This window comes from Symsagittifera roscoffensis, chromosome 2, assembly GCF_963678635.1.
Source record: "Symsagittifera roscoffensis chromosome 2, txSymRosc1.1, whole genome shotgun sequence".
Classification (NCBI taxonomy): domain Eukaryota; kingdom Metazoa; phylum Xenacoelomorpha; order Acoela; family Convolutidae; genus Symsagittifera; species Symsagittifera roscoffensis.
This window is the reverse complement of record NC_087063.1, coordinates 16,035,178-16,163,695: the sequence shown is the minus strand read 5'-3', so window position 1 is coordinate 16,163,695 and position 128,518 is coordinate 16,035,178. Positions and strand designations below refer to the sequence as shown.

At 39.6% G+C, this 128,518-nt stretch overlaps 7 protein-coding genes across 8 annotated transcripts in view; all 7 read right to left on the bottom strand.

The window, feature by feature from the left end:
- The window catches only part of LOC134839713 (ubiquinone biosynthesis O-methyltransferase-like), an 8,858-nt gene extending 7,182 nt beyond the window's left edge, over positions 1-1,676 (bottom strand). Inside the window, exon 1 of the mRNA XM_063855335.1 lies at positions 1,255-1,676. Coding sequence (XP_063711405.1) covers positions 1,255-1,614 — 360 coding nt within the window. The 5' untranslated portion in view covers positions 1,615-1,676. The remainder of the gene's footprint in view (positions 1-1,254) is intronic.
- A 7,813-nt stretch (positions 1,677-9,489) lies between these two features.
- Positions 9,490-17,040, bottom strand: LOC134838915 (poly [ADP-ribose] polymerase 1-like). Its single transcript, XM_063854229.1, has 2 exons — positions 16,949-17,040; positions 9,490-12,397 (listed from the first exon to the last, which is right to left on the bottom strand). Exons 1-2 carry the CDS (start codon positions 17,036-17,038, stop codon positions 9,743-9,745), a joined length of 2,745 nt encoding a protein of 914 aa, XP_063710299.1. The 5' UTR covers positions 17,039-17,040; the 3' UTR covers positions 9,490-9,742.
- Positions 17,041-18,742: 1,702 nt separating this feature from the next.
- LOC134840213 (uncharacterized) lies at positions 18,743-24,213 on the bottom strand. Of its 2 annotated transcripts, XM_063855937.1 has the most exons (4): positions 21,986-24,213; positions 19,590-19,871; positions 19,247-19,327; positions 19,034-19,147 (listed from the first exon to the last, which is right to left on the bottom strand). In XM_063855937.1, exons 1-3 carry the CDS (start codon positions 24,204-24,206, stop codon positions 19,257-19,259), a joined length of 2,574 nt encoding a protein of 857 aa, XP_063712007.1. In that variant the 5' UTR covers positions 24,207-24,213; the 3' UTR covers positions 19,034-19,147; positions 19,247-19,256. The 2 variants fall into 2 exon arrangements, with proteins under 2 accessions (XP_063712006.1, XP_063712007.1); XM_063855936.1 differs by lacking the exon at positions 19,247-19,327 and having other exon boundaries at positions 18,743-19,147.
- A 6,193-nt stretch (positions 24,214-30,406) lies between these two features.
- Positions 30,407-42,862, bottom strand: LOC134838853 (EH domain-containing protein 3-like). The gene is made up of 4 exons (XM_063854140.1): positions 42,479-42,862; positions 39,167-39,569; positions 33,646-33,747; positions 30,407-33,566 (listed from the first exon to the last, which is right to left on the bottom strand). The coding sequence occupies exon 4, from the start codon at positions 32,247-32,249 to the stop codon at positions 30,609-30,611; it is 1,641 nt and encodes a 546-aa protein (XP_063710210.1). The 5' UTR covers positions 32,250-33,566; positions 33,646-33,747; positions 39,167-39,569; positions 42,479-42,862; the 3' UTR covers positions 30,407-30,608.
- A 343-nt stretch (positions 42,863-43,205) lies between these two features.
- Positions 43,206-58,417, bottom strand: LOC134840229 (germ cell-less protein-like 1). Its single transcript, XM_063855966.1, has 9 exons — positions 58,199-58,417; positions 57,737-57,916; positions 55,619-55,769; positions 54,651-54,786; positions 54,017-54,276; positions 53,467-53,647; positions 52,895-53,147; positions 50,953-51,190; positions 43,206-43,781 (listed from the first exon to the last, which is right to left on the bottom strand). Exons 1-9 carry the CDS (start codon positions 58,386-58,388, stop codon positions 43,391-43,393), a joined length of 1,980 nt encoding a protein of 659 aa, XP_063712036.1. The 5' UTR covers positions 58,389-58,417; the 3' UTR covers positions 43,206-43,390.
- An 11,165-nt stretch (positions 58,418-69,582) lies between these two features.
- Positions 69,583-71,897, bottom strand: LOC134840257 (Golgi resident protein GCP60-like). Its single transcript, XM_063856003.1, has one exon. The coding sequence runs from the start codon at positions 71,868-71,870 to the stop codon at positions 70,107-70,109; it is 1,764 nt and encodes a 587-aa protein (XP_063712073.1). The 5' UTR covers positions 71,871-71,897; the 3' UTR covers positions 69,583-70,106.
- Positions 71,898-87,725: 15,828 nt separating this feature from the next.
- Positions 87,726-89,334, bottom strand: LOC134839526 (DNA-directed RNA polymerase III subunit RPC7-like). Its single transcript, XM_063855107.1, has 2 exons — positions 88,509-89,334; positions 87,726-88,409 (listed from the first exon to the last, which is right to left on the bottom strand). The coding sequence occupies exons 1-2, from the start codon at positions 88,812-88,814 to the stop codon at positions 88,053-88,055; spliced, it is 663 nt and encodes a 220-aa protein (XP_063711177.1). The 5' UTR covers positions 88,815-89,334; the 3' UTR covers positions 87,726-88,052.
- Between the last annotated feature and the right edge of the window lie 39,184 nt (positions 89,335-128,518).

Genomic DNA, 128,518 nt, shown 5'->3' with positions numbered 1-128,518 from the left:
GAACTGTAAAATAACTGAAGATGGAAGTAAATTGATTGAATCGAATTAAAGACTTGTCTGGAGTAAATTGTTTGAACGCTTTATGTATTCGCGTATATATAACTATTTTGAATACTTGTCACTATTTATAGTAAACAGTTTGAGCTCAGGACAAAACGTAGTACCATAGACGTTCTGGTTGAAATTACAGAAAAACTTAGACACGGAGGTAAAATTCTTTTTGTAATTTTTTCTGGATTTAAAGAAAGAATTTGACGCTCTAGATCAAAAGAATTTGACGCTCTAGATCATTCCTAACTGATTCAAAATTTGATTGCAATAGTATCAGAGGTAGTTGTTTCCAATGGTTTAACAGCTATCTATCGGATAAAAGTAAAGAATTGAAATTCAGACTTTTCATCTGAATAGCTGGGATTAATCTGCGGCGTGCTTCAACGCTCTGCTCTAGGGCATCTGCTGTTTTTAATATATATCATAATATCGCCTAATGCATGCAGAAAAGCCTACCTAATGCATGCAAAAAAAATAAGTCTACCTCGTCGCTGATGACACCAATGTATCTGCTTTAAGTTTTCTTGGTTGTGATATTAATACTACCTTTGAAAATATAAATCATTGGCTGAATGCAAAAAGTTAGCTATAAATTTTGAATGTTCAAATGAACAGAAAAACAACTATATATGAATTTTCAGCAATTTTCATACAAAATCTCTTCAAATCCCATAAATTTTAAACTGCCTCCTACTACCTAAGCGTAAGAATCGACAGCAATTCAGTCTTCCAAAGTCAATTTAAGTATTCTAGAAAAAATACTTAAACAATACATGTAGCCCAGTGAAATCAACATTGTATCCCAATGACAGGTTCGATTCCCGGCAGGGTGCATTGCTGGTATAGTAGTATACAGATATAGTGAGAATAGTAATGGATAATCAGGTAACCCAAGGCGAACAGAGGAACCCATATCAGGTATATGTAGGTGAAAGGGTCAAAGTGGGTGCAAAAAAGAGGGTGAAGTGGAAAAGAAAAATAAAAAAATGATTTAATCTATTTCTTATTCTAAATTAAAATGCGCCGATAGCGCAGTTTTTATGAAGCGCGTCTGATGAACCGGGCACGTGGCTCGTATCCCACTCTGGTCATTTATTTCAATTTTATTATGATTCTTTGAGTAATCAAATTCATATTCAAATTGCGATCAAATATTTTGCGTGGGTTAATTTAATCTTTCTTTTTTTTCAAAAAAGAACAAACGTTCGGACACGCACTTCTGGAAATATTGATTCGCACCGCAACCTCACCTTTCAGAGGATAAGGTGAATTTTCTTGTGTGTTCATATGTTTCACAATCCACGGCACTCGAACTGTGTTGAACGAATGCAGCGCTTTGAAGGGTCCAGTTTCGTCCCACCATTGTGAAGAGAGCCGATCGAATTTGCGGATTTCACGAGACGACATTCCCTTATTCGCGCTATTGGTCGCAGCTGTGTTTTTTCTTACGTGACTTATAATGAGCGTCCTTCTTGCAAGCATGAAGCAAGGTTGAGTACGTCCACTTACAATACGCACACATTTTGATAAGATGTTTGCTGAATTCGATACTGAAAGGTTCATTTTTATACGTATATCATTAGTTCACCCAACCCACAGCAATTCAAATACAATCACAAAGCAAATGATCTGAAAAGAGAGTTCTGAATAAAAACAAGCACTTATCAAAGTTGGTAAGTATCATATATCTAAACGGAATCCTTATTAAAAGGCTGCTCAAAAACACATTAATTATGGAGATTTCAACGTTTTAATCGATTCAAGACGAAACAGATTTAAAACTTACGATCTCTCAAAATTCAATGTTTAAGTGGTCCTATCCTTGGCCTTATCATCATGGATTGTCCAAGCTTCATGAAAAAACCATGTAACTTAAATCCGCCCTTGACAATTTTGGCTCGCCTGTGCTAGCGAGTGACTCGCATCTGAGCTGAAAACAGATCATTGGATAACGCAGGGAATAACGCGTCCAAGAGTTCTTCAAGATAACAAGGGTAGCCAGTAACTGTGGGAGTAGCACATTTTGTTACGACCACAATAATTGAGCGGCTGCGGCCTAGCGGGTAAGGTGTGCGCCTCTTGCGGCCATGCGTTCGCCCACTTCGGGCACTGTTGGAGGGTTCCCAATGTCACCCCTTCTCAATCTGGGGACGGCTAGGGCAATTTGGATGACAGTCCACCTCCCCCAGGAAAACCAGGGGCTAATTTAAAACACACAAAAAAGCAATAATTCAAACGATTTTTTTACACAAAGACGAAGCTGAGCGTCGCACCACTTGCGATACAAAAATGAATGACTATGATTAAAAGAAAAAATTAAAAAAAAAACTTCAAAAATCTGTTTTTCTCAACAAAAAAGTTGCAACGAAAGCCCAAAATTTCCGGAATAAAATTGCCTGCATCATTAGAAAAAATAAAAAGAGCTTTCGGATGCTAGAAGGAAATCGGATTTTTGAAAAAAAAATCATTTCCGCGGAACTAAGCCCACGAAAATGAGCGGACTGACAATTATCTAAATTAGCCGAAAATTTTCTATTGGCAACAAAAACAGGTCTCGACTGGAATCGAACTCCCGGTCTTTGTCTTCTCAAGCGTGGTGGTTAAAACAACTTGAAAGAAGGCTTAACCTTTAAAAAGTTGGGCTACGGGAACTAAGCCGAAAAAAATAGAGACGGACGATAACACGAAAAAGCACAAACTCTAGTTACCAAAAAAAAACCAGGCCGGATTAGAAACGCAACCCTTTGCGGCCTCAAGCAGTTGGGTTACCTCGTCGCCAGATGCGCTGGATGGTTGATTGAATTTAAAATTATAAATACCAAGCGGTAAAAAAGACCTGAGCAGAAACCTTTCATGAGGAAAAAAATTGTAAACTAATGAAAAAAATTGTCCCTTTCCCCTCAGAACACACACATGCAAACAGAAACTTTTTTCTATCTCCAAATGACGCAATAAGAGGCCACTAGCTCGATATAAAATAAGACAAAAAGACAAAATGAAAAAAACTTTTTTTTTGACAAATTGAGGTGGTAAAACTACAACCAATCTAAAAAAAAACGACTTTCGATTAGGCTGGATTTTTAAAAAAGTAAAATACACTTGAAGCAGCAACAGTGAACTTTTTGTTCACATCATAGGTTGAATCCAAACAACCGGTTGCAAAAAGCATATCTTTATTAATGGCTACGCCCAGTTTTTGTAGAAAAAAAATACGGCCTTCAATCAATTGAAAGTTTTGAGCCTTTTTTTGAAGTTTTTTACTCTTCTCGAAAGTTACCGTGCCAATTCTCAGGTTAGGGTTTCAATCGAGAAATCCGATATTGGAAACCCTCTCTTCTTTGCTACCTGCTTTTAGTCGAAAAAAGTTGAGGATTTCGGAAAGTCAAGTATTTGAACTTCGTCCTTTTGTAGAAATTATTTAATTTTCCGAAAAACTACCTTATCAAATCTGAGATGAAAATTTCAATGGAAACAGGCGGTTCCGTGCGTTTTTTCCTGCAGAAAAATTTTCTTTGTAAAAAAAGTTTGCTTTGGAAAAAAATTTGAAATCTCAAAAACTTTTCCTCTTCACGCTTATTTTGTCAGAGAAACAACTAAGGTTTTGGGCGAAGTGCAATATTTTAAATTACGCATTTCGTCCTATGTCAGTATGAATAATTCGCAAAATATCAAGCATGTACCTCCAGTTTTAGCTGGGCCCTAGGTTTCCTTCATCGAGATAAACGAAAGTTTTGGTTCATCTAGCTTTTTTCAAGTTTTTTTTTCCATATTATGCTGCTGTCTCTGTTTAGTAAAGTAGCTTTTCTGAGATAAATATTGTTTCGGACTTGATCATTGTCTTTTGCCTTCTGGCCTATGTTAAAAAATCTCTTTTTATTTTTGAAAACAATATTTAAAAAAAATTCAAATTACGCATCTTCAGGGACCTATAATAATGATCGATATCGCTATGGATAATTGTTTGCTTCGAAGCGCTCACTTTAGTTTGAAACCAGTCGTTTCAAATGCTAAAGTCATTAATTACTATTTAATAACTTTAGAAATTGAAACTACTAATTTCAGACTAAATAAAGCGCTGTGAAGCAATCAATCATCCTTAACGATATCGATCATTATTCTAGGTACCTGAACATGCATAATTCAAATTTTTTAATTTTAATATTGTTTTCAAAAAAGGATTCTCAACATAGACCAGAAGGCAAAACACGATGATCGAGTCTGCAACAAGTTTGAAAACTTTTTAACGAAAATGATCATACCATCTAAACTACTTCAATATTTATCTCAGAAAAGCTACTTTACTAAACAGAGCCAGTAGCATGCAACGGCATTTTTATATTCAGAAAACAATTCTCAAAAGAATAGTAGCTTTATATACAGAGGCGAAGGGAGCTTCGCGCTATTTGCGCTGCAACAATCTTAAAAAAAACATAAGTCGAAAAAAAATGAAAAATGTTGAACAAAACTAGGTAAACCAACTTTTTCGTATATCTCGATGAAGGAAACCTAGGGCTCCTAAGGTTTCGAATCATTCATACTGAGGTGGTACGAAATGGGTAATTTCAAAAACTGCACTTCGCCCAAAACCTTAGTGCGAAGAGGAAAACTTTTGAGATTTTGGAATTATTTCCAAAAAAACATAACCTTTTTTACAAAAAAAAGTTGGAAAAAACACTTCTGCAAAAAAAATGCGCGCAACCGCCTCTTTCGATTGAAATTTTCATCTCATATTTGATAAGTTAGTTCGTAAGAATATTAAACAAATATCTACAAAACCAACGAACTTCAAATACTTGCCTTTCCGAAATCCTCTGCTATGAAGCAGGTAGTAAAGAAGAGAGGGCTCCCAATATCGGGTTTCTAGATTGAAAAACTGACCTCAGAATTGCCACGGCAACTTCCGAGTAGAGTAAAAAAAATTCCAAAAAAAGGTTCAAAACTTTCATTTGACTGAAGGCCGTAACTTTTTTTCTACAAAAACTGTGTGTAGCCATTAATAAAGATAGGCTTTAAGCAATCGGCTCTTTCGATTGAAACTATGATGTCAGATTTGTTTGGCAGGATAGTTAGAGAGAAAAAAAACAGAAAATGGTCAACAAATCGAACATTTGTCATTTCCGAGAATCCTAAGTTTTTGGTTTGAAATATAATACTCTTATCTGCTTGAGTCAAGCAGAAGAAATTCAACAAACCTGTAGATTTGAATTAACCCAAAATCCCAGGTTGGGCAGGGTCCTTCTCGTGAATAGTGAAATTTGAAAAAAATTGTCGGCGTCGGGTATGCAAAGGAGCTTCCTACATTCCGCTCTTTGTATTGAAATGAAAATTTCAGATATGGGAGGGTATCTTTTGGTGAAATTCGAAAAATTTAGAAAAACGCTCAAGAAAATTTGACTTTTCCAAGGACGATGACTTTTTGTGTTAAAAAAATGTGAAAAACCAATAATGCAGGGGATCTTCTAAAAACTTTTTATCTCCATTGAACTCATATAACCTCACGTTTGAGAGGCTAGTTTTCGAGAAAGTTGAATAAGATTCAAAAACGGTCTAAAAATTTTTAAAAAAAAATGGGTTATTCCGATGGCCATATTTTAGGTGTAAAAAAGTTTGGGCGTACCCTCTTCTGGAGGGGAGCTTTTCAAACCCGTGCTAGTCATTGAAACCAAAATCTCAGATTTAGTAGGTTAGTTTTTGAGAAAACGAATTAAAAAAATAAAAAACATCGATCATTTTTCCCCCTACAGACTTTATCGAAACCTGTAGAAAAAAATGAAAAACAAAAAAAGACCCGGGAAGTAAGCAGGCACACAAGAATATAAGCGTTCTTTCGATGGACATCCGTTTTTTCTTGAAAATCGGTAAAAGGGTTTTTGAGAAGTGGCAAACTTTTCGAAGTTTCTCAAAAAATAATAAAAAACCCAATCCCATACACTTTTATAATACCGGTTTTTATCAAACATGAGTTCTGGGCAAACATGCCAAGCAAGACGTTTGAATTTCAAATTAACAATAGAAAAAACTTCTGAAGCAGAAACAAGGCCGGTAATCTATGAGCAGACACCAGTTGAGCCGAAAAAAAAAAACTAATTTTGTAAAATAATTAAGAAGTTACAAGTCCCCTCGGAAACTACCCTGTAGTAACTAGTGCCTACACAGTAGGTACATATGAATTTTCAAACTACCCACCCAATCAGTAGTTAAGCATGTCAACTGCACTGTGATTCGACTGATTTTGTTAAACTAGTTTTTAACCCAAAAAAATCTACATTCTGGATGTGATAACGCTTGCAAATCGCAAGCGTAATGATCATTTCTTTCTTATTAAGTTTTCAATTTAAAAAAAAAATACAGTTACATAGTTATCAAAGTTTTTTAAATGACGATGAAAACAATCAAGGGTCTATCAAGTAGGGGGTGAAGAGTGCTAAAAAAGAATGACAAACTTCAAGTCCCAAAAAAAGGTAAAACTATAGGGTTAAAAAATGATCGCTGCAACGGATATATGGGGTATTATTTGAAAACTATGAATCCAGAAAACCTTATACACAAGGCAATATATTGGCTAGTTAACATCTCAATAGTTCCAAATTATGATCCAAACGAAACGCGAATCAAAGAATGTATAATTATAGAAACAATTAGTTTAAAAAAAGTGTGATAGGTTGAAAAATATTTAGAGAATACAGCAATCTCGCTTCGAAAAATCAAACTTCAATCTACTAAGAAAACAATTTATAGCCAGGAAGAACTTATTATTGCTTTAGGATAGTAAGCTTTTTACAAATTGTAGAGGCTGCGCGAACACCAGCAAAAAAAGCAACCGCAAAATTTAAAATCAAGATCATAAGCAAAAAAATATTAAGATTTAGTGGACGATGTAACCCCCATAATGTGACTTATTTAATTTCTCCGCTAACCCAATCCCACTGCTGTTTTAGTGATATGGCTTTAAAAAATTGCCGGATTCGAACCATTGACTTTTGTAACATTCAAGGGTAAATTGATTCAAGTGATTCTGTTAAACTAGTTGCTAACCCGAAAAACGTCTACATTCCGATTTGATAACGATTGTTAATCGCAAGTGCAAATAAAGCGGGTAAAAACAAAATTTCTAAACGAGGACCACATATGGAGCAATATTACAAGATATAGTGAAAATGAAATTAGTATTATACTCAAAATAAATTAAACTTGACGAAGAAGGATAGCCGATTGCAGTGCAGGTAGCAAAAAAATTCAGACTATGATATTTGAAAAAAAAACTTTTTATCAAAATATGTGGTTTCTTAACCATGATGAGATGAAACAATCTGAACAAAAGCCAAGAACTTAGGCAATCTCGATATAACGAGTAAAATAGGCATATCTGAGTAATTAACTAAAAGTTTTCCTCGAAAAAATTCTCAGAAAACTGAATAAAAATGGAATCAAATTTGTTTTTAAAATTCTGGAAAAGGCGCTAAAAGAAACTTCTGAAGTAAGACTTAAGGTCGACACAGTGAGAAATGTAGCTTATAAGCTTAAATATGATATATTACTCAACCCATTCTAGTGAATAATTCTGGTACCTGATGTTGCAAGGAAAACAAAAAAAACCAAAACGCACCCGGAGACAACGTTACTCTCCATTTTCAATAGTCGCAACGAAAACTACAGACAATGTATAATGTGGTTATAGATAATTCAAAAAAGAGAATTCTTTGCAGAGAAAAAAGTAGCTATACATAAAAAAACAATCCATCATCCAGATCCGCCTTTCGCAGTAGAACTTGCAAGCATAAAATATTCTGACTACAGTTATTTGAGTGAAATTATGGAAAAATCAGTAGAAGAAACAAGGGCAAAAAAGGGTTAAATTATACAAACAACAGCTAGAATAAGCTATTTGCACCCATATCACATTAAAAAAAAACATAGTAAAACTAATGCCCCAGCTACAGGTACCTGTTTGAGAGTTTTCAATAATTTATTCTGCTGATGCGGTTTCTCCGCCAGAATTGGAGCAGGCGCTCATTTAGTGGAGATCAGGTGGTTAAGTTCAGAAAATATGGTAGATTTCCAAAGCACCTCGAAAAAGTTAAAAACCAAATCTCTTCCATTTTTATCAATGACAAATCAGCTTCATCTTTGCGTGCCTGTATATATGCATATTCTGCTAGTGTCTCTTCATGAGAAGGTTGAATTCCAAGGTACCTACGACCCATTTTCAAAATAAACTACCAGTTCTGAGATTAACAGGAACAAGTGATACCCATACCCTGCTCTTTCGATTTAACTCACAATCCCAAATTTGGCAGGCTCGTTTAAAAAAAAATGAAATGTCAAAACTTAGATTTCTCTGAGCCAAAATTAGGGAGTAGCCGCTTATGCATGGAACATCCCCATAACATGTTCTTTCAATTGAACCATTAATCTAAGAATTGGTATGGTCTTTTGGAATAAAGGACAAAGACAAAAAAAATGGGTCAAAAGTTCTTTGGAATTGGAAAAGCCCAAGGCCGCGAGGCATGAGGTAAGTTTAAGAGAGACTAGCAGAATATACAAGAGCACATGTGAGCTGATTTCTCCACTGATACCAATTCGGTGAAAATCGGATTGATATACCCAAAATTTTCCGAAGCGTCTCAAAAAAACTAGATAAACAAATCAATGCTATGTTTTCAAAAATAACTTCTTATTTTTCAAAAAGGAAATAGATTGCAAGTTAACTCTATCGCTCATTCATGCGTCCAAATTATTCTAAAACAAAAACAAAATAATTCTGACCAATTTTTTTCGACCGACAATCAGACATTTTATTTTTATTTTTTGGAACTCGAATCACATCTTGTCAGGCAATGCTATGATCCCACACTTGACCTCTATGAGCTTTCCCTGAGATACCTAAATTTGGGCGTAAACATGAGTACCTTACATTTGCCGAAGGTCGCATTTTTGTAAATTGCTTCAGCGATAGTCGCTTGTAATGATTAATTTTTCGGTTTCACAATTTGCCTGGGTCAGTTTACTGTTCTGCCCCCCCCCCCCGCTATGTTGCTGCCGGTTATGAGTAATGATATGTCGCATCACCCTAGTAGATTTCAAAATATTGATTCGCATAATAGCAAAACGTTTCCCTGCCACATTTTCGAAACCATTTTCATCGATTTATTGCACTCAAGCCTTTATCCAAAAATGCTTGATTTGACTCAAAAGGTCAAACACATCTCTAACAGTTTCGACCATCCTTCTTTTAATTTGCAGGCTGATATTTTGACAGCTTAAGATTGATCATTCTGACATTGTTCAAATCGGTTAAAAGGAACATGTTTATTCTAAATTACAAAAATAGGACAATGACGTGCTGCTTGCACAGAAACCTGGCAGTTTTTTTAAGTAGCCGTAATTTAAAAAGATTCAAGGTCATTGTCACGACAGTCCTCAGTTGAAAAACGAAAATCACAACAAATTGGTCGAATTCACGATTATTCATTCATAAATAAGATAAACAAAAGCATTGCATTTTCAACTGAAAGGAAATCTCAGGCGTATTCTGACTTTAATTCCAGACAATCTTTACTTCAGGGTAAATTGCTCAAATTGATTAGTTGAAACAATCTAAACAAACATAGAAAACATGACGTGCATTTTCCGTTTTCAATAAAACAAAGTTTTATGTTATTTTCCTTTTCATCCATCAAATCAGGTCACATCAAATCATATCTCCATACGAGAAATTGAACTTGACCTTCACCAAGTATTGCATTTTGATCTGTGAAGTATCGTAAACAATGAACTCATTGTAGAGCAGATCCGTTTTGCTCAGGTCATTTTCGATCGGTTTCCCGCACGGAATCACACAGCCCGACTGCCAAGTTTTGCTACCCGCCGGATCAGGACCTGTTTTACCCATTCCATGCACACTGTAAGTCAAAGTTGGCGGTTTCTTCAGACTACTATCAGCCGATGTCAAGCAATGACTCTTACCAAGCGCCACTTCACACAGGAGAAGCAAACCTTCGTTGTTACATGGCGAAGCGTGGCAGTAATTCGCACTTTTTGATACCATGTCCGCAAAATAGACGCCTTTGCCAAACATGTAACCAGTAACGGGCGCTTCGGGAGGGGCAATTTTAAGACCCTTGCTCAGAATGCTCGCGAAGTTTGACAATCTGGAACCGTGCCAGAGCAACTTCCTTTCCGGCCATGCATTGAATGGCGTGAATTTGATCGTTTCCTCTTTTCTTTTCAACTTGAAAAGATCAACAATTTCCAAACTGTAATGACTGTGGGTGGAAGCGTGCGTGTTCTTCACATAGGTTTCAATGTCTTTGAAATCATCTGTTTCTTTTTCAACTGGTTCAATTTTGCATTTCAACTTTTGGTAGTAAGAATCGATCATTGATTTCGTTTCTCCATCACCTTCACCCGAAACAGCCGAGAGAATTTTATACGCGCTTTCAATTTCCGACAAACTGTCCAGCATTTTGCATTTTGAATTGATGATTTCTGTGTTATCCAGCAAAGGTGCTCGGCGCATGCCGAAATCATGCGGTATTACCGTGAAAAACCTATTCGAAACATCCAGAATTTTCATTTTATTCTTCTCTCGATCTTCTTCATTGACATACAGCGATGCCTCGGAGAGAATTTTGTAACCTTCGTTGATCTGATTTTTGCTCAAACGGCCGAGCGGCATTTTCTCCATATCGATTTCAAATTCTAGCATGTCTCGTTTCAAATTTTCAAAGTTCGCAATCAGTTTGATCAAATTTTGCAACGGCACTGGTAATTTCGACTCACCTTTGTCGAAATCTTGAACCTCATCACAACTTGAATTATCTTCATAATTCACCTCAACCGGGGCAAATTTTCCAGCTTTCTTCTCAAATTTACTCCGATTGCTCCACTCGTTTCCTGTTTTGTCAAGATATACCTCTTCAAAATTTTCAATTGCCACATTTTTTGACAGAAACTGTTCCGTTTTATCATCGCCTATAGTTGTGCCTAATCGTCCCCAAGCTCGATAGACTCGATACACTTTTTTCATGCCTTTATCTGACTCCAGTAATTGAAGTTTGTAGTACGAGTTGTACCCTCTTGCAATATCAACCATATTCAAAATACAACTGTAGGGCTGACTTGGCTGAGAGTCATTGCACATTAAAACATGATGATCATCTCCCAATCCTGATTGAGGATCAACGGCTGCTCCGCCTTTAACCTTGACCTTCATAGATTTCAGTTCACTTTTCCACATCGCATCTCGCTTCGCCTGCTGTTTTCCGGAAACTTCTGTGTTGTTATTTTCAAACACGTTTCGCTGTTTAACCGCTGCCACTTCCGGGAAGACTTTTACATTTGGCTTATACTTGACATCTTTGAATAAAGATTCTGGATCATTTTCCAACTCTTTTGGAACTTTAAATGCCTTTCGCTTGTGATCTTTAGACGTGTACAAACAAGACGTATATGCTGACACTTGGCCCGAGCAATGATACGCGTCCGATTTAGCAAACACTTGACCTTTACATTCAGGACAGGGTTCCGTAGCTCCAAAAATCAGAATATCAGCAGCACATTGGTACAGCTCGGTATCACCACGTGGCAGTGTAGTAACGTTTTCCTCTACAAAAGTCCGAACTTCCTTCTTTTCCAGCAGCTTCAATTTGTCAATCAACTTCCAGATTTTCTTGTTTTGTTTTGCCAGTACTTCGTTGTCTACTTTTGGCTTTTTAGCCTCTTGCTTATTGCTTTCATCTTCGGTTGTTTCTTCTGTTCTTGGCTTCTTTCTCGAAACTTCAACCTTCAGTAACTCTTTCAGCATTTTTTGGTCTTCGCTCTTCAATGAAGAATATCCAGGAACTTTCGCGACATCATGACCGAACCCAACCTCTTCCATGCTGTCCTTGAAACATTTAGGGTGTCTCCATCGTTTCACAGCTCCATACCTTTCGTCATGGCCCATAACTGATATTCTAAGCTCACCTTTCAGCAATTTCTCTTCGCATGTTCTGCAACTTGCTCGTCCAGAAGCGGCGTACTCGATCAAAAAATCACTGATTTTTGTCAGATTTATGGTCCCGTCTCCAGGGTCACCCAACTTTTTCTTAATTTTCTCCTGGTCGTCCCATCTCAACTCGTTGAAACCTTCGATGTCCAAAACAGTTTTTGGTCTGTTACGTTCAAAGAAACAGCTATAATGGAACCATCGCGTCAATTTCCCGTCCCATTTTGAGCTCTGGGTCACAGACGCAATTCGTAAGCTCTCTTTTTGAATCGTGTTTGAGCACTGTTTGCACGAAGCCCGCGAACTTTTGGCGTAATCCGCTTGAAATGGCAGACTCTCAGAATCGGCCATTACAAACTGTAATTCGAAATATAAGGTTTTTATAATACGTTCAGATAGCAGAAAGGAAGAACTAAATACTTTTCAGCAACGGAAGTATCAATTACTTCAATTAAAACTATGACAGACATTTGCTAACAAAACTTTAACACAGGGTCTAAGATGGAATGACCCTGTAGAATTTCACTATTAGCAAAAAAACAGCCAACAGACAGTTGGAAAAAATTCAATGAACTGAAAAATTCGACGAAAAAACTAATAATTTCAAAAAACTTTCGGAATTTTCTTTGCTGTTTTTTGCCCCATTTCATTTTTATCGTTGAAGAGCGCAATTTAATTTTTTTCCAGCGAATAAGCTTGAGCTGAACTTCAAAAGAAATCAAAGCCAAAGCGCTAAAAAATCAAACATCAGCGTGAACAAATTCTAAGACTTCCTGAAAAAAAAACACGACCCAAATAATTGCAAATCACATAAACTCAACTTAAGTTATTGGTTTGATCTCCGAAAGGAAAAAAAAAACAACACGACCCAAATAATTGCAAATCACATAAACTCAACTTAAGTTATTGGTTTGATCTCCGAAAGGAAAATTTAAATTAGGATAGCGGGTTACTTTAGCACAGAATGTTCCGACGATAGTCTTTAAAAAATACAATTTTATTTCCAATTTTTTCAATGTGGTGTGACAAAACAAGCTTAAATATTAGGCAACTGAAAATAAATATACAAATATTAGGCAAATAAATATTAGGCAACTGCGACAGTAAGATTCAAAAAGGCCAACTGCAAACCAGCTTTTGTAGCAAAATGGCTAGAAAAACGAAAAAGAAATGTAACAACAATTTGAAAAATTTTTTCCTAATTTTTTTGCAGAAATGTTTTGAATTTTTTGGAAGTTTTTGCCTAATTTCTATTTTTTATTTTGATTTTTATCACACCACATAGAAAAAACGACACTGATTTGAAATAAAATGGTTTTTTATAGACTATCGCCGGAACATTCTGCTATTATAACCCGCTATCCTTATTTAAATGTACTTTTCGAAGATCAAGCCATAACTTTAGTTAACTTTATATTATGTGATTTGCAATTATTTAGGTCGTGTTGCATGTTTTTTCATAGGATTTTTTCACGCTGATGTTTAATTTTTAGCGGTTTGGCTTTGATTTCTTTCAAGCTCAGCACAAGTTTATTCGCTGGAAAGAAATTAAATTGCGCTCATCAAAAAACTCAAAAAATTAACTTTACTCAATTAAAACTAAATTTTCAAGGCTTCATTTAAGCTTTAATTTTTAAATGTCGTTCGAATCACTACTGAGAGGGCTTCAATATGATCTATCACTCGACCCATTCCGATGATTATTGGTGGTACCTGATTTTGCGTGGCAAACAAAAAAAATTGAAAACACACGCGAATACGAAGTTCCTCCACATTTTTCAAAGGATCGAAACAAAAACGTGAATGGTCGGCATAGGAACAATTCGTGGTACGTGATTTCACACAAAAAGACAAATCAGAAGCGTCTAATATTAACGGATTTGAAACGTACCGATTTTAGCGGATTCAGTTATGAGGGTTTGAAGCGTCCCGATATTAGCGGATTCAGTTGTGAGGGTTTGAAACGTCCTATATTAGCGGGCAAAACATTTCGTCAAACTAAAGGGTCGTCAGCGGCAAACTGAATCATTCCCAATTAAATGGGGCAAGCAATTCATTCTTATTAATACGCAACCAGGCGCGAATTATATCACTTTATACTTTACTTGGCGTCTGGTGGGGGTGATTAAACAAAAAAAATGAAGGTTTCTATTAGTTTTCGAAAAGTTTTATCATTTTTTCAATCAAAAACATCTTCAACGGAACATTAAAGGTCAGATACGAGCAGTCTTTTCTAGAGTAAAAAAATCTACAACAAGAATTTTTGCAAAACACCAACCCAACTTCAGTTAACTTGAAAGAATTACGAAACTGAGAACGAACCTATTGTAACATCTTTAAAATCAATCGTTTCCGCTCTGCATCAAAACTAAATGAAACAAACATAGCCGGGAAAAATTGACATTTTGAATAAAATTGACTCCATTTGAGAAAAAACAGTAAGTTGGAAGAATGTCAATGAACAAGGAAACCGAAAAACAAGATTGATTTCGAAATTCCAAGAAAAAATTACATCATGGCAAAGCTCTTTCAATTTGAAGAACATTTAATGATTGAAAATGTTTTATACAACATAACTAACTATTCAATAGCGTAATTTTTTTTCTTTTCACCAAAAGAATTGGGATTAAGCTTACAAAAAAAGCACACCGCAAAAAAAACCGAATTCAGCCAGAAACAAACAAAAAATCAAACAAAACAAATCAGTGCCTTTTACAAATTCATTGATGATAAAAAGTTTGACATTTTCTCAAAACCAGAAGCATCTTCGGACAAGGTAAAGCAGAAACACTTCGAAATCACCAATCGCGGCGAAAATTTGGGAAAAAAAACTTTCACAACTGAAACAGGGACTTCATAATTTTAAAGAGGCGAAACGGAGATTCGCACCACTTGCGATGCAACTCAAATACGAAAAAGAAAATTAACCGACAAGAAAATTGGACGTAATTTAAACACTAGAAAGGCGAAAAAACTTCCAAAACTTTATTATGTATGAATTTTATTGAACAAAAATCAAAATGATAAAACATTTCAGGTAACTCAATTGCAGCACCCAATTTAGTACAGAAGCAAAACAAACGAAGCGGCAACAAAGCCGACGGTAATTGACCAGACAAAAAATCGAGCCGAAAAACAAATGTTTTCATTAAGAAACATACAAACTGATCCCCTCACGAGACACTTAGGCATATTCGCTTATCAGAAGACACAATATGAGGAACTTAAAACGATATAATAAAAAGCGAGACCATTCAAGCTTAATGAAGATAAAACCGAAAAAACAGTTTTATATGAAAGTGTTGGTAAATTAATTGTAAAAATTTGAATAAATTAGGTAAAACTGCAAACATGCTCTAATTACAGTATGTCTGTTTTGGTTAGCGAATCTAGTTAGCTGGTAGTAGCTGCTGAGTTCCGCTTCGAAGAGGCCATGAATCCCGTGTACAAAGTTTTAAAAAGGTTTAAAAGGTTTTAAAAGGGTGAAAAGGTTTAAAACCCGGTTGCAATACACTAGCTCTCGCAAGTGTAATTAACATTAAAGAAAACGTAGTGCTCTGATTCAACGAAAGTTATACAAAGACGCCAAGCGGAACTTCGCATCACTTTCGATACAACACAAACATAAAAATATACTTTGGAATTTCGAAGTAAAACTAGATTGCCTTGAAATGGATCAATACGTAAATTTTATATTTTGCGGGGAAATCTGAAAAATCAATTCCACTTTCGAAACTAAAACTCGATCACGTTTTTGTGATCTTTTCAGTTTTGCTGTTCGACAGTGGAGTTTGCCTACCTTTTAACAAATGAAACGAACAGATCTTAAAAATAAATCAAAAGTCAAGCCGCGAAAAAATAAAATTGAGCCTGGAAGACATCCTGAACAAATATCATCACGACCTATCTTAGAGTCTGAACTGTGTTCATCGACTCTTTAAAAAACGGAAAATGAACCGACGGAAGCCAGGACGAAAACCAAGAATCTAAAAGGTTTCGACAAATTCATTTGAAAAACTTTACTGCCTGAAAAGAACTCTGTCTAGCTGTGAACTAACGGGAATGCAGGTTGTTTTTATTCAATTTTTAATGAGCATGGTTACCATTATTACTTGTACCAAAAAATATATATATATTTAAGTTTGACAAAAATTAAATTTTCGTATACCTCGATAGGAGCTTATTCTAGGCAAACATGACAGACCTTTGAACAATCAATTATCAGCGGAACATAACGTACGAAAAGGAAACAAAGCCGGTAACCTATGAGCAGACATCAGTAGAGCCCAAAAAAAACTTTATAAAATTTTAAATTTAAAGTACCTCTTCAAACTAAAATGAACAAAACTACAAGCATCGAAGCCGCCAAGCATTGAACAGACAGAATTTGAGCCGAAAAAAAACTTTTAATTAAAAAAAAAAAACTAAAAAATTTTGAGTCCTCTCTCAAACTACATTGAAGAACACTAGCACATGCAAATCAATGAAAGTTGCTTACAGCACGAGCCGAATCCGTTATGCGGCGACACAACTTGAGCAGACAAAGGAAAGTACAACAAATCATTTTTAACCGCAGAAATTTCAATTGCATACAAACTGAAAAAAAACAGTAACCGGCCGGGATTCAATCCCCTGACTTTAGGGTGCAAAAGCGATGGCGTTAACTCTAGGTCGAAAGAGCCTGGAAATAAGAAAAGCAATTAAGGTTTGTAAGAAAGTTGTTTACGGGAAGAAGTCTAACACCCGTTTATGAAAGCAAAACGAAAATTGCTATCAAGATAATGAACACGACAAAAAGTATGCTAAATCAGTTTCAAACGTAGTAACTTCGCAAAAATAGTCAGCAAGAGCAGTGAACAAAACCCAGTAAAATTGCGTTGAGCAAAAGCTAAACTAAATGTAACTCACCTCAGACAGATTGATATACGTGAAAACTACTTCTATATTAAGTAATTGGAAAAACGATTGGAATGCGACCGTAACATTAGACGGAGGCATCAAACGCCTTTGATTTCAAAGATTGAACGAAACGAAAACTTTGACTTAACGGTTACTTTCAAACTGAAATGGTATTTCCCAAAACTACTGTGTTTCAGTTCTTCGTATTTTGAAACAAAACACTAAAATGGCCGGCAGCATAAAACTGCACTTTGTATATTTAATTACTTCATGGGCAAAGCCACTGAATCCATGAATGAGACTCTTGCTTAACTTAGTTCTTTCTTTTCATTAGCTAGAACGCATATCATTAACTGCAATCAAAAGATAAATCCAACGTAATTAACTTAAAAACATCAGACTTTTTTTCTTAGTTTAATTTTTACTTAATTAAATAATAAAGAAGTCAGTTTGTAAATAGGTCGAATAACTGAACAGTTTGAGAATAAATTTTAAGATGGCGACCACAACTGCTGCTAAAAAGGTGACTTCGCCCCACAAATGTGTCGACAATTTCCAATTTTGAGAAAAGTATTTTTTTAAACTAAACACAAAATCGTGAAAAAGTCATTTCTAGCAGGGAAAAGAATGCGTAAAACACTCGTATTTGGAGTCCAGATATAATTTTCCTGAGACCTTGACAGCACCTCACCATACTTTTGAGAATTTCAAAATTTATTTTTTATAAATTAAGTTTTTTTTTAAGTTTTGAAAATCATAAAAAATGGGATATCTCGGAAACTAAAACAATTTCAGCAGTCACATTAGGAGGAATCAATTGCAAATATTGATACTAGCCTGGTAGCATCCAGCTTTTGGGTTGTGAAATTTCAATTTTGTAAAAATTTAGCATCTCAGTTTTGAAAACTTTTAAGCAAATTATAAAAAACGTCATACCTCGGAAACTAAAAGCATTTGAGCATTCACATATGGAGGCTAGAAATTAAATCACTGAGAGTACCCTGACATCACTAAACTACAGGGTTCGGAATTTGTCAAATATATTTGAAAACTCGTAAATCCAACTTTTTCTCAGAATTTTTGAAAAAAAAAAAAAAAAAAAAGATCATATATCGAAACAAGACACTTGAGCAGTCGTATTTGGACGCACAATTGGCAACTCATTATAGTACCCTCACAGTAGCCACCTACTTGGTTGGGAAATTCACGTTTTTGAATTTTTTAAAACAATTTCTGAAAATTTGGAATAAAGCATAAAAAACGTCGTCTCCTAAACAAGGATATGAGCAATCACATTTGGAGCCAACATTCGCAACCCCCGAGAGTACCCTGACAGCTCCTCATTATAGAGATGGGAACTTCAAAATTTGGGAACAATAATAGAAAAACGTCACATTTCAGAAACTAAAACTTTTGAATAGAACTACAAAAATGGCTAAGAAGGTTGAGTAAAGCATCATAATAAAGGCCATTCAGTCATGATTCAACAATTTAATTGCAAAAAAACTCCGTTTTAAGAACTAGCGATTTCAACACCATTGCAAGGATTAGGGCACAGATATATCTATATATTATTTAGATTGAAAAAATTATAATTATATTTCATATTAATTTGATTGAAAAAATTATTCGGCTTCCCGAAAACACTAACACGGCCATTCTTACTCACCCTCTCCTTTTCCTCATTTTTATGGTCTATGAATTCTTTCGCTGTTTCTTACGGATTCATTACATCTCACCCATATATAGAGATATCGGAACCTATTTATGGAAAAATTGTATTTATAGAAACAATTAATTCGCTTCTTTAAGAGCAAACACAACAATTACTCTATTTATTCACCATTGCTTTTTTGTTCGCTTTTTTACTAGCAAGTTTCTGTTTCTTTTTCGACACAGCTCCATCCTTGGCTCCACTGCTCTTCGCAGACAAAACGAACTCGGCCGCGAACTCAGCTAGCGATAGGTCATCGTCTACTATATTCGTTTTCAATTCCCCTTTTTTCTTTTTTTTCTCCGGTAGCTGCATCATTTCGACCGGGAACTTTTTCTTCCGTAGAGGAATAGGAAAGACTGTTACTTCGTCATTCAGTGACACTTTTCGTTTTTTAGTCTCTACTAACTCTAATGATGTAGCGGTGTCGTGGACTTCTTTTTCGGGCATCTTACCATCTTCTTGACTCGTGTCAACATTCGTAATACACACCGCTGAAACAAAATTAAAACTGCAATATAACATTTAACGAGCATATAACCAGTGCTGATGTCAAATTTAGGCTACTACCAAACAGTGATGATTGGTCTTACCTAATGCGAGCTAATCGGCTGGTGATTCGTTCGAGATTTTGACCCAGTTAAAATCCAAAAAGGTTCCTGCGATGCGCATTCCTGAAAACACCCAAACTTGACATCTATTGATCATTGACATGCTCAATGACATCTACACTGGTTAACAGTTGCTCTTTCGGTGAATGTTAAGTTTCTTATAAAAACACTGAAAAAAATTTTACCTTGAGACCTTGAGAACAGCTCGTTTCAAAAATTATGCTTTTTTCTGGAAAAAACTCAAATCTGGCATGAGTTTTCTTATATCAGACGCAAAAAAGAATCCTTGTATTCCAATGAAATCGTGAAAAAAATTATCACTAACCATTTTGACTGAGAGCATTGTTCGTCCTTTTGTTTCCCTTTTTGCCCTTTTTTCCCGTCGCCTTTTTCTCTTTTTCAACAACCTCTTCAGACACAGTCTGCCAAGAACCATTGACATCATCGGTATCTTCTTCTACAGTTGATGTTGCATTCAAACTAGAGACACTCAATTCGGTCTCTGATTGCCTTCTAGTCCCAGTCTCGTCTTGAATGTAGTTGTCAGTCGGTTGTTGAATAGTAGAGCTATCTTCAAATGTCATCAAATCGTCCGTCGCTTTAGTTTCTAAAAAAACGGATTTTTCGTTACTGACTTATAACGAGGAAAATGAACTACTCGCAAATCTTTGAACATGGCTTAAGATAAAATCCTATCAGCAAACGAACTTGAACACAAACATAAGTTTTATTCAAATATAGCAAAAAATAAGACGCAAAGCTGAGCTTCGCAGCACTTGCGATACAGAATAAAATGCCAGAACCCAAAAGTCTTGAACGAAAATTGAAAATTTTAAATGAAATCTGTTGTAAAATCGTAGGCTGAAAAAATTAAGAAAAAACTTATTGCAATTGTTATAGAAATCAATTACCTAAAACATAAGAAAGATTCGGGCTACACCAACTCATTTCTTTCAGATAACCAATAGATGGAGAAAACCTTGGCCAAAAATCGAGATCCAAAAAGTCCTAAATGTACTCAAAAACTTTGTTTGAAAGCTTGCAACCAAGCAACCTGCATATGCTACAAAAACACTTGTCTATAAACAACAACAGGAAAAATGGTTATAAGTTATAAAACTTAAAAAATGAATGCAAAAAGTTCAAATAAATTCCTCAAAATCGGAAGAAAAACTCTGTCAACTGATAAAAACAATCCAATTACATCAAACTTATAAATTGTGAACTTGATACGCAACGTTTAAATAACTAGATCACAACAACAAAAAAAGACAAAAATGCTCGTATAAAAAAAAATTCAGCCAGAAAAGGACCACAGTTCTAAACCTCGAGCGACAATCGCCGCTTATCTTCGTAGACAAAACAGGCGGGTCAAATATGCAAAAAAAATAAATCGAGTTCAAATAAAACTGTTCAATCCTAAGACACCAATAAATTAAGACTGTAACTAATTCCACACAATTTCAAATAAAAAAACTAATCAGAAACCTTGTATCCAAAAAAAAAGAAAAAATACCAAATCAATGCTAGTAAAATTACTAACAAGAGAAATAAATCAAAAAACTAAAAGCAACTGCGTACAGCGAAAAAAAAACACTTCAGGCAACTAAGACAAAACATAGGCAGACAAGTCATAAGCCGACAAACAATTTTTTGAACGGAATATTTCCAATTGGAAAAAAAGTCCTGTCAGATTCGAACCAAGAACCCTTGCCGTCGGAGACGCATTCTTTAACTCCAGTCCCCGAGACAAAAAAAAATCAAATTCATTATGAACTGAACCTATATTTACCATTTCTAATTTTGACCATTCTGTGTATACAAAGTTATTTAAGGGGAAAAAAGTCTAGTATCCGATTGCAATCCCTTGGTGATCGCAAGGATAAAAAACATGTTAACTTTGACCCCTTCACCTTGGCCGTCACATTAGTTAACTAGGATTGAAGCTGCTCGGCGATGCATGTAAAATAATACATTTTGACCGGTTGCAAAATCAAACTCAGAACCAAGTTCCAAGTTGACATGACATCCACCAAACCGCTTGAGAGGATGGATGTCAAATCACCCATATACGGACCACTTGTATCTGGGACAAGGAAAACACTGCGACAAGGCGCAATAACCCAAAACAACTTCACAGATAACTGTTTAATCAAAGAAACAAGCTAAAAATATATTTTTGCCACTATCAAACATGTATTTCAGTTTAAAGTAAGTTTTCATTCATCCCAAATTGCATTTCAACAAAAAATCTAAGATGCGAAAACTTCAACAACCCGGAACAAAGGTGACCCCGCAAATAAAAACGATTGACACAGAATTCGTCCTACTGCAGATTTCGTCCTATTTATTTAATTGACAGATTTCGTCCCATATCCAAATTTGTGGGACAAAATCTGTATACGCTTTGAAATGGGACGATATCTGTTGAAATTAAAATGGGACGAAATCTGTCATGGGACGAAATCAGTCACAGCCAAACAAAACACCATTTACCTGCCTTTAAATTAGCAACCTTTCGAAGAATTCACTTACCTTTCGAGCAACTCCAAGCATTATTTAACATTTACTAGGAAAGAAATTCGTTGTTCCAAATTTAAGAGAAAATTTAAGCACCGCGAGGATGGTTTATTGAAGCTAATTCAATTAACCTTTGCGAAAACGTAGAATTTACCTAAGCCAAAATGGACAACATGAGACGCAAAGCTTTGCAACATTTACCTCTTTTTTCGGTCACCAACTCGTCCGACAACCGCGCGGCAGGAAATACAGTTTTGCTACCACTTGCACCTGAGACGTCTTTCTTTTCCGACACACTCGACGACTTACCTGGCTCCTCTTCGGCACAACTGGACGCCGCACTTGAACTCGAACTGTGTCCAAACGAGTTCAAAACATCCAACTCGCCCCAACCCAATCTCGTTTTTTGTTTATTCTGTTTATTTTTCTTTTTCTTCTGTTGATTATGACCTGCAGGCGTAGATGTTGTTGGATTGTCCCCGGGCTTTTTATCTCCGATTTGGTAGAAGTAAGTCTGCTGAAAACCACTGCCAGATTCGACGTGGCTTCCAGAAGAAACCATCGAATCATTAGCAGCGGTTACAAACGACTCATTAGCTGATGATTCTGATTCCTCGGGAAGGTAGTCTGATATTTTAGTAATCATGTTGATACTACACAAAAGTTGTCGGGTTCCTTTTTCCGAGATATGCAGATTATCATATGTGAAATTAGCTCCAATCTTATTTCCCCATTTGTCGTAGGCAACTGACTTGTTGCTGATGAATGTTAACAAAGAGTCTTTTTGGCACAGGTTACAAATCTCGCTGTTTAAATTCGAAACCCATTGGTTACAATATGTTTTATCGAAACGAGCAACAATTGCTGATAAATAAAGTTTAGCATTCGGTGCTCTTTTTTTACATTTTTCAACCAGAGCTCGGTATTTTTCAGCTTGCTCGCTAACATTGCACATGTTATTACATCCGTGCGTATTATTCACCCCGATATGAATAATCAATCTTTTCAGCTGCTCCAACGAAAGCACCGAGATAATGTAATCGAGTTGCTCGATCGTACACCCTCCCAAAGATTGCACGTACACGTTTCCATTGAGGATTGAAGGGTCAACGTATCGCAGAATTGAATCACCTATCACTAAAGTATCACATCCGAATAAGGCATTTTCACGCATGTAAGCAACATCGGCTGAAAATTTATCTCGGATTTTGATGAAGGTTGAAAACAATTTGTCAACATCTTTGCATGTCACACATGAATTGTAGTTTTCAGCTTCTTGCTTTTTCGGAAATTCAACTTCATAAAATACGACAGCTTTGGATGGACTTTCACTTTCCAATCGCAAACCAAAAGGAGAAAACAAAGTTTCGTTTATGACAGAAAAAGGTTGCGAAGTTTTCAATTCGATCAATGAAATTTCAAATCTTCCATTCACAATTGCCTTGAGAACGCAAGATTGTTGATTATCCGAAATTTCTTTGGGAATCTGAGCGGCTAATTTTAAAATTTTTACCGATTGGACAGATTCCGCGCTAAAGTCAACTGTCGAAGTTTCTCCATTGTTCAAAATCAAATAGCGTTCAAAACTAGTTTGTGAAACATTCTCTAGCTTAGTCGCATGAATCAAAACTTTGATTTCAATTTCGGTCAAAACCGAACCGCTTTTAGCAGCTTGTTCACAAGCCTCATTGGACTCAGAATCGTAATGATTTCCCAGGCCATTAGAATTTTTAAAAACTTCAACTTCGCTCAAACTGAATTCAAAAGACGCTCCTTTTGGCACATTTAAGCCTACATCTGAACAAATGTTATCCGACGAAAATTCAGCAACGCAAAACTTCTCATTGTCTGCGGGAAATGTAAGGAAAAGCAAACCATGAAAGCGTCGTGAATTATTTTGACTGCCATGAGAGATTTTATCCAGCACAACTTGGCAGTTTGATAGTTTAGAATCAAAAACTAAAGAATTGAAATCTGAGTTCAACGTCGCTTTGCACGCTTGAATGACGGAAAACTTTTTGCAGTCAGATATTACGTTTCGAGGTAAATTATCGATTCCATGGCACAAAACCGATAAAGTTACTTGGCCGACAAAGTTATCAATTTGATCTTTATTCGAATCATTGTCGTGCTCGACGTCATTTCTGTCTAATCTGTCAATGATTGAAAGTTTCAAAGAGAAATTCCCATGACACGAGATGCCAAGTACGGTAGACAAACAATTTTCTCCGAACTTTTGGAGCATGCATGTTTCACCTGTTTCCAAAACCAGGTACAAGCCAAACTCGAGGTTCTGAATGACGGCTTCTACTGGAATAGATAAACTACAGCGAGTAAGCTGAGCTCCTCCAAAACCTGGGAAGTGAAACTTTAAGTTCACTGTGTTGCGCTTCAGGGGTGTTACAGTTAAGACTCGGCTCATTGCAAAAGTATCTGAAAAAATTAAGAAATGATGGCTTTCAAAAACACTTCGGTGCAGTCTCAACTCTAATATTAATTTTTATGGCTGTTTTCACACAAGCTAGCTTAACAAAACCAAATAAAAAACGTTTCGCCTAGTTTATGCGTGAAGCTATGCAGTAATTAGCAGTTCGAGATATTTCAAAGGTGGTTATAGACCGAAACGACCTACCAAACATGGTTTCTTCCTCTGTAACCGAAGTCTAAAATGGTGAAACACTGGAGCATTACACAAAATCAGGCTAAATGCACAAAAACACACATTAATCTTCTCCACCCTGGCAATGATTTTAAACCATAGTCGCATGAATAAAGGTAACTTCTTGGCCGTTTTATCTCATAACAAAGGACTTCTTGAAAAATAATGGAATAGCTCGCATAGATCAATTATGATAGCACTCTTTCCATTCAAAGTTAAGTTGGAAAACTGACCGAATCCAATTATTATAAAAAATTTCTGACTCTTTCAAAAGGATACTTTCAACCATGTTCAAATAAAACGGCATCTAAGATTCCTTCCTTAATCAGAAAATGACTGAGAAATTTGATTTCTTATTATCAAAACTAGAATGCAGTAAAGGAATGCTTTGCTCAATTTAGTCTGCATTTACAAATATAATATATGACATTTCGCCAACAAGCGCTGACTCTGACAAAACTTCTTGGCATATTTTGGCCAAGCCTTAGCCATTCAATAGCCATGTCTAAAAGAACTGTTTTGTTTAGAATTTTCTTGAAAATCCGAATTACGAAACGAATGCAAAGAGCGATAAAGTTCGAATCGCTTGGGTGAATTTCACTTTTTAGCCTTAAAACATCAGAAAACCATGTAATTATAAATCAGTAACAAATATCAACTGGTTATAAATACATCAAGAGAACATCTTAAAAGCATTTAGGCTAGTCAAGTGATGTCTCTAATTGTTGTTCTTTCATAAACTTTAATGCACAGGCGAAGCTTTTCTTGCAAATACGAATCAGAAAACCGCAATAATTAGCTACAAAGAAGAAAAAACAAGGAAAGAAAAGGCAAAAACAAGCTTTAATAATCATGATAAATTGTTTCCAAGTGAAGTCAGCAGACGTACAGAATTACAAATGAAAATATCAATTTACAAAAACATCACTTCAGAGAGCACCGTAAGACTAAATTAAGCCTGTTTTCAGGCGTCTCAGTGAGAATTTTTTTGTAACATACGGTTTTTATGAGATGTTTCAGGAGCATTTATAGGTGTTCCGAATTTGTTCTATCAGTTCATGCGTAAGCGAAGACTCCATACTGTAAAATTGGCTGAACAAAAGTTTAATAGGCCAAAAGAAGCTTGTTTTTTTGCAAAATTTTTCTCAGTCTGTAAAACAGCTCACAGTACTGGCTTACGTTTTTCTTAAGAAATTATGTGGTGTCGAACGTTAAATTAAAGTAATTCCAATAACGTTCATCTAACTTTTGAGTTTTTCTATTTTTTCGCCATTAATTTTTGTATTTGTAGAATATTTATTAAATGATATTTTTAACAGTGTTAATTTATTGCTTGCTAACCAAATATTAGTTTCCTTTAGGACTTCCTGGTGATCTGCTTTTAGTCTATTTGATGAAGAGGTTGTGAGAAAGCTTTGAGAAACAAAAAAACTTGACATCAGTCGGAACCAAACCGCCAACCTGGAGATTAAATGTCCTCGTATCTGCGTCATGTGCTCATGAAAGAGCTAAATACTAGTCAACAGTAAAATTTACCGAACTCATGCTATAAAATTGCCGATGCCTGCAGCAAAAAAGCCGTAATAGAAAGATTCATAAGATAACGCTACGCCCACTGATTCGCATGTGTAAAAAGCTGTGAAACTACTGAGAACAATTCGTTTTACAATTCAAAAAACATCAGTTCATAATGAACATTTAGAAACCACTATTTAAATACTATTGAGAATTGATAGAAAAACTTACTTTCTGGAGATACTTCCAGTGATTCTGGAGTGATTTTTCAATATGAGAGATTATTTATTCTGAGGACTGATGCTCAAATATCAAAAATCTACACATAGGCAAACCAGAGCTTCGCATCACTTGCGATAAAAAACAATCATACAAAATATAAGAGGTAAAATAAATTGAAATGTTGAAAACTAGGTCTACCGAAATTTAAATTCAAAATCTATCAACGGGCTATCAAAATGCAAAAGTCTCGGAAGAGGTTCATTTCAGACAAAGATCGGACACATTTCAGTGTTAAGTAAGAACGTAATTCAAAAAGAGGAAGCAAAGCCAGCAGTCTTTCTTTGAGCAGACACAAGGATCCGAAAAAAAAATAATATAACAGTCGGGAAAACAGTGCGCCATTAAGCGACATGGCTTTCGCTTGCACTTACACATAGTTTGTTTCATGAAGTAAGCAACAACTTTCAAAGTGAGGCTCAGTTTCCAAAACTGCAGGCGGCGAAACAGCAAGCGCCAAAACCAGCTAATGATTCACACCAAGTCTGAATAAGATTTAACGAATTGAAGCAATAAAACGCCAATCTAAATCTTATTAAAATGCGGACTCGAAATTTAGAAGCGCGTTTATCTAAATTATAATACCTCAAATCCTTAAATTTTATTAAGACAATAAGTGAATAATTTTACAGAACACGCTTCACATTCACATAGCTTTTCGATATACATAGTGGACTGGACTCCAGAAAAAACGGATCAAAAATAAATAAGTGGACTCAGTGCAACTTTCACACTTGAGGACTCGACAGACGCTGCTCACCCATTTCAAAATTCTGCAATAAGGAGTTACAACATCCGCGATTCCGCACTGTATCCATATCACATTGTGAATCCGGAAGCTCACATTCAGAAGCTGGATCATGAGAGCGTGTACGATAAACATATCACTGGGGAAAATTTTGTCAAGCCCGGAGAGCATTCCGAAAAGAGTCGAGCACGCAAATTGTCTAATCTCTTTCCGTGTCGAGGTGTAAGTTATTCGCTTAATTTAGATTTTGCTCAGGAAAATACTATGTTTATGACAGCCAATTTTGCATGGGCGTGGCTTTCCTCTCATCCGCTCTGTGATGAAAAAAATTAACCGCGGAATTAGGTTCCTGCAATCTTGTTAGAACACTTCTATGAATTTAAAAAAAACTGCTGAGAACCCAAAAGATGCCATGTTGCAGACACTCATTTTGATAGAGTGGTACGAGTCCAATCGCAGAAGAGGCAGAAAAACTGGCACGAGCCCTCCAAGCTGATGAAGGGGTATCTTATGTGGTAGATAATGCTTGTCCTTAAGTACCGGCTCCAAATTTCTTGAAGATATTTGAAATTTTATTCTACTAAGTCTATTGGAAATCAGGCCATTTTTGGCTTGTTTTTATAGGGTTTTTCCTGTATTTTTGTCTTAAACATTGTTTTTTGAACTCGAAATAGTGCGTGCTACTTGCGCATAACCATTTTTTAAATTGTATTGACCTTCAAATTGTTGTCTGTAGATAAATTCATTTCTTCACTTGGACGTTTTGTCAGAATATCCCCAAACTTTCTATTAGTTTTTCCAACTCAATTTTCATAGCACGGAAAATATAAGATGTTGATATTTAAAAAGATTCTTTTGGTATGGGTCGGTTCTGCATATTAACAGCCTTGGTCACGCAAAACAAATTTCTGGTAACATATGTAGTTAGAGCGATACGACCCGAAGGAAATTCGGTCAAAATTTCCTCAATGCTGTGAGAAAAGTTATTTTTCAATCAAATTGTCATTTCCTAAAAAACAATTAGTTTCGTGCGGTAAAAAAAATGTTAACTTTCATGTCCAGACCTATAAAGCGAGTTTCTGTATAATTTATAAGCTAAGTGGACAAAAAATTGCTGAGTTGGAACATTTACAAATTGGGCTACGCTTTTCTGTTTTTGCACTTTTTGAGACTTTTGCCTCGAAACGCATGTTTTACTCAAATGAAACAAACTCTCTTCTAGTACAGACTTAAGTGGTCTGTGGTTGTCCTAGAGCAACATTAATGCCTGGCCTATTCCTTACGGGCCGTCTAAAAATGGCAAAGTTTGTTGGGGGGAAAGCAAAATTTGTACTTAAATTTTTGAATTTCCAAAGATGTTTGTGACTATGCCTAGTGTCTTTGGCCTGTATAATTGGTCTAGACCACAACTAAATCTTGGTAGGGCTATCGACAGGATGTTTTTCTGCAGCATATGTGCCTTTACTCGTTCTAGACTTTTACTTAAACCTATAAACCTATTTCTTTTGGTCTGTATAATAATACGCAAATAAAGAGCCCGGAGTGAGCCTGTCTTGGTACTGTCTTAGGCTAGCTACGGGCCTAAGCTTATGTTCTTCTTTTTGCAAACTTGTTTTTTACACTTGTTTTTCTCCGCGGTAAAAGTAAGCGGCATTGCAATTGATCTTTTTTCTGACTTCCTATTATTTTCAACGCAAAAAAATTGAAGGGAATAGGTTCCGTTTTCCAGCTTTATGTTTATCATTTTTCGAAGCTCTCTTTGCACCCAGTTAACAATACACAATCGAATAATTTTTTACACCAGTTTCTGTTGCTAAACTTTGTTCATAGAATATCAGGAGGTTAAGCTTCCCTTTCTAAAACAAAATTCTTTGTATTAAAAAATGGAATCAGCATCTATGAAGAACAGATATTTTCGGCTTTTGAAATTAATGATGGAAGCAAGTTGTTTCCAAAAAATCTCGAAAAAATAAATCTAGACCAAATCGTGAAATGGTAAAGACCATAGGATACTTCTACAGGATACTTTTGCAGTTCATCATTGGGATATTCTTTAACCTTAAAACTTAGTTCCTTGACACTTTGAGCTACACACTGATACTTTTGCAGTAATTTCTACGCCTGGAACGACAAAAATCCCGAGTTCAAATCCAGCCAGGACTTGTTTCCTTTTGCAAATTTTAAAAATCCGTTTGAAAAAAGTTGTCTGTTGTTTGTCAGCTTTTAGGTCAGATTAGTTGCCACAGCGCGGAGTTTTCAAGAGATGTAATTAAAATTACTAGTTTAAATTCGGATTGATGTATTGTGTTATTTAGAACATGCAGCCGTTAAAGGTAGTGAACCCTTCTAGATCTACTGTATTCTGGAAATTTGTGATTTCTTTGTTTTGCTGAATTATACTTTTTGTAAACTTAACTGCATAGCAATGAGTTGCTTTCAATTCTTGATGGATAATTATTTGAACATCTTGCTTTATATCTTGCTAATAATTTGAAAATCCTATCAAGAATTAAATATTTTGACCACTGAGGGATTTGAACACCCAGACTTCTGTGGAAATTTTTAGAGCTAATATATTATAGATGCTACTATATTTTTAAACGCAACGCTAAATGCGCTATGGTCAAGTATTTTTAAAAAGAGCTCAAAAAGTCATTTATAGCGACGTACAAATTTTTTTTCAAAATTGGGTCCTTATAGTACTTTTCTGAGATCGTAAAACCCAATTGATCGACCTAAAAAAGGTCGTTAACATTTTCAATTTATTTTTCGATTACCGCCCCTCCATCCCGTGCCCCCCCCCCCAAGAAAAATTTCTGCGCACACCACTGCAGAAATCAAAGACATTTTTAAGACAAAATAACAGAAAAGTTTTAAGAGGAAAGAGAAGAATATTTGGCCTCCTAAACCTCTTCATGGGAAGTTATCAGTCTAATCCAAAAAGTAGCAATTCCAGCCTAAAACATGATCTTCTATTTCTTTGGTTTTCGAGGCATCACAATTTTTATGAAGCTTTTTAATTCAAATTTTCACTGCTCTATTCTTCGGATTTGATTGTTGCAGAGTCGCTTGCCGAGTTTTTTTTAGTAATATAAGTCTGTGTCATAGGAAAAGTAGAGAACGCATTTCTTCGAGAAAGTTTTCGCGCTTCTTTTTTATATTAAATTAATTTTAAAGTACTAATGCTGTTGATTACTTAAAAACTTAAAACCTTATTTGTGCTCTCATCAAGGGTAGGTTCTCAGTCGGCGTAGCTTCTGCTTTGAGTCGATACTTGATTATTGTAGCATTTTGATTGTAATAAATTGGTTCCTTCATTCTTTTTTGCCTCGAACGCACATTAATTTCGACCGTATTTCTTCAAAATTGGACTTATTCGTAAATTTAGCAAACAGCGACAAATCGAAAAAAGGCACAAGCGTCATTTTATGCAGTTAATTCGTCAAAAATAGAAACAAAATTTTGCCATCGAGTAAGGCTGCGTTTCATTTCAGCAGTGAACATAATAAATCGTCATTAACTGGCAGATGCTAATCTAATTAAAGCACAATAATTGTGATTTCATCTGTACAAATAAAAGTTACTTTTTGATTTATTAATTAATACTCATGGTAAGCGCTTAGTTAATTCAGAGAAGGGTGCATATCGCCATTTTCCTCATTTTTCTGTAACTTCGGTTTTCTTTTCGAAGGAGGAACCAGATGTTCCGGCAACTGTGTCGGGAGCGCTTTCTCTTCTAATGCCACGTTATGAATCAAATGCATCATCAAAGCGAACTCCTCGTAATCCAGACACCCGTCTTTATCAATATCTGACATTTGCCAGATTTTAGCCAAGGTCGAATTTGGCAGCTTTGTTCTCACGAAATGAGGTTTTACTTTCCTGCCTTCCAATTTTCCATTTTCATTCGGAAGTAGCTCTTCGAACTCTTTCGTCCATTTCTCTTTCTCTTCGTCAACAACCCAGCCCGCTTCACCTTTACCTTTGTTCGCACCTTCTCCGAAATCCTCGTCAAAAGGCGATGTCTCTTGCACTGCAAATATTCCGCCCTCAATTTGTTTCGAGTTATTTTTCAACTCCTCTTGATTGATTCTCTGCATTAACGGAGGAATATCCCTTGTCAGCAAAAACTGAACCGTATCCACCAAATCTTTCTTGAACTTAGGAAGTTTTCCAATATCTTGAGATGCCAATGCTTGTTTCATGTATTCCAATTCCGGGAAATCACCCAACGAAATATTATGCTGCTTGTGGATCTGATTGTAGATTTCCGCCAATCTGTCGACAATTTTCTTCTTGGCACTGGCCCCCGTGAACATTCCGGTCTCACTTCGGACAGCTTGTAGGATATAAGCGTGCACCTGGGCTAACTTTGCTCGTTTTATCAAGTCATTTAGCAGTCTCACTGCATATGTTTTCGGTAAGCTCTGCAGATCTCGGAACAAATCTGCCTTTTCAAGCTCAAACAAGTTGCGGTTTTCTTCATTTTTTAAACTGTTGCTCCAAAATGAACCTGTGTATACGCGTACCACTTCAGGGGTGTCAAAAACTTTTGCAAGGGACCACAATAAAGCACCGTACACTCTCATCAACTGTTGCGTATTAACTTGATCAGCCTTGTTCAAAACAATTCTGATTTTCTCCTCATTACCTTTCAGAGCCTGAATAGACATCCGTAACTCATCTGATATGTCAAGTTTATGAGCATCAAATAAGATTATAATTCGGTCTACTCTTTCGGCAAACCATTCCAGCACACCAATAAAGTCATAGCCTCTGGCCATTTGCTTAGCTCCAGACAAAATTCCAGGCGTATCAACTAACGTAACGTGTTTCAAGACTTCAGAATCCAAACCAGCACCTTGAAATCTGTTCAAAAAATTCACTCCAAATTTCGATAGACCTCCGTATGGTTTTGAGGGGTCTACAACCAAAGCGTTTCCAGGGATTAAGGCATCTATTTCATTGTGTTCCAGAACCATAAATCCATCTGTTGTCGGTTCAGGGCCAATCCTCATTCCAGGAAAATCTCGCTCGACAAGGTAGCGTAGAAACGTTGTTTTACCTGTGGAGTATTGGCCAATGAGAAGCACCATGGGTCGTGATAAGAAGTGTGCATCATCAAGAAGTGGTGAGTGGAACTCCTGGAATCTGCTGTACTCTTCCAGAGGGAACAATTTGGTGCGGTACAGCTTCGCCAAATTGTGCGTTATGCTGACCAAACTCTCGTCCTGTGCTGGTTGCTTCTTCATCCAGTTCAGCATGATCAGAACTCAACTGAAAACGAATAAACCATTGTCGGTTTTGCTTCGAACTCCAATATACTACAATCGAACTTGAATCTGTTTCTGCAATAATGATTCTAGTCTCGAATTTAGTTAATAAAACAGGTCTTTAAAGAATGAGATAAAATTTTCTATTCAACTAAAGGCTCTACAGAATCACTGATACCAGACAAAAGAGACTTCATATTTCGAAACTATAAATATAAACGAAGTTCTGCCAAACTGTGTTCAACTGATTAGAGTTTAATGTTAGAATTGGTATAAGAGATTTGATTTGTGTAATAGCAAACACAGATTTGGGCTCGCATAACAATTCAGGCAAGCGACCGAACAAACTCTATAAACACCAAGTTCAGTTTCTTCCATGTACAAAACAAACTTATATGAATCATATACAAGTCCGCCTAGTTCTGAAATGACTAAGGATGCCGAAAACGTATGAAAAGGATATTGTACACGTATGAAAAAACAGAAACAAAACATCACAACTCCGCACCTTGGTTCAAAATTAGCAATTAATTAGTTGGCATATAATTTTACTGCCTTCAAAGCACTCACTGTTTCGAAATATATGGATAAGTTTTTCAGGAGTTGGAAAAAATATATACTTTTTTCAAAAAAAATGATGCTTAAAAAAGAACGCAAAAATCGGAAAAATTAGAATAAACAGCAACATACCGCACAATCATTATCACCACAGATTGGACAAAAAACTGGTGGCGCAATTTCGGCGAAAGAAAACCGCAAGTAAAAGCTTTTGAAACTGAACAAATTCTGTAACCAAATAGCCAGACGAGTGTCTAAATATATGTATAAATGACTTACTAATCTATTTCCACGAAAGATATGACCACAAAAAAACCGTATTCAAATCTCTAATCAAAGTCGAATCAAGCACCTAACTAACTTGAGAGCTACATTAGTTTTTTTAAATGTTTTTTAGGGCAATTTTTCATGGTCAATTTATGGCATAGTTGGATCCCAGCTATCTGCCGTACTCAACATTACTCGTGTTATCAGTTCTGTGATGCTTTCATTTTCAGTTACTCCTCCTAAAATAACTGTGGTCGGTAAATCGGGGATATCCGAGGGTGCTACCAGCACACCTTCGATTTCCATGATGTCATTACTAGCCGCATTGGAGTCGTCACTCGATGACGAAACAAGAGGTACGGATGCCCCAACTTCTACTATGGTTGCTCGAGATGTCGAAGGAGGAGTTGGAGTCTCAGATGGTTGTTCACGCCTACGGGTTGTATTCCGTCTGCTATCTAGTGGTTCTAATTGAACAAAGCCCTGAAACATTTAAGATTGGCAAATGAGAAAACGCAGTGCTAAGTTTGCTTTTTTAAACAACTTTTACAAAACCACTCACTTCTAAGGTCATTACTCTATCGACATCTTGAGCACTTGAGGGTGCATCAGGTCTGCGTGCAGTAAGCCGCCTAGTTTCACTTCTATTTTCTGAATCGGCATCCTAACAAAAATAAAAAGTCAGCATAAGTTACACGAAATACACTATGTCCTAAAAAATTTCTAGGATACAAAATTGTGCGAGACTAGATTCATACCTTGAAAAATATGATTTAAAGAAAACGATTAACAGATAGCTGGCGATTGTTATTGGCTGAAATAGAGATATATCAGAATAAGACATATTATACTGTTAAAAGTTATACGATTTTTCATCATACGTCAATATCCAGACTTCAGCCGTAAATACATTTGACAAGCATACTCAAAGGAGGAGTCGAACCGCGAAAAATCAATCTTGAGAGTGAACAACTTCAACAATTTTTCCCCCAAAAAAAACGACTTGCTTGAGTGCTTGAGTGATATATCTATTATGGTAAGTTCTGGCATTATTGGATTGATGCCAGAAAAACTGCAAATATGCTACAAAAATTTGCTTTTATGGCGAAAGATAAGCGGAGGAGAGCGAAACGAATATCGTGTTGATGCATAAAAATTTGATGAAATTTTTGAATAAAAATATATTTTAAACCAGCTTTTGATAACAAGTTCTGGGGACAATGAGACGGGTCTGATCCATACAGTGAATTTAATCAGCAATTCTGAGAGACAGTACAGCAAAAAATATTTATGAGGGCAGTATGTTTGCCGCCTAAATTGTTCAATTACCCGCTAAAATGACTTCTTTTTTTTGGCTCAATAATTAGTTCTCTGTCTAGATCGGACCCGTCTGCTTAAAGCTTCTAGTTCACCCAAGTTCTTAAAGCTTCTATTAGATCTAACCTTAAGCCGAAAAAAAACCCAATCCAATTTTTCGCGTTTTTGCGTCAGGGCTAGGAAATTTACAGATCACAGGATTAGATCGACAACTTGCATCAACAATTAAAACTGCTGACAGCACAAAAACCATGATGTGCCACCTAAGGCGACAAAACACAAGCAAACAAACGAAAGTCAGTTAAATCAGTTTTCTCGGAAAAAATTTCAATTTCAAACGTACTGGAAAAAAAAACAAGATCCGGTCGGGACTCGAACCTCAGGGTGCAGAGGGAACCGCATTACCTCTAGAACAAGTAAGACGGAGGAGCCTGGAAATTTTAAGGTTCAATAATAGAGCAAGCAGCTTAATTTCGTACAGATTTGTAAAAAAAAAATTGTTCAAGGATAAAAATCTAGATGCGTAACAAACAGATAAACAATAAGAAAAAAACTCGGTCAATTGATCGAAAAAAATTCTTAACTAAATTCAAAAGCTTTGCATAAAATCAAACAATCAGACAACCTACATGTCCCACAGTTAAACTTCAGGATAACAAAAGGCTCTATCCGTAGTTTACTCTAAAGTAAGATTAAAATGAAAAACGAAATTGAAAAACAAAAACTTCATTAAAAAACAACTGCAAAGTTTAAAAAAAAAGTCACAGAAAACTTGCAGAAAATCTATGAAAACTTTAAAACTATAAAAAGATCCGAAAGACATCAAACTTATCAAATACGAATAATTGATAAGAACGATTGCAACAAAAAATACGCCGGTTAATGAAACAAAAACAAAATAACAATTCTTTATTTTTCAAAAATTTCAACCGTAAAGAACCGAATGTTTGAATGTCGTTCGACACTCGCCAGATTTTTTTTGTACACGAAAGAGTCATATCAGGAAAATTAAGATTTTATTAAAAAATTCATTAATTTTTGTTCGAAATAATGAATTTGTTTTCGAAAAGTTTTGATATATTAAAACAATACGCTATTATTTCGATTTAAAATTAAATTTTATAAACCATAAGAACTAAAAACTACATAAAACTGAGACTAGCTCCAAAAAAAATTTATTACGACAACAATCAAAAACGAAAATTCCGAAAAATTGAAAAAGGCAAAGCTGCGCTTTGCAATCACAAGCATAGGAATAGCAAAAAAGAGCTCTAGGCAGGCAAAACAAAGTGAAATAATGAAAAGATTGAAATAACACCTTGAGAAAAGTTTTTTAATGAGATTAGGAGTATCGCGTTCTCACATCTGCTCCATGACCGCTTGCAATTTTACAAAACAATAGCCACCAATCAAGCAGCTACAGTTTCCATCAAATTGACATTGCTACGCAGCAAACAATTCGACCAAAAGAAAAAAACCACTGCAATGAACCGGATTTGAATCTCCGACATGTTTATTAGGAGTATCGCGTTCTCGCATCTGCGCCACGGTTGCTTCGAAGCAATCTAGTGGCTCAGCTAATGCAGGATCCACCTGTTTTATTATTTTTAACCTCAAATTGTACTGATACGGAAATGCGTAATTTTCAAAACATGGACTCTACACAAAATCTAAGTGATTTCTCTGCAGAAGTCACGGATTAGCCAGTTATTTAAAGGAGAAACATACTACTCTTTTTCGATTAGTCTTTATCTCAAATTTGGCTGGGATTCAAAAAATTGACTTCAAAAAATTTAACTTTTCCTAAATCCAAACACTTCGGAAATTTGAATTTCAATTTAAGCATGGGAATAGCCTCTTATTCAGGGAAGATGATCAAACTCTGATTTACAATTTGAACACTTGGTATCAGATTTAGGTAAAAGTTTTCCAGAATACTGATGAAATTTCCGACAAAACGCAAGAATTTCAAAAAAATGATATTTTTTTCCGAAATCCATACGAGCTTTTCCACAAATAAATTGGCAGATTGAGTGGGGAAAACCTAACTACCATGTTAGTTTGAATAAACTATCAACCTCAGAATCAACAAGTTAGTTTTTGAAAAAAAAGAATAAACTTCAAAAAAACAGGCGAAAATTCGAAAAAAGGCCATTGTCTTAGGCCATATATTCTCCAAAACGCAGATCATAGCCAATTGCGCAGTGGAGATTCGTATATCTGATTGTTTTACTTGCGGTTAGCCTCTTAATCTCCGATTTAGCAGGGTAGTTTTTGAGATGTTTTATAAATTAACAAAAATGTCAAAATAACGAAATGGGCTTGTTTGACACCCTAAAATTTTTCCACCAAATTTTGGGAACAGCCGCTTGAAAAGCCGTAGAACGTGTGGTAAAATTAAAAGAGACTAGCATAAAATGCAGGCACATAGAAAAGCAGCCGGTTTTTCCATTGGTACCTTTTTTGAAAATTGGTACAGTACTTTTCGAGAAAAACTGAAAGTTCTGCGAAAAGTGCATTAATTTTCGAAAGCGTCGCAAAAAAAAACAACCAAAAACAACAAAGCCAATACATTTTTAAATACCTCTTTTTTTCAAACGACCTATCACTAGCCAAAATACCCGCAGCAACATATGCTTTTTGAATTGCTTAAGCGTAAAAAAGCTTAAATAAGATTAAACTGAAATATACCAAACTTGCCACCAAATGGGAACTTTTATTTGCGAATTGTTAGAAAACAATTCGCGGTAAAATACACTTCGCTTCGCTTGTGTAATTATGTTTTTCAGTTTTTCATGAAAATTTTGGCGGGTAAAAGTATTAGCAAATCGTGATTTACATTTACCCTCTTGAAAAAGAAACGAAGGTGTTCAATAATTGAAGGAAAAAATTATCAATTTCTTGAAAAAAAGAGCATAAAGGGCAATAAATTTGGTCGAAAAATTATTCAAAAAATTTTAAAAATTAAGTTGTAAACTTACAACTGTAATTTCGAAAAGTTATTTGGCCGGCTAAACCTCCATAAATAACATTCATATGAGCGATGTATTTGGCTGGTAAAAACGAAGCGCAAACTAAGCCGACAAAAGTAAACGAAAACGACGAAGTCGAAAATTCCAAAAAAAAACAAACCAAAAAAATATCATTAAAAAATTTGATCATAGCTAATCAAAGATTGGAAAAGAGTAATGAACGCAAGTAAGCATAAAAAAAGACAGACTTTGTTGAAAAAATCTCAACTTTCGAAGAAAATATTAAATCCCCTTTCTGCTCTTTGAATATCTAGAGCGATTGATGATTGGCGCTTTTTTGATGACATTAACCCAATTTGAGAAAACTGGATCAAAAGGTTTAATTTTTATTTCGCTGGGAAACCTGATAATTAAACTCCACTTTCGAAGCTAGAAATCGTTCACGTTTTTTTTTCGCGCCATTTCCACGTCTTATTTGGATAGTGCTATTTACATCACTTTCAGCAGATGAAATTCAATTGAACTCAAAAAGTGCATATATACATAAGTGCATCAATATTTTAAGACTTTTTCCTGAAAAAAAAATCAGCAAGATTTGTTTTTTTCCCCGTAAACAACGTTCATTACAACGTTCATTATTTCATACTAAGCAACGTAATTCACTGCGTTCATTACTCTTAAACAGCGAATTTATTGGTAAAACACTAACAAAGATGCACAGTGAGAGTAATAGATAAAAAATTAAAATATTGAGCTGCAAACTGACGCACATACTGCAGGCATGCCGTGTACCGCATGAATTTTGAAATCTGTGAACAAAGTTGTTTAGGGGAAAAACAAAATCTGGTACCCGATTGCAATAACAATTAATAATCCGCTTTTTCATAACTAGAGAAAATGGGCTCAATGGAGAATTATTATTCCGTTGGGAAACCTGAAATGTACAATAACCTTTCCAAGAAAAGAGTCTTTCAAGTTCTTTCGCCCCATTGCCGCTTTCTTAATTGGATTGCGTAATTTGTTTTCTTTTCAGCCAATGAAAAAAACTGAACTTCAAAAAACGGTTCGAAGCGGATTTAATTTGCTACCGATTTTAAGAAGAGCTGCTTACGATAAAAAAAGTCTAGTTCTAGTTTACAAAGTACTTGCTCTCGCCAAGTTTAAACTAAATTCAAACTGCATAAGATCCTATTTGGAATGTATTATTAACCACAGGCCAAGCTCCCACCTTTCAATTTTTGGTCCTTTAATTCCGTGGGGGAGAGATTTAATTCATTTAACCGCAGCCGGTCCCACCTTGAGACGGCGGATGACACTGGGACCTCTCCAGCCATGACCGAAGCGGTATTCGAACCCATAAAAGCCACATTTGGCGTGATCAAATTTTAAAAAATTTCCCGAAAAAAGTCATCACAAACTGTATAAGTGTTTTCACTACGATCGCCGACATTTAATAAAAACTTCGCCAACAACTGGACTCGGACTCAAACCTTTCTCCCGAGTCACTTGCCTTAGCCACTAAGACATGCTTCTTGGTTCCTACTGCTTACACGATAGATCTCTATTTGCAATTTAATAGCGTTATAAATTTCGACCGAAAAAGTGTAAATTGCATTGTAAAAAACTAGGACTGATCTTATAACACTACACTAGCAAGTTAAAAAATTAAAATGGAGAGTAAAACGGTTAACGAAAAAATCAAATGGTTAAGTCAACGTGCTCGGAGATTTTCTCATCGCAATGGATGAATCTTGTTCAGAACAATTATTCTCCCGAGCTGGAAACTAAACCAACCCTTCGTGGCAGACGAAAACTAGGTACATGGAAAGCCCGATGCAAATGTCTCAACAATTCATTGGTTGCATCAATCGTCCGATTCTCATTAGCTTCATTTGGCCGCTGTTCCTGGTCCGAACCAAACAGAACGCTCAACGGCCTCATTGCACGGGCTTCAAATCTGGGCGCAATAGAGAATGCACTCCGAGACTCGTTGAACCTCCTATGAACTGTTTGGAAAACTCTTTTGTACTTTTCAACGAACTCCACAAGTGTCATTTCTTCCTGCGATATCATCTCGCATGTTAGTCTTGTTCGATCGCAATCCAGGGATTCGCGTAAAGATGGCGATGCACACTTGTAGAATGCTGAAAGAATTGTTTCAAGCGCCAGGTCCAAAATAAGCTTGGTCGGCTCGGTTCTAAATAAAACACGTAACATAAGATAACTTAATATAATTAATTATCAAATAGTCGAACTAAACGACAGTTCAAAAGTAAAGGATCTTATGAACTTTGCCTTAATTTCTTTATTTGGACATTGACAACAGACAAAGAGATCGAATATTCCCAACTTTGTTCTAAAAGTTCAAAAAAGGACTACCCAGAATGAACTCATCTTCAAGCACAGTGAACATATCTACATAAAGGATGTTTCTGTCTTTTTAATTGATTATTAGTATGAAACTACTGAATGGAAACAAGTCTGGAATTTTGTACTGAGGTTCAATAGGAGAGGGAACATTTACTTTACAATGAAAGTAAATGTAGGACAGAGCTGGATTCAAATTCTACATTTTCCTTAATTTTTGGGTTAATGACATTTCAGCTATTTTGTTATTAGGACCTTTATATAACACAACAGGAAAGCCCTCTTTTGTAATCAGAATCTATTATTTCAATTTCAAACTTTTTTCATTTTTCGAAACTTGGATGACCGTCTAAAAAAAGGAATTTTCATTTTTCTCATCATCAAAAAAACGTGCCGAACGGTTTAGCCAATGAGCCACATACCATGGGCACCAATATAAAGGACTTATTCTCCAAAACCGAAAGAGCTACTGAAGTAGAGATTCAGTAACTGAAAAAAAAATCCATTTTGGTGTCGCCGGAAACGGCCAAAAACTACCAAAACCCATCTTCAAATCAGCGCAGAGTTTTCTCAGAATTTTACATAATCTAAAAAAGGTAAATTGGGTAAAAAAGGCCAAACTTCATGTACGTAAGGGAACCTCAAAGCCCGCACTTTGTGTTTTTCAGCGTCATGGATTTGTGGGCAAGGGGTTTTGAACTGGCTGCAAACAAAATTCTTTGCACTGTTACAAAGCAGAAATTCCAGCACACCCTGGCGAGCGAAAAATCCCGACCTTAGCGAAACCTGACTGACCTAATCAAATGTGAGCCAGAACGGAACTCATTTTCTGTATTTGCTCAAATTAAATGTTACACTTATTCTCATTTTCAAAAAAAAATTCATTCAAAGAAGAAAAGTTGCACTTTGCAAACACAACAAAAATGACAATTTGGGGCATTCAAATTACAAAAAACTGCAAAAAAGTAAGCACTTGCTATCAGCCAAATACCAATCACTAATCTACTAACTGGTATTTAGTAAAGACCAGCTACACAGACTGCGATTTGGCAATTTGGAGAAAATCGAACCAAATTCTGCTACTTAGGTTTGAAAAAGTGAATTGGTAAAATAATACAATCGTTTGGCTGTGTACAGAAAAAACATGTCAAGGTGCAAGAAATCATTTCGTAAATCCTATTCGTTACAAACTTAATGTGAAAAAAACGACAAACCCACAGAAAGACCCCAGAAAACAGGACCTACTTGACATGAAAACCGGTATTAAATTCCGTGAAGCCACAATTTGTAAAAGACGACAGTTCGTAACAGGTGATAATTCATAACAGGCGACAATTCGTAACAGGCGTAAAATTCTACGAAATGTCGCTTGTTACGAATTGTCACGCTACCATAAAGATCATTTCGGGCCATTTTCTAATAAAAATTTTGAAACCATCAGAATGAACACAACTTCCAACGTGGATAAATTCCGACCATGGTCTTTAAAAAACGCAGATTTTATCTTTCAAATTACTCTTGTCTCTTCTGCTTGGTGTAATAAAACGAATTAACACAAAACTACTCAAAAAACTTAGGCATATTCGACAGTCATCGAAAAACAGGCAAACTAGACAATAGTTTTTGAAGAACAATGACTAGAAAAACAAAACTCATATTTAAAAAAATCAAAAAACAAAATTCAAAACTTTTTTCTATTTTTTCAGAAATTTAGTTTTTGAATCTTCAAATTAAATTTTTTTAATTAATTAAAAATTCCAGCGGACTTATCAATGACATTTACAGCAATTCATTTATATAATCAATACACTTTTGTCCGCCTAGGACCAACGCTAGGCACAAAACCCTTACGATGTTGGCCCTAGATTACCAAGTAAGTAATAAAGTTAGCTCAAATTAATCATTTAGCAACAAAAAAGATGGAAAGTTTTAAATTTTTATGAATGATTTTTCAATTAATGTTTTTTAAATCAAATCTTTTATGATTTAAGTCTTAATACTCTCGAACTATCACGGGATGTTCGAATGGTGGGTTAAGAAACAGTGTACAAAAACATCTGTATCTATTATTTTAAATTTTTTTTTACATTTTCACAAAATTTCCACAGGGGAGCTTATATAGGGGCAGGGACCAAACCAACTGAGACTAAACAAATAGCGTTAATAAAACTCCAAAAACTAATTGCATTTATTAAAATTTAAAAATAAGCACAAATAAGCTATAGTAAACGGGCTAAATTAAGCATAAATAAGCATGCTTGCTCGCTTTACTCGTTCGAAATTAAATCAAAAATTTCAAATTGTTTTTTTTTGACACAAGAAAAAAAATTGAACTTTTTAAGGTCGTTCGAATTACGACTGAAATGGCTTTAATTTGATATATCACTCGACCCATTCCAATGATTATTTGTGGTACCTGATTTTGAATGGAAAACAAAAAAACTAAAACACCTGAATACAAGTTCCTCAACATTTTCCGGAGCAAACTGTCGGAGCAAAATTGAGTTTTTTTCAATTGACTTCGGCTAGGCAGCTTAATCGGGATAACAAACTTGATCCTGATCTGTATTACACTTTTTTTACTCCTTTGCAACAAAAATTCCAGCTATTTTTCTTTAAATGAGATGTTTTTGGATGCAATTTAATCTCACCACTGGGATTCGTTTTAATTTTTTCCACCTTTTTGTTGCACGACTGGGGGTTTTTACTTTCTATGAACCGGAGGCTTTTAGATCTAACCTGCAGGATGGGCATGTCCTTTTCCTAATAAGCCACTTGCTAATGCAACTGTTACAAAACACATGATGGCATGGGTCCAACTTAACAGGCTTCTTCAAAAACAGCAGACACACTGAACATGTTACACTATCAGACAACAGTTCCATTTTGATCTCACGATTGGGCAACGAGTCGTCGAATCCGCCCAAACTCGTGCTGTTCTTCTTCGGCCTTTTGCTGTCCGCTTTCATGCTCGACTCAAACGCCTTCCGTGCTTCGTCTTCTTCCGCTTTTGCATCAAGTCGTCTCTTCTGACTTCTGGTTACAGCTGGCATGGTTTTACTCCTATTTGATAACCTAACTTCTTTTCTAAATAGTTGTCTCTCTTTATCAAAACTAATATCTGAAACTGAAACAAGACCGGTCTTTTTCCACTTCTCTCAACTAAGTCCGTTTTAAAAGGCTTTTTGTTCTCTCTATTGGGCTTAATTTCCGTGACGTAGTTTTTAACGCAGCTCTTCAAATTTCAAAACTGATTGAGCAAGGAAATTTTTGAACTCCACAGCACTATAGAATCTGAACATATATTTGATATACAAACATCAACAATTAAAAGCATATCAGCTAAAACACGACTAACTATGAGCATGAAACACTGGTCGGATGAAGATTTTCTGATTAAAAAATTACTGATTTTCTGACGTAAAACAACAAAAATGCACTTTCAAAATACTTTTCCCCAATAACCTCATTCTATCAGGCAGTTTTTAATTTCCTGTTTTCAAAAAAATATTCTGTAAAACTTAAGTTTTGTTCTGTAAAAAATTATTCTGTAAAATTTAAGTTTTGTTCTGTAAAAAACTATTCCGTAAAATTTAATTTTTGTTTTCATGAACTCTAATCTGACCAGCGATACAGCATGTTTTCAGAGTTTCATGGTCCACTCGATTCAATTTCCGGTATATTCGATGCACTAGATGGCGAAACTACCGAGCTATTCAAATCAGTCTCCACATTATTCGCACTTTCTTCATTGGCCGAGCCTACCACTGCTGGGGGATTGTTCACACTTCCACTATTACTAGTTACAGGTCGACATATTTGCTGGTACAATGCTACATCAGGTACTGTAGTTAACACATTGAAGGATAGATAGATGGGACAGATAGCATAACGGTCGATATCCATAATTAGAAGCTCCTCGTCTTTCCCCAATTCTTTGCACACAATTCCGCTCGTTTTGAAATATACTGCGTTGTAGTTTTCGTCGAAACTCAGAGCGCTTACACGGAGCATGATTTCACGTTTCTCTTGCATGCTGAGACTGAAACACAGGCAAAATGCCCACAATAATCAAAAAAGTGAATCACAAAACTTAACACAGAGGCGAAACCGAGCTTCGCACCACTAGCGATACAATACAAACATTAAAAAAACATAAGTCGAAAACAATTTTAGATGTTGAAAAAAAACTAGGTGATCCAAATTAATCTTAAGTCTCGATAAAAAACAATTACAGGCACAGTTAAAGCTCGAGGTACGTGTTTAAAATTGAATAAGTTTGCAATAATGATGCGGCACAAAAAGTTTGGTCTAAAAAATTGAACTTTGCCTAAAACATTAGTTGTTTCTCTACTAAAATAAGCGAGAAGAGTAAGAAAATTTGAGATACGGTCATAAGTTATAAAAAGCGGCCAAAAGACTTTCCAAAATCCATAACGTTTTTTCTGCAAAAAGCAGGTTATGGCAGCTTAAGGAGAGCAGATTCTCAAAGCCGGGTTTCTCGATTGTACACAACCTGAGAATTTTTTCGCCGACCCGGTAATTTTAGCTTAAAGTCTTTTTTTTTAAAAAAAAACTGGGCATAGCTCATTTGAAAGCTAGGCTTACAACAACCTGTTCATTCTATTCAACCTGTAATATCAGATTTGGCAGGATAGTTAGCGAGAAAAGTAAAAAGAGAAAACGGTCAACAAATCAAAAAAATTGACGATCCCAAGAATCATAGCTCTTTGTGTGAGAAAATTATTTAAAAAAAAACAAAATTCATAAGGGATTCACGCAATCTGCAATTTCGGTTGAACCCAAAATCTCAGGTTTGTGAGGGTTGTTTGGGAGGGATGAAGTCAAGGCAAAAAAATTACTTTCTAGTCAGGTAATGATATTGCTTTTGTGTTCAAGAAACGCAGTTTAAACACAGATTCGAAGCGGAGCTTCGCATCACTTGCGATACAACATTACCACGAAAAAAATAGAAGTCAAAAAGAAATGAAAACTAGCGCGTAACGCACCTCCAGTGCTTCAAATTTCCGCCAGCTCATAAAAACCGCATATACTGGAAAAAAAGATCTGCATCCTTCGAGTGAACTCTGACAGCCCCACTTTCAGAGTTGGTAATTTCAAATTTTGTAAAATTTTTTATATTCAACTTTTTCTTTTTTCAAAACTTTGAAGTTTTTTATATCTTAGTTCTTCGAAAAAATTTTAAATTACACAAAAGTCACATCTCGGAAAGTTAAAGTAATTGAGCAGTCAAACTTCGACGCAAGACTTGCAGCTCTTGAGAGTAATCTCAGTACCCAACTACAGCGTTGGAATTTGAAATTTTGAGAAACTTCAAATTTAGGTTTTCTAATTTTTTTTTTGAAAAACCATTTAAAAACGCCATATCTCGAAAACCACAAAGATTTGAGCAATCAAATTTGGAGACAAAATTGGAAACCCCCAGGAGTCCCCTTACAGAGCCTCGCTATAGGGATGATAACTTCAAATTTTGTGAAACTTTTTGTATCTGAACTCTTTGAACATTTAAAAAAAAGTCTTAACAAACGTCACATCTTGGAAACTAAGATCATTTGAGCAGTCGCATTTGGACGCAAAATTTGCAATTTAGAACTGCTGAGACTACCCTCACAGAACCCAACTACAAGTTTGCGAATTTCAATTTTTTTTGAAAAATTAAAAAGAAACCATAAAACATGTCATATCTCGAAAATTACAAGGATTTGAACAGTCAAATTTGGAGTTGAAAATTGCAATCCTTGAGAGTACTCTGATAGCACCCCTCTTCAGGGTTGAGAATTTCAAATTTTGTGAATTATTTTTTAATTTGAGTTTTCTAAACATTTTCTTAAAAATCACTCAAAATCGTCGTATCTCGTAAACTAAAAAGACTTGGGCAATCATTATTGACAGCCCTGACAGCACACTAGTATTAAGTTGCTGATTTTGAAATCCGTGAAATAAACACCAAATTGAAAATGGAAAATCTAAAAAATCTTAACCATTGCAATATACGATATAGCTTAAACGTGAAAAAATTCTTTTGTTGAACATGCAAAAATGTACGTTGAAAAAGCTTAAAATGGCGAGATGGTGAAGACCGCTTTTAAATAGATAATAGATTGATGAAAAAAATAAGCCAACCAAAATTTTTGTATGTTTCGATTGAAGTTCATTTTATGCAACCATGCCAAAACATTTGAATGAATATTAAATTATCAATGGAAGCTTTCAGCGGACAACAGTTGAGCCAAAAAAATCTGATCTTCTACAAAAATTGTTAGCCCCCCCCCTTTAAACTACAAAAAACAACAACACTTGCAATTATAATTATGACTGCTTTCAGGAAAAAAAAAATCCGCTATGAGGCAAATCAGCAGAAAAAAAAACTTGAGCAGACAAACAAAAGCCCGACAATTCAATTTATACCGGAAAAAGATTTCAATTTCAGACATACTAAAAAAAACAAGGAAAGGCCGTGACACAGACCTTAGGGTGCAAAGGCAGCCATATTACCTCTAGGCCAACGGGGAATGAGGCTTGAAGTTGTCAAGGCAGGTAAGAGAAGCAAGTAAGTTTTGTAAGAAAAGTTGTTAACGGGGAGAAAAGTCAAGCTCACGGCTACAAGATAAATGCTCTCGCAAAAGCAAATACAGAGGCGAAGGTTCGCTTCGCAAACACTAGCGAGAACACGACAAAACGACAAAAAGCAGCTCTATAAAGTGCAATAAGTAGGAATACGCATCGAATTAGTAAAACCTCGGCTACATCTCGGATTCGAACCTACTATATACTGCGACCTAGAGATTATGAGTCTCACGCAATAAACACTTAGTCACCGACTACCAAACACTAGCCTCACATATGGCAGAGAACAGATGCTATGTAATTTCATATAAACTAGGGGCCCAGCTGAAAGCTGGAGAGACCTGTTTGATTATTTTAATATTGATTATTTTAAAATTGTTTTAAAATTTCAGGTTTCTCAAGCCGATAGCGCCCTTCCTACGCAAAAAAAAGTGAAAGAGAAGCTTATGCATTCATTGGTAACGCTTTTGTCCAAGCATTGCAAATATGACTATAACATGTTGACTATAACTGACATCACAAAAACGTTCTGGAACAAACCGACCTGATTAAAAAGAACTAGCGTAACTCGTGCAACTTCTCGTTGGACTTCTTCGAACCATACAAAAAAACTCAACACAAAGCCAATAGCACCAAGCAAAAGCGAGAAAACGTAAGCATAGCAGATTCCATTGTCTAAAAAATACACACAATAAGTATATTGAATCTTTGTTCCAATGCCAAAAAACTTTAAAAAAAACTTTTCATAAGTGTACAGCTCTTCCCCGAGACAAATTAGAGACCAGCCGCTTGGGCAGGGGAGTTTCCTACAACCTGGTCTATCGATTGAACCCTTAATCCCATATCTGGATGGGTAGTTTTTGAAGAAATCGAAAAAGTTTGAAAAAAATGGCCTAAAAACCGAAAAATTGACTATTCCTAAGTGTATAGCTCTTCCCCTAGACAAATTAGGGACGAGCCGTTTGTGTAGGGGGGTTCCTACAACCTGGTCTATCGATTAAACCCTTAATCCCAAATCTTGACGGGTAGTTTTTGAGGAAATCGGAAAGATTTGAAAAAAGGCCAAAAAAAGTCAAAAAAGTGACTTTTCCTAAGTCTATAGCTCTTTCCCTAGGAAAGTTAAGGACCAGCCGCTTGTGCGAGGGAGTTTCCTACAACCTGGTCTATCGATTAAACCCTTAATTCCAAATCTGGATGGGTAGTTTTTGAGGAAATCGATAATTTCCGAAAAAATAGGCAAAAAAATCAAAAAAGTGACTTTTCCTAAGTCTATAGCTCTTCCCCTAAGCAAAATAGGGACCAGCCGTTTGTGTAGGGGGGTTCCTACAACCTGGTCTATCGATTAAACCCTTAATCCCAAATCTGGACGGGTAGTTTTTGAGGAAATCGGAAAGATTTGAAAAAAGGCCAAAAAAGTGACTTTTCCTAAGTCTATAGCTCTTCCCCTAGGCAAGTTAAGGACCAGCCGCTTGTGCGGGGGAGTTTCCTACAACCTCGTCTATCGATTAAACCCTTAATTCCAAATCTGGATGGGTAGTTTTTGAGGAAATCGATAATTTCCAAAAAAAATAGGCAAAAAAATCAAAAAAGTGACTTTTCCTAAGTCTATAGCTCTTCCCCTAAGCAAATTAGGGACCAGCCGCTTGTGCATGGGAGTTTCCTACAACCTGGTCTATCGATTAAACCCTTAATCCCATATCTGGATGGGTAGTTTTTGAAGAAATCGAAAAAGTTTGAAAAAATGGCCTAAAAACCGAAAAATTGACTATTCCTAAGTGTATAGCTCTTCCCCTAGACAAATTAGGGACGAGCCGTTTGTGTAGGGGGGTTCCTACAACCTGGTCTATCGATTAAACCCTTAATCCCAAATCTGGACGGGTAGTTTTTGAGGAAATCGGAAAGATTTGAAAAAAGGCCAAAAAAAGTCAAAAAAGTGACTTTTCCTAAGTCTATAGCTCTTCCCCTAGGAAAGTTAAGGACCAGCCGCTTGTGCGGGGGAGTTTCCTACAACCTCGTCTATCGATTAAACCCTTAATTCCAAATCTGGATGGGTAGTTTTTGAGGAAATCGATAATTTCCAAAAAAAATAGGCAAAAAAATCAAAAAAGTGACTTTTCCTAAGTCTATAGCTCTTCCCCTAAGCAAATTAGGGACCAGCCGCTTGTGCATGGGAGTTTCCTACAACCTGGTCTATCGATTAAACCCTTAATCCCATATCTGGATGGGTAGTTTTTGAAGAAATCGAAAAAGTTTGAAAAAATGGCCTAAAAACCGAAAAATTGACTATTCCTAAGTGTATAGCTCTTCCCCTAGACAAATTAGGGACGAGCCGTTTGTGTAGGGGGGTTCCTACAACCTGGTCTATCGATTAAACCCTTAATCCCAAATCTGGACGGGTAGTTTTTGAGGAAATCGGAAAGATTTGAAAAAAGGCCAAAAAAAGTCAAAAAAGTGACTTTTCCTAAGTCTATAGCTCTTCCCCTAGGAAAGTTAAGGACCAGCCGCTTGTGCGGGGGAGTTTCCTACAACCTCGTCTATCGATTAAACCCTTAATTCCAAATCTGGATGGGTAGTTTTTGAGGAAATCGATAATTTCCAAAAAAAATAGGCAAAAAAATCAAAAAAGTGACTTTTCCTAAGTCTATAGCTCTTCCCCTAAGCAAATTAGGGACCAGCCGCTTGTGCATGGTAGTTTCCTACAACCTGGTCTATCGATTAAACCCTTAATTCCAAATCTGGATGGGTAGTTTTTGAGGAAATCGATAATTTCCGAAAAAATAGGCAAAAAAATCAAAAAAGTGACTTTTCCTAAGTCTATAGCTCTTCCCCTAAGCAAATTAGGGACCAGCCGCTTGTGCATGGGGGGTTCCTACAACCTGGTCTATCGATTAAACCCTTAATCCCAAATCTGGACGGGTAGTTTTTGAGGAAATCGAAAATTTCCAAAAAAAATAGGCAAAAAAATCAAAAAAGTGACTTTTCCTAAGTCTATAGCTCTTCCCCTAAGCAAATTAGGGACCAGCCGCTTGTGCATGGTAGTTTCCTACAACCTGGTCTATCGATTAAACCCTTAATTCCAAATCTGGATGGGTAGTTTTTGAGGAAATCGATAATTTCCGAAAAAATAGGCAAAAAAATCAAAAAAGTGACTTTTCCTAAGTCTATAGCTCTTCCCCTAAGCAAATTAGGGACCAGCCGCTTGTGCATGGGGGGTTCCTACAACCTGGTCTATCGATTAAACCCTTAATCCCAAATCTGGACGGGTAGTTTTTGAGGAAATCGAAAATTTCCGAAAAAATAAAAATGGGCAAAAAGTGAAAAAAGTACCGAGTTGTGAAGCTTTTCTAAGACCGTAGGGGGTGGGGTAGGGTAAAAATTGCCCTAAATTTCATGCAGGCAGGTAGGTGAAACGCTACTGAATCCATTGGTACAACTTTTATGAGAATCTGACGGGTAGTTTTTTGGGAAAGCGAATTTTTCGAAAAAGCGTCTCAAAAAAAAAAAAAAAAATAAATAAAAAAAAATAATAATAAAAAAAAAAAAAAAAAACCAGATCTCACCTGGAAAAAAAAAACGTTTTCATAATACCTGTTTAATAAATCAAACAGGAATAAAAACTTCCATTTAACATTTATTTGCGAGTTATATTAGAAAAATAGAAGATTCGTATTCAGACACTAGCTGCTCGAAAATGTTAACTGAAACAAATGAGCATGTGAGCAAAACTGAAAACTTCCATCAATATAATGGATACGATCGAAAATAAGCGAAATCCTTTTTAAACAATTGCAAGCGTAAAGATGTAACTTCGCAAAAAATTTATGGAGTCATACATACAATGAAAAGCACAAGACCCGGCTGGGAATCGAACCCTAGACCTTAGGATGCAAAGGCAACCGCATTACCTCTAGGCCAAATGCGAAGGAACATAATGGTTTTAAGATTCAACAATAACGGAAGTTGAAAATTTTTAGTTTTTTTTTCCGGTAAGTAAGAACAAATTTAGCTCCCGATTACAAGATACTTGCTCTGGCAAGAGTAATTAATATAGCCAATCGAAGATTGGAAAAGAGTAATGAACGCAAGTATACAAAAGAAAAAACACTGACTTTCTTGAAAAAATCAATCTCAACTTTCGGATTTCAAAGAAAAAAATAGATGCCCTTAAAGCTCTTTGAACTTCCAGAACAATTTATGACTGGCGCTTTTTTGATAACATGAACACAGTTAGAGAAAAATGGATCAATAGGTAAGTTTTAATTCCTCCGGAAATCTAAAAATTAAATTCCTATTTCGAAACTAGAAATCGTTCACCGTTTTTTCGTGCCAATTCCATGTTCGTATTTGGAGAGTGCTATTTACGTCATTTTCAGCAGATGATTTTCAATTGAACTCAAAAATTTCATATATACCTAAGCACATTCATAAGTGCCTCAATATGTATGAATGCACATCTGTAGTTATTAGAGACTTTTAAGACTTTCCTGAAAAAAAATCAAAAAAATCAGCAAGACCTACATAAGAGTATTCACTACGTCCATTACTCTTATCAAGTTTAACATGGTCACCATTAAGCATAATGTCAAATCTCATCGTTGGCATGGCACCATTCCAATTTAACTTACCTCTGAGTAGTGGGATGTGTGTTCACATTCCTCTTGATCATCAACTTGTTATTAGAGAACAACATGAGCAAATCTACTCCGTAGTTGAACCCCGTCCACCTCCAGCAGTAGTCGTTGTTCGGGATGTCCAGGATTCTGCCACACCTCATCGAGTACTTGTTGAACACCGAAGGAGCCACAGTTGGCGGATTGCATCTTCTAGCATTACTACCACTGTTCAAACCAGGCTGGTCACCACCTTAAAACATAGCCACATGACAGTTGAAAAGAGTAATGAACGCAAGAAAACAAAAAATGACGTATTTTCTGAAAACGTTCGAATTTCAAAACCAAAAAGATATGCCTTGAAAGCTCCCGGAAATTAAAGATCTTTTTGATAAAAATAACCCAATTTGAACAAACTGAATTCTTAGGTGAAGTTTTTATTCCTCTTGGAAACCTGAAAATTAAATTCCACTTTTCGAAACAAGTCGATCATGGTTTTCGAGACCTTCACACTTTGGCTGTTTGAGAGTGAAGTCTGCCTTCCTTTTAACAAAAGAAATGAGCTGAACTTCAAAAGAAGTCAAAAGTCTGAAAACACACAACCAAAACCACCAAGATCTATCCTATATAAGAGTAGTCACTACGCGCATTACGCTTAAGCATAGCCAATAGACAGTTTGAAAAGAGTTAGTGAACAGCAAAAAAAACTGACTTGTTTCTTCGAAAAATTATGATGAGAATTTATGAATTCATTTTTCCAAATCATAAGTCAATCACGTTTTTGGTGACCTATACAGTTTCGATGTTCGATAAAGGAGTTTGCCTTCCTTTTAACAACAGAAATGCACTAATCTTGAAAAGAAATCAAATCAAACCGCGAAAAGTAAATTTGAGGCTGAACAAACTTTTTCCTAAAAAAACATCGCGACCTATATCAGAGTCTGAACTACGTTATCGACTCTTAAACATTCATGAAGACTTCAATAAATGAAATTCTGTTAAGCTTATTGTTAAAGCTCATTCATGATACAGATACTTACGAATATTTCTCCGATTGTCATTTTCGATAGACAAAAACAGAAGTTATAAAATTGTACGGAGAAGCGAAGCGGAGCTTTACACCACTTGCGATACCACATAAAATAGCATCGCAAGCTAGACGGTAGGAGAAGGAGAGCCTCGAAGTCCAAAAAAATGAAGTAAAAAAAACCACAATTAAAAAAACTTCCAAAATGTTGTTTGGACTGATGATCAATTTGCGGAAATTACTTCCGGGAGCACAATCGACGGCTTCAAATGAATATTAAAAATCAATTGTCGAGAGCCAACTAGGTCGACAAACTTCAGTAAATTCCCGTAGAACCAAAAACAAAATTGCTGTCATGAAAAATTTTGATTTACAAATTATTCTCTAAGACTAAGCATTTTGTGCGATCCGGAGGGGAGCATGAAAATTTTTTTTTCCTTGAAACGACCCAAAATTGGGTCTCTAAGCCAATAAGATATTAATTGGGGTCGAATCAAGGACGGCCAAACAAATTTTAAGAGAAACAAAAAAGAAATACGAAGTCAAGGTAAGTAAACTTACGAATTGCAGGAGTAACTCAAAACACTAAACACAACACCAATGAAAAATGCGTACATTAAAAAAATGTGATATAGTCTAAGATATGGCAAATAAGCTGACAAAACAAACAGACAAATAATAAGCCGACAAATTTATTTGAAACAGAATATTTCCCGTTTGAAAAAAAGAAAGGTTCTGATCAGATTCGAATCCAGTCCTTTTATCATCTCAAGCGTTATTACTACCACCAGGCTAGGTGTTTTTGTTCCATTCGTAAAATGATCTATTTTTTCTAACCGAGCTAATGGCAAGAAATGTTAAGCTAAGTCAAGCGCCATTCTGTCACAAAATTGCTTTACACCTGTTACTATGATTACTAAATTACTCAACCTGAATTTGATCCCCGAGTAGGCGACGAGTTTTGTACGAGGACTGCATTACTGGACTGAATCAGTAATTGCTGCGACACTAAAGCTGTGTTCTGAGCTGTTTCAGTTGAGTTTATGTTGCTTGCAGGCTGGCTGTTATTTGTGTTAGCTGCGTTTCCAGTCACCGATGCGTTCTCGGATTTCAGCATTGTTTTCCACTGAATCCAGCAAATGTCTCTCAGCCACTGCTTAGGAATAATGTTATCTTGCTCAACCTGAAAATGCAGTACTTGGGTATCTGATAAATTTGTTCACTGTAAAAGCTCTTCTTTTATCATTATTCAATAGCACTTAGACTGCAATTGAGCTAGACCATAGCTTGGCAGCTGACTATAACTTTGAAGTTTTAGAACATTATTTTAAAAAATGGATTTTTGAAAACTTTCGTCTCTAAGTTCGTCTCTAAGTTTTTCGGCCATATCATTGTGTATTATTCACGCATTTTTCTTGATATTCAAAAAGGGACCGTCATACTTTCCGTCAAATGAATTGTGTCAAAACTGGGTCAATGAAAATTAGATACTTGACACTGACCTTGAGAAGTGATGCACGGTCAGCTGATATATACTGCAATCTGAGCCCTTTGAAAGCCGGTACAAAGGGGATTCCCATGTCTGTCTCTAGAAAGGACACTCTGCCACTGCACTGAGTCTGGAAGAAAGTGTCCTTTGCGTCCAGTAACTCCCTCCTTTGTCCAGACCAGCTAGGATTAAGCCTAGTGAAACAAGATCAACACATTGATATCTCAGCATAGCTTAAAAGCTCATATAAGCACACACTACACACAATTCTAGCTTAAAACATGATAATAGTACCGTAAGGATTTTATAACATATCAGCTGACACAATTCTATTATGTATGACAGACTATGATTAGCGTTAATCGTAATCGCTGTTACCAATTTATCGAGAACTGCTAGGACTTAAAACCTGATGTTAATCAATTTTGTCAGCAGAAAAAAGTTTGGCGGAAAAACTATCATACAAATGGCCAAACCAAGGGCTATAATAGCATCAATGCCACTTGAAATACACATAAACACAACTAAAATTGTATAACTTAGAAGCTTTTCTCAGTACTTACCTCAAGAACACCCATTTCTTGAGCAGCGTGTAAATATCCATCTCGACTTGGTTCACAAAGAAGTTGCTCGTCGACTGGATAATGGTCACCATGAGGTCAATCGAGATACTCTGCAAGAGGTCCAGACTCTGGGTGAACATAAGGACTCTCTGGAGCCACTTGGCACACTTGCGGGCCAGTTTTGGATGTCCATACAATTGGGCCGCGTTATAGTAGAGACCCACTGTTGATAAGTTGATATTCTGGTGCATGATTTTAATCTGTTCAAATAAATCAACAGAAACCGATCACAGCTATTCGAAAAGTTCTCCTTAAACAACTTGTAGCCATATAAAGAAAAATAGTAAGACATCCTTTGCAATATACATGTCGCAAGGAAGCAAAATTCATTTTTTTTTAATCCAAGAAGAGGTGCACTTAGAAAGAGCGCTTTTGGAGGGCGAGAAGATACCCACGAAAAAAATTGCCAACCATTCAACGTGACACTATTAACTAAGAAAATATTTGGCGCGATTATCGAACAACTATACAGAAAGATGTCAGCACTCAACAAAAATTTTCGTTAACCAAAATTAAAACACGCCAAAAAATTTCGAAAATTCGCTGTCACCAAATTTGCTCAAGTTCCACTTACGCATAGTTCTACCATGCCATCCAGTTGAAAGAGGGAAGCTGCAGACAGAACCGCCACAACTTCTCCGGTTGGGATATTCACTTCACCACAGTAGAGGGAGCCGAAGGCAATATTCAGTGCAGACTCAGTCACGAAACTAAAATATGATATTACTAACATTACACTCGTAAAAATAATGACTAAAATCCAAACAAGGGGTTAAATTGTTTTGATGATCCGGCCGGGAAAAACAAGAAAAAACCTGCAAAAAAAACAAACCTAAAGAAAAACAAGACTGCTCGTATCAGGGCGAAGCCCTGAAAGTTCCGACTACCTTTTAAGGTCTATGGAGCATTAATAAGATGAAAAATTTCAATGTAATAAAAAAAAATTTTTTTTTTTTTTGAAAAAATTTGAGATTTTATGTAAAAACATCCCCCCACACGTCACCCCCCCCCCCCCCCACAAAGTGATAGATTTTGCGCCTATTAACAAATCAATTATGGCATATAAGCTTCCTTGAACCAATTTGGAACGATTTCTAAGACGGATTAAATATCGCTTACGCGTTAATAGCGCGAAATTTATCGCGCGTTAATTGTCCCAAATTGGCCAAAATGGCAATCTTTAAACCCCCATAACTTTACGAAAAATGATCACAGGTAAAATATCTTTTCAAATTCAAGCTCAGGAAAACAATCGCTTTCGAATGATATAAAAAAATTCCGTCAAAAACGGCTAGTTAAAAAGTCTGAAGAAAAAAAAACCCACCCGAGCACAAATATTCCGTTACTTTCGTATCGAAAGTCGGAACAAAAAGGAATATACAAAATCAAGGTTGCTAAAACAACCACGATAAACTTCGTTATCCGGTTGCTGTGCAAGTAGCACAGAATGTTCCAACTTAAGCAATTTAAGGAGAGCAAATAAAAAACGGGGAAAAACGAAAATTTTTAATTAAAGCTCAATTGTTTACACAATTACAGTACCTGTCTGGGATGTCAATGTTGATTGTGTTTAAGTCTGACTCGAGCCACCTTCCGCCAAACATGCATTCGAAGTAGTTGGACTGAGAGAGATACAGTTTATGTAGTTTCCACTCTCTTCCCAGACAACGAATAGTCACATCACTGCCCTCTCCTGTTATGAAAAAAGGAACATTTAAAAACGATTCCTTTCTTTCTAATCGCAGTGCTACTATTTTCACACATATTTTGAGAAATGATGTTTCAATAAATTTTCTTCATTATAGATATCGTCTTTTAAAATTGAGTATATAAGATTGAAGCTCTCTAATGGTGTCGCCGATAACTTTTTGAGATGAAAATTGATATAACAGAGGCGGAGCGGAGCTTCGCGCCACTTGTGATACACAAAGCCACCGACTCGCAAGAAAAATTGACCAAACGCCAAAAAAAACAACACCCAAAATTTTTCCAATGTTAGTTGCAAACTGAAACTCAATTTAATGAAAACCTGTGGCAGAAAAACACGGCCAGACATGGACCAGCTTGAAAAACTTCGCATTATGCTACACATTGCCCTCTAACAGTCAGTGGAAAAAAAAAGAGTCAAACAAAAAAATTTAAGTTGAAAAATTACTTGGAAACATAATTTGAAAAGTTTTGCCAAGAAACAACAGCTACAAAAACTTCATGGTTGAATCAGATGAAGTTCATAAACAGCCTTAAAATCAATTGGAAACCATTCACCGAGCGGCAACAAAGGCGACAAATTTTGGATCGAAAACAAAACTATTGTCATAAAAAAACTTCATGAAAATAAGTTTTTATGACCCATCCATACTAAAGCACGTAATCCTATACGAAAACATTTTTTTTCTCAAAATTACGCAATATAACTAGACTAAGCCGAAAAAAACTCTTCAAATTAAAATAAAAACGCAAAAAAACTACGCAAAATGAGACATGGTAAATTTACAAATTACAGAGATTTCAGTTATGGTAAAAAACCTGTTTAAACTAGTAAGTCAAAAAAACCCACAGATAAAGACACATAAGCGATAAAAATACAAAAAAGGAAAATGACCCGACAGAAATCAGCACAAAAACCACGAACCTGAAAAAAAAACAGACATTTTTTGAAAAACTAAATACTATCTGAAAGAGTTTTTACTCAATTACTACTGAAATGATAGTAATTTTATTAGAATTTCAGTAGTGGTAAAATCCTACTATTCGGGTCCAGTTTATCATTCCTACTAAAATTTGAGAACAATTTGTTTACGAGGAAAAATTCTAGTACCCGATTGCACTACCCTTGCTTATCGTAACGGTAATGAAAAAACGAAAAATGTCTATCAAATTTTAACTTTTTATATAGCTCGATAGAAGCTCATTCTAGATGAACATGTCAGACATTTGATTAGCAACGGAACAAAACTTATGAAGAGGAAACAAAGCCGACTATCTTTGAGCAGACATGAGCCAAAGAAAAAAGACTTTTCAAAAATCTTCTGAAACTACAATGAACAACACTTGCACTTGCAACTACAATCCGTGATGTGACAACTCAATCAACCACCTTTGAACAGATACCAGTTTGGCCGGAAAAAAAAATTTTGAAAAAATATTTGGCACGTTTGGGCATTTTGTTTTTGCTAATTTCTTGCTCAGTTCTGCTTAGCTCTTGAACTTATGATGAAAATTTGCTCTAGTCATGAAAATAACTCTGGACTGGGGCACCCTATCTGAAGAGCTAGTAACCATTCAGGAAAACTTTTTCAATTGGAGAAAATTGTTTTTTTTTGTCTTCAAGTCCTCCTGAAACTACAAACAACAACACTTGCAATTAAAATGAAAATTTCTTGTAACACAGGCAAAACTTCTGATGAGACAACTAAGCCGACCAAAGTCTAGTTCACGATTACAAGGCACTTGTTCTCGCAAGTGTAATCAGGATAGATCAAAAATTAAAATCCTGTTGTGAAGATGATCATTTTTTACTCAATTCTACGCCACCTCCGTTTAATTTTAAACCAACAAAATCGTACCTACAGTATACAGAAAAATGTTAGCACTCAATCGAAAATTCTCGCACAAATTAAACACAAAAACCATACAATTTCATCATGATTTTTCACTAACCCTGAATGAACAGCTTGTCGTATATGTACTGTGCAGTGGAATCCAACTTCAGCCTCTTCGTGTGAGGTGCTCTGGCTGAGGGCGATGATGATGCCACTGCAGCTGCTGATGACGATGACTCATCTTCTGTGCTTGAGAAGTCAACACTTTCACTGTCTCCCTCATCACTAGTTGTGTCACCTAAGAAGCACTCATATGGTGATAAAAAAGAATCTTAATAAACTTATGGGTTATTTTCTTTTGATACCCAGAATAATTAGATTTTAATTAATTGAACATCAGAATCTTTAAGCATTTTTCCAAACTTCCAAATCTCTGCCTACGGGTCGTGAGCTACAGGGATACCAACAACAATGTTAAAAATCGATAACAAACGTCTTATAACACTTCAAACGTGTACCTCTTTACGTTTCAAAACTGGGTTCAAGGCGGTAGAATGTCTTATATTTTATCCAAGCTTACCATCGACTGGAATCACAACCCTTCGTGGCCTCCGTCTTTTTCTAGAGAGATTCCTAGCCTCATTCGCGTCTCCGTTATCTCTTCTTGGCTGACCACTCAAATGACCTGCCACACCAAAGTTCCGAGTACCTATGCCAGCAGCACCCGATGGCGACCGCGGAGCTCTGTCTTGTGAAAAGGTGCCGCCCATTTTTAATGGAATAAAATTAAATCATTTTTAAACCTGAAGAAAAAAACTTGTTTTCGGAACCTTCGCAGACTAAGCACCGAATCATTCAGCTGTTTAATTTAGTTTTTTTTGCTGATTTCAGAAGTCTTGATAAGACCATTCCAATGACAACCAGGTCTCAGGAGATTTGGTTGCTATTTCTTATTAACAGACTGCGTGATGGATTAAAAAGAAACAGTTAAAACTATTGATTAGTCAAAATTCAATCAGCCATAATTTATTCAAAATTCATGTTCGCGTCTATTAACTGGGATAATTAATTTTAAATATAGATTTTTCACTGTTATTCAGCTTTTCATCAATTTCAGAGCACCGTATTTACAGTCAAATAGATTAACACAATTTCTCTCAATGATGATAAATGCTAATTCATTCTCATTGACAATCACGTACTCATTTGCAAATCTAAGAACAATTTTCGTTTCAGCTCTTCAACTGATAATAAAAAAAGAACAAAGACAAAAATAATTTAACACTATGGCAGCACTGCTTAAAGGATAGAGAAAACAACGTTAAAAAAGAACATAAGTGAATCGCGCACTATTTTGCTTATTTCATTAATAATCTGCAGTCTCCCACTTCCGCCAAGAGACTATCTGCAGAAATGAAGCACATTTCAGTATTCTCTTTAACTATTATCCCATCTATGATACCAAAAAAAAACACTATTAAGAACCAACTCGACATCTTGACATAATCAAGATTTGTACCCAAAAAATCCCTCTTTTGCGATAGGGACTCGCCCCCTCATTAAAAAAACAGTAAAAGAGATTTAATCCAACCCCTTTGTTAAAGAGATGTTACTTCGGATAAATTAAACACTATAATTAAAACAAAATTAAAAATCAAGTCTAAGGTTATTTCTTCATTGAGAGCAAGTTTACAATTGACACGGAGACACCATATAATATTTGGAAATATTTCAATCAATATTATACAGTAAGGACATATCAGTGGTGGCTGCTAATTAATTATTTCATGACAATTAAAAAACAATGGTTAACACTAAAACAAAATTGTAGCCAAAACAAGATGAAACGTCAATCATTTTCCACGAATTCAATTTCAGACCAAACAAGTGCACTTTCCACAAAAGATATTATCTATCATGGCGAGATTTCAGAATCAAAATTGATTTAAAAGAGTGGCTGAAAAATTGTGGACGTTGAAGAAAGAGGACAAACAAAAAAATTCAAAGTGCCAAAAATTTACGCTCTATGCCATTGTTCAAATTTGCATAAATTTCATATAAAAGTTCACTGAAATTGAAGCGGATTTAAGAACAACACATTAGAAACAATTTATAAATTACCCATGCCCAAATACTTTGTATCTATTCAAACCGACGCCACTTTGAAAACCAAACCAATAAAGAATGTTTCAATTGCTTGCTGTGATTTTTGCAAAACTTTCGAATACCTGCCTCAAATTACATATGAATCAAGGCCACACCACATTCACCTCGTACTTGTATTGAACTTTTCTATCAAATCTTTCACAATTTTGTCCTCTTCCAGTTCAATGTGCAGGTAATCAGAGACATTCCTCGCGAGCCAACGTTTGAACAACATCAGACGTTTCTGATTTTCCGGACTGAAATCATAGATGTCGTCGTAGTCTGGTTTAACACAATACACACAACTCGGAATAAACAATCCATGCGACTGCCGAACCCAGTTTCGCCTGACAATTGACAAAAAACAGCAGTGACAAACGCTACAGAAATGGTTACAGTAAGGCGATTTAGATATCATATACCACCGAGCGGGCATATTTTTTGAACAAACTAAGCAAAACAGATGCATTTCCTCGCCTTCTATGTCGTAATCAGCTCTATTCGACCCCAAAACTTGACACTGAGATGATTGAACATTTAGTGATTGATGAGTGCCTTTTTGAAATCCAAGCATGCTAGGACCTTCATCTGACCCTTGCAAGCTATCTGGTTTAAAATTTTCCGAAGTGTCGACTTTTAAGTCTGGTCTCATTTCTGACTCAAGATTCGACAAATATGATTCATTTTCTGGTTTGCTTTTGCCATCATGACCAGACCTTTGAAGCTTAATTTGCGCGACGGGCGTGTTTGGCGGCACATGAGGAGTCTGGAACTCATTCGCAATTTTCTTTTCCAGATCTGCAAGATCTCGATGCGAAATTCCGCCGGTCACCAGAAGAGATCTCCTCAACCAAGCCGATACCACCTCTTGGTCGCCGCCACTTTGCATCATAACTTTGGAGTAGTTATATAGCATCGCACTAAGACACTCATCAAATTTAGAGGAACCATTTCCACTTTTCAACAGATTACTATTTGCTTCTTCCTGTCGCTCACGCGATACTGTTTTAAAGCTTGCAACTATATGTTCGTTCATTTGCTGGCTTGCTTCAGTTTCAATCGGCTGTAAGTCAGGGTAATCAAAGGGGCCGTCCAGCTGAATGAAATTTTCCGCCTTGTTTCCCACGTCAAAATTTTTGTTTAAATCAATTTTTGCGATGAAATCCTCCGCCTTTTGCTGCTCAATTTTGTCAACCTTTGCACTTCTCTCATTCATTCTAGCCTGTTTCTCTTTTAGCGCACTTGACGGTCCAGGTTTACCCGAATGATCGTAATAGCTATAAAAAGGCTGCTTTGATTTCTTAGGAGCGTTCAACAAATCGCAAAACCCGAAATCGTCCTCAAACCTTTTCACGCGATTGTTATCGCTATCCTCTCCTTCATTTTCTGATGCTTTAATAGGACTGACGTGAAAACGGTGATTATCCCAGCCAGCCATGTAGTTTATTTTATTTCGAGGGGGTGCTTGGTCGCGGCCTTGCTCATTAAGAGGAATCGGGTGGTTTTTAGATACAGCAGGTGCTTGTTCCACGGTTTCATTATACTTCTCCGTGAGTTTTGTACACAAAGAACAGAATCCACTTCCCATAATGCAATGACAATTTGAGCACCACTCAGCGAGAGGTGACTGTGTTTTATAAGGTTTAACAGGGTACATGCCAATTGGTGTTGATGTCTGCATCCTGCATGGAACTTTACTGACAATGGTTTCATTTATCAACTTCCCAGCTTTTTCACTTTCTCGTTCCTGACGCTTATCTTCAGCTACATCAACAGTTTCCTTCAAGGTTTTTAACTTAGACTTATAATCTTCAGATTCGAAACTTCGATGCTTGAAAATGTTTGAATTCAGATCGAATGCCAACTCCCACGCATATTTAGCACTTTTACTTTTCGTTGAGATTCCATTGCTAGAACTATTTTGCACTTCTGAAGATCTTTCTACTATCTCTATCAGTTCAGGTTTTACTTCAGAATCTAGACAGATGGAGCCACTGGCCTGATCTGGAGCTTTCATTTCTTCTGCCTTGACGAAATCAAGATCCCCACAAGCATCTTCAGTTTTATCATCCACCGTATGCACCTCACAATTTTTACTAAGCGGTTGATCCATGTCAAACTCTGTAATATCTTCTTCTTCTAAACTTTTACTTTTGAGTTCCAATTTTCGTTTTTCAAGGTCGGCTTTCTCAGAACAAGAAGTTAAAATCCCATCGCTGTTCATCTGCTTGACCTTCACAACTGGCTCAACTCTATCAACAAAATCTCTTCCGCCTATCTTGTCAGCGCAGGAAGATTTTTTCGAATAAGAGCTTCGATATCTATCTTTCGTCCCCCAAAAGGCCGGTTGAACACTATTTTCCACCACACTTTCTGCCATTTGGTTGCACAATTGTTCAGTTTCTGGCAATTCTGGAAAATCATTGTAGCAACTATCTTCGGGAGCAATTCTGAAACATTTGTTCAGGAGATCTTTATGATTGTTACTCGAATAAAGGACCTCAATTTCCGGGCCACAAGATTCGGTCAACTCCGATCGCTCGGAGGGCACTCCATTTTTACATACCTCATGCAAAACAATAATTTCACATATATCATTCTCGTCATCTATTTTTTGAGCAACTGTACACTTTAATTGAACTTTGACCTTAGCAATATCCTGGACTTTTCCTTCAGCTGCTGACACCCCTTCACCAATTGAGTTTAATACTGACATTCCAATTTGACTATCACAAGTCTTCTCAACCTCAAAATCCGATCGAGAGTTGTCTGCAGGCAACACTTGTCCGGTTGATTCATTTTCATCAGCTTCGCAAGTGTTATATTCCGTTTCTACCTTTGGACTACGCGAAACGTTTTCATCGACATTAGATAATTCTTCATTCAAGTATGAGATAGAGCTTCCAAATTTAGACTTTTCCCCAGTAAACTTAAAATGAAAATCCTTCTGAAAGTTATTGGAAGATACAATTAATCTAGTTTCTTCAGGTTCGTTTTCTTCATTTTCTGCAACATTGCTAAATCTACATGAGGGCATTTTTACAACCCATTTATCCGCAACATTTCCGTCGGTGATTGAAAAATCTTCCTCAATCAAGCTTGCTTTTGAAACACCTGTTACACTTTCATCATTCGGTGCTTCATTCTTAGAATGGGATGCGATCTCCGATATTTCATTAAGCTTCAATTTTTCTGTCAATTCATCTTCAATATCTTCATTTTCAGCAAGCGCACAGAATCTAGATTCATCTTCAATTTCGAAACTATTATCATTTTCCTCAGCAATTGATGTTGCTGTTAATAATTGCTTATTCACGCATTGTCTGTCCTGATTTTTATCTGGCTCATTCTCAATTTCAACGTTGTTATTTTTTTTGCCTATAATACTTTTCAATTCTGCGCGAGTAGCCTCTGGATTGCTCGCCTCGCTATATCCATCAAGCAAATTCTCTTCAAACTGAGTAGAAGTGGCGTCCTCGATCATAGTAGAAACCGCTTCTGAAACACTCACATTGCTAGGATAACCAATCATTGGTCTATCGTGCTCATCTGCTTTGAAATCATCATCGTCAATAAGTTCGAAAGAAAGGTCGGAAGAACCACTTGGCGAGTTACGGTCCAACTGCGATTTAGGAGTCAAAAACTCTCCACAAAAAGTCACATTTTTTTCAGCCGAGTTGTGCTCCGAATAAGGAGTTTTCTCAGGCTCGGTTAAAATGGTGTCATTGTTTTCGTTAGCTTTCATTGGTGTGATTGCAGGTGCATTGGCTCCATTCGATTCAACGCCCATTTTGTTGCAAAACAAAACAAATCTGAAACAATTCATTTTTTTGTTACACTCCGACAATGAATTTCTTATTATTAAGACCAACTCCTTTTGTTCAATTTTAACAAAGGTCTTCGAGCGGAAATCTTTGTACCGTATAAAGCTCTCCAATCCAATAGTTTTCATACCCTCTTTTACGAAACGAAAGATACTAACTGGTTAGCAAGATTTCAGTGTACTTGTGGCCGCACGATCAAAAAGAGTAAAAATAAACAAGAAAATCTTAACATAAATATTGCCAAATAGCACAGGAAGGCCGAACACAGTTTTTTTCATTGTTTTAATTCTGAGTCGCTTTTTTGTCGTGGTTTGAGCAGATACATTCAACGTCAGAGATGGGAAGCTGCAATTGCAAACACATGCGACAAAATGCCAAGAAGTGGCTTTGAAGAGATAAAAAAAGAAACAAAAGCAAAAAAATCAACGCATCTAAGGGAATCAAACTACCAGCCTCGATCAACTAACACGACTGTCCTACACCACAATGCTATCAATTGTTAACACTATGCAACAAAAGTGCTATCAAAATTTGAGTTGGATTGAAAAAAAAATCGTAATGTAAGACAATGCTCGCAAACCCACAAGTGTAAAGATATTTAATTTAAACAGTTTGCTGACAACAGTTATTTTTGCAAAGATAACACAGAGGCGAAGCAAAGCTCCGCAACAATTGCACTACAACATAAGCATGGCATTGCAAAGTAGCGGCTAGAAAATGAGACAAAGGCGCCATTGGTTTCCTCCAGACTGAGTGTACCGGAGACGCTTAGAAATTTGAATTCAGTATGAACCAATTGATTCAAGTGATTCTGTAAACAAGTTGTTAACCCGAAAAAGTCTATATTCCAGTTTGATAACGCTTGCTAATCGCAAGCGTAATGATGATCGACTCATCGCTTAAAGGACTTAACATTAAGATGCATCACACGATCAATTCTGATGATTATTTGTGTTACCTGGTCGATTGAAACAAGGAACAATACGCGAATTTAGATTTCTTTGCACCAGTAACAAATGTCTTATAGAACAAGACAGGTGCGGCTATATTGGGCGATTTTTTTTGAAAAAATAATGGTTAATTGTTGTGATAAATTATTAAATAGTTTCAGATCGATGTCGAAGTGCAGCGAGCGAGCCGTGGCGCGCTCCTAATTCCGAATTACAATTGGACTGGTCGATCACACATCATTAGCGAGAAGCGGTGTTCAAGAGTGCCCGCGAGGCGCAGTGGTCTATCCCAACTGCGATCTGACCAGAACATCAACTGCTGTTGGAGCTCCTTCTCCAACTCCAGAACTGGAACTTACTGGGTGTATTACCCAACTGATTGGTCCATAGCTACAGTGAGCAACGCCGTTATAAGAACCATCTCAAATGGCAACAAGCAACCCCCCCAGTCGCTTATCGGAGAGCAACTATTATCCAACCGTCTCAGAGCTTCTGAATGCTCCCTCCGCAGTACTTTCTGCCTTTGCTTCGAAAACAAGCAAGAAAACGCTTGAATGTCTGTTGAGAGAAACCATTGCCCAGATGAACCTTTTTTTCGGGAAGGAAGAGAGAAAAAAGAGAAGAAATAAACGAGAGTATTGCTGAAATGAGTCAAACAGTGGTTGATCTGAAAAGAGAGTTTGTCGAGACAACACCTGGAGTAGAAACTAGCTGGAAAGCAGAGATCGTAGACGGAATTAAAGAATCAATGAGAGAACTTACTGTTGGGACGAGTGCACCGAACATCGCAGAAGCAGCTGATAGCGCTCGTGCACGAGTGTCTCCGGCACAAGAAAGCAGACCAACAGATGATAGAGCAGTGCGTATACGAGGCTTGCCTGAGCCCTGCGGGCTTATGAATGAAATGATGAAAAATGACAAAGAAGAGGCACAAAAATTGCTTGATCATATGGAAGTTGAGGGAAAGATACTTGATGTTCGTAGATTGGGACTTCCAGCTGAGGGAAGAACAAGAACAATGTTGGTTACCCTAGACTCTTCCTTCGCCAAGCGGATGGTTTTGGCATCTCTGGCCAAACTGAGAAGCTATGAAAAAAAAAGGTTTTTTTTTCGCCTGATCTTTCTGCTAAAGAAGTTGAACTCGAGCAGGCTGCTCTAAAGAAAAGAAAAGAGTTAATCCTGAATGGAGAAAGCAGGAATAATTTAAGAATCAGAAAGCTGCAATTGGAAGTCAAGAGTGACGGGCAATGGGCTCCGGCACAATGACTAACAGGTAGTACCTCTCAAAAGTCATTCAAAGTGATGCTGATAAATGCAAGATCCTTCAAAAAACCCGGAGCTTCGACAAGTTTAAGTCTTGATCTGTACCAGAAGTCTGTAGATATCTGTCTAGTGACGGAAACTTGGTTGAACGAAAGTATCGACTCAGCTTATGTGTATCCCAAAGTACACACTTGTTCAGAAAGACAGAAACATTGACAGTTCTGGAAAAAGTCACGGCGGAGGCGTAGCAGCATATGTGAAAACTCCAATTGAGCTTACGCTACTGGAGTACGAGAGTCAAGGCACCGAAATGCTATGGTTCTCATCAGTCCTACAGCGGAAAAAGTTTGTTTGGAGTTGCATACTACCCCCCATCCGTCAACAAAGTCGATCTCTATAAAGAACACATTCTTTCAGTGTACGATCAGCTTCTATCTGAAGACGTGGAGACAGTTATTACTCTGGCTGGTGATATCAATGATTTTGACGTCAAGCTGATCACAGAGGCAACAGCTCTGGACAGTCTCTGCCATGGCAAGACCCACAAAAACTCGCAATTAGATTTCATATTCACAACTCACCCAGCTTACTACAAATCGACTTACACCTTTGATGTCTCTTTCCCAACCGACCACGCGGGTATAATTTGTGAACCAGCGACCAATAATGACCCGAAGAGAAGATTTTGTTTTGTGAGAGACCAGCGGGCTCACAAAATCTAAGCTCTGAATCTAGCTCTTGAAATCTAAGAAGTTCACTGATGCGGAGAAGATGAACTCTAAGATAAAGCAACTGATGTATCAGAATATTAAGGATCGTAAAGCAAACATGGTCTCGGGGAAATGGTGGAACCTAGTCAAATATTACACCGGTAAACAGCAAGCAAATGCTCCTGTCATTAATTTTTCTTGTGACGAAATTAACAAGCACTTCACAAAAGTTTCGACCTCTCTAAACTATGAAGAGCCGCTCCTTTTGACACTTCCACAATCACTCCTCCGGAACAACACAAGACGTACTGATACGTTTAGAACACACTTGCAAAGCTTTTGACGAAGTTGGTTGTGACTACGTTCGCATTATTTCTTTAGACCTGAGCAAAGCTTTTGATAGAGCTCCGCATAAACTCATAATCAAGAAAGTATCCTGGATCCCTTCATTATCAATCTATTAGCGAACTTTCTCACAGGAAGGCAACAATATGTGGCAAAAGACAATGAAGGTTCAAAAATGAGAACAACCAAGTGGTGTGCCTCAAGGAACGGTGCTAGGGCCCCCATGCTTTAACGCTGCCTACAGTGATCAAGTAGTGGAAGCTGAGCGGTATGTCCCAGTCAAGTTCGCTGATGACAACAACCAATGCGTGGGAGGCAAAAACAACTCAGATGATGCCCAAGCAGTTATTCGACAAATATCTACGTGGTGCAGTATAAACAACTTTGTTTTGAACACGTCGAAGTCGAAAGAAGTTGAAGTCCTATTCTCTCGCTCAGCATCAGTGGCTGTCATTTTTGGTGTCAAAGTCGAAAAATGGGCTACACATTGATAACAGTTTCTCTTTCAAACCCTACATTGAAAAAGTGAAACTCAAACAGTTGGGGTACGACAAGAGTGAGCTGGAACTTTTATAAGAAGCTTTGGTGAAACCGCATATTTTTTACGGAGCATCCGCTTGGGGAGGCTCACCTGCCTATCTTCTGAATAAAATAGATGCAGTACAGGGCCGAGCGACACGAGCGGAAATCATACAGACCTTCACTTCGGTCAAAAAGATAAATGCGGATTGTGATCGAAAACTTTATGAGCGTATATATTCTACACTATCCCATCTGTTGAAAGATATCTTACCTCAGCGTACCTGTTACTCAGTTAAACTCCGTAACCGATTACCATGCAGTAGCTCAACACAGGAAGAAAAATACAAGAACTTGTTCCCTGGCCGTCTCCTTCGGCAACTCAACGACTGATATATAGCGAAATAGATGTATTTCTATTTTAATTTAAGTTTGTTGTTGTTGTTATAAGGCGAAATGTTGATAATAAAGAGTGTATATTTTTTAGCAGGAACCGTATTTGATTAATGACGTTTTTGTCATTTGATTGATAAAAAAGGAAAAAAGTGAACTTAAAATCAATAGTCAAACTGCAAAAAATCAAAACTGAGCGTGAACAAATTATAAGACTTTCGCGTGAAAAAAACATCTTGACCTATTTAAGAATCTTCACTTTCATCAGCTTAAAGCTTCCAAATCTATCAAATAAAACAAAAATTCAGCGAAGATGGAAATCTTTGCGAATGATGCGTTTTTAAAGCAGACACAGTTAGAAAAATCTTGATGAACAAACACACCACAGAAAAACCATTTTTTAGTCAAATTTATTGTTTCAAAGAACAAATTTATCACCTAAAGGCGCATTCAATTTTATTATCTTTGTTGATTAATCATGTTATGATAACACAAACCTAAACTAACTTAATTTGGGAGAACTGCATTTGGGAGAAATGATTTTGTTGATTGACCATTTTATGATAACATGTCCTAAACCTAATTTGGGAGTTGGGAGGAGGTGCAGATTTGAGGGGCGGGAGGGGGGTGGGTCTCAGGGATTCGACTCCCTGCCGACTCCACTGACCCTAAAACTTAAATTTTTCTAAAGACGCCTTGGGTGCCAAAATATACTTCATTTGAGGGGGGAGCGCCCGCCGAAAAAAACGCGATTTTTTGGTTAAAATTTTCCAAGTGCCTCAAAACGCATTTTTTGGCATGTTTTTTTTTCAAAATTTTTTTCACTTTTTAGTGCTTTGGCAGAGCTCGGAAAATCAATTTAGTCGGCCTAAAAAATCCGCCTTTCTCGAGAAAATCCTAGATCCGCCCCTTTTTGGGATAACTAAGAATCAACCTCCACTTTTCTCTCGTTTACACTTCTAGCATTAGCAAACGAAGTTGAAAGCGAGCTTAAAAAGAAGCCAAAGTCTAACACAAAATAGAAAAATGAGCTTGAAAAATTCTAATTCTAAAAAAGTATACCATTAGTTACTGTACCAAACCGCTGACGGAGACCACCTTAATTGACTCGCATTTACATATTTAACCTAAAGCGCAGTTTCAACTGCAGCTTTGACGGCGGCCAGTCAATAAGCAGAATGGTCTAAGAGCAGAATGTGTCCAAAAGCAGAAAAATATCAAATTATATTGGCTAATTGGTATATTAAGTAGAAGAATTGTCAATATTACCAAAGCCAATAGTTTATGCATAATTCAATTCAAGCCTATTTTAATCATTTTCTTGGTAATATTGACGATTATAGTAAATGTTTTTATCAATTAGCCGGTATAAAACCATAAAATATAATATTGCTCGGTTTTTCTGCTCTAGCACCCATTCTGATCTTAGACCATTCTGCTTTTTGCTCCGCCTCCAGCTTTGACTTTATCTTTAATGAGCACAAATTTAAGTGTTAATTGGCATTAAAAACGGAGATTACACAGTGCATATAAAATCGCCTTACGGGCAAATGCTTTGGCTCTTATAAAGTTATAGATGTCAAAACAAGTTTATTATTCTTAGGTAAATTGGATATATAAAAAAACTCATTCGATGAGACACTGGAATTATCTCTATGACAATGCCTGCCTAGTAGATCTAGCGAAATCGACGAAACCATGATGACTTGAATAAATATATCCTAACAAAAACTTCCTTGCAAAATGTAACCCTAATGTTACAACTCGCGTATATAAGTGTTCTTAGTTTCGAATGTTTGCTCGCTACAAAAAAGGTGAATTATTATCGATTTGATTCATTATCATTAGATAGTTAACCGCCATGGATACGATATTAAGGGACAGCACCAAGTTCTATACAATACTTTAAAACAGTAGCAATATAAATACAAAATTAATTATATCCACGCATTTTTGACTGAATGCATTTTGGGAAAATTTAAGGAAAGGATAAATTATTAAAATTCATAAATTTTTTAATTATTAGATGTTCTAATTACACTCAACTTCACCGATGTATAAATTTTGACACAAAAATTCAAGACCCTAGAACATGATTTTGAAAAAACAAGTTTTTAAAAAATATTTGTAAGCTTTTCGAGGAATTAGAAATCTAATACTTCTGCAACAAACTTATAAGGGCAACATAAATTGTGATCAAGTAAAGTTGAAACTAATAGCATTCACCAAATTCGCATAAATTTAACGCTGCCACCAGACAAAGTGATCGGATCGGAAAATTCTGTGTAATGCGCGCAAAGGAAGGTAGTCAAGTCTATTGCAACAAGTAGTAACACTATCTACTTGGTATAATAAACTCTGTAGTACAGCGTCTTGCCTCTGAACAGTGAAAAGGTGTTGTCAAATTTGAGAAGATAACATCCTTGGCCAGGGTATTCATGACTTCCTGCTTGAACTTCAGTATGGCTGTCTCGTCTCAAAATTGGCGCGATGACGTCAAGCGCCGGCTTGTCTCCGTCGCCATCAAAATGTTGCATCTTCTCGACATCATTCGGATTTCCCGAGTCAACAATCTCGTCGTCTTCGTCTTCATCTGGTTCCTCTGCTGTGATCGTGATTTCATTGGTCGGTGAGATTGTCCACTCGAAATGTAGGCCAAATCCGATGTCGTAATGATCCGTTGCGAACTCCCAAAAGAGGAACGATCCGTCTTCGTGAGTGGGAACCCGAATGGTCACGAGCTCTCCTCGGCCAACGCGAATCACGAGGTTGCTGTCTTTCTTCACGAGGTCTTTAAACTCTTTCATATTCTTATTCGTCCACATTGATGGATTGGCCACCAGCAAATTATCACTAGATGGCGAATAAAGTCCTTTCTCAGGGTCACCAGTCGTTGGTTGAGTCTTCGCATTTTGTTCCGATGTTTCGGATTTCGCATTGGCAGCCGAGTTTGTTTCGTTTTGAATCGTGACATTATCTTTCGAAGATTTCGTCTCCTTTTCAAAACTCAGCTTGCTGGAGGCTCCAATTTGAGTAAACCCATCTTCAGAGGTATTTGTCGTCATGCTATTTAGTTGCGGGCTAATTGGGATATTGGATGAATTATTTTGCTGGGCCGAAGCTTTCAAATGGGCAATTTGTTGGAAGTAAATATGTTGCATATACTGCTGAAAATGCTGCTCTTGTAATTCCCCGATCAGTTTTTCCTGCTCTTTTTTGTCTTGCGGGTAGCGAGAAACTGCATACTGTTTGAATTGCTGGAAGGTTTGTGCGTTCAAAACATTTTTGATTAGGGCCTTTTGCTGTTCTATTTGGTGAATATGGGACAAATTGTCAGTATTTCCGCTGGTAACCCCAAACCCAGGATTCGCAGAAGAGTAGTTTACAAATTGGGAAGCGTTGAAAGATGCACTGTTATCACTGCTATTGTCTTTACTAGACGCTGTTGAATTGCTATTCGTACCCGCTGCTGATGCTGCTGCTGCCGTTGTTCCAATTTTATTCTTCTGCTCTCCTTTAATATTCTCCACATTTGCTTCCGTTCTATCTCGCTTGGAATTATTCGCAGCAGCTCCATTGTTTTTCCAAGGTAATGATTGCAAAGAATTTACCGAGTTTTCACTCATTTTGTTGTCTTTACGTAAAATTTCCCCTTGATTTTCATTTGCATAACCACCACTTATTCCATCTTTGCCCCCCACTCCCTCGTAAGAAGAGTCAAGCAAGCTACCGTTTTCTCTTCTCCGTTTCTCCAGCTCGATATTCAAATGGGCCTTATACCACGGCTCAAACAGTGCACAGCAACCACGTAACTCTTTCACAAAAGCAATCATTGCATCTTCCTTGGACATATTTCCCAATTTCTGCCACGCAGCTTTTCTATCATTACCTACCAGGTTGAAGTAACTGACGTCCAAAGCGCTGTCCTGAGACCCGTCGTTTCGTTCGGGGTCATAAGGGCCTTTAGCCACCAGTTTTGATAAGGCAATAAATCTCAATTTCTCGTCATAACTAAGTTTGAAGGCCTTCCCCTCGTTAGAGCGGTAAAACGCTTTCGCGCAGTGGTACTCAAATTGAAGGTCATTGCTTGAAGTATCTGCCATTTTTGATTGCTGAAAAACTTTTACATTCAACCTGAAAGAAAAGTACAAACTCAAATTACTACAACGACATTCGCAACACTTTTTTTGTAATAAAACATCCATCGCACTTTTAGCATCTTTCGAACCACTTTCTGAGCTATTCCGCGCCGTAATGCTCCAGGTAGAGTTTTTTGTGGTATAATGCAGTTTTGAATGTTGATTAAAACTTGTTCGATTTTTACCATTGGATCTGAGAGATTAATTCTTGCTTTCTTTCATTATTATGAGTGATCGCCGACAACCAAAAATAGAGATCTTTTTCAATTCCATAATCAATCACTTTTCCGTAATATTGAACACACCAAATTTATTTTTCATTATCTAATGTTAAGGTAAAAAGGAGCTTCACCTTGGCAACCTTGTTATTCAAAATTTAAAGCGAATACTACAATTAACTATGAACGGATTTCAAATTTTACATATTCCTGTCTATTTTAAAACTCCATATTTTGCAAAGTCCATTTTCATAGCGAAGATATGTTTCAACAAGACCACTCATGTATTAGAGCGAAACCTTGAATGATCTGACTGCACTTAAAGGCCAATTAAAACACTTTTTGGTTGAAACATTGACGAAATAATCGAAAAACGAAATAACCGAAATGTTTCTTCTTAATTTTATGCACCCAAATGCTACTTACTGTTATCTACAAAAGAATGCATGTACCGTCTCGTATCCTAAAAATAAGGTAAAAAAAGTTAAACTGAAAAATTCGATAAAAAACACTCGAGAAAAAAACATCAGCATTAAATAAGCTTCAAGAATTTACCGAGCGTGCACTAAGCCGATAAAACGTGAATAGGTGCCTATTGAGACCCAAAAAAATGTCAAAAGAAGATGTCATTTAAAAAATGAACTTAGATTTTTATACCATAACGGACCTGAATCATTTCAAGTCAGAGCGAGTAAGTTTACAAGCTACAGGGGTAATGACACTTGCAACTACAATGAAAAATGCTTACAGCAAAATAAAAATTCGAGATGTGGCAACTAAATCGACAAACGAAAGTCCGACGAAATAAACGATAGTCCGATGCTCAACTTTCCCGGAAAAATTTAAACTCCATTTCATACTGAAAAAAGCCCCGACCGAGGTTCCAACATGAGACCTTAGCGTGCAAAACTAACCGTGTTACCTCAAAGTTTGCAAGAAACGTTTTAGATGAAGAAAATCCAACAACTCCGCAAGTGTAAAGAGTGGCGATGCGAGGCACCAAAGAAAATTTGTCTCGAATGCCGTTGAGAAAAGATGGAGACTTTCGAATTCCAAGTGGCCTTTAAGCTCTTCAAAATTTTAACAGAAAACATTTAATGACACAGAGGCAAAGCGGAGCTTCGAATCAATTGCGATACAACGCAAGCGCAGCATTGCAAGCTGGTGGATAGGAACAAGAATAGAATGGAAAAAAAATTTAAAAGAAACGAAAACTATTTCAGGAAAACAATCGAAACACAACTACCACTATCAGATAAGCTTTCAGAATTAATCGAGAGTTATGAGCCGACAACGAGTGGGTAGACACCCATTGAGCGAAAAACAAAAAATTTTATCGAAAATTGTTGTCAAAAAATTTCAGCCAATTAAGTTTCAAAATTTGAAATCCTGTAAGACAAATTACCCGAACTTTTCAAAATACCGATCAATTTTGCCTTTGAAGCGAACGAAAACCAGTTAACCAAGCCGAAAAAAAAACAAGCCGAAACCATTCTGGACGAATAAAGCTTTTAAGCGACGAAAAAGAAAAACAAGGAAAAAAATACGTCAAGGCTAATAATTTCACAAAATACGGGAGTAAATCAAAAACACTTTCATCTATGATGAAAATTGCTGAATGCAACGGACAACTCCCCGAGGTAGCAACTAAGCTGAAAAAACACGCAGTCACAAGAAAAACCGAAAATTCAATTTTTCTCGGATTTTTTTTCCAATTTCATATAGAGGCGAAGCGGAGCTCGGCAACAATTGCGATACTATTAAAACATTGCATTACAAAAAGTCATAATTTTGAAACATTCAGCTCAAGAAGTTATTTGAAAAAAGCCTATAAAACTACATCTACAATAACTTCATGCCTTTGACTCGGATAAGGCTCATCAAAAGTTTTAGCAATCATAGCGAATCAATAACCGAGCGGCAAATAAAGCGATAAGTTTGACTCGATCCTCGTTAGGCCGAAAACGATACTGTAGTCCTTCCTAAAAAAAATCTCAATCTTCGAAATTTTTTACATCAAAACTTTATAACCTATCCCTCCTGAAACAGGCAAAAATTTTTTAAATAAACCGCCCAACTAACTACCAAAGAAAAGTTCACTAAGGCGAAAAAACGCAAACCAAACCCATTTAAACTAAAAAAAAATCAAAATCCAAATTGATTAAATTACAAGCTACAGAACAACTTTCATAAATAGTACAAGGAGCCCCTATAAAGCTGGATGTACTTGTTTGATTTTTTCAGAATTTGTTGAACTGATGCAAAATGAAATGGGTGAAATCCAATACTCCAAAATTTGCCTTCACCCTAAGTCTTAGTAGTTTCTCTAAAAAAATAAACTGTGATAATTTTTGATAAACTACTTTTCTTACAATTATTGCGGCGTAGCCGTTTGAGCACGGAGGCCACCCAATGACCTCAGTTAAACCCTTGATATGAGATTTGGTTGAGAAAAAAGACTTTTCTGAGTTTTAAATTGGACGTAGCCTTTTATTCGGCGGAGCTCCGTTCAACTCTTTTCTTTTGAGTGAGCCCAAAATCTCAGATTTTGAGAAAAATCAAAAACCTTCAAAAAATCAAATTTGCCGAGGGTCATAAGTTTCTTTGTAGAAAAATTAGACGTAGCCGCTTATCATGCGTGGGACTTTTTCGCAGCTCATTCTTTTGATTGCAACCTATATCTTAGATTAGAGAGGTCAGTTTTCGAGCGGGATAGGAAATTTCAAAAAACGATTAAAACATCAAAAGTTGGACTTTACCGAGGGCCATAACTTTTTGTTTCGAAAAAATGTTTGAAGTAATTTATGCAGGGTAACCTCACACAACCTGTTCATTCGATTACAGTCAAAATCTCATGTTTGCGAGGGTAGTTTTAGCGAAAAAAAAAACAATTTCAAAACAAAGTCAGAAAACCAAAATTATGAGTTTTTCTAGGACTATGAACTTTTTTTGAAAAAATAGGCTGCGCCGCCAAGCCAATGGAACCTCCTGCAACTTATTCTCTCCATTGTTTCCAAAATCTCTGACTCAATAAGGTATTTTGTGCGAAAAGTCAGAAAATTTCAAAAACGGACAAATAAACTAAGTATTTGACTTTTTCGAGGGCCATAATAAATTGATGAAAATCAGGTGAACTTCACTCAATCAAAAAAAAATTTCAAAATGCTACAAAAAACAGAATTTTGACTTTTCCACAACATTTTGTATCCATTTCAGAAAAATATTCGAAACATGCAACTACCACTATCAGATGAGCTTTCAGTATTAACCGAGCAGTCTGTGAGCCGACAACGAGTGGGTAGACACCCATTGAGCCAAAAACAAAAAAAACTCCATCAAAAATTGTTGTCATAAAAAAAATTTCAGGCAATTAGGTTTCAAAGTTTTGAAATCCTGCAACACAAACTTTTCAAAACATCAATCACGATGAAAATTGCAGAGTGCACCAGAAAATTCCCCGATGTGGCAACTTAGCTGAAAAAAACATACGTAGGCAAAAGAAAGTCCGACAATTAAATTTTTCTCTTAAATTTCATATAGAGAGGTGATGCGGAGCTTCGCAAAAATTGCGATACTACAAGAACATTTACATTACAATAATTCAAATTTTTGAAACATTCAGCTCAAAAAGTTATTTGAAAAAGCCTAAAAACTACATCTACAAAAACTTTATACCATTTTCTCGGATAAGGCTCATCAATAGCTTTAGCAATCATTGAAAATCAATAACCAAGCGGCAAATAAGGCGAAAAACTTGGCTCGACCCTCGTTAGGCCGAAAACGATAACGTAGTCATAAAAACATCAATCATCAAAAATTTTAACATCAAAATTTTACAACGTATATCACCTGAAACAGACAAAAATATTTTAAATGATACTCCCGTCAAATTACGAAAAATATGTTGACTAGGGTGATTAAAAAAAACCGAACCCATTTAAACGAAAAAAAAAACTGAAAAATATTAATAACTTCAAAAAACGGTCAAATAAAATAGGTATTTGACTTACTCGAGGGCCATAACCATTCGGTGAAAAAATTGTGCACCTGCAGGGGACTTCACTTATTTAGTTTGAAACGGTAAAAAAAAACAGCATTTTGATTTTTCCGAGGGCCATAAGTTTGTGGAAAAAACTAGTGCGTAACATCTTCAGCAGGGGAGCTTTCTACAACCTTTTGTATACATTGAACTCAAAATCTTCAATTTCGAAGGGTAGTTTTCGATAAAATAAAAAAAATCAAGACTCGCGTCAAAAACTTCCCCATAGACTTTTTCGAAGGCAGTACAAGTCGGGTACGGTGTGGAGAGACTAGGCGTATATGCAAGCACACAGAGTAATGAGCAGTCTTTCCATTGGTACTACCTTTTGCAAATGTTCTTTCCCAATAAAAAGAAAAAAAATCGCTTAGTTTCAAAATAGTTTCAAACAAGTTATTTCAACCATCATTTAAAAAACCAAGCTTTCAGAAGAACATCGGCTAAAAAAATGCACTTGAAACAATAAACAAAAATCAGCCAACAAAAATGGGGACTTATATCAAAATTCCGGAAAAAAAATCCGACTTTCAGGAAACTGAACACACCTGAGCAGCAGCAGAAAAAATAACCACTTCCCGACTACAAGTCAAAAGTGGAAAAATGGAAAAAAATAAATTCAAGGTGTATCCATCCTCCAAAATGACACCAGTCACTATTGTTTTAAGACGAACTTTCTATGACATATTCTAGTTAGTTGGGCCATGGTTTGGTTCTAGCCCGCTTCGGAATAGTAGGGTGAGAACTAGAAGCCCAGCCAGTAACACGAACATGAGCAGGTAGGCTGGTTTTGGCTGCTCGGTTGATAAAACCCAATGTCTTTTTCTTATCTTAGTTATCTCGTTTTCGCTCGTTCTTTCGCAACACTCTCCAATTCTCTCAGTCCCAAGTGAGGTGACACGATACCGACAAAGATGAAAGGAATTTGGGCAGCTCCTGGATGTGGGATGCGTGGTCCAGCCACGTAGTGGCATGCATTCTTTAAAGCTGTGCTTGCTCTTAAAAACACTCAATGTAGCCTAGAAGGCAATTAGGAAGAGTGTGTTGACCTATGCAGCTCCTATTTGAATCCCCACCATAATTTACACAAACTGGCATCACCTTCAAGTAAAAAAAACAATGCGCTAAGAACAACACCAGGGAGCCTACGAATGAGCGACATCACATTTCTAAACGACGAAACAAAGAAACTTTGGTCCGAAAACGAAATGAAATGCTCTCAAAGCAGTTTCTTCTCAGCCGCTACTACGATAATAATATTAACCACAAAGGTTTCAATTCCGCCATTGAACACTTGCTTATCGAAAACCAGGAGAGCATCTCTATGCATGATTATGTGAGACGAATAAAAGATCTTCACATATGAAGTACAGAATTTTCTGAATGAAAAATCCGCGCTTTTGGCTAAATAAACCCCGCCATTATTACCAGCAAACGAAAAAAGTTCGACGAGAACACCAGATGTACAATTTTACATCTTAGATCCGGGTAATCGACTCGTCTCAGAAGTCCCACGCGTCAGAGAAATCACGCAAAACCGGGAAAAGTCAGGGAATTCGAGTCAAGGCCTGCAAATGACATTTAGTAGCATATAATCATGTTGTTACATATTTTCAGATTGAGATTAATGTCAAGCAGGAAAACGCATTACGGTCTCGAATGGGAAAATCCTAGCAACTTTCCAGATCTTGCAGATTAGATAGAGCGAGTTCCAAATGAACCGCTCACGGGAAACTGTAGCATCTGTCGCGGAAAATCATTTCAGTTGAGCAATATGAGCGAAGAAAAATTTCGGAGAAGTTGATCGAAAAATGTCCGTTGAAGTTCAAGTCATCTCTTGCTTTTCGCTTATTCTGATGGCTACGAGTTCAAAAGTTGCTGTATCTAAAGCTGAAAGTCTGTTTCAGATGCTCTTTGAGGACGAACACACCTCTCATCGGATGTTGCTGATCAGTCAAAGAAAGAATACAAGAATTTGCTTCTTGACAAAGAGTTCTTAAAAGCTGCTTAAGACTTCTCGATATCAGACAGGGTTGATGGGTTCTGTAAGCAACATGTCAAAAATGACTCTGACATTCATAAACCTCTAAAATTAATCTTGATATTGTCCCATGGTAATGGGAGCGTCGAAGGAGGTTTTTCGATAAATGAGAGCATCATTCTCAATGGCATGAAGGAGCGCACAGTCATAGCCCAAAGAACTACACGATTGGATCCTTCATTCTGAGATGCGGTTGTCCCGTGATTTGGTGGACAAACGTATGATGGATGCAATAAAAGGTTGTCGGTAACGCTCTGAAAAAGCCTTGAAAAGTGACCAAAAGAATCATACACAGAAGGAAGCAGTTCGTGCTGAGAAGCGGAAGATCATGAGCGAACTTTCGGCATTGCAGAAGAAACGCCAAACAATCTACCAACAAGTGAAACAGTACAAAGAAAAGCTGGATTTGGAAAATGAGCATAAAAAGCAGAAAAAGTTAAATCTGTGAAGGGAATTGATTATTTCCTATGGAAATTTTTTTTGAATTTAGAGGCACATCGTTGCGCAAAAGTCAGGGAATTTGTTCAGCGAAAACCGGGAAAGGTCAGCAACTTTTAAATTGAAAAAACCGTGGGACCCGTCGTCTAAATAGCTACTATCATAGACTGAACAACAAAAGACGTCTGCCCAAGCTGTTACATCGAACCAACTGCCAAGGAACTCGCACCAACGATCATCTCTTTAATTACCAGACACACCCTAACTCCCTGACTATCAAGAGCTCATGAGATCCCGAAGAAGCTGCCAAACACCTGCAGCTTAACAGATAAACTCATGAAGCGGGAGTTTTTCTCGGCTAACCCCTCTAAAATCTGCCCTCTTAAGCCGGCTTTCCCCTCTTAATAAAAACTGCCCGCTTAAGTCACACTTCAAAAAATTTGGCCCCTAGAATGGGCTTTTTTCAATTCAAACCTTCAAACTTTCTTCTTGATCGTGCTATACAAAGGAGGTGTGACCACCAGCACGAAGACGCTATCATTGGAAGAGGTGGTTCTGCTTCTACCTCAGTTTTGCCGCTAGAGACTCTGGGGGAACTGCAGTGGTAGATTTGCGGAGAACAAAACCAAATGTAAACGAAAGTTCCTTAACTATCTCTCCTCTCTCTCTCAAACATAATCGATCTCTCCAATCCTATCAGAAGTTCGGAGCAGAGATGATGTAGTTACAGCAACAAAGGTCCGACGGGGACTCGAACTCCGTAATCTTCTCGAGTACAAAGGCAACCGCGTTACCTCTAGGCCAAATGGAAAGGAGCCCCGAAGTTGCAAAGGTTGACTAATAAAAACAACTTCATTTGTAGGAAAAGTTTTTTTAGGGAAAAAAGTTCTAGTTCTCGATTACAAGATCCAAATTGAGAAAGCTCAACAGATTAATATTTTATTCCACTGAAAAATGTAAAAACTATGAATCATTTACGAAACTAGCACTCGCTCACGTTTTTTCGCGCAATTTCTGTTTTGTCATTTGCCTTCCCATCTTTTTATCAAATGATTTTGACTATAACTTTTCAAATAAATCTCAATTGTCAATATGCAAAAGATCAACCGTAACATAAAATCTTGAAAAAAAATCAACTCCTTGAAAACATTTTTTTTCATTGATAAAAGCGTGAAAAAAAACACTCAGTAAAATTTTGGTTTTCTAACGCCCAATTTTGAGGCAACTAAACAGATAAAACATCAGCCGAAACCATTTAATCCGAACAAGCAAAAAAAAGTAATGAGCGAAAAAGAATCAAAAACTAAGAGTTGGTTCACACAATGTAAAAAATCCAAAGAACGGCCATTTAAAATACAGAATGGCTCAAAATTAATCTGTTGGCCGAAAGTAGATATGCCAACTGCTACACTGAATCGATCAAACGATTTTCTTCAAGCAGTCGTTTACCTGACAAGTTCAACATATTCCGATTTGATAAATCTACCCAACCAAACATCAATTTGCTAATCTCAACATCAAATTCGAGCACCGCAATCAGAAAATCAGCATTGACCTATTTAAACTTCAAAGTAGAATTTAAGCGGAGAAACTGTTTAAAAGAAATCAAGAGCTTTTCATCGAGACCAACGTAGGGTGAAAGGGGTTTGCGCAGCTCCTAGATGTGGGTTGCGTGGTCCAGCCACGCAGAGGCATACATTCTTCGAAGCTGGGCTTGCTCTTAAAAAAAACACTCAACGTAACCTAGAAGGCAATTGGGAAGAGTGTCTTGACCAATGCAGCTCCCATTTGACCCACCCTAATTTACACAAAGTGGCATCATCTTCAAGTGAAATAAAACAATGCGCTATGAACAACAACAGGGTGCTAACGAATGAGTAACATCACATTTCTAAACGACGAAACAAAAATACTTCAGGTCCGAAAACAAAATAAAATGCTCTCAAAGCAGTTTCTTCTCAGCCGCTACCAAGATCATACTATCAACCACAAAGGTTTCGATCCCACCATTGAACACTTGCTTGTCGAAAACCAGGAGAGCATCTCTAAGCATGATAATGTGAGACGAATAAAAGATCTTCACATGAATTACAGAAATTTCTTAAAGAAAAATCCCAGCTGTTTGGCAAAACAAACCCCAACATTATAGCAAAAAAAAAGTTCGACGGGAACACCAGATGTACACTTTACTCATCTTAGATCCGGTTAATCGACTCGTCTAAATAGCGACTATCACAGACAGACCAACAAAAGACACAAAAGACAAGACGTCTGTCCAAGCTGTTACATAGGAACTCACGCCAGCGAACATCTCTTTTATAACCGGATACACCGTACCTCCCTTACTATCTAGAGCTTATGAGAAAATCCCGAAGATGCCGCCAAACACCTGCAGCTTAACAGACAACCTCATATAGCGGAAAATTTTCTCGGCTCTCCTTCCTTAAAAACTGCCCTCTTAAACCAGCTCTCCCCTCTTAATAAAAACTGACCGCTTAAACCGCACGCCGAAGATCCAAATTGAGAAAGCTCAACAGATTAATATTTTATTCCACTGAAAAATGTAAAAACTATGAATCATTTACGAAACTAGCACTCGCTCACGTTTTTTCGCGCAATTTCTGTTTTGCCAATTGCCTTCCCATCTTTTTATCAAATGATTTTGACTATAACTTTTCAAATAAATCTCAATTGTCAATATGCAAAAGATCAACCGTAACATAAAATCTTGAAAAAAAATCAACTCCTTGAAAACATTTTTTTTTCATTGATAAAAACGTGAAAAAAAAACACTCAGTAGAATTTAAGCGGACAAACTGTTTAAAAGAAATCAAGAGCTTTTCATCGAGACCGACGTAGGGTGAAAGGGGTTTGCGCAGCTCCTAGATGTGGGTTGCGTGGTCCAGCCACGCAGAGGCATATATTCTTCGAAGCTGGGCTTGCTCTTAAAAAAAACACTCAACGTAACCTAGAAGGCAATTGGGAAGAGTGTCTTGACCCATGCAGCTCCTATTTGACCCACCCTAATTTACACAAAGTGGCATCATCTTCAAGTGAAATAAAACAATGCGCTAAGAACAACAACAGGGTGCTAACGAATGAGTAACATCACATTTCTAAACGACGAAACAAAAATACTTCTGGTCCGAAAACAAAATAAAAAGCTCTCAAAGCAGTTTCTTCTCAGCCGCTACCAAGATCATACTATCAACCACAAAGGTTTCGATCCCACCATTGAACACTTGCTTGTCGAAAACCAGGAGAGCATCTCTAAGCATGATAATGTGAGACGAATAAAAGATCTTCACATGAATTACAGAATTTTCTTAAAGAAAAATCCCAGCTGTTTGGCAAAACAAACCCCAACATTATAGCCAGCAAACGAAAAAAAGTTCGACGGGAACAACAGATGTACACTTTACTCATCTTAGATCCGGTTAATCGACTCGTCTAAATAGCGACTATCACAAACAGACCAACAAAAGACACAAAAGACAAGACGTCTGTCCAAGCTGTTACATAGGAACTCACGCCACCGAACATCTTTTTTGTAACCGGATACACCGTACCTCCCTTACTATCTAGAGCTTATGAGAAAATCCCGAAGATGCCGCCAAACACCTGCAGCTTAACAGACAACCTCATATAGCGGAAAATTTTCTCGGCTCTACCCCTTTAAAAACTGCCCTCTTAAACCAGCTCTCCCCTCTTAATAAAAACTGACCGCTTAAGCCGCACGCCGAAGATCCTAGCCACTGGAACGGGACTTTTTTGATATCAAACCTTCAAACTTTCTTCTTGATCGTGCTATACAGAGCAGGTGTGGACACCAGCACGAAGACGCTATCACTGGAAGAGGTGGTTCTGCTTCTACCTCAATTTTGCCGCTAGAGACTCTGGGGGAACTGCAGTGGTAGATTTGCCGAGAACAAAACCAAATGTAAATAAAAGTTCCTTAACTATCTCTCTCCTCTCTCTCTCAAACATAATCGATCTCTCCAATCCTATCAGAAGTTCGGAGCAGAGATGATGTAGTTACAGCAACAAAGGTCCGACGGGGACTCGAACTCCGTAATCTTCTCGAGTACAAAGGCAACCGCGTTACCTCTAGGCCAAATGGAAAGGAGCCCCGAAGTTGCAAAGGTTGACTAATAAAAACAACTTCATTTGTAGGAAAAGTTTTTTAGGGAAAAAAGTTCTAGTTCTCGATTACAAGATCCAAATTGAGAAAGCTCAACAGATTAACATTTTATTCCACTGAAAAATGTAAAAACTATGAATCATTTACGAAACTAGCACTCGCTCACGTTTTTTCGCGCAATTTCTGTTTTGTCAATTGCCTTCCCATCTTTTTATCAAATGATTTTGACTATAACTTATCAAATAAATCTCAATTGTCATTATGCAAAAGATCAACCGTAACATAAAATCTTGAAAAAAAAACACTCAGTAAAATTTTGGTTTTCTAACGCCCAATTTTGAGGCAACTAAACAGATAAAACATCAGCCGAAACCATTTAATCCGAAGAAGAAAAAAGAGTAATGAGCGAAAAAGAATCAAAAATTAAGAGTTGGTTCACACAATGTAAAAAATCCAAAGAACGGCCATTTAAAATACAGAATGGCTCAAAATTAATCTGTTGGCCGAAAGTAGATATGCTATAGATATGCCAACTGCTACACTGAATCGATCAAACGATTTTCTTCAAGCAGTCGTTTACCTGACAAGTTCAACATATTCCGATTTGATAACTCTACCCAACCAAACATCAATTTGCTAATCTCAACATCAAATTCGAGCACCGCAATCAGAAAACCAGCATTGACCTATTTAAACTTCAAAGTAGAATTTAAGCGGACAAACTGTTTAAAAGAAATCAAGAGCTTTTAATCCAGACCGACGTAGGGTGAAAGGGGTTTGTGCAGCTCCTAGATGTGGGTTGCGTGGTCCAGCCACGCAGAGGCATACATTCTTCGAAGCTGGGCTTGCACTTAAAAAAACACTCAACGTAACCTAGAAGGCAATTTGGAAGAGTGTCTTGACCAATGCAGCTCCCATTTGACCCACCCTAATTTACACAAAAGGGCACCACCTTCAAGTGAAATAAAACAATGCGCTAACAACAACAACAAGGTGCTAACGAATAAGTGACATCACATTTCTAAACGACGAAACAAAAATACTTCTGGTCCGAAAACAAAATGAAAAGCTCTCAAAGCAGTTTTTTCTCAGCCGCTACCAAGATCATACTATCAACCACAATGGTTTCGACCCACCATTGAACACTTGCTTTTCGAAAACCAGGAGAGCATCTCTAAGCATGATAATGTGAGACGAATAAAAGATCACAGATGAATTACAGAAATTTATTAATGAAAAATCCCAGCTGTTTGGCAAAATAAACCCCAACATTATAGCCAGCAAACGAAAAAAAGTTCGACGGGAACACCAGATGTACACTTTACACATCTTAGATCCGGTTAATCGACTCGTCTAAATAGCGACTATCACAGACAGACCAACAAAAGACACAAAAGACAAGACGTCTGTCCAAGCTGTTACATAGGAACTCACGCCACCGAACATCTCTTTTATAACCGGATACACCGTACCTCCCTTACTATCTAGAGCTTATGAGAAAATCACGAAGATGCCGCCAAACACCTGCAGCTTAACAGACAACTTCATATAGCGGAAAAATTTCTCGGCTCTCCCCCTTTAAAAACTGCCCTCTTAAACCAGCTCTCCCCTCTTAATAAAAACTGACCGCTTAAACCGCACGCCGAAGATCCTAGCCCCTGGAACGGGACTTTTTTGATATGAAACCTTCAAACTTTCTTCTTGATCGTGCTATACAGAGCAGGTGTGGACACCAGCACGAAGAGGCTATCTTTGGAAGAGGTGGTTCTGCTTCTACCTCAATTTTGCCGCTAGAGACTCTGGGGGAACTGCAGTGGTAGATTTGCCGAGAACAAAACCAAACGTAAACGAAAGTTCCTTAACTATCTCTCCTCTCTCTCTCTCAAACTCAATCGATCTCTCCAATCCTATCAAAAGTTCGGAGCAAAGGTCCGACGGGGACTCGAACTCCGTAATCTTCTCGAGTACAAAAGCAACCGCGTTACCTCTAGGCCAAATGGAAAGGAGCCCGAGGTTGCAAAGGTTGACTAATAAAAACAACTTCATTTGTAGGAAAAGTTTTTTAGGGAAAAAAGTTCTAGTTCTCGATTACAAGATCCAAATTGAGAAAGCTCAATAGATTAATATTTTATTCCACTGAAAAATGTAAAAACTATGAATCATTTTCGAAACTAGCACTCGCTCACGTTTTTTCGCGCAATTTCTGTTTTGTCAATTGCCTTCCCATCTTTTTATCAAATGATTTTGACTATAACTTTTCAAATAAACCTCAATTGTCAATATGCAAAAGATCAACCGTAACATAAAAACTTGAAAAAAAATCAACTCCTTGAAAAAGAAATTTTTTTCATTGATAAAAACGTGAAAAAAAACACTCAGTAACATTTTGGTCCTCTAACGACCAATTTTGAGGCAACTAAACAGATAAAACATCAGCCGAAACCATTTAATCCGAAGAATCAAAATTAATCTGTTGGCCGAAAGTAGATATGCCAACTGCTACACCGAATCGATCAAACGATTTTCTTCAAGCAGTCGTTCACCTGACAAGTTCAACATATTCCGATTTAATAACACTACCCAACCAAACATCAATTTGCTAATCTCAATATCAAATTCGAGCACCGCAATCAGAAAATCAGCATTGACCTATTTAAACTTCAAAGTAGAATTTAAGCGGACAAACTGTTTAAAAGAAATCAAGAGCTTTTCATCGAGACCGACGTAGGGTGAAAGGGGTTTGCGCAGCTCCTAGATGTGGGTTGTGTGGTCCAGCCTCGCAGAGGCATACATTCTTCGAAGCTGGGCTTGCTCTTAAAAAAACACTCAATGTAACCTAGAAAGCAATTGGGAAGAGTGTCTTGACCAATGCAGCTCCCATTTGACCCACCCTAATTTACACAAAGTGGCATCACGTTCAAGTGAAATAAAACAATGAGCTAAGAACAACAACAGGGTGCCAACGAATGAGTGACATCACATTTCTAAACGACGAAACAAAAATACTTCTGGTCCGAAAACAAAAACAAATGCTCTCAAAGCAGTTTCTTCTCAGCCGCTACCAAGATCATACTATCAACCACAAAGGTTTCGATCCCACCATTGAACACTTGCTTGTCGAAAACCAGGAGAGCATCTCTATGCATGATAATGTGAGACGAATGAAAGATCTTCACATATGAATTACAGAAATTTCTTAATGAAAAATCCCAGCTGTTTGGCAAAATAAACCCCAACATTATAGCCAGCAAACGAAAAAAAGTTCGACGGGAACACCAGATGTACACTTTACTCATCTTAGATCCGGTTAATCGACTCGTCTAAATAGCGACTATCACAAACAGACCAACAAAAGACACAAAAGACAAGACGTCTGTCCAAGCTGTTACATAGGAACTCACGCCACCGAACATCTCTTTTGTAACCGGATACACCGTACCTCCCTTACTATCTAGAGCTTATGAGAAAATCCCGAAGATGCCGCCAAACACCTGCAGCTTAACAGACAACCTCATATAGCGGAAAATTTTCTCGGCTCTACCCCTTTAAAAACTGCCCTCTTAAACCAGCTCTCCCCTCTTAATAAAAACTGACCGCTTAAGCCGCACGCCGAAGATCCTAGCCCCTGGAACGGGACTTTTTTGATATCAAACCTTCAAACTTTCTTCTTGATCGTGCTATACAGAGCAGGTGTGGACACCAGCACGAAGACGCTATCACTGGAAGAGGTGGTTCTGCTTCTACCTCAATTTTGCCGCTAGAGACTCTGGGGGAACTGCAGTGGTAGATTTGCCGAGAACAAAAAAAAATGTAAACAAAAGTTCCTTAACTATCTCTCTCCTCTCTCTCTCTCAAACATAATCGATCTCTCCAATCCTATCAGAAGTTCGGAGCAGAGATGATGTAGTTACAGCAACAAAGGTCCGACGGGGACTCGAACTCCGTAATCTTCTCGAGTACAAAGGCAACCGCGTTACCTCTAGGCCAAATGGAAAGGAGCCCGGAAGTTGCAAAGGTTGAGTAATAAAAACAACTTCATTTGTAAGAAAAGTGTTTTCGGGGAAAAAGGTCTAGTTCCCGATTACAAGATCCAAATTGAGAAAGCTCAATAGGTTATAATTTTATTCCACTGAAAAATGTCACAACTATGAAGCATTTTTGAAACTAGAACTCGCTCACGTTTTTTCGCGCAATTACTGTTTTCTCATTTGCCTTCCCCTCTTTTTATCAACTGATTTTGATTAGATCTTTTAAATAAATCTCAATTGTCAAACTGCAAAAGATCAACTTTAACAAAATCCTGAAAAAATCAACGCCTTAAAAACATTTTTTTTCATAAAAAAAACATCAAAAAAATAACACTCGGATACATTTTGGTCCTCTAACGCCCAATTTTGAGGCAACTAAGCAGATAGAACATCAGCCGAAACCATTTAATACGAAGAAGCAAAAAATAGTAAGGAGCGAAAAAAAGTTCAAAAATTAAGAGTTGGTTTACACAAGAAAAAAAATCCAATAGAACGGCCATTTAAAATACAGAATGGCTCAAATTATATCTGTAGGCCAAAACAGATATGCCAACTGCTACACCGAATCGATCAAACGATTTTGTTCAACTAGTCGTTTACCTGAAAAATTCAACATATTCGGATTTGATAACGCTACCCAACCAACTACCAATTTGCTAATCTCAATATCAAATTCGTGCACCGCAATCAGAAAACCAGCATTGGCCTATTTGAACTTCAAAGGGCACCCGGAGGGCAAACTACACAGGGGAATGTGTCCAGTTTCCAGACCAAGCATTGTGGGACTGGACGTGAGAACTACAACTACTGAGACAGCCTACGGGTCTCACTCTCGGAATTCCCTGCCAAAAGTCAGCTACTGCTTCGTCGCACCGCGCGTAAATTTTACACTTAAAATGCTAGAATTTAAGTGGACAAACTGTTTAATAGAAATAAAGAGCTTTTCATCGAACCTCAAAGAAACTATACACAAGCTGTAAAATATAATTCTCCAGGAAAATTATACCGCATGTGACTACAAATAGCTTTGAACAGATTTTAAAATAACCTCAATTATGCAAACAGAGAACGCATTTCCCTAATTCATGGACCATCTGACAAACAAAATTAGTTTCTAAATAACTCTTAGCTTATGCCGGCGAGGTAAATCAAACAGCTAGAACATAAATAATTGATCAAATGAACATCCACAACGACACAGTCAGACCTAAATTACAAATTAGATCGAAATATAGTTTCCGGTTTTAGTAAACAGGACCATCTTCGTCTCCACCTCCACCTCCAAGGTCATCATCCATCAAATAGTCCTCGCCGTTATCAAAATAATTCAACTCATAGTCATTTGATTCCTCCTCGTCGCCCTCCTCGACTTCTTCAATATCCGACTCAAGAGCTCGTTCACGTTGCTGCTGCTCAGCCTGTTTTTTCTCATCAGCTTCGTCATCCGAGGCAGTTTCGCCCACTGGCGTTTCCTCAGTGAGAGCTTTCGACTCTTTTTCGGATAGCTCAGTCAGGCGGTCTTCGATATTTGATCTTTTGCTCAGTGCCGCCTTGGTAGGCTGTGCACGCTTTCTCGTCCTGAGTTCTAAAGGTAGAAGAACCTGAAATCATTCTACTCATTGAATGTGCAAAGCATTTGTCACCATTCATAAAACAAAATTGAACAAATTACATCACTTAAATTAAACCTACCAACTCACTTGCTCAACGGCTTTTCCCAGTTCTAAATTTTTGACACGTGATTTATATTTATCGGTATATCGTTTCACCGAAAAAGCACGTTCCTCGCGGAAGTAATATTCAGAGTTCTGCATCATAACTCGGAACTCCTGTTTGGCCTCAACTAAGCCATGGTCAATATCTAAATTTAAAGGAGGGTCAACAGGTGGAAAAAGTGGAGGTGGTTCTCTGACAGCTGCCGGCATATCTTCTCTTCTGACCCCTAGGAGATCCGCTGCGCCTCCTTTGGAGCCAAATCCGCCACCTCTCCCACGCCCACGAGACATTTAACTTGTGCAAATAACCTGTAAAACACAATTTTGACATGCTCTCAGAATTTTTTACATGCTTTCAGAAATTTTGACATGCTTTCAGAATTATTGAAATGCATGTTTTCATGAAAAAGGGTCTCACGGCTGAAGTAAGGAAAAAACTTGAAAAATCTATTTTGAAAACACGCAATACTCTTATCAGTGGTGGCAAAAGCCCCACTGCTCTTGTTATTTGAAACCTATAACTGCATGAAAACAGAATTGACGTCATACAAACAAAATGCGCCAATCGGTAATGTGCCATTCTGCCAGATTGGCACAGCGTAACCTTCCGGCACAACACGAAATTAGAAATAGAGGCCTTAGGGATTGAGAACTGTTGCAAAGGAGGGTCAGAATATTCCGGAATTTTAATTTTCAAACATTCGAATAGTGACGTCACATTTCTGAGAAATGCTAAAACAGCCATTTTGAGTCGAAAAAGTAACGAAAAACAGAACAACAGCAGAAATAGTCAAAAACAGTCGAACGTGAACGTAAGAAAAAACGAGGACTCTTATCGTGACGATCACGCACGATAAGACAGCTAATTAGAGACGACAGCGGAAAGGAGGCTTCAGTGGTGAAGGAGTAAAGAGCAGTACCCTCCCATGCCACGAATTGGAAGTAATAACGTTATTACAGTGAAATCACGGAAGCATTTGTCACCATTCATAAAACAAAATTGATCAAATTACATCACTTAAATTAAACCTACCAACTCACTTGCTCAACGGCTTTTCCCAGTTCTAAATTTTTGACACGTGATTTATATTTATCGGTATATCGTTTCACAGAAAAAGCACGTTCCTCGCTGAAGTAATATTCAGAGTTCTGCATCATAACTCGGAACTCCTGTTTGGCCTCAACTAAGCCATGGTCAATATCTAAATTTAAAGGAGGGTCAACAGGTGGAAAAAGTGGAGGTGGTTCTCTGACAGCTGCCGGCATATCTTCTCTTCTGACCCCTAGGAGATCCGCTGCGCCTCCTTTGGAGCCAAATCCGCCACCTCTCCCACGCCCACGAGACATTTAACTTGTGCAAATAACCTGTAAAACACAATTTTGACATGCTCTCAGAATTTTTTACATGCTTTCAGAAATTTTGACATGCTTTCAGAATTATTGAAATGCATGTTTTCGTGAAAAAGGGTCTCACGGCTGAAGTAAGGAAAAAACTTGAAAAATCTATTTTGAAAACACGCAATACTCTTATCAGTGGTGGCAAAAGCCCCACAGCTCTTGTTATTTGAAACCTATAACTGCATGAAAACAGAATTGACGTCATACAAACAAAATGCGCCAATCGGTAATGTGCCATTCTGCCAGATTGGCACAGCGTAACCTTCCGGCACAACACGAAATTAGAAATAGAGGCCTTAGGGATTGAGAACTGTTGCAAAGGAGGGTCAGAATATTCCAGAATTTTAATTTTCAAACATTCGAATAGTGACGTCACATTTCTGATAAATGCTAAAACAGCCATTTTGAGTCGAAAAAGTAACGAAAAACAGAACAACAGCAGAAATAGTCAAAAACAGTCGAACGTGAACGTAAGAAAAAACGAGGACTCTTATCGTGACGATCACGCACGATAAGACAGCTAATTAGAGACGACAGCGGAAAGGAGGCTTCAGTGGTGAAGGAGTAAAGAGCAGTACCCTCCCATGCCACGAATTGGAAGTAATAACTTTATTACAGTGAAATCACGGAAGCGGAGGCTCAGCCAACCCCCCCCCCCCCCCAGAGACAGTATCTGGTGAAGGACTATAAAGAACTGACTTTTTAGCTACTTTGATGCCATAAACATTTTGAATTAACACCGGTATTATTGGATATTTTCGAACATGAGTAGCTAGAAAGAGGACAGGGTCAATCCATCTCCAATGGATTTAATTGTAACATTCGCCCGGAAGTACATATCGACGGAAAATAAAGCTAGGTTTAGCCTAATTTTCAGTTTAAATCTTGGGATACTGAGATTCAGCCATGAGCTCACTATTTCTGCATGTAATTAAGTTAATCTGAGTGTTTTGACCGAAGCCGAAAGCAGTAACGTTTTTGTCGACCCGATGTTAGAAAGACCACCAAAAGAAATGGCTTTGGTTTTTTTTTTTGACAATTAAAATTTGTATCTGAAAAATACAGAACAGAAACAGACAATTTCAATATAGTAAAAATGCACAGCATCAAACCATCCAAAACGGTGTGCAACGACAGGCCGAGTTGTGGTACTCGGGAACCATGAACAGATGGAAGTAGAGCGGGCGATAGACGCTGATGCGATGGAACTGGGTTGGCGGAGAGCTATAGCAGAGAGACAAGAAGGACGACACGGGAAAGGACAGAAGAAAGCCGCATCTAGGAGAGAGTGAACTAAAAGACAGACTATCGGGAATTGAGAATATTTTCATCAGCATCCACCATTCTTACTGGAGAATATCTCATTTTCCTTTTACCGCGTAGGGCTATCAGAGCGGACTTGATGACGGTAAAACTCAGGCGCTTTCTTAAATAGTTCTTATTATCAGCGTAAGAGCAGCCATTCTTAGAGCAAAGTTTCTCCGCTAGAACAGTACAAAAGTGATCGGCCTCTTCACCCATTGCTCCATTAGTAGCAAAGACAAGGGGGTGAAACTGGCATGCTCCACTTGCTGAACCCGTTCTAGGTAAGCAGATTTCTTCATCTTCTCGTGGTCGGCAAGAATTGTTTTAACTGGCTTACCACGGTTCGATGGTGAGTTGATGTTGGTCACTCTGACGTCGTACATCGATTTTTGCATTGGCGTCCAGAAAGACCTGCACGCGATATCGAGACGAGCGCTTTCTTCAATGTTTCCCCGAATAGTAATTTTTTCCTCATCGGTCAGGGAAATTAGCGGAGGCTCAATGCTTACATCTTTACATACACTATTAAGAACATCAGCAAAGAGATCCCGGACGCAGTTATGGCGCATAATCACAAAGCCACCTAGCTTACAACTTACTGAGTGGTCAATGCTGTTATTTTGTCCACATTCACACTTCGTGGCCATGTTGACAAGTGGCCACTCATATCGCAAATTCAGACAATTTCTGAATTCGTCGCGGTTAAAGTAGAAACCGTGTTCTCTGGACGGCATGCAAGACAGCCAAGTTGATGTTCCCTTTGGCTGGAGCACCTCCAAGGCTCTCCTTAGAGACGGCGTGGCGTCTTGCAATATTAGATTCAATTCTGACTTAGCGTGTTCTTCGTTCCGTTTTCTGATGGCTTTGCGCTCTTCTGTGCAATGCGAGGGTGGTAGCTCGCATTTCTCGATAACAGCGCTCGTTAATCTCGTGCACAACTGTTTCGAGTTCTCGTGCTCTCGTTCCGCTCGCGTAGTGGGTATGGAAACGCCTAGACCTCCTATTTTGCAGGGCAACGCTAAAACTCTGCGCTCAAAGTCAGTGATGGTTCGGCCCATAATCTTTTCTAGGAAATAACGTATGTGGACCTCTAGTTTAGTTAAACCGTCATCGATGCCGGGAATGGTGCGCATGGCGAACGCCCTCTTGCTCTGCATGACTTTAACAAACACAGCATAAGAAAGATGTGGTTCGCGAGTCGCCATTTCGCTTAACTTATCGATCTGTATGACCCACTCCTCAATCAGTTTCCCAACGTACTGCTGTTAAAACTGCGCCGAACCTAATGTTCCCCCGAGATATCGGTGGCCCTCCGCGGTAATGTTAACTTTTGAACTCGCCAAAAGGTCTTCAGCTACTTTCTTGGACGTTTCATCTTTTAATATCAGCCAGCACTTGTCTGGTCTCGGGTAGTATCCATATCTAGGGCCCAGTGACAACAATGACTCCCACCAGCTTTTCACATGTTGCAGCTTCCCGATCGAGGCGGCGTCGTCAGCAAACCATGGTTGATGGCAGAGGTGGGCTTTCAGACGGTCAATCAGAGGCTTAATACTAACCGCATAAAAAGCCATGGCAAGATTATCGCCATGTGTCGTTCCTTCACGAGAAGTGATTTCCATTCCGTTATTGAGTATGAGGCGCGCCGGTCTTCAATAGGTGTTGATAATATAGCGCGAAATTTTAGGGCATAGCAGCTGTATATTGTAGAGGGCCGTTTTACGATTGAGACTATTGAAGGCGTTGGTTGCATCCACAAGAAGGGCAGCTTCAGATTCTTCTGCTCTGAACAATTCTTGCGCTGCGTGTATCGTCGCCTCCACTCCCCCATCACGACCCGCACATAACTGATGAATGCCAGCAGTGGTTGCGATGTCTTTGCTAAATTGTCGTGTTATTGACTTGCCAATGATTCTGCGAAGTACCTCACCGATGCCAATGGGTCTTATTCCACCTGTTGAATCTTTGGGTAGGGCTATTTCGCGACAAGATACAAAAGACTCAAGCGAGCGAGGATCTACGTTCTCGGTACAAATACGTCTAGCGACCAGCGAGACGTCTGCGCACAGTTGCTCAGACACTGCACGGTGCTTCTTTGAGCAAAGAAGGGTGCGCATGTGCTCAGCTGAAACCCCAGAAGGACCTGCAGAGCCTCTCGTAGCCAGCGCAGAGTAATATATCGAGTCTCCATCGATGGTTGCGTACACCACTGGATCAACAGCGGGAATATCACCATTCAGTAGCTCCCCGGGCGATGGTTCTGCCGCGTCTGGATGTAACTTAGCGATCTTCTGCCGATTTTCTTCGTTAATAAGCAGAGGTGCACCAGAGTAGGACTCACTCAGCAGTTTCAAAGCAGCAGACAATTTACCTTGAAGAACTAAATTTGCGAAGGCCTTTGTTATGTTTGTTGCGTTTGAAACTTTCATCTCCCCCTGGATAGCGGCACCTTCATTAAACAACATATCCATCTCACCCTCTCTCCACCACCGAACACGTTTCTCCAAGTACAATAGATGATCTTTCGCTTTGGAGGTTTTGGATGGTTTCTACAGGTCTAGACACAGAAGTACATGAAAAGCTTTTAACGATATAAATTCATAGCACGTTTTATGAATAAATTGGTTCAATATGCTTGAGAGTTCACGTTTGAGATCTTTCGCAGCATTGCCATGTGGGATGTCGAAGAGGTTTTTCTTCCAATGCACACATTTATCATAATATAAATTAATTTTACTAATGAAATCAGAGGCAACGAGTTTACCCCATGGCGGTAGTGTTCCACTTGAAGGTGAATCTTCACTGAAATCGATTGTTTTCATCTTACACGTGAGGCAGTGATATCTCTCCGGTTCATCTGCTCGAGGCAAGTCAACGCACGAGAAATGATACCAACGGCCGCACCCCGTCTCGATATCACATCCGATCCAGGATACACCGCTTCCAGTGCAGTCGGGCTGATGGCACTTTTCCCCGATGTTTTCTTGTCGTCCATCATCAGTACTGCCAGTTGTATGTGGTGTCACAGCAGCTTGTCGATTCCTGGCGGACCCCAGGCGTGTCCGGCTGCTGACTTGACTGGCCATTCTGCTCCTCGTGTGATTTCAGACAGCTTCCGCATCCATAATACCGGAAACTAATTAATAAGTTTATCACAACAATTAGGCTAAAGGCCAAAGGGAACATCAACTTGGCTGTCTTGCATGCCGTACAGAGAACACGGTTTCTACTTTAACCGCGACGAATTCAGAGATTGTCTAAATTTGCGATATGAGTGGCCACTTGTCAACATGGCCACGAAGTGTGAATGTGGACAAAATAACAGCATTGACCACTCATTAAGTTGTAAGCTAGGTGGCTTTGTGATTATGCGCCATAACTGCGTCCGGGATCTCTTTGCTGATGTTCTTAATAGTGTATGTAAAGATGTAAGGATTGAGCCTCCGCTAATTTCCCTGACCGATGAGGAAAAAATTACTATTCGGGGAAACATTGAAGAAGGCGCTCGTCTCGATATCGCGTGCAGGTCTTTCTGGACGCCAATGCAAAAATCGATGTACGACGTCAGAGTGACCAACATCAACTCACCATCGAACCGTGGTAAGCCAGTTAAAACAATTCTTGCCGACCACGAGAAGATGAAGAAATCTGCATACCTAGAACGGGTTCAGCAAGTGGAGCATGCCAGTTTCACCCCTCTTGTCTTTGCTACTAATGGAGCAATGGGCGAAGAGGCCGATCACTTTTGTACTGTTCTAGCGGATAAACTTTGATCTAAGAATGGCTGCTCTTACGCTGATAATAAGAACTATATAAGAAAGCGCCTGAGTTTTACCGTCATCAAGTCCGCTCTGATAGCCCTACGCGGTAAAAGGAAAATGAGAGATTCTCCAGTAAGAATGGTGGATGCTGATGTAAATATTCTCAATTCCCGTTAGTCTGTCTTTTAGTTCACTCTCTCCTAGATGCGCCTTTCTTCTGTCCTTTCCCGTGTCGTCCTTCTTGTCTCTCTGCTATAGCTCTCCGCCAACCCAGTTCCATATCCATCAGCGTCTATCGCCCGCTCTACTTCCATCTTTTCATGGTTCCCGAGTACCACAACTCGGCCTGTCGTTGCACACCGTTTTGGATGGTTCGATGCTGTGCACTTTTACTATATTGAAATTGTCTGTTTCTGTTCTGTCTTTTTCAGATACAAATTTTATTTGTCAAAAAAAAAATGAAAAAAATAAAACCAAAGCCAGTTCTTTCGGTGGTCTTTCTAACATCGGGTCGACAAAATCGTTACTGCTTTCGGCTTCGGCCAAAACACTCAGATTAACTTAATTACATGCAGAAATAGTGAGCTCATGGCTGGATCTCAGTATCACAAGACCACGAGGTCACTCCTAAAATCAGGGCTACTACTATTTATTGAATTATTATTGTTTTTGTTCAGCAGATAAAAATCATCATCTCCATCGAAGATGTATCAACCCTTTCCCCCAACTCCTAGCTTCTCATCCTTGCAAAAAGAACTCAAATGTTAATTAAATTCAATTCAAGACATAACCGGGAAGCTAAAATTTATATATAAAGAGTTTCAGTTCAACTCCCGAGACCCCTCCGGATCCACCGGAAGGTTGTCTTCTACCCTTCACCGTTGTTGTGAACGGCCTTGCAACTATTATAGCGACACAATAGCTGCAACTCGGAGCGGTCTCTACAATTCGTTGTTGTTTTTCAATCACAATTGTTGTAGTTATCGCTATCGCAACTATTGTTGTTCTGATTTTATTCTGGTTTTCTTCCAAAATGGCCGTTTTTGACGCTTCTCAGAATTATTACGTCATCACTTCGAACTCTTAAAATTCAAAATACCAGAAAATCTTGACCTTCACCGTCTGACTAATTGTCCCAATAACGTTGTTAATCTCTTAAAACCGTCAATTCGGAAGGTTAGCTGCTAAAATTTCGAATCCATCCAATCTGCAGTTTTGTCCATTCTAGTCGAATGTCACATACTCCCGGGACAGCGCGGTCAATGTCCCCATTGAATCTCGCAATGTTCGTAAAATTGGTACAGTGTCATCAAACAGAATTTACAAAATGCACGAAATTACTTTTATCCGCGTTATATCGACTCATTGCAGAATATAAATGGCATCATACTACACTACTATAGCCTTCTAATTTTATTAACTAATCTGCACTTTGAGGATATGACTTAAGATAAAACATTTTTTCTGACTTCCAACAACAATGCCCTGATTTAAAACTTTTTCTCCTAGGTTTTAAATGGTGTTCTTTGCAGGACAGTCCTGCCAACCAACAAGCTAAAATTATCCTTCGCAATCATAACTCCCACTAACACTACTGCTATGGGCCGTGATGAGTCTGGTAAACCCATGGAGAGCAGCTCTCCAGAGTCCCAGATCAACATCAGATTACTACGCTCGGGATACCACCAGGTCTGCAGCAAGCAGTGGCAGGGAAACTCGTCATGTGTCAACATGATGCTCCTCCAATTACACTTTCCCGAAGCTTCCAGTAATGGTACCACTTCCATCATCACTCGGTGGACTTCATCTTTCTCTTCTACTGTATTGTAATCTGTAACGGTTGATCCTCTCTGTTTCTGTCTCTCAAAGTCACTGAAGTTCCCACTCACGTATCCCATGAACTTCCTTCCCAGTATCGATTCCAACTCCTCCTTTGTTCTCTCTGGAACTGCTGAGAACATTTTGCACAATAACTCATCAGATTTTTCTGACATTCTCGCTAATCTCACACACTTTGGCACTGAGAAGGCTTGATCCACGATCGTTCTCGTACTCTTTACATCCACAGCTACGAAATGCACCGGGTATCTGCTCTTGCACATTGGAGCTTATGTCGATCCCACCAAATATCGTGCTCCTGATGGTCCACGATAAGTTTCACTGTGTCGGATGTTCATTTCCGCCTCGATCGCTTCCGGCCATTTTCCTATGTGCTTTTGCTCAGTTTGCAAAACTCCTGGGAACACTTCTACACTGATGGCTGTGACCATCTCATGTTTCTGTTCTAGATTCAATAAAGACTCTAAAGAACCAAACATGCTGTAGAATCCTAGTGCAGTCACTAGATTGACCTCGGTTCCTCCATGGCAATCTGCGATCAGTTCCTTTTCCGTCCTTGCTTTCATCAGAACGTTCCCAAACAATATCGTCTCTTTAGGGTTTTCACGCAATCCAGAATTCCACAAACGTGACCTTCCAGTCCACAGATTTCTGCCAGACAGCTACTAATTTTGACCCAGTCTTCTGGTCTGCAGCCAGGCAACTTCACTATGTCTTCCCGTTGCTCCTAGAGGCTGTTGTCATCGCATTATATATGATGTTAAGGTCACGCAGGTTACAGTCTGCATTTAGTCCCGCCTGCACATCTTGTGTCGCCCGTAGTATCGAGTCAGCATTGGGACTAGGACACCATGATGGTCTCATCAGTTCCCACACTACCATCAAGTTCGTTTTCAGTAATTCATCTGAGAATCCCAATCCAAACTCCACTCGTTTGTCGGATTTTGGCACAGAAGGTGCAGTCACCTTTTCTTCCAAGACTAGTCCCAACTTGGTCTGCGGATTAGTAGCGCTCCTAATCGTTACAATTCTCGAAGTCCAGAACCTTAGCAACACCGCTTGCTCGTAATCAAAGAAGCAATCGCGTATGTCTTCACTGAGGAAAGGGTTGTACGCTATCCCTATGACTCCGGACACGTAGCTGTATGACTTCTTCCTGATCGGTCCACAGTACTCACTGGATTTCGGCAGTGCCCCCATAGATTCTTTAGTGAGTCTCAGCTCCTTGTTTGAGAATCTCCTGATTTCGTCTATTTTCCTCATGGGTTCTAGCTCTTCAGGTTCTTTCATATTCACCCTCATCGGCTTGCTCTGATGCATATCCAGCAGTGCTAGCAAGAGTAAGGCTTTTACTCGTTCATCGCCCTCCCTCAGCATCTTGATACAGGTGTTCAATGCTGGCACTGAAATCTGCTCTATCAGGAATCGAATGAAACAGAGAGCGTCTCTCCGCTTCGCGCACACTACTGCCATTCCCTCCTGGATTATCAGATCCCTCAGGTTCGTCATCAGGAATACCGTCTCTTCTTTTGACCTTTTCCTTTCTTCTGAGTCATATTCCCCGCGAGTCAATCCCATCATACACCAGGCGAACCTCAGTTGTAATTCGGTTCTCACGTAAGGTACAGCCATGAGAGCGTGTATTCTCGGCGTAGTCCTCATTTCCTCTTCAAAGTACCTCAACACCACTGCTTTCCATGTGAGGCTCACTAATTGCTCAATCGTTTCCACCTGCATCTCAGACGCCGCTGGAGTCCCGTACGCCTTCTGCTTGAGGGTGGTGTCTTGCAACATTGTCTCAAGATAACCTACCATGGCACTCTTGTCTTCCAGAGCCATCACATATCCTCTAGCCGAGTTTTGGTACTCCAACATCTCCATGTATCCACCGGCGGGTTCATAATTTGACACAGTCTCCAACACTGTCAGTCGGTTATACTCCACTGGTGCTAGTTGTCCTGCGACACTTCCCTTTCCGTGGTTCATGGGAGACGGTTTAAAGTCTTTCATGGTACTTTCTCCACATTGGCTGAGTATCTCCATTTCCAAGGTTGCTCCTGTCAGAGTGCGGTCACTCCTGTTGGATTTATAACCTGTTGATTTTATGCCTGCCATAAGAATGGGTGGCACCATTGCTACATCAGTTAACTTTCTGACCGTGCCAGGCAATTGATAATCACCTTATCCCAAATCCATGACCTCTTCGACTCGTTTTCTTTTCGCTGAATTGACAGCTCTTATCAATATCTCCAAATCCACCTTCGTCTTTCCTGCTCTCCTCGGTATCACTTTGCTGCCTAATTTCATCTTTATCTCGTTGATGTTATCAATCACCAGTTTCGATTGCATCGTTCATTTCCTGGTTCTTGACAGATATACCACCTCTCCTTTATCCTCCTGCGGTGTCATCTTGATGGGAGAGTTCAATTCACTTTCGTCAGTGGCTGAGTCAATCAACAACTCACTCAATCTCCCTTCACACTCATCAAGTTTGTCAAGGACTTCCCGCATCAATGGTCGGTTGAGACCTACTTTCAAAATGGACAGGGTCCCGTAGCTCTGAACTACTGTCCAGACTTCTTCGATGATCGCCACTCTGTCCAATCTACATCCCATCCTATTTTCATGGTCTCGGTGATGTACTTTCCACTCTTTTTCGGGCAACGTTCCCAAGAAAGGTACTCTGGCAGCGCCTTCTATTCTTCTTCTCCTCGGGGATTCCATGAGGAGTCTTTGTTCGTTATCTTTTGAATTGCCCGGAGAGCTGCTCTCCGGCAAATTCCGTTTCATTTCCATAAAGGCCGACGGAGGTTCCAGTGTCGAAGTGCCTTCGTCTGCTAGCTCAGCCAGTTCCAACGTATCCGCATTATTCTCAAGGTCACCGAGGAAATTGAAATCCAGGCTGGATATTCCTCCTGTCGATGCCTAGTCGTCTTCCCTATCAGCTTGATTGATATCTCGTTGCATGGGTTCCTCTGCTCGACGGCTTCCTCCCTGCCCTTCATCTCTTTCTGATGTATCTTTTTTTGAGCTTAAGGGTCCTTGCTTTTCAGTCTCGGCCCATTCCGGAAATTTTGGTATGATCAATATGCCGGCTGATTTATCTTCCTCTTCTCCATGGACCACTTTGATTTCCTCACAGCCGAAGGGTGCCAGGAAGGTTCTCGTCTGCAACGTTCCTCCCACTGTTGACTCCTGCTTCACATTGGTCAAAATCAGGGAGGCCTCAGGTAATTCGGCTCTGCCTCTCATTCTCATAGGCGCTAGGTCTAATTCCGCCCATTCCGTGTCAAACGCTCCAGGCTTCGGAGTCGCGGCGTTGCTTATTCGCCTTCTCGTCGCTTGATCCGTGTAGGCAAATCGCGTGTACTGTAGCACGGCGGCATTCCTCCCCACAAAGTATGGATCCATCGTTTCCACGAGTTTCCCTGTCCTCCTTTTATTGGTTTCAAACGCTCTTAGTCTAGGAGTTTGTAATACGGAGACTACTCCGAGCAACATCCTTCTTATCAGAGGGAATTCAGGGATTTCCTCTGGCAGCTTTTCGTAATCACCTCAATCTTTCGTCTCTTCTCTCACCTTGTGATATGCTGCAGTGAGACGAGGAACTCTGGTCATTTCACCATTCGTCTTATCATAGGGTCTTAGATTCCAGAGCTTCGGAAACACCTCGATGTGCCCTCTCTCTACTTCTCCCTTACGATCACGGAAGTGATCGTCAAAGTTGATGACTGTTATTTCTGGCTCTGATATTTTCGCAAATAACAGATCTTCGCTCATGAGCTCCCGCAATACATGCTGCTCACACCAGTTCAGCGCACTACCGTCCACTGCTGATATGAGGTGCAGATGCAGCACCGACCTCCTGTATGCTTCTACCTTGACATCAGGGAACGCAAACGTGACTGCTGGTCCATAAATCACTGCCACAAACTCTGTGGCTCCTCTGATCAACGCTAAGGGATCGGTCCTCATAGCCAAGCTTAGATCAGTTAGTAGGGGCATGCCCCCAACATGTCGTCTTACGTCTTCCTCCCTCTCAATCGTCTCATCCTCTCCTGTTCCAAAGCGATTCTGATGCAGGAGGTACTGGATAAGGGTATGTCTCAGATCTCTTATCTTAATCCACGAATCCGTGGCTTTCTTCACATCAAATTTCTTCACATTCTCTCTCATCTGCTCTGGGTAAGGTGTCAGTTTCATTAGTCCTCCCAAGTTTCCATGGGTACTCGCAATCAATGTTAGAAGCCCATCTAACCGCAAGTTTTGGACTCTTTCGGTGATCAGTATCACCGGTCCCTTCACGAAGCTCTCTGCTCCAAACGTCACGAACAAGGCTAGTAGTTCCACAATCGACACTTCCAGTACTGCTTGGAGGAATTCCTTTATCAAGTAACGAGAGAGTTTCGGGTAGACTTTTGCCAAGAAGGACGCGGTCCATTCGGCTCCCAACCCTTCCCGCATGCTATCTGTCCGTTCAAAGCCTTCTTCCCCCTTCACTTTCTGGGTCCAGAAGGTTTCAAGGGCAATTTGGCACTTTCTGTTCAGAAATTCGGATGTCTTTTCTTCAGCATTTTCCGCCAGGTGGGCATGGATCAAGTGGGCATGGATCTTCTTGATCATTACTGGGCCTTGCTCAAAAGCATCCGCACCCAATGCCGCTACTCAAAGAGTTAGATGTAGCCACTGATTAGCCTCTGGTTTGGTTCTCAAAACCATCGCCTCCAAGTGAGCTCTAGTCTCCTGGGAATTTTTCCTTCTCTCTCTTTCTCCTGCTGCTTTCTTTCCTCGGAGCCATAAGTCGTTCGACATCGCTACGATCACTCGATGGTCGTCGCCTATTCCCGGTTTCAGTTTGAGCTGTCGACTGAAGTTGGACAGTTCCAACCCCAGCACTTCGTCCAATACTAGCATGTGTAGCGCATGGTCCTTGAATACTCTCATTGCGTTCGAGATATCCGACCCCACCGCAAGTAGCTCAGCCCTGAGTGGTCTCAGGTTCTTCATCTCTATCATGCAATTTGGGGCCGATATGATTACATCATATTTCCCTTCCGAAAGCAAGGCCACGATCGCATACACGAATTTCAGTCCATCCGGGAGATGTGCATACCCCGGAGACAGCGCGAACACTGCTCTCGGTGTCATCTTGGTGAAGTATCTCTCCTTCATCGCATCCACCACTTCACCCATTGACTCGAGGATGACTTTTATTGCTGGCATACAGCATTTTCTGCCGTCGTAGACTCTCTGAGTCTGCTCAGGAAACATCTACTGTGTAGATAGTCATTGATGCCAGCAAACACAATCGTGATTGGGTTCAGCTCCGTCTGTCTTTGTACTCCGATAGCCATTGACACGGATTGCAGTATGTCCAGATCGACCGCTGCCAACATTATGACGTCCGGCCAAAACAGAGACTTGGAAGTGTGTACGAACTCTGAATTCGCTACTATCATAATCTTGGCCTTCCTCATTTCTGCTTTGTCGTACGCGGCAAAGATGGTCTCATTTTTCTTTATCGCTTTCAATCCGCCGTATCTTTGGGCATCACCTTCCTGATTCACTAGCTTCGGGTATACTCTTTCTTTCACATGACCTGGGGGTGTCTTCAGCTGCCTGAACATCTTCACATGTTGTCCAATCGGCGCCCTCGTTATCAGAAATCTTCCAGATCTCTCGTCTCGATTCCCCTCATCGTGATTCAGTCTTACGTCTTGTAACGGCCTTGCATTCACTGGGCCCATTGTGTTATTAGAGGGCAGTCCCTCTAGGTCGGCAAACCTCAAGGCAGTTGTAGAGCTGAAGTTTATGCCAGCCGCTATCAACCAGTCCACTCCTGTTATCGAGTACAACCCGCTGACCAATAACCTTGCTCCGTTCAGCATCCTCATGGCATCCGCTGCAAAGCTCACTGTCTGAAGGTTCAGTTTCATCAGATCATCCCTGTATAAGTGCCATGGAGAAGGTATTGGCCTCGACCACATTAGAGAGCTCCTGTTAGGGCGTCTTTCCCCTCGACTGGTCCTTGTCGTCTCCGATTTCGTGTCCGATCTAGAGGTGCTGGTTGTCTCCTCCATCGGGTTGACAGGCCCTAGTCTTCTCCTAGGATTAATGGTCCTCCTCATTGGCGCTTCTCCCAACCGATCCTGAACGTCTGTTCTTTGACCTGGTTCGCTAGAGCTCTGCTGTCTATAGTTCATCACGGCCGGGAGCGTCCCCAAGCGTGTTTCCAGGTTAGGAGGCACAAAGGTGGTAATCACCGGTTCATTCAATGCTCCCTCCTCCTTTAGCACTCCTGTGTCCAAGAGTTCTACATCCAACTCATGCAATCGCTCTTGAAAGACTCTGTTCAACCAAGCCTGTTCTTCTATACTATCGAAGTGGACGCCGTCCATAGTCAGCCTGGCCTGCTCCATAGCTCTCAACTCATGTTCGATGTCCATGAGGATCATTCTTCCTGCATTCCGACTTGCGAGATTCCTTAGGATTTTATTCCACCTGACTACTCCTTCGTTGTGCCTTCTCCCTGTTGCAGTCAAACTCCTCGCATTCATAGGCACAGTGCAAACGGTCAGTACCGCGCAGTTGAATCTCTGCCAGAGAGTAGTAAACAAGCACACCATCATTGATTCCCATAGTTCTTCCTCCTCATCCGAGCTTCTCGAGATGTTATTTGTCCCAACTAGGATCATTACATTAGGGGTTCTCCCTGGGTTCATCAACTCCACCATTCGAAATAACTGGGCTATGGTCGCGCCTCCGAAGGCCATCATCGTGGTGACCCAAGAGGTCCTCAAGTTCGAGAGTACTCTGACTAAGCTATCTCCCAGTATCAGATGTGATGTCCCCAGCGGTGGTTGCTGCAGGTTCACTGCCGGGTTCCAGGTCGCCCGATTGAAGCAAGCTCTCGGATCCGCCTCCGGAACTCCTGTGAAGTTATATTTCAACTGATTGTTCTTCTGTACATCTATTACACGTGACACTTTCTTCGCCGGCATCTTTCGTATCCTCCTCTCTGGGACCTTAGAGCTCCCCATTAGTGGCGTTGTGTCGCTAACTCCCTGTCTGATCATAACGCTTTGGGAGAGCCGTACTCTGCCCGTATCTTCGATCGTTCCATAGGGTGCAGTCAGCCCGGAACCTGGCGCATTCTTGTTGGCGACTAGTCGTCCAGCTGTCTCTATCAGCTTCCTCACCGTTTGTTTCACGACTGGGTCACCCAAGGTGTCACTCGGGTCCGGGATTGTCACTCGTACTGTTGTTGTCGGGAGTCGCGTTTCCGTTGTCTGACTCATCTCTCGAGGCGTCAAGAGCTTCATCGGGGACTGCCCACGAGGAACACTCCTTGCAGGTGTCACCTTCTCCACGGCTAATGCCAACGCCATCCGCCATTTGTAATCCTGCCTCAAGCGCTCAATTTCTTCACCCTGCTTTTTGTTGCAGTCTTCGAACAATCTCTTCCACATGTCTTTATCTTCCTCCGTACTGAGCATGGTCTTAGTCATTTCATCCAGCTCCTTTCTGGTCTTTTCCAGCTCATCTTTCATCCCATCTAGATCTTGCATGGTTCGATTCGTTTGAACCCCTTGTTCTACTTTCGCCCTCTTTGGTGGCACAGCTGCTCTCAGTGGTAAACCAGACGAGGCAGCCTCGCTGTTCATTTCTTGATGCTTTCTCGTCAGCCCAGGCTTTGGCTTGGAGGGCAAAGGCATTTCACCTGGTTGATAAGTCCTAGAACTTCCCAATCCAGTCACTTCCAAGTCACTTCCTGAGAGAGCCCCGTTTCTCCACCTCATCACTCTCATTTTTGGGCGGTCTAGCACTCCCCTCTCTCCGTATGCTGCCATCAATAGGACTTCCGTGGGGCGGTCCCCACGGTTGTCATGCCCCAAGATGTTTATCAGGGCGGTCAGCAACATGACTACCTCTGGGTCCTCCAGAGCGAAGTCTCGTTGCATTAGCCGACGATAGATCGCATCTACCATCGGTCCTACATATGCCTCTGCCAGGTCCATCAATTCATCCAAGTTGAAATTATCCACTCTCTTTTCAGGTTTGATTCGATTTGATTCAAAGGTCTGACTCAAGTGAGCAATTAAATTATCAATCAGGATCTAGAAAAGAGGTCACGAATATCACACTTGTCAGTTTCACCTTAACTTCTTGTTAAAATTTATTTAAAACAGTCAGATAAAAAGATTTTGATCCTAAAATTTATTAAAATCAATCTGTCTCTAACATTTTGGAATTCGACCTAAGATTGGACAGTCCAAACTTTGGATCTATTCCTAAGATCGTTATTCAGTTGTTCGTGTTCACTAACTCCTTCTTACCCAGGACCTTAGAAACATAACACATAACATAACACACATTACCTACTTTAGTCTGACACCCTCTTGCATGTCACCTTAACTCAGCCTATACTTAAGTAATATTTCTTATGTAAGTATACTTGTATATTAGTATCAGAGAAGGTTACGTGTATGAGCGCGTACAGTTCTCGAGGATGCAGTCGTCCTCTGTTCGGGTCATACACTGGAAGCGAAAGCTCCTTCACATCCCTTTCCACGAGGAAGTCTCTCAATCTCGTCAAGGACAAGACTAGAATTTCCGGGTCCACGTGCCGCTTCTCCGTCGCCCGTGTCACTAAGAAACATAGGTATGTTCCCGGAGGCAAGGCTGCTACGCCCCCTATTCCTGGTCTTTGCTTCCAAAGGAATTCTATGTTTTTATATTCTCTCTTAAAGTCTGCTACTAACGCTGTCTTAAAACTCATGTCTGCTGTAATTGCTATTGCACATGTTCCATTTGTGAGTATGAAATCGCTGTCTGTTAGTATTATGCTACATGAATATTCATTTGGTAAGTTAAAATATGACTCAACTACCCTCCTTATGTCAAATTTCTTTGGTTTTTTGCCTGTTTCTGCTTCTAAATCCCCTGTCTCTCTGGCTATTCTTAATTTTTTTATTATTAAACTTTCAGTGTGGGTAAGTCCTACCCCCACTACCCGGACAAAAATATCCATCGACGTCCCCGTCGATCGCATACCGGGTATCAAATCGATATTGGAAGCCGGAATGAGTAGTCGCCCCTCCTGGGCAGCCCAGGAAGGATCTTCTCGTTCGGTTTTCATGTATTTCATGCTTTCACGATCTACATCTTGAATCGTGACACTGGTCGCCTTTGGGTCCGACGTCATATCTTTCAGCCATTCCAAGACACGCAGATTCGTCAAGTCTTGTTCATATGACTGCTGTTGCTCGTAGTCGAATTCTACCTCGGGTTTCGACCGGTCATCGACCCACTCATTGTCGTGATCATCCTCTAGACCCACTACTTCTTCCCCTATCTTCTTTAGGTCTATCCTGTCCACTACAAAATCGTCGCCGTAAGGGTTATATTTCTCCTTGGATCTTGTCCTGTCATTCTGACGAGTCTGTATCGTGAACGGAAGATACGGTTCCAAGTTCTTGGGAACCTCCCTTTGTTCAGGGTCTTGCCAGTCCTCTTCTGCGTAGGGTAAAGTTTCATCGTCTGCTTCAATCACCTCATTTGGGTCCAGGTCCAGTGGTGTACTTGTTCCTTCCTCTATGGCTTCATTTCCATCGTTCTTTTCCCTGGTGCCCTTCTCATTGACCTCACCAGCAGAGTCCATTATTAGATAATCCCCTTCTTCCATGTCTGCAGGTATACACCAGTCTTCTGTTGATGGATTGTGTGGCTTAATGTTTTCGTAATGAGCAGCCCGGCCAGTACTCAGTCTGTAAAAGCGTCCCTCCTGGTGCACCTTCGTAATCATGAAAGGTCCCCTCCACTTTTTTAAAAGCTTTTTCGTTCCTTTCGGTGTTATGACGTTCTGAAATACCCATACGTAGTCCCCTACCGAATAAGCTTTTGCATCAGCTGCTTTCTTGTGAAATCTTTTCCTCTGCCTTGCCTGTGCCTGCTGAGTATTTTGTCTACATAAGTCGTTCAACTCTTGCTGACGTCTAATTACATCACTTACATAGACCTGTGGTGACGTCTTCTTCCCCTCTTACTCTGGGTAGAAGAAAGTCAAGGGCAAAGACTTCTCGTCCCCGGTCAGCATCATGTGTGGACTAACTCCGGTGGTGAAATGTTGTGTGCTATTGTAAGCTCCCATCACCTGTGGAAGATATCTGTCCCAATCGGTCATGTACCTGGAACAATATACCCTCAGCATTGAAACTAACGTTCGATTCTGCCTTTCCACTAAGCCAATTGTTTGGGGATGGTATGTCGTGGAGTGAGCCTGAGCAACTTGTGAGCGTCTCATTAGCTTTCCGTGAGTTCTCCTACGAAAGCTGTTCCGTTATCCGATTGAAACGTCATCGGACAACCATGTCTTGCTATCCACGTATTAATCAGGTGGTCGCACATCTCTTCCGCCGAGGCAGTTATGCAGGGCACGGCCTCTGCATACTTCGTGAAGTGATCTATCATGACCAAGACTTGATTATAACCACTGTCTGTCATGCATATCTTTTGGTGATCTATCTGCACCACCTCGTTGAATACAGACGACTCGATCGATTGTAAGGGAAATCGCAATTTCCTTGGATCCTTGACCTGTTGGCATGACAGACATGCTGTTACCCACTTCTCGCATGCCTTTTTCATTCCAGGCCACTCAAAGCGCTTCAGGATCCTCTGGTACACTTCGTCGATCCCCTGATGGCCTATCTGATCATGCGACCTGAATAAGAGTTCTGTCTGATAGAGTTGCGGCAACACTATCGCGTTATACTTGTATAGGACTTTGTCTTCATCTCTTCTCTTGCAAGCCACAATCCCGTCCTTGTTCAAGTATAACCTTCCCTCTTTCTGCATGAAATACTGTCTCAGAATGCGGTAACTGTCTTACTCGAGGTCTCCTTTGTCCGGAGAACCATTTTCGATCCACCTTTTCAGGTTGCTTGTCATGCGGTCATTTCTCTGCGCCTCCAGAAGATCCGAGAGTCTGTATCTCGCCTTCAAGTACGTCTTCATGACCCTCATCTGACTATTCAGCTCATTGGGCCGATGCGTATCCTCTTCCATCTTAACGCACCAAATCTTTGCCAATGGCTGTGTTTCCTGTTTGAATGGCTGAAGATCAGTCCTGACTACCTCTTTTTGCGGCAACAGACTCATCGAGCGTTTCGATGCCGCTATTGTCTCCAAATCATCCGATGCGTTGTCAAAGACTCTTTCGCTTGGTGTGAGGTAGCGATCACTGTCAGGATCCTTGTACACCTCTTTGTCCAGATCCCTTGCCCGAGTTCCACTAGTAGTGTGTGGATCTCTAGTTCGGACAGTTCTGATCCCGAGCTCGAGTTCCTGTCTGAATAGGTGTCAATTCCTGAGTTTCGGGAATTGTCATCTGTTGAAGAGGTTGTGATGGAGTCTGCACGCTCCTCTAGATCATGTCTGTGCCTTCTTCGCATCCATCTGAATTCCCCGGACAAAACCTTGTTCCCCAGGTCCTGTGTCTCATCAGGAACTTTTTCATCTATCTCAGACTCCCCGGACAAACTTTCTTGTCCCGGGTGTTGATCTTGTACTCGCTGGCTCTTCTCATCGTTCGTCTCCCCGGACAAACAATCTTGCAGCAGGTTTTGTTTTACTTTCTCACCTTCTTTATCCTGGTCCACAAAGGTAACGCTTTTCCTTCGCGTACTGCTCCCCTGTTCTTTCCGTCCGTAAGAAGTACTGGTTCAAACTTCGTGTGGTATTGAGGATACTAGTTGCTGAACTATTGTCCTACAATCCCTCTTGTTCTCTTTGTGTTGTCGTCTGGACGGCATGATCTTCACCTTCTCCCTGACTGTCAGTGATGCCACTGCTGCTGCCCACTCGGGGTCATCTCTGGTCACTTCTCTTTCTAACAATCCACCCAGCATCCGCATCACTTGCGGTGTGACCTGCACCGTTCTATCCAATAATGAGAGGCTGTTAATGTTCATGCGAGAGAGTTCCTGCTGGACCAGGTTTGAGCGCAGCAACAGATCCAAGGGCACCGGGTCCTCCTTGGATAGGATCTTTATCTCGGCTGCTTTCTCTACAGGTAACTCAGGATTTCCTGGAATTGGATGTCCAGACTTGTACAACCATCTCGTCAAGGGAAGTGCTTGATAGGTTTCTTTGTCCAGAAACGAGAATCCTTCCTTTATTTCCGCCTGATTGGCTTGCTTCTGTTCCAGTCTTTCATAGAACTCGGTTTTCTCGCTGAGGCTGTCAGCGTTCTGGTCTTTGTCACGCATCCTGTGCTCGATTATCATGTGGTAGCCATCTAATCTTACTATCCACCTTCCTATATAACTCTGATCTCTGATCCATCGAGTATGTCTTTGACTAGGATAACGCCCTGTTTTCCACGCGTAACTTAAAGGGAGCGTTCCACAAGTATGCGCGGTACTTTTCCACAAATGTGACTACTGCAAACATTTCTGCTTTTGGTGCACCATATTTCATCTCAGTGTCACTTAACACCTTACTGCCATATGCAATGGGACGGAGAACGGTTCTCCCATTCCATTCCTACTCCTGATGCAGTATTCCCGAGATGGCTACTACTGATGCGTCTGTGTCAAGAACATACATGCCCCTTTTCAGTAGGCATGCCTAGCACTGGCGCTTCGCACTGTTCTCGCTTTATGTTCATAAAAGCCGTTTGAGCTTCATCGCTCCATTCGAACTTTTTCCCTTTGTTGCGGATCAGCTTCTGCATCGGATACACCTTGTCTGCATATCCTTTTATGAACTCACGGCTGTAGTTGGCAAACCCTAGGAAGCTCATGAGCTGTGTGTCCGTTCTGGGAGCCTTCCATGTCAACACAGCTTCTACCGCTTCCGGGTCCGGCCTCACACCATGCCTGTCCACCATTCTTCCCAGGTACTTGATTGAATCCCTAAGGATTTCACATTTCGATGGTTTGCACTTCAAGCCTGCTCTTTTCATGCATCCAAAGAACTCATTGAGCTGATCAATGTGGTCTTCCAGGGCCGGTGTTGCTATGACTACATCATCCACGTAACACATCACAAGATTCCCGTACTTCTTTGTCACTCCGGTCAAAGCCTTAGCCATCAGTCTTTGAAAGGTGGCCGTTGCGTTGCACGAGCCGAAGGGCATCCTCTTCCACTGGTACAACCCCAACTCACACGCGAATCCGGTCTTCTCTCTATCGTTCTTCCGCAGAGGGACCTGCCAGAAGGCAGAACCCAAGTCCAATGTGGTGAAGAACTTGGCATCGCCAAGTTTAGAGAGGCTCTCGTCTATTCGCGGTATCGGGTACGCATCTTTTATCGTTACCGCGTTCAAGTAGCGAAAGTAGTAACAAAACCTAAGCTGCCCACCTTTTTTTTCGCCATTACTACCCCGCAAGCCCATGGCAATTTTGAGGGTTCTATCATGTCGTATTCGAGCAACATTTCTATTTCCTCCCGGCACGCTTCCGATTTATGTGGGGTCATTCGTCTTGCGCCTTCCCTATGGGGAACGGCGCCTTCCTCAAGTTCGATTTCGTGTTCGATGAAATTACAGCAACCGATGTCCGCCTTATGTCTTGAGAATACATCCGCGTTCCGATTTAAAACCTCCCGTAGTAGCTCGAAATCTCCCTCGCCTATTTTCCCTTTTAAGTGTTCTATCTCTGGCAAAACCGGTTTGTCAGACTCTAGTTCATATGACGAGGGGCATTCCGGAAAGTTCGAGCAGCTCGATAAGCCGTCGTCCGTGTCGGACTTCATTGAAAACAATTTATGAAAAGATTTTAATTCATTAATTTCTTAAAAAATTTTATCTTTATTGGCATGATAAGGACAGTCTTTCACACTATATTTCTTCGAGTTTTGTGTCTCTTCATAGTCGGTCCTCATCGGCAAAGCGTGACCAAGCTTCTTTCCACGCTGGATTGAAACCGTGGTGTCCAGTGTGTTCAATAACACACTGACACAGAGTCCGTTTCGCGTTACCGAGAAGCTCCGGCCTAAAATCACTGAGCTTCGACTATTTGGATTCGGTACCAAACAAACCTGTTTACTATCACTTAACGAATTTAAATTTCTCATTCTAAAAATTGCTACTATTGCTTGTCCCGGCTGTAGTTTTAATTTTTTGTCTAAAAAAAATTGTTACCTTGTTTTCGTCTGTTATTATCCTATTAATTGGTTTCTTAACATACTTCCGATTCGGGTTCCTAATCCTTATTAGACCGTTGTTCAAGTCGATCATCACGTCGAAATTCCTGACGAAATCTCTGCCCAAGATGAATTGGTCGGCGTCGTCCAAATTCTCTACCACCAGGAAGCTCATCCAAAGATCCCATTCTCCCATGTGGAGAACCGTTATTGGTGTTCTTCCGGCTACGTAAATCGCTCCTCGATTGGCGGCGGCCAGTCGGAGATTCGTTGGAATTAGATCTTCCCTCGTGAAGCCCATTTTTTCTCAAGTTTTTATCGGCATCACACTCACTACGGCTCCTGTGTCCAGAAGCCCTGTGACTCCGATTTTTTTGCCATTGGTGTCGAGCAGATGTGCAGTCACATCTGCTTCGTACCCAAGGTGTACTGCGTCTTGTTCCATCATGGCGTCATGGCCTATCCTGCGGTCTTTGAGTTCCTCCTCACCCAAATAGATCTGCCCTAGATCTGTTGTCACATAAGTCCTAGTGTAGTTACTGATTCCATCTACGTTCAGCATCACTTGATACGGCCCATAGACCTCCATGTAGCGTCCATGAAGCTTCTTTATTCGAGGGCCACCCGTTGTTAGTAGTGCTCGCACAGCCCGCGACTCAGTGCGTGGCTCCACCTGCCTCAGATAACCTGCATATGTGTCCAAATGCATCAAAGTGAACTCTGATGGTTCACTCAGATTCCTGATTACCTGGTGTCCTGCCACCAAGATTATCGACTGTATTTTGCTTCCTTGCGGCACTAAGTTTCATGCTCAAACTACTTGGTGCCTTTGTCTCTTCGACTTCTGTTGCCTCGAAGGTATTCAGTTTCTCCTGTAGTTTCTCATTTTCCAGTTCGAGTTTCACTTTTTGTTCGATCTCTTTTGTCACCAGTTCCTGCTGCACTCTATTTAAAGCATCCCTCGCGGCTGCCCTATTATCAATCTTGAAGTCATCGGCCGCAGTCACTGGTTCCGGTTCGCATGTCTCTTCAGTTACCGCTTGCATTTTCTTCGTCGCCAGCTCTTGCGGTTTGTCTTTTCTGCGCGCCTCCGCTTCACTCAATAGGCGAGCCTTTATGGCTTTCACTCCTGATAAAGCTTCATCATGCCTTGGATGCTTGATGTCTGCTACAGCATCCCAGAATTGCGGACAATCCGATTTAAAATGACCTTCCAAGTTGCAAAAGAAACACCTCGGGCCGAATTTTGCAATTACTCCTCTCATGAAAACTTCATGATCGAATTCTGACGCATCTTCGTCCTCGAGGCTAAAGCCTATTGCTTTCATGCCCTGTTTATAAGTTGAACATGCTGACACATGATGGTCCGTTGACTGCAAATGGCACAAGAGCGTCTCTTGTCTATATCATCCCTCGGTTTGTACCAGTTGTTCCCTTGGTTTGCTGGTCCGTTGTTAAAATTGCCATAATTGTTCTTATAATATCCAGATCTCGAAGGAGGTTTCAACAAAAGATACTCTTTTGACTTGAGCCTCAACTCCTCTGGTGTTGGCGCATTGGCTGATAGTGGTGTGTAATGCGTTGCTAGCCTTGTTCGAAGTTCATCATTCTTCACACCATCGATGAATTTTGAGGCTACAGCCAAGTTCATTCTCCTGTTCGACTCATCCGGTTGGCTACGCCTTCTAAGCATCTCCAAATCGTCTAGAAACTTGTCTATCGTCTCATCTTCTCGTTGCCTCCTTTTCTCGAAGCGCACCATTACTTGGTGTCCCTGCACCCCTGAGCCAAAACGATTCAACAAGATTTCGAAGATTTTCTCAGCAGTATCCCGCTGATATTGCTTTTTGGCCATCGCACAGTTTAGGGATGTCCCTTCCAAGTTACTGGTGAGCGCACGGCACTCTTGCCTTTCTGACAGGTCTTCTTCCTCAAAATGCAGTTTCATCACCTCTATCCAGGTGTCAATGCAGCCGTCAGATTCATCTTTATAGCATCTTGGTTTCTTAAAGACTCCTCTAGACTTTTCACTGCGTTCATTAGTTCTGGATAAACTCGTCAGGAATGTCTCCAAAGACCTGTTTCGGGGTTCAAAGGCTGTGGTCATTGCCGTAGCATCTCTTGAGTGCCCTGCCTCAGTATCGTCGTCCCCTGTTAAGTGTTCTGTATTTGGTGCATCCCTACAATCCTAATCGCCGTGACTGTTCCCTCTTTGGCCCACATGACTCCTCCCTGGGCTGGCATGTCTCCTGTTGCTGGAATCACCTCTCCCAGTCGCATCTGTGCCTTGCGTCGGTCGATCGTTTGAGGTCTGTCTGTTCCCAGTTGAACTTGCTTTACTGTTTGGGCCCCATGTTCTATTATCCCTTGTGGCATAGCCTGATGAACAGCCCCTACCTTAAGTGGATCCATATGTCCTCCTCCTATGATGGTCATTGAGGTTCACCTTCGGCTCCCTGCTGGGACCTCCCGAGTTCGGTTCCCCTTCTTTTGGTCCACTCTTGCTGCCTAGTAGCCCGTCCAACCTATCCATGATAGCCTGAGTTCGCCTCTCCATCATCGCATCTATCTTTGTGTCAAGAGTCCCAAGAGACTGCTCTTGCTGAGTTCTTAACTTCTCCATGTCGTCTCTTAAGCGTAACTCTCTCTGTTCCGCTTCTTTTGTCATTCGCGACAATTTCTTCGCTATGTGCTCGTCCGTTCTTTCCTTCAAGCGTTTCTCGCTCCTACCAACTTCTTGTCTATTGCGGTTTATTTCTTCCCGAAGACTTTCTCTCTCAACGTGGACTGCTCTTTCTAGTTCACTCATTCTTATGGACATCTGTTCATTTTGTTCTCCTATACTACCCACTATCTTGTTCAAGGCTTCTTCTAATGATGCCCCGTTTTCTACTAGTGGCGTCACTAGTGGCGGTGTCACCCTGTCGATCCCAGGTAGCTTCGTGCTGGTCGAGATTCGGGCTTTGATTCTCTGCCTCGACGTCTTTTCATTATCCACCTCAGGATCCGCCGAGGCGTTGCCTAGCCCTATGTTTCTATTCTCTCCAGTTCGCGTCTCTGAATTTGTCATACTCGCAAAATCTCTTGACTGGCCTGATGTGTTTGCGTCTTTGCTTATCGTTCTCACCACACCAAATTTGTCCCTGGTTCCAGTCTCTCTGTCGGTGTATGCTTCATTCTCCTGGGTCGAACTATTGAGGCTGACTTGAGATCCAAAGTCCACTTGCTCCTCATTGTCCTCTTCTTCCTCCTGGGATTCACCTTCATTTCCTGTACGCACTCCCATGGTGAATGGAAAGATGTTTCCGAAAGTGTTCTTCATTCTTTCTGAGAACGAAGAGACGTTGTCTAATTCTCCGTCACGCTTTCCATCATGGTGTTGTCTGTGGGAGATCTTCTAGTTGCCACAATTTCAGTAGAGATTTCGGACAGTTCCGACATCTCCTCTCGGTCCAGTGTCCCGGTGGAAGTGGCAAATTCTTGGCCTTGTTCTACTGGAGTAGAATCACTCGCCATCCTTCTGTCTCTCCCCTCCGGTCCATGTATCTCCTGGTATTCATTCATGGCCTGGTCCGGATGGACCTCCACTTCTAGCATAGCTTTTCGCTCTTCTGAGGACTTCAGACTCCTGGTTTCAACCATTCTGCCTGAAACCGTCTCCCCTTTGTCGGTCCGGGTTCGCGTGATCCGTTCCACAAAAGGGTCGGTCATTGCTTTTCTTTGCTTTTCAGGTATGAATTTCCTAGAGCTATTACCTCGTTTAGGTATTCTTGACTTGTCTAGACTCATTTTCACTTTATCACTTCTTACTATCTATACACTCAGTTCGATTGTTAGTGTCCTTTTGATCTGATTACTGATAATAATAACACAACACAACAAATTCCAAAAGTTTCTATCAAATAGTGACCACGAATCCTTGTATTTTATTACGGCACAGTGTATTTACAACTTATTCACAGTAATTGATTATTAGTCGTAAGATTTGAGAACTAGCACAGTATGATGATATCAGTCAATTTAACCCTAAGTGTATTCACTACCCAATCAAGCAGAAACTGTTGATTCAAAACCAGATATAACACAATAAGAATATTTCTATGAAAAATGTATGTGTATTGTACTTTTAGTCGGTCGTAGTACAATAGTCGAACTTGTTTTTATAAAGAAAGAGCTTTCCCTGCTTGGTGCTGCACCAAACAGACAAAACTTGAAGGCAGTAATTTTCTCAAGTGGGCGTCTATTGCACTCAACGAGTCCTGTGTTACATATCTGCCTTCGGACTGCCGAGCTAGATCTACTAAAATCCTCAGGGCAGTCACTTTTTTCAAAAACCTTTTGGATTTCAATCCACACCAATGAGTTACACACTCTTTTTTAATTTAGACTTAGTGTCGCAAATATCCGAGTTTGGACCTGTTTTGTTTTGGTCTGGTCTTTATTTTAAAAAAAAAGCAAATTACCAGTGCAGTCACTGGTTCCTAGCCTGTCTCTTAATAACCTAATACCTCTCACTATTATCTTTTCTTCTATTTGCCTAAGTCCTTTGATAAAATAATACCCCTCCGGGTTGACAAAAAACAGTACCCCACCGGATTGGCAAAAATAAGACCCATCCGGATCGGCAAAATTGAGACCCCTCCGGATTGGGACCCCTCCGTTTTTGTGAAAACAAGACCTCTTCGGATTGGGACCCCTCCGAATCAGGAAAAATTTGGACCCCTCCTGATTGAGACCCCTCCGGTTTTGTAAAATTAGCTTTTCTGTGACTTCCTTGATTTTCAACCTATACCCCTCCGGATACGTTCTCCGATGCTATTATGCTGTTTGTATCAACTAGGAAGGTTATGTGGACCTTCCCTAGACCCTTCCGGATTGAAATTAAGCCTCTTATTTGACAATTCACGCTAACAGTGAAGGGTCTTATCGCTAGCCTAATTTCGGCTCTATCAAGGTTTTCTGGTGCCTTTAGCCTTCCCTATTCTTCTAGAACAAGTAAAATTGCCTTATCCAACCGTTTCTACCCTTTGGTAGGGGTGTAAGAGCTTCCCAAAATTTTTTTTTATAAAACGCGAGGGGCACCCTCCTGAGTTGGTGAATTTGTTAAAAACAATCTCAGAAAATTTTCACGCTTATTTTTTCGAATAACTTTTGTTCCCATTAGTAAGCTCAGCTAATTTCTGATCTAATGGTACCAAGATAAACTGGATCTGCCCAGTAGTTTCAAAGTTATCAACTAAAACGTCTTTTTTCTAAAGTCAAGAAATTTCTCTCTTATAGGTTCCGCCTAACTGTTTCCACAATTCTGTTCTTTTCGACCTAAAATTAACTGATCCGAGCTCAGAAGGCCTATATTCTTCTGGTTGAATGCAAAAAACCCAATCTAAAACGCTAAAGTTGAAAAAATTTACGAAAAACTATGCTATTTGGACCCCTCAGAATTGATGAATCCACTGAATCAAACACGTTAAGTTCGATTTCTCTGTTACCCGGAATGCTTTCGGAAGCGGGTTTTAGAACCTGTACATTCACTAGTGAACGTTGTCCGAACAACTATTTTTACTGTCCTAACTCAAAAATTTCAAAAAGTTTTCTGATTTTATAGTGTTCCGTTTTCTCAAAAATCGCGAAAATTCGGTTGTTGGTACCAAAATAGTTCCAACCACTTCCGAACTAAACTCAACCGGTTCTACCTATTATACTTGCACATTTACGATGTAACTCACTAATTTAGCGCTTTTCTCCGTTTCAAAAAATATCGATATTTCAAAGTTCGCGATTTGTGGGGGGATCAAAAAATCGCTATTTTGACCCTAAAAACCGGTTCGCTTACTGTGTTTTTCATTGAAAAACGATATAGGAGTATTAATATAGGCTATATAAGTAATAATATTAGTAATACTATACCCCTCCGGGTTTGTTCAATATCCGAATTAAGGTGCTTAACTCGGATATTCGCAGTTCGGTGAAGGGTCACTACAGTGCAGCACTGTCGAGCCCCCCACAGATTACTATCTTACTTTTTGTACCAAAAGGGATACAAAACTTGTTAACGATACCCAACAGTCGATTGTTATTCTCCTTGAGCCCCTTCTTGTTGCTCCTTGTACTGCTTGCCGGATCAGTCTTCTCCCAAGACCCCTCCGGATTGACCGCAAATCAGCAGACCCTTCCGGATTGAGCGCAAATTAGCATTAACGTGCTTAAATACTCAAGCAACCCTTCTGTACAAGAGTACAAGCCTCACAAACTGGCTACAAAAATAATCGTAACAATCCTAATTGATATAAATGCCTGTAACAACAATATATCTATCAACAAAAAACGGGAGGGTCAGATCACATCTTGTCTGGGGGGATGATTTCTACTGATTTTTTACTTTTTTTTTTACTGTTTTTGGTTTTTTTTTCAGTTATTTTTTATGTTTTTTCTTTTTCTTGGGTAATATACTACTTTTTGTTTGGTTTTTTATATTTCTTTAAGTGTTTGTGGTCACAGACCTCTCAGGGAACAAGGGGATGGCCGATCCCCCCACCCTTCCTGGCTCGTGAATTTTCGGTCTCAACTAGGTTAAAAAGCTATTCACGGTAATCCGGAAGGCTTCCCCGTTCCGAACTACCCTTCTGCCCCGGCGGTTTTGGCCTACTAAGGGCGTTAATGTCGGCATCCGCTCGGCGCGGAGTGCTCGTTAACGGTTCTGCCGGTCATGATGTTAAAAAATAATAACACCCAGGAGCGCCATAAAAACATCTATGTAACATTCGCCAGGAAGCACATATCGACGGAAAATAAAGCTAGGTTCTAAGACGACTGGCCAACCTCTAAACAGAGCTCTACATGCTTTTCACCGTATCTACCAAAGCCAGTTCTTTTGGTGGTCTTTCTAACATCGGGTCGACAAAAACGTTACTGCTTTCGGCTTCGGTCAAAACACTCAGATTAACTTAATTACATGCAGAAATAGTGAGCTCATGGCTCGTTCTCAGTATCCCCAGACCACGAGGTCACTCCTAAAATCAGGGCTACTACTAATATTGAATTATTATTGTTTTTGTTCAGTAGATAAAAATCATCATCTCCATCGAAGATGGATCAACCCTTTCCCCCAACTCCTAGCTTCTCATCCTTGCAAAATGAACTCAAATGTTAATTAAATTCAAGTCAAGACATAACCGGGAAGCTAAAACTTATAATAACCGGGAAGCTAAAAGAGTTTCAGTTCAACTCCCGAGACCCCTCCGGATTCCTGAATCCAGGGAAATAACGTCCTTATCTTCCTTCCGGAAGGTTGTCTTCTACCCTTCACCGTTGTTGTGAACGGCCTTGCAACTATTGTAGCGACACAATAGTTGCAACTCGGAGCGGTCTCTGCAATTCGTTGTTGTTTTTCAATCACAATTTTCGTAGTTATCGCTATCGCAACTATTGTTGTTCTGATTTTATTCTGGTTTTCTTCCAAAATGGCCGTTTTTGACGCTGCTCAGAATTATTACGTCATCACTTCGAATTTTTAAAATTTCAAAATACCAGAATATCTTAACCTTCACCGTTTGACTAATGGTCCCAATAACGTTGTTAATCTCTTAAAACCGTCAATTCGGAAGGTTAACTGCCAAAATTTTGCATCCATCCAATCTGCAGTTTTGTCCATTCTGGTCGAAAGTCACAAATATAGAACTGTCACCAAAAACATAGTAAAATAGGATATTCGAGCCGTGTTTTTAATAGCAATCACCCAGCTATGTGGTTGTGTTTGCATGTAGACAAAAGCTGATTAAAAGTAGTTTGACTGATGGCCTGAAAATAGTAAATTTTTACTTAGCCCTAGACAGACCAGAAAATCAACTGGCTAGGTCGAGACGGCGAAAAACGAATAGAATTTAGTTAACTGACGCCGGCCAGTCGTTAATAGGTACCTTTTCTACGCTCCGTCACTGTGTAGTTTTTGGGCCAATGTTACTTAGAACTTTTTATGGCGCTCCTGGGTGGGCCTGTTAAAGTCATAAGACCATCATGATCAGCAAAAGTTTCAGCGACGAACCCTCCGCTCCGGGCGTATGCCCAAGTTAGAGGCCATAATGACCTTTGTTGTAGTATGGGGAAGGTCCGGACCCTCCGCCTATTACTGTTTAGCTTTTTAACTTAATTTAACGCTCGTTTCAATTATTTTTAGGCACTTTCACAACGAATTGCGGAAAAAGTTTTTCAGAAACTATATAGGTGGTGAAAAAAGGCCAATTTGACGAACGCGTTTTTGGAGATTTCTCAAAGACTAGCCAATTTATTGGAATAATTTTGGTAGCATAAGTCGACGTTTTTGACCACTTTTTTGGACCGCAACCGTTTTTGGGTTGATAATCTCAGGAAAAAATTTTTTTTTAGAGTTTGTTGGTTCGGAGGGTCCAAATTTTATGGAACCTTCCAAGCGGCAGAAAATTTTATAAGATCACCTTTTTATTCTACTGGGAAGGTTGACTGAGTCAGCCAACCTAGTTTTAAGTCAGTTAAACTGCTTTCCGAGGCTTTACAGCGGTAGAATAATCCGTTTTCATGATTTTTTGGGAACCATACGAAGCAACCCTCCGGAGTCAGCTACGCCCGTTAGCAACCCTCCTTAATAGAAGTTTTCCACGAAACCCTCCGAAGAAGTTAAAACAACCCCCCACAGAGAATTTTGCTTGTTTTGACAGTTTCTGAGACTAGTTGGAGACCCTCGTGAGAGAGATTTGAAAATTTGGAGTTTTGAAGAAACCCTCCGAAGTAACCCTCCATAGCGTATTAAATCTCTTATTGAATCTCCTTAGCGAAATTAAGGGGACCCTCCGAAGTCACTTGGGTGACTAAGGTACCATCCAACGTAACCCTCCGGAGTAAGCTAAGTGTCTTAACAACCCTCCGAAGTAACCCTCCGGAGTGACTTAAGCCCCTTAACAACCATCCTTATGTAAAACTTAGGGATACCTTCAGGGGCAATTTGAGCAACTAAAATATCCATTTAGAGTCGGAAAAAAGGGTCAACTACCAACGGGCGTGCATATTAGGATTATAGGAGCCTATTTGACCCGGAAATTCGTGATCAACTTTGGACTCTAGATCGGGTTTATCAGAGGTACCCGAACCAAATTTTTTTAATTGTTATTTTGGTCGTATTGTTATAATAGGAAAGCTCGGGCAATCCGGAAACACATAAAAGAAGACCTCGGTGAGTGTATTAGGCAAATACACACTCACCTGAGAAGAAAAGTTGTTCCCTGCTCTCGTGCACTTGGAGCGTCCCGGGTGTAGGAGAGCTTTTTCATAGACTTTAGAAATTTTCGATCAAAGGTTGCCTTGAGCTACTTATTAGGACAGCTCGGGCAATCGCATGACACTTAAAAGATGAACTCGGTGAGTGTATTAGGCAAATACACACTCACTTGAGAAGACAGTGTCCTGGGCTTCGTTCTTTTGGAGTTTTCCAATTGAGGGAAGTCTTTTTCTTTAAGACTAAGTTTTAATTATCTGTTGCTGAAACCATCACTGCTCTTTTATAAAATATTGTTTGATCTTAAGCAAGGCAGTGATTTGATATGAGTGTGGCGGTAAAAAATAATACTGAACGAAAGCTCGCTGTCACCTATAGGATATTCTTATCTAGTTATCAATTGTGTTTTGTGTATTGACTATATCTTGTGAAAACTTTGTGATACTATTGCACTAGGTAGTTCAGTAGAGTCGGTAATATCTAAACACTAAGTAGACCGTTTGTGTAGCTTGAGTTGAGTCGATTATAGTATCTCTACGAGATCGGAGGTATAATTTTGATACTAGAGGATTCGAGTGAGCAGATTTGAGAAAATTTTTTCGAAGTGAATTTTGAAACTTGTGCATTGCCGTCAAATTTTTTTATCACGTAGCATGCAGCGCAGAGACTCGTTAGGGGCAACAACTAAGATTCCCAGGCTGAGTACGGGGACTACACGAAAATTCAAAACGCGGCGTAGCCAACCCACGGTTAGCAGCATTTCCGATGTTTTTGCTGACGAAGCAACGACTAAAGGTCAGGCTGGTCTTTCAGTGAGCGAAATGAAACTGAGAAGCGAGAAAAACCTCGATGGCAATCAAGGGCGAAGTGGTGAGACCGGACAGGCGAGCGAGACACTTACGGACCCCTTCGAGCAAGGGAGCAAACGCTGATCCGACGCGACTACCACCATCACGCGGACCTGGAAGAGCCAGGCGAGGACTTTGAACGGGAGGAAGTTGAAAGAACGGAGGAGGCCTCCGAGCGTTCCGAGGTCGAACCGCGAGAAGAGCTATTCTTCAGGGGAATGTTCAAATCAGAGACTAAGAGTAACAATGGAAGAAAAAAAACAATCATCTGTAGTCAAGCAGAGCAAGAATGCGATGATGTTGAGTATAAGTACAAGTGAGGAACAAACGTGTTCGAAAGCCAAGAAAAGCTGGAAGTCTTTGTACGACGAGCGCATAGCGTCACAACAAAGTGAAGGTTTATCTTCCAGTTATGAAAATCCGGAGATAGCTCATCCGGATGTGGACTTCACGCAGTGCCCAAGGAATGATAAAAGCAGGAAAGCGTTGTCCAACTCGCCGACCAGGCCGATGTCTGATGGGATAACCGTAGGAGTACCCTCGACTTTCGACCGGTTGATGATGTCGATGGGAACGCAGAAGGTCAGTGCATCATCAAGTACCAGGCTACAACCACAGTTGACCTCACCTTCTCTGGGTCTAACCCCGGTATCGGGGGGCGGCTGGCGATATAAGTGACATGTTTGCTGGCGTAATGACAGGCCTTCAAGAGCTGCGACGGAACATGACTAAGAGAATAGACCGAGTCGAAAAGAGAGCTCACCAGGGTCAAGATAAATTGCGAGATGAGCTGACAAACGTAAAGTCGCAGGCGAGAGTCGATCAGGCTCAATTGATTCGTAACACCGATCAATGCCTGGCAGAGAGCTTGGCTCAAGCAACCAAGGAGTCAGAGGAAAGAGAGGTTAGGATGACGAGAGAGATCGAGCGACTGTTGAACGATCACGACAATACCTATGCTCATACGATGACTAGCCTGGAGAAGAGGTTGGATGTCAAATCTGACCTGATGATGCGGAAGCTCGACGAGATCTTAAACAGGAGTAATCGGGAGGAGCGTTCCGCTCCAAGGGAGCGCTCACGCCAGGCAAATGATGGAGACAGAGCACGCAGCTATGCCGGGGCCCAGCAAAATTCGAGAACGAATTAAGAATCTAAGCATAGGGAGCGGCCCAGGGCAGCCCCATCGAGCCCAGGTTGGACAAACACGGTCCCGCCGGAACCGGATGTCACCCCGGAGACACGATTGCCCACTTTGCCACAGGTCAGATCAGTGCCAGATCTGACCACAGTCTCGCAGGACACAACGATGTATGCTTCGATGTTTGAGCCTTTAAATAGATCCCTTGAGACATTCATCACAAAGATCTCGAAGTCAACAGAGAGAGGAGAGAGGTCGAGGAGGACACTCAAGAAGCCGAAGTCATACAAGGACAAGTCAGATGGCTGCATCGACAGCTGGATAGAGGTGATGAAATTACATTTCGAGGAGGAGAAGCTCTCAAAGAAACAGGAATGCAGCGCATTGACGAGCAACCTAGAGGGTACCGCCCTAAGTTGTGTAATGGCGAAAAGGACCAATGAACGAGACAGCGCTCGCAAGATATTCGACATCTTGTTGAACCGTTTTGGCTCTGGTGTACAAGGGCATCAAGCTATGGTGAAGTTTGAAAAGAGGCGTCAAAGAGATGACCAATCCATAGACAAGTTCTTGGACGACCTCGAATTACTCAGAAGGAGGAGCAATCCCGATGAGAGAACATCTGAGCGAAACTTGGTGAAACTTGTTTTCGCCTGTTCTACTTACAAGCAGAATATGAAAGGGATAGAATACTTTCTCGATGACGTTGATGCGACCGACGAGGACCACGAAGAGTATGTGAGAGAACTCATAATGAAGTATGGACCAAGATGCTTCTTCTGCAATTTGGAGGGACACTTCAAGTCGGATTGCACTCAATTTTGGGATGCAGTGGTGGACGCGAAACATCCCCGCCATTAAGAGGCCCTTTCGGGCGTCAAAGCCAGACGAGTACTTCTGATGAACGAGGCTGAGTCTCGGAGAAAAGAGACCACACCGAGCACATTTACGACTAAGAAGGTGAAGACCTTGCCGGATGAGGTGATAGACTCGAGCCTGGGGGCAGAGTCGGCCGGTCTCCTCAAGGTGGATTATGGCTTAGCGGCACGGAATACATTACAGAATGTCCAGCAGGAGCTAGCCACGAAGGAAGTTGAGCAATGGGTAAGGTGGGAACTAGAAAGCACAGATCTTCGGAAAATAATTGACATTCTGGGGAAAACAACGAAACAAGAGGACAAACAAGAACCCAGAAAACAGGGACTGTAGCTAAATGTTATATCGGGTAAAACCTCTGGCATGACGAAAGAAGGAACGAAGATAACATCCTTTATTTCAGTCGCAGGACACCAGGTGGTCAAGAACTTGAGTGGACCATCCGAGATCACGCAAGTACACCTGGACATTTATGTGGACTACCTGAGGGAGATTGATCCCAAGTTGGATTCCAGGGCAGTGCGAGCGCTGCTCACGACAGGAGGTCCAAGACTAAGGAGAGCAGATGGACATTACATCGAAGTCCAATGGCCCATACCCGATTCTGATGAATGTGGACGGCATTAACATCTACACGAAGGCTCACGTGACTGATCAAGTAGGACGGATATACATTGGTCGAGAAGAGCTGAAGGTGCGACGAATGGGACATAACGCCATGCTTGAGCAGGATGCAGTTCACATAGGTTGCGAAGCCGATCTGGCAGCACATTTGCTAGATGTTCAGGGCAGGCAGCTTTCAGTAAAAGGCTGTTAGACATGGGAGCAGTGGTCAGCGTCATGCTAGTCAGCACATGGACTGATATGGGTTTCGACAGGTCAGATCTGATAACGACAAACATTAGACTGGCAGCTGCCAATCAGGGAGCAATCTATGTGACAGAACGGACCCCGATTATATCACTGCAGCTAGGAGGAAGACATCTTTCGATGAGCTTCCTGGTGGTGGAAATTTTGGACGAGTCCGATCAAATCATCCTGGGGAGGGACTTCGTACGCAACTTTGATATCACGATCGACCTCAACGACGGGTTGATCAGGATCAAAGATCCTGAGAGGAAGTATGAAAAGAAACGTCCTGTTAAGATCTTAATTAATCGGGCAAAAGTGCCAATTTTTCTGGATCGCAAAGTTAGATTGAAGCCAAACCTAGCCGTAGTAGCGACGTTTAGGATGAGGAACTTGAATGAACTCAGTAATGACAGACAGGTGTGTCTGGTACCAAATCCAAACAGTAAGAGCTCGGCTATTTTAGGAAGAAGTTTCTCACTCACTCAGAGCGGACTGTGTGTGAGTGTTTCGTTGAACACAGAAGCAACCACAGTGACACTACAGAGGGGAAAGAAACTTGGCTACACATTACCTCTGAACACAGACTTTCAGAGTGTGGAGAACTTGAAAAAGTTTGATGTAACTAACTGTCTCTTGCACGCGAACCAGGAATGTATACTGAAGAGAATAAATGAATTGAAATCTTCTAAGAAATTTTATCAATGAAGTCGGAGACAGATGATGGGTTGTCTAGTTGTTCAAATTTTCCCGAGAGACCAACAGAAACAGAGTTAGCAGCAAACAAACATGTCCTGTCCGATATAGAACATCTGAAGGGTAAAATATTGGACAAAGAACTAGATTCACTCAGGGCGGTGCTAAATCGGAATGCAGACGTTTTTTCGAAGGATAAGGCCAACATAGGTTGCTGCAATTTTTTAGAACACAAGATTGAGACAGAAAAGGGCTCGGTACCTCGTAGGGAAGGGGCGAGGAGACTGATCCCACACAAATCAGAGGCGTGCAGGAAAGAAATCGAGATGTTAATGGAGTACGACATGATTGAGCCGTCAATGTCACCGTGGGCTTGTGGCGTGGTCATGGCGAAAAAGAAAGGGGGCAACTCAGCTTTTGTTGTGATTTCCGTTACTTGAACGCAGTGACGATAAAGGACGCATACCCAAATCCCCACATCGATGAGAGCCTCTCCAAGTTGGGGGACGCGAATTTCTTCACGAGGTTGGATTTGGGCTCTGCGTTCTGGCAAGTGCCACTCAGAAAGCAAGATCGGGAGAAAACGGGCTTCGCGTGCGAGCTGGGATTGTTCCACTGGAAGAGGATGCCGTTCGGATTGTGCAACGCGACGGCCACATTCCAGCGACTGATGGCCCAGGCACTCACGAATGTAACCAAGAAATACGGGAACCTCATCATGTGCTGTGTTATGTCGATGATGTCGTGATTGCAACACCAACCCTGGAGGATCATATAGAGAGGTTGGATGAAGTGTTTACTTACATGAAACAGGCGGGCTGAAGTGTAAGCCCTCCAAGTGTGGAATCCTCAGAGACTCAATAAAGTATCTGGGCAGCCTTGTGGATAAGCATGGAGTGAGACCGGATCCCGAAGCGGTCGAAGCGGTCGAAGCGGTCGAAGCGGTCGAAGCGGTCGAAACGGTCTTGACCTGGAAGGCACCTAGGACAGACACACAACTGATGAGCCTTTTGGGGTTTGCTAACTATTATCGAGATTTTATCAAGGGATACGCCGATAAGATATACCCCATGCAGCAGCTGATGAGAATTAAGGGTAAAAAATTCACTTGGACTGATGAGGCACAAGTTTCTTTTGAAAACATTAAACGCGAACTTTGCGAGGCACCGGTCCTTGGCATGCCAACCGAGAAGAGGATGTTTGTGTTAGACACGGATGCATCAGTGGTTGCGATATCGGGCATACTTTACCAGGAGCAAGAGTGGAACGGGAGAACGGTTCTCCGTCCGATAGCCTATGGAAGTAAGGTCCTGAGCGATACTGAGATGGAGTACGGCGCACCAAAAGCGGAATTGTTCGAGGTGATCACTTTCGTAGAAAAAGACAGAGCCTACTTGGGGAGTGCTCCCTTCAAGTTGCGTGTGGATAATCGTGCTCTTGCCTGGCTGAAAACCTATTCGATGGACCAAAGTTAAATTGGTCGTTGAATTGTGCGCCTGGATGGATACCACATGATCATAGAGCACCGTACCCGTGACAATCACCAGAATGCTGATAGCTTCAGTAAAAAGACAGAATTAAATGAGCGACTAGAAGAGAAGCAGGCCAATCGAGCAGAAATCAAAGACGGATTTTCATTTCTAGATAAGGAGACATACGATAAACTACCACTCACCAGGTGGCTGGACAAGTCAGGGCCTCCCACACCAGGACACCCTGAACTTCCGGTGGAGACGGCCGCTGAAATAAAGGTATTGGCCAGGGCGATCCTGTCCCGCTGGATCTGCTAGTCCAATCCAATCTGGTACAGCAAGAGCTTACCAGGCTGGGTATAAACAGCATAGTCCTACTAAATAGGACAGTGAACGTGGCGCAGGACGTCATGGGGAAGCTCCGTGACTTGCTTGATAGAGAAGTGGATAGGCATGATCGTATGTGGATGGATACCATGCAGCGGTTGACCGTCACTGAGAGAACAGAGAAGAGGCAAGTGACCATTCGTAGTCGAGATGTTGAACGGGATTGCCGGTCGATAGTGAACCAGCTGGTGAACTCAATGCCGAAAGATGTCTTGTTGAGGACTTCGTTCACAGAACATCGGACATCGACCCATGTCCAAGCCACTGATGAAGTCAGGGTCAATTCGAAATCTAGCTTCACGAGAAAAGTACCTTTCACGGATGCAAGGGAAGAGTATGAACCGAGCTCGGATTGTTCATCCGGGGACGAGACAATGTCCGGGGAGTCAGGCATTTTCGAGCACGTACTAATTCGGGGTGACACACTCGGGGTGACAAGGTTAGGACAACCAAGGGACAGAATGTTGTCCGGGGAGCCGGATTCAAAGCGACCAAGGTACAGAACTTTGTCCGGGGAGTCGAGAAACATCACAGACAAATTGGAACATAATGATGTTAAATCCATAGGCTCGAGTGATGACTCGAGGACCCAGTCCTGGGAGAACACATCTGAGACTACTTCCAATTCTGATGTTTCGGAAATTGCGGTTCATTCCTTGTTGGTAGAATGGAAACAGCGCGGGCTAGACCGGGAAATGCACCAGGACCCGGACAGAGACAGGTATACCTCCGATGAGGAGGGAACGGTAGTGGATAATGCCGCAGATGAGCGTGAACTGATATCCGTGTCGAAACAACCAACCAGATTACTACCACATGGTACGGTTGTCCGTACCAACCTTGAGCCATCTGTGCAGGAAGCAACACCTTTGAAGAAGATATGGTGTGTCAAGTTGATGGATGATGCCCATGCCCCGGAGGTAATAAGCGGACAATTGAAGGTGGTAGGACTCACTCACACCAAAAATCTGATTATTTAAAAAATAAAATCGGCAAGGGAAACCGGAGAACTGGAAACAAGGGCATCAAGCTATGGTGAAGTTTGAAAAGAGGCGTCAAAGAGATGACCAACCCATAGACAAGTTCTTGGACGACCTCAAATTACTCAGAAGGAGGAGCAATCCCGATGAGAGAACATCTGAGCGAAACTTGGCGAAACTTGTTTTCGCCTGTTCTACTTACAAGCAGAATATGAAAGGGATAGGATACTTTCTCGATGACGTTGATGCGACCGACGAGGACCACGAAGAGTATGTGAGAGGACTCATAATGAAGTATGGACCAAGATGCTTCTTCTGCAATTTGGAGGGACACTTCAAGTCGGATTGCACTCAATTTTGGGATGCAGTGGTGGACGCGAAACATCCCCGCCATGACGAGGCCCTTTCGGGCGTCAAAGCCAGCCGAGTACTTCTGATGAACGAGGCTGAGTCTCGGAGAAAAGAGACCACACCGAGCACATTTACGACTAAGAAGGTGAAGACCTTGCCGGATGAGGTGATAGACTCGAGCCTGGGGGCAGAGTCGGCCGGTCTCCTCAAGGTGGATTATGGCTTAGCGGCACGGAATACATTACAGAATGTCCAGCAGGAGCTAGCCACGAAGGAAGTTGAGCAATGGATAAGGTGGGAACTAGAAAGCACAGATCTTCGGAAAATAATTGACATTCTGGGGAAAACAACGAAACAAGAGGACAAACAAGAACCCAGAAAACAGGGACTGTAGCTAAATGTTATATCGGGTAAAACCTCTGGCATGACGAAAGAAGGAACGAAGATAACATCCATTATTTCAGTCGCAGGACACCAGGTGGTCAAGAACTTGAGTGGACCATCCGAGATCACGCAAGTACACCTGGACATTTATGTGGACTACCTGAGGGAGATTGATCCCAAGTTGGATTCCAGGGCAGTGCGAGCGCTGCTCACGACAGGAGGTCCAAGACTAAGGAGAGCAGATGGACATTACATCGAAGTCCAATGGCCCATATCCGATTCTGATGAATGTGGACGGCATTAACATCTACACGAA

What these genes read in the sequence shown, in the direction of transcription:
- LOC134839526 (XM_063855107.1), bottom strand. Translation starts at nt 88,814, where the DNA reads ATGTCTCGTGGGCGTGGGAGAGGTGGCGGATTTGGCTCCAAAGGAGGC. An exon ending in TGGGAAAAGCCGTTGAGCAA is followed by an intron (nt 88,410 to 88,508) that starts GTGAGTTGGTAG and finishes GAATGATTTCAG; the next exon opens with GTTCTTCTACCTTTAGAACT.
- LOC134840229 (XM_063855966.1), bottom strand. Translation starts at nt 58,388, where the DNA reads ATGGGCGGCACCTTTTCACAAGACAGAGCTCCGCGGTCGCCATCGGGT. An exon ending in CGACAAGCTGTTCATTCAGG is followed by an intron (nt 55,770 to 57,736) that starts GTTAGTGAAAAA and finishes TTTTCATAACAG; the next exon opens with GAGAGGGCAGTGATGTGACT. An exon ending in AAGAAATGGGTGTTCTTGAG is followed by an intron (nt 53,648 to 54,016) that starts GTAAGTACTGAG and finishes TTGTTTCACTAG; the next exon opens with GCTTAATCCTAGCTGGTCTG.
- LOC134840257 (XM_063856003.1), bottom strand. Translation starts at nt 71,870, where the DNA reads ATGGCAGATACTTCAAGCAATGACCTTCAATTTGAGTACCACTGCGCG.
- LOC134838915 (XM_063854229.1), bottom strand. Translation starts at nt 17,038, where the DNA reads ATGCCTCCGTCTAATGTTACGGTCGCATTCCAATCGTTTTTCCAATTA. An exon ending in CGTATATCAATCTGTCTGAG is followed by an intron (nt 12,398 to 16,948) that starts GTGAGTTACATT and finishes TTCGAATTACAG; the next exon opens with TTTGTAATGGCCGATTCTGA.
- LOC134838853 (XM_063854140.1), bottom strand. Translation starts at nt 32,249, where the DNA reads ATGCTGAACTGGATGAAGAAGCAACCAGCACAGGACGAGAGTTTGGTC.
- LOC134840213 (XM_063855936.1), bottom strand. Translation starts at nt 24,206, where the DNA reads ATGAGCCGAGTCTTAACTGTAACACCCCTGAAGCGCAACACAGTGAAC. An exon ending in GTTGGTGACCGAAAAAAGAG is followed by an intron (nt 19,872 to 21,985) that starts GTAAATGTTGCA and finishes CCGTTTTTTTAG; the next exon opens with AAACTAAAGCGACGGACGAT. An exon ending in CAATGCTCTCAGTCAAAATG is followed by an intron (nt 19,148 to 19,589) that starts GTTAGTGATAAT and finishes ATTTTGTTTCAG; the next exon opens with CGGTGTGTATTACGAATGTT.